This window comes from Pelodiscus sinensis, chromosome 9, assembly GCF_049634645.1.
Source record: "Pelodiscus sinensis isolate JC-2024 chromosome 9, ASM4963464v1, whole genome shotgun sequence".
Taxonomy (NCBI): domain Eukaryota; kingdom Metazoa; phylum Chordata; order Testudines; family Trionychidae; genus Pelodiscus; species Pelodiscus sinensis.
The window spans coordinates 3,058,258-3,198,819 of record NC_134719.1 but is presented as its reverse complement, the minus strand read 5'-3'; the positions used below and the strand labels follow the sequence as shown (position 1 = coordinate 3,198,819).

General features: G+C 50.3%; 5 protein-coding genes across 6 annotated transcripts; 1 reads left to right on the top strand and 4 right to left on the bottom strand.

Annotated features, from left to right (window-relative positions):
- Nucleotides 1–2,713: 2,713 nt before the first annotated feature.
- FAAH (fatty acid amide hydrolase) lies at nt 2,714–25,219 on the bottom strand. Its single transcript, XM_075935912.1, has 15 exons — nt 25,018–25,219; nt 22,785–22,898; nt 20,215–20,358; nt 18,777–18,910; nt 17,611–17,817; nt 16,316–16,356; nt 14,971–15,095; nt 12,258–12,383; nt 10,770–10,867; nt 9,553–9,652; nt 8,472–8,512; nt 6,612–6,651; nt 5,946–6,054; nt 3,044–3,189; nt 2,714–2,963 (listed from the first exon to the last, which is right to left on the bottom strand). Exons 1-15 carry the CDS (start codon nt 25,192–25,194, stop codon nt 2,835–2,837), a joined length of 1,731 nt encoding a protein of 576 aa, XP_075792027.1. The 5' UTR covers nt 25,195–25,219; the 3' UTR covers nt 2,714–2,834.
- Nucleotides 25,220–31,523: 6,304 nt separating this feature from the next.
- Nucleotides 31,524–38,783, bottom strand: NSUN4 (NOP2/Sun RNA methyltransferase 4). Its single transcript, XM_075935911.1, has 6 exons — nt 38,628–38,783; nt 36,433–36,845; nt 35,629–35,783; nt 34,100–34,254; nt 33,308–33,432; nt 31,524–32,023 (listed from the first exon to the last, which is right to left on the bottom strand). The coding sequence occupies exons 1-6, from the start codon at nt 38,721–38,723 to the stop codon at nt 31,747–31,749; spliced, it is 1,221 nt and encodes a 406-aa protein (XP_075792026.1). The 5' UTR covers nt 38,724–38,783; the 3' UTR covers nt 31,524–31,746.
- Nucleotides 38,784–43,709: 4,926 nt separating this feature from the next.
- Nucleotides 43,710–47,213, bottom strand: UQCRH (ubiquinol-cytochrome c reductase hinge protein). Its single transcript, XM_075935910.1, has 4 exons — nt 47,076–47,213; nt 46,010–46,039; nt 44,948–45,109; nt 43,710–43,999 (listed from the first exon to the last, which is right to left on the bottom strand). The coding sequence occupies exons 1-4, from the start codon at nt 47,124–47,126 to the stop codon at nt 43,967–43,969; spliced, it is 276 nt and encodes a 91-aa protein (XP_075792025.1). The 5' UTR covers nt 47,127–47,213; the 3' UTR covers nt 43,710–43,966.
- Nucleotides 47,214–47,261: 48 nt separating this feature from the next.
- On the top strand, nt 47,262–61,684 carry LRRC41 (leucine rich repeat containing 41). 2 transcript variants are annotated; one of them, XM_075935907.1, is made up of 10 exons: nt 47,262–47,462; nt 48,021–48,107; nt 50,006–50,076; nt 52,889–54,131; nt 55,908–56,153; nt 57,286–57,450; nt 58,480–58,578; nt 59,225–59,347; nt 60,434–60,509; nt 61,390–61,684. In XM_075935907.1, exons 1-10 carry the CDS (start codon nt 47,351–47,353, stop codon nt 61,622–61,624), a joined length of 2,457 nt encoding a protein of 818 aa, XP_075792022.1. In that variant the 5' UTR covers nt 47,262–47,350; the 3' UTR covers nt 61,625–61,684. The 2 variants fall into 2 exon arrangements, with proteins under 2 accessions (XP_075792022.1, XP_075792023.1); XM_075935908.1 differs by having other exon boundaries at nt 47,327–47,462; nt 47,976–48,107.
- A 1,229-nt stretch (nt 61,685–62,913) lies between these two features.
- RAD54L (RAD54 like) lies at nt 62,914–92,336 on the bottom strand. The gene is made up of 18 exons (XM_075935909.1): nt 92,238–92,336; nt 92,061–92,147; nt 89,356–89,475; nt 88,213–88,273; nt 86,170–86,305; nt 84,106–84,175; nt 80,436–80,724; nt 79,739–79,863; nt 78,128–78,278; nt 74,511–74,637; nt 71,903–71,977; nt 71,288–71,418; nt 70,005–70,115; nt 69,502–69,625; nt 67,482–67,560; nt 67,209–67,388; nt 65,735–65,898; nt 62,914–64,094 (listed from the first exon to the last, which is right to left on the bottom strand). The coding sequence occupies exons 1-18, from the start codon at nt 92,238–92,240 to the stop codon at nt 63,893–63,895; spliced, it is 2,235 nt and encodes a 744-aa protein (XP_075792024.1). The 5' UTR covers nt 92,241–92,336; the 3' UTR covers nt 62,914–63,892.
- Between the last annotated feature and the right edge of the window lie 48,226 nt (nt 92,337–140,562).

Sequence of the window (140,562 nt, the reverse complement as noted above, 5' to 3'; positions counted from 1 at the left end):
CAGTTCTTTCAGTCTTCCCTCAGAGCTCATGTTTAATCATTTTTGTTGCTCTTTTCTGGACCCGCTGCAATTTCTCCACATCTTTCTTGAAATGTGGTGCCCAGAACTGGACACACTACTCCAACTGACACCTGATCATACAGAACAGAGCGGAAGAATGACTTATCATGTCTTGCTCCCAACACTCCTGTTCATGCATCCCAGAATTGTTTGCTTTTTTTGCAACACTGTCACACTGTTGCCTCACGTTTAAACTTGTCATCCACTATGACCCTAAATCCCTTTCGGCAGTACTCCTTCCTAGACAGCCGCTTCCCATTCTGTATGTGTGAAACTCATTGTTCCTTCCTAAGTGGAGCACTTTGCATTTGTCCTTGTTAAACTTCATCTTATTTACCTCAGACCATTTCTCTAGTTTGAAATTTTGACCCTATCCTCCAAAACACTTGCAACTCCTCCCAGCTTGATATCATCTACAGACTTAATAATCATACTCTCTCTGTCATCATCTAAATCATTGATGAAGATATTGAACAGAACCGGTCCCAAAACAGATCCCTGCAGAATCCCACTTGTTATGCCCTTCCAGCATGATAGTGAACCATTAATAATTACTCTCTGAGAATGGTTGTTCAGCCAGTTACGCACCCACCTTATAATAGCCCCATCTAGTTTATATTTCCCTAGTTTATTAGTAAGGTCATGGAAGACTGCGTCAAATGCCTTATTAATCTAGATATACCATGTCCACTGCTTCTCCCTTATCCACAAGTCTTGATATCCTATCAAAGAAAGCTATCAGATTGGTTAGCCACGATTTGTTCTTTACAAATCCATGCTGGCTGTTCCCTATCACCTTATCTTCCAAATGTTTGCAGATGGATTCCTTAAGTACTTGCTCCATTATCTTCCCTGGCACAGAAGTTAAACTGACTGGTCTGTAGTTTCCTGGGTTGTTCTTATTTCCCTTTTTATAGATGGGCGCTATATTTGCCCTTTTCCAGTCTTCTGGAATCTCTTCTGATGATAGCTAAAGGCTCAGATACCTCCTCTATCAGCCCCTTGAGTATTCTAGGATGCATTTCAGCAGGCCTTGGTGACTTGCAGACAAAGTGATTTTTAACTTGTTCTTTTATTTTAACTTCTAAACCTACCCCATTCCTACTAGTATTCTCTATGGGTGTGTCTAGACTACCTAGTTTTGTCGACAAAAGTGGACTTTTGTCAACAAAACTATACCAGCGTCTACACTACCGCTGAGTTCTGTCGACATAACGTCGACAGAACTCAGCAGTTTTGTCGACGCTGGTAAACCTCATTTTACGAGGCATAACGCCTTCTGTCGACAGAACTCAATGTGTCTGGACGCTCTTTGTCGACAGAAGTTTTGTCGACAGTATCTGTTGACAAAACTTCCGTCGACAAAACGCGGTAGTCTAGACGTACCCTATGTTAGGCATCCCGTCACCCTCCATCTTCTTGACAAAAACCAAAACAAAGACGTCATTAAGCACCTCTGCCATTTCCAAGTTTCATGTTATCATTTCTCCCCCTTCGCTGAGCAACGGCCTACTTTCTCCTTGGTCTTCCTCTTGCTTCTAATGTATTTGTAGAATGTCTTCTTGTTACTCTTTATGTCTCTAGCTAGATTGAGCTCATTTAGTGCCTTTGTCTTTCTAATCTTGCCCCTGCACACGTATGGTGTTTGCTTATATTCAAGTTGCTCTCTGTCTCCCTCCCAGCGAACTGGGTGAGAACTCCTCTGCCCTTCTGAGCATACAGGGGGAATTGTAGGAAGGCACGGGAGGACTAGCAGCACTGGAGCAGTGTTGTCTGCATCTTCCCTCCATAGCGGGTGCGTTACCAGCCCGACTAAAAGCAGAACCCACACTCTAACTTGCGCCCTCTACCAGGCCAGCCCGCCTGGGCGTGAAGTACCAAACTCAGGTGAGAGGGTTGTGTGCGTGGACGGGAAGGCCGCGGGAGGGGCGGGGGCGCAATGGAAAATGCTGGAAGTTTAACTCTGCAGTGAAATTCAGACCCTACAAGGCCTAGACCAGCTTACAAACAGCTCTGTGCCTCAGTTTCTCTGCCTATGGTAACAATACTTTCTCAGGAGTCTGATGCCTGGTCAACACTCAAAAATTAGATCAATCCAGCTCTGTTGCCCAGGGCTGTGAATAGTCACAATAATTAGGTCAATTTAACCCCCAGTATAGACATAATTTATAACCCTTCTGTCAACCTAGCTACTGCCTCTCAGAGGTGGATCAACTACAGCCTCTCCCCGAGTTACGAACGAGTTACGGATCAAACACTTGGCCGTAACTCGGTCTGTTCGTAACTCGGACCCCACTGAGTTACATAGCGATCGCGCTGTTCGTAAGCGCGGGTAGCGTTCGTAACTCGGGGACCGTCTTTATGACCACTCCATGGAAGCTTTGGTTGTAAATGAGAGCGGTCGTAACTCGACCGTTCGCAACTCGGGGACCGGCTGTACAGCAATGGAAAAACCCCTCCCATCGATGCAGGAAGTGTCGACACAGCTGCAGTTAGCGAATGCTCGCCAAATGCTCAGAAATCTTTGCCTATGCAAGTGCAATGTATTGTATTAAAATGGCAGCGCCAATGCGAGCGTCACCCCAGCCGGGCACATCTCCCCCACCCGCCGCCTGGTAGGTGCTGGAAATAGTGATTAGCTGGAGAAGAGAAAGCACCAGAAAGTTATTTAATTCAACAACGGCTGCGCCATGAACATCCCTGCTTGACGCAGAAGGCTGGCTGGAGCCGACAAGCAATGTCGTAACACAGAAGCGCTCTGTCCTGCCCATCGGTCAAAAGTTTCTTTGCTTCTTCCGGGTCAGCGTTTCCACCTCCTTCATGAACCGAAGGCAGAGCTCCTCCTGCCACGGCAGAGCCACGCACTGCACTGCCACGGGCAGCCCCACGCCTCCCCGGATAGCCTGCCGGGAAAGACACAGAGAGGGATAGAGACCAATGGCCAAAGTCAAGGGGAAACCACTGAGAACGGTTGGCGCCTGACCTTTACAAAGAGCTTGTCCCACCAATCGTTATAGTGTCCTCTGTAGTTCTTCAGCTCGTCTTCATCCTCTTCTGTCACCGTAGTGACCGGCACAACTCCGGCGGGAAAGTCCAAGTAGTTATACAAAATAGTGTAACTTGCTGCCACTGTGGGACACAGTAAGAGGTTGCACATTCAGGTTACCAAGCTGTACTCGTTCCTCGGTCTTCCTTACAGGTGGACAAGTGTCCTCAAAAATCAGAGACTTCTACAAAGACACCACTGCAGCGAGACTACGTTGCAGCCTCCGGCATTAACGTTCGGAAACGTTGAAAGGATTTTTTCACGAGTGCCTCTTGATGCGATAGGTACAACACCAAGAGCAAAGATTTTTCCACTCGTGATCGACTCCCTTTATGAGGGAGGCGTTGACTCTGCAAGATTAGGGAAGATTTCAGTGCTAACTCCTCACACGCTGCATGGTAGGAATGCTGGACCATAAAAGACCTGACAGACTCTCCCTTACTGCTGTCTTCTCATGGGGAGTTTGTTTTTCCAGAAGACATTTCTTAAAACATCTGCCAGCTACCCTTCCCTATCATCATGGAACTTAGATCTCTGCTCCCCAAACTATTCCATACACAGACTATGTCACTCTCTGTAAGAACTACAGTACCATGAAAGCATTGGGCTGTGATGGGAAGGCTATTGACAGGTGTACAATTTTCAAAAGCGTGCAAGTGACCCTCATGCCATTTTCAGAAGTGGCATAGGCACCTAAATGCCTGTGAGGAGTTGGACTTAAGTCCCTTTGAAGTCAGTGGGACTTAAGTGTCCAAATATCTTTGAGGATGTGGATCTACGTAGCTCGGTCTCATTGGGACTTGGTCTCCAACGTCATTTTTGAAAACAGGATGGAGGAAGCTTTTGAAAAAGTTATCCTACACCTTTTGCAAAGTGCTTTATGGCTGCGGTCTGCCTTACAGGTGGACAAGTGTCCTAAAAAATCAGAGACTTCTGCAAAGATACCACTGCAGCGAGACTACATTACAGCCTCCGGCATTAACGCTCGGAAATGGAACCAGCCTTGAAAGGAATTTTTCACCAGTGCCTCCTGAAGCAACATCAAAACCAGTTGAGTTACCGGTGTGGACAGGACAAAAATCACTCTTGGCATAAAACAAAGCCTCACTCTCGCTTTCCAAAACAACACTGCAGGTGGTTTGGTCCAATCTATATCAGAACTAGACCCATTTTCAGCAAGTTCAACTTCCTAGCAGTGGCAGCGCTTTCTAGAGAGAACACTCTCGGTGCTAGGATATATTCTAATGCAGGGTGTCATGACCCACCCCCCACATGCTTTATGCAAATTAGCTTATGAATATGTACAACTTATGCAAAACAGATCATGTTACTATCCATTCTAATGTTACAATCTGCTGAATGTGTATGTCCTATGTTTGTGCATGTATCGTTCTTGTCTGTGAAGTTAGAAATATGAAGAGTGGATCTGTGGATAGTTCTAAATGTGCTGAGGGCCATCACTGATGCTCTGGGTCTTAAGGACTCAGTACTCAAATCAGCGGCATGTGAATGGTTTTGTACTATAAGCCCAAACTATGATTGGTCCTAGAGGGACATGTGACCATGCCATCGGGTATTGGAATCCATCTTGAAATTTGTATTTTTCCATGGGGCCGAGGAGGCGGAACAAACCATTCCTGCTTGGGGGGGAAAAAGTCTATTTAAGCAATGGGAATCCATTTTCCTCTTTGCCTTCTGCTGCCCTTTGAAATTGCCTGGCCCACCCTAGAACTTTGAAGAAGTTGTAGACCCAGGCCAGAGTAAAGAGCAACTCTGACTTGAACCTATCTACCCGAGATAAGAACAGCTGGTTAGCGTAGGAATTTGCACGTAGCCGGTTTCTTAGCAGATCAGAACTAGCGAAGTGTTTTTTGTTCATTTCACTTTGATCTGACTGGTTTCACTTGCAGCCACTTAAATCCTACTTTTCATACTTGATAAAAACACTTTTATCAGTCAGCAGTGTAAATAACTGTTAGCAGAAGGGGGGCTTGGGGGAGAAGGGAACAACTGTGTGTGTATCTTTCATTGATAAAGTGGGCAGACCTACTTATGAGCTTTCTCTGTGGAAAACTTTTTCAAAAAGGAAGGTGGATTTATTTGGGGGTTTGGTCCCTTATGGGGGTTGGTTACCTGTGGAACTCCTTGCCAGAGGAGGCTGTGAAGGTTAGGACTATAATAGAGTTTAAAGAGAAGCTAGATAATTTCATGGAGGTTAGGTCCATAAAAGGCTATTAGCCAGGGGATAAAATGGTGTCCTTGGCCTCTGTTTGTCAGAGGCTGGAGAGGGATGGCAGGAGACAAATCGCTTGATCACTGTCTTCGGTCCACCCTCTCTGGGGCACCTGGCATTGGCCACTGTCGGCAGACAGGCTACTGGGCTAGATGGACCTTTGGTCTGACCCAGTACAGCCTTATGTTCTTATGAGTGTTGAGCCCTTATAGCTGGACTGGTTCAGCATCTGTGTTGCTTTGTAGGGGCGAGGTAGCCCCAACTCCATGCCTTGCCTGGGGGAGACCAGAGGATCCGGTCCAGCAGGACAGAGTGGTGGGAGCCCCAGAGGGTGGGCGGTCAGTGGCATGCTCACTCCGGGGGAAAATCCCAAGGGGATGTCTGTGATTCCAGGGGGCTGCGAACACCCTGGTTTTTCCCTGGTGAAAAATATCCTAGTGCTAGGTAGATCGGAGATGGACAGACAGCAGCTCTGAGGGGTAGGCTACGCTCCAGACAATACACAGCGAACTGCGAGACAGAGAGAACAATAACCGAGGAGTCAGTTCCTTGAACAACCCAAAGAGCCGAGATGGGCCAGACTCTAGGACTCCCGAGGAGTTCTACCTGAGAGCTTCCCAGGAAATCCAATCTGAAAAGCAGGGCCCAGAGCCGGACACAGCATCACATCCAGATCCAGCTTCCTCCATTCGGCGATGAATCTTTGGCAGTACTCCTACGGAGAAAACCACCTCAATGGGTTCATAAAAATGACCCTTCCAAGAACATACAGGCAACTATAAACCCAGGACTAGATCCAAGTCCCTGCTGGATCCTATGAAACAACTACCCTTTCCTGCACACACCAATGGTCTCTCTGAGTTAGCATAGCCTCAGTGGGGCTCTGCCATGAAACACCGTTATAAGTGTTCGTGTGTAGGGGAGGTTCTGGGACATCCCATTATTACAGTTTCAGAACAGCAGTTTTCCAGGCTTTTCTCAAAGCCCGTCCATCATATTTCACTTGGCACCTTTCAACCACCCATCTCAAAGTAGTTTCCAACAGTGGGTGAACACCAACACTCCCGGGAAACAGCACAGCAATCAAGTGGTTTCCCAAGGTCGTCCAGCAAGCCAATGGAAGAGTCAGGACTCGAACCGGGATCCCTCGTCTGCCCTCTCCCCGTCTTCTGACCTGAGTAACTGGATTTCTACGGACCTCGGTGAGCATCAAAGCAGGCCTGCCAAAAAAGAATCAAAGAGCCATACCAGCTGTTCCTGACAGTGCTTTACCTCAATCTCACAATGAAGTTTCCAGAGTTCTTTCACCGACCTAAGGATGTCAGAAAGAAAATGAAATGAACAAACCTCGGTTGCGAGAGACGGGGGGAAAAGAACTGGCTTTCCTACCCGACTTTCTGCTGTAATAGTGCACAAGGAAGAGATATGGGAGAATGATTGCAGTTTGACTGAGGCTGGCTAAAGATACAGGATGAATCAATGGGAGTTTTGCCATCAACTTCAACGAGGCCAGAATTTCATCCATTCTATATCACACACCGGGGTTTCAGAACTGGGCTGCAGATACAGCCTGTCAAAAGGCGAAACGATCAAAGGAAAAGCTAGCACATTCTGAACAATGCTTTGGCAATACCTGCAAGGGCCATTCTCCATTCACTGACCGTTTTTAAACAGAGCTGGGGTGGTTCTCTCACAGATCTGCTGTAGGAATTAGCTTGGGGAAGTTCTAAAGCCTGCGTTATAAACAGGCTGGGAAAGAGTCTATTTTTTTCCATCCGCAAACATTGGCAAATGATTCCACGGAAACCACACCAGCCGATGGAAAATATTTCCGGCAGTGGTCACTTCGCTGCACAGAACGGCCGAGTTAGAAACATGCCGCTTGGGAATGTACAAGTTTGATTTAAGGCTATTGACTTTGTATGTTTCGACAGGTGGTGTTGTCAATTCGTGCTTGTAGCTTGAACTTTGTACATCTTGAGGATCACCCTCGTTAAAGAGAGAGCACTCAAACTCCACCCCATTATCTCCTGCAACATGAACATTTAAATTGGCTACAAGGAAAAATTCTTTAAAATCCTTGCTATTATCCGTCCGAATTAGAGTAACCCCCCGAATTCCACCATGCCGAGGTGAAGTCTGACTACAACGATCACAATGGTCCCTTCTGAGCTTAGGATCCATGAACAGTTCGAGTGGGGGAACCCGGGTGTACCGGGTGTACCGGCTGTCCATTGGCCTGTCTCAGTAGCTATACCACTTTCATAGGAGGACCCCAGCTTTGTGCTCTACAGGTTGTATCTTTATACACCGGGTCTCTCTGGTCCGGCAACGTCCCTGATTCAGAAGGACTTCGGGTGTCCCAGTACCAGAGAATCCCAGTGCACTGCAGGAGCTAGAGGGGCTAGGAAGCCAGTGCGTGGTCAGCTGGAGCTGGCGCTCAGCTCAGCTGGGCTGTGGGGGGAGAGGGAGGAGCAGCAACTCAGCTGGGCTGCAGGGGGAGCCAAGAAGCCCGGCGGGAGAGGCAGAGGGAGGGACCAGCAGCAGGCGGGGCCAGCCATGACCTCCCCAATCCGGAAAACCCCCTCATCTGGGTTCAGTCAGGTCCTGAGGATGCTGGACCAGGGAGGACCAACCTGTAATATCCCGGGAAATGCTCCACCTTTGTGGATGCAGAGGGTGACAGGTTGGCACTTTGCAGACTGGACTGATTCCTTCCCAAGGGAATTGTCATTTCAGGGCCAGATTGGTGTCGAGTGTCCCTAACAGTCCTGGTTCCGCCTGATGGGGGTACCCCCGAGTGCAGGCCCTGGGACACAGAGCAAGCCGGGAAAGCCTGGGGCACGAGGGAAGGGTGCCTCAGTGGCCGCGCCCCAGCATGCAACGCTGCAGAAATACAAGGGCTGTGGCCCAGAGAGCAGCCGGAGAAGGCTGAACATAAGAACGGCCACCCTGGGTCAGACCGACGGTCCAGCTAGCCCAGTGTCCTGTCCTGACAGTAACCACTGCCAGGTGCTTTCGTGGGCGCATTTGATTGCTTAGGTACAATCCCCTGATGTTCAATTTTCATCTCAAAACACAGAAAAGTAGAACAAAGCCCGCATGCATTGGGCCAGACACCAAGTTATTTACCTCTCCTTCATGCTTCTCATGACGTTTGCTAGTCTAGGCATCTGGAAGGGAAACAAGGAGGTGGGGAAAAAAAGATGACACAGAATACAGGCTCTCTTTGTTGATGACTCTAGTCGCAACAAACGTCAGTTTGGACCAATAAAGCTGCAGCGTGCCTGTCAGAGGTTGGAGCAGGGGCTGCGCGTCAGGACTGCTGGGCTCCATTCCCACCTCTGGAAATACCGTACGGGCGTGCTTAGAGACGGGGGCCTACAGACATGGACTCTTGGAGTCCCTTCTTGGAGGTGTGCCTTCGGACTGGTCAAAACGGGGACACAACCCCTTCACAGCTCTCGCCCTGTCTGCCAGGCCCATGTAGAGCATGTCTGAGGGGGTCCATCCACGCTTGCGGTGCGGGTGTGATTTCCAGCTCGAGTTTAAATATACAGGCGACCCCCGACTTACAACCGCCCGACTTACAACTCCCTGCATTTACAACCATTCTTTTCATGTGAGAGAGCTCCTAAAACCCCTCAATTTACGTGCACAGTTTGCATTTATGACGGTGCACGACGCAGACTCCACACATCATCCCAAAACAGGAAACGTACAAAGTCAGTCTGCAGCGGCTGCTTGACCTACAACGCGTCTTCACTTTTTAATTATTTTGGGGCATTATTTGAACTATTTAGTTTAGTTTTCCTAGTTTAGTTTTCAGGCAGGGGATGCCGTCGCCCCTGTATCGCTGGGAACTGAGCCCCACCCCTCAGAATCGAACCCAGGTCTCTTAGGCGCGCCCCCAAATCACTGAGTGCTTTTTCTGCAAATAGAAAGCAGCACGTGCAGGGGGTTCACCTTGCCCCTGGGCTGTCAGAGGTCCCCCCCTCCCCCACCGCCGACTCTGCTAAACTCCTCAAGGCCAAGTTCCGGCTCACACCACGCTGGCAGCTCAACGGGGCTGTCTCGTGGGCCGAAATGATTCACCCCTTTCAGCTCTCTTCACGCCGGCCGAGGGGCGCAAACGGGGCTCAGCGCCGCTCGAGAATCAGGCTCCCTGGTTGTTCAATAAATGCCGAGGAGGTGAGACATGAAGGAGCCTTACTATTGGTTTGGCAACCCAGGACACGAGGCTTCGAAGCCAGCCTGGCGCTTTGCACAACAGGAGGAATTGCTTAATGTTGGGCTCTTCTAGCTCCCCTTTGCTGAAAGAGAACAAGACGCTCAGTTTAGTACAGGGGGGGTTCAACCTTTTTTTCCCCTCACGACCCAGTTGAAGAAAAGCTGTTGATGCTGCGACCCAACATCATTTGACTAGAGTGCGGGCTCTGAGGTGGGGCTGAGTATGAGCTTTGGGGCCTTGGGGGGGGGGGCGACTCTGGCATTGGGGGCTGTCAGGCCTAGGGCAGGAGGGGCTTACTTTGAGCAGCTCCCATTCAGCAGTGCCGGGGGGGGCTAAGGCAGCTTCCTGCCTCTCTTGGTACCACAGACCAGGCTGCGCCCCAGAAGCAGCCGGCAGCAGGTTCCCAGCCAATGGGAGTGTGGAGCCAGTGCTCGGCACAGGGGCAGTGCCCGGAGCCCTGTGCACTCTCCCTCCCCACCCAGCTCCTGGGAGCTGGGCCTGTTGCCGGCTGCTTCCGCAGTGCAGGACGGGCAGGGACTGCCTTAGCACCCCCACTGGTCACCCGATCCCCCTCCAGCCACCAGACCCAGTGCCCCACATTCCACCCCCCAGGACTGGGTCGTTTGAAAACCACTGGCTGTATTCAGTGTTCACCCCATCAACTCCCCTGCATGGCAGGTTAACGAGCCCTATTCCTCTATACCACTGGCCTCTGCACACCTGACTTTTCTGAACCAATCAGACAACCTAAGCATGAACCCAAACGCCTGCTCTTAAGCAACCAACACCACTCACATCAGCTCCTCTCAATACGCAGCAGATGTTGCTTTTCTATCTAGCCGGCCCCCGCCTCTTGCCCTGCCACTTCCCCATCCCTCCAGAATCAAAATTCCTCACTCTCGGTTAATGGTTTCATCCTCACATGAGCCCTGAGAGACAGGAAAGAATCATCTCTCATTTACAAATAGAAACCCGAGGCACGGACCCGTTAAATGACTTGCCCAAGGTCACATGCAGAATCAGTGGCAAAGCACTGGCCCCACTTCTACAGAGTCCTTGTTACTTGCCCTCCTTTGTCACTTGGCCTTACCCAATAAACCCACCTTCATTCCCATTTGTATTTGTAATGCCACTCTAGATGCACAATTCCCGTGTCTCTAGAAATAAACATGCACGTAGTCACTCAAGAGAATACTTACAAGCGATCCAAAAAGGTGGCGCCTCCGTCTGCAAACAAACCTCTCAAAGAAATATCAAACACAAAATGCTCAATATCCCAGAGATTGAAAGGCACCAGCTAAAAGGGAGAAATTCAGAGCGGGTAAGAGACACTCTAGTGATGCAATCCAGCGAATGGCATAAAACGGGGACCAAGGAACGGTCAGGAACTCCTACACCTGCCCATTAACACAATTTACTCAATTGTGGCCTGAGGGTTTACCGGCACGAGCGACTGGCAGCGGCCCGATTTCATGGGTCGCTGGGATTTTAAACTTAAAAAAGTTGAGTTCCTTGAGCAGAAGTCAGCGATTCCGCCCCAGGAATAGCCAATCCCGATGTTCCAGCCCCCAAACCTACCCCGCCCCCGCCAAGGACAAAGAAAGCTGCTATTTCAGAAACCAGTTACTCTGCACAGGCCTGGGGGGAGCCCGATCAACTTAGAGTACTTGAGTACACAGTGATGGAGTCGCTGGACTCGCTTACACCCACAGAGAGTTTGGCCCAAGGAAAAGCAGATCGGTAGCCAACAACGGCAGCGCCTCTTCCAACTCACGGTGGACACCCGACAAGAAGCAGAGACCTGCACTATTAAGTCTGCAGTACTCTCTGTAGGTTTTTCTTTTTTAACTTTGCTACATAATTCGATTCCAGGGATATAATTTTCTATCAAATTCTATAGGGTGGCTTTAATGTTGTCAATTTCTATTACGTTCAGCCGGACCCTTTCATCAGGGACTGGAGAGTTTTAAACAGGTCACTTAAAAAACAGGGCTCTTCCGCTATCAGTTGCCCCGTTAGACATCCCTTCTGCACTAACGGCGTTGACGCTTGTAGGAACGGATACGTTGTAAGTCCTCCCACTCCCTGTTCTTAAGTCGTGCCAAAAAAAAAAAAACAATTTCCACAAAATGGAAGTCAGCCACAGGGAAAAATTTCCTCGCTTTAAGTTGTTTCGCTATACATCCAAGTTTTTTGGAACGTATCTTGGACCTATAGCGAGGACAGCCTGTATTGCATTTCTCAATCAACCCCCACCCCCAGATACACAAGTTACTAGACATGTGACAGTTTATTTCTTGCTGTAAATGTTTGCTGAGGTCAAGGGAGCTGCTTTGTACTGGAGATCAGGACAAAGTCCTGCCCCTGTTTAAACCCAAGGCAAAATACCATTTGTTCAGAGCTGACTTTATGCATTGAAGCCAGGAGCTGTGCTCTTTGTAGCTAGGCATGGAAGAAACAAGGAGGGACTGACATGCACATTGATAACAGGCAGCTGGCGTGCCAACCAATAATGTCTCGTTGTTTCTTTGCGCTGCCCTATCTGTATCTTGCCTGAGATTGTCAGAGCGCTGCAACAGGGCCTGTCTTTTTGTGCTGTGTTTACACAGCATCATAGGATCCTCGTCCATGACTAGGGCTCATAAGAGCTGCCGCCAGACACGTAAGTGTATTATTGTTAGAGATACCGTATGGCCTGCCTTCTCCAGAAGTTGCTTGGTCTCCAAAACTGCCCGTCTCATGGAAGGACCCGGCCTTGTAAAAGTATCTGTGTCATAATAGCCGATGCGGAGGGGCCGTGAGCCGGAGAACACCTGGAAGAAAGGGATAAGGGAAGGTTGGTTGTGGTTGGAACTTAGGCCAGGTCTACCCTTGACCCTGCAGTTCAGCAACTCCAGCTACATAGAATACGTAGGCTGGAGTTGGCTTACCTTAAGCTGAGCTTGGACACGTCCCCACAGCGGGAGGCCGACAGGAGCAAATGCTCTTGTCGGTATCCCTTACTCCTGGCAAAAACAGGAGTACAGGACTGATGGGGGTGCCCTCTGAGTTCGATTTAGTGAGTCTTAACCAGACTCACTAAATCAAACCCCAGAAGATCAATCACAGCAACATCGATCTCTTGCAGAGTGACGACATGGCCTACCAAGAATGACAGTCTGACACTGCAAAGCCAAGAACATGCACCTATTAAACCAATCCACATGGGCAAGACTTGCAGTTCCCCGTGTGCCAGCATGTACATCCTCCCTCTGCCCATATACTCATGGATACGGACCACAGAAACACAGGGCTGCCAATTTTTTGAAGTGGCCCCCTGGCAAAAATTATTGCCCACACCTGACCTAGACCATCCTTACCGGGAATTTGTCCACCCTGTTCTTAAAAACTGCCTATGTTGAGGATTCCACAAGCATAAAACACTAGAACTGGGACCTCGAGAGGTCATCGAGTCCAGTCCTCTGCCCTCATGGCAGGACCAAGCACCATCTAGAGCATTCCTGACAGGTGTGTGTCTAACCTGCTCTTAAATATCTCCAGGGATGGAGATTCCACAACCCCCTGGGCAATTTATTCCAGTGTTTAACCACCCTCACAGTCAGGAAGTTTTTCCTAATGTCCAACCTAAACCTGCTGCAATTTAAGCCCATTGCTTCTTGTCCTACCCTCAGAGGCCAAGGAGAACAATTTTCCCCCTTCCTCCCTGTGACACCCTTTTAAATACCTGAAAACCACTATCATGTCCCTTCTCAGTCTTCTCTTTTCCAGCCTAAACAAACCCAGTTCTTTCAGTCTTCCCTCATAGCTCATGTTTTCTAGATCTTCAACTATTTTTGTTGCTCTTCTCTGGACCGTCTCCAGTTTCTCCACATCTTTCTTGAAATGCGGTGCCCAGAACTGGACACAATACTCCAACTGAGGCCTAATCAGCACAGAGTAGAGCGGAAGAACGACTTCTCGTGTCTTGCTCACAATACACCTGTTCATGCATCCCAGAATCAGGTTTGCTTTTTTTTTGCAACAGTATCACACTGTAGACTTATATTTAGCTTGTGGTCCACTATGACCCCTAAATCCCTTTCTGCTGGACTCCTTCCTAGACAGTCGCTTCCCATTCTGTATGTGTGAAACTGATTGTTCCTTCCTAAGTGGAGCACTTTGCATTTGTCCAATATCTCTTAGAAACTTATTCCAGAACTTAACTACCCTGAGAGTTAGAACATTTAACCTAGTATCTAACCTCAATCTCCCTTGTTGCAAATTAAGTCAATTACTTCTTGTCTTACCTTCAATGGACAAGAACAACCAATCACCGTCCTCTTTAACAGCCCTCAACCTATATGAAAATTTTCACTGGCTCCGCCCTCTGCAGACTTCTTTTCTCAAGACGAACCATGCCCAGTTTTTTTTTAAACTTTCCTCATAGCTTTTCCTCTAGACTGTCTTCCATGAGCTCACATCACTCCCAAAGAGTGGCGCCCCGAACTAGATGCAATTCTCCAGTGGAGACCTCACCAAGGCCGAGAAGAGCTTGGCCCTGGTGAGCTCTGAACACCAAAGGCTTATGCCAAGAGGGAGAACTCGTACCCGAATGTGCATCCGCTATGAAATTCATGCAAAGGATGGTCTTGCAGGTAAAGCTGGAGACTTGGAGAACCTGTGTCTGCTTCTGACCTGACCACCGATGGCACGGCATGTCCCAAGCATGTCACTCCCCTGCCGTGTGCCTCAGTTTCCCCATTGTACAATGAAAATGATATTATATGACCCTCACAGGAGGGAACGGAGTTGGGGGAGGTGTAATTTGCTAGAGTGCTCTGAGATAGAATCATAGAATACTAGGACTGGAAGGGACCTCGAGAGGTCATTGAGTCCTGTCCCCTGCCCTCATGGCAGGACCAAATACTGTCTAGACCATCCCTGATAGACATTTATCTAACCTACTCTTAAATATCTCCACAGGAGATTCCACAACCTCCCTGGGCAATTTATTCCAGTGTTTAACGACCCTGACAGTTAGGAACTGTTTCCTAATGTCCAACCTAAACCTCCCTTGCTGCAGTTTAAGCCCATTGCTTCTTGTTCTATCCCCAGAGGCCAAGATGAACAAGTTTTCTCCCTCCTCCTTATGACACCCTTTTAGATACCTGAAAACGGCTCTCATGTGCCCCCTCAGTCTTCTCTTTTCTAAACTAAACAAGCCCAATTCCTTCAGCCTTCCCTCACTGGTCATGTTCTCTAGACCTTTCATAATTCTCGTTGCTCTTCTCTGAGATCCCCTCAGCAGAATGCAAGCGACTGTTGCTGCTCTGTATTTCAAGATAAAGGATAATGAGCTGTTCATGAACGGGACACACTTGGGACATTTCTCCTCCGTTGGAGACGTGTCTGGTTCTTTACCTCCCCATTGAAGGGCATGGGGGGCACGGTGGGGTCCAGGCGGAACATGTCCTCACACAGGAGCGCTCTCATGCACAGGGCCAGGCTATCCACGTCCTTCGCCATAGGCCCGACCCCTACGACAGCTGGAACAAACAAACAAACAAACATGTACAGAAGGTTCGTGCAATCAAACATATGGCCCTTGTGGGCATCTTCAGAGGGCCTAGGAATTGTCAGACCGAATTAGATTGGGATCCTCCTATTCCAGGACCCTGTCTCTGACCGTGGACAGTACCAACTGCATTTGAGGAAGGTGCAAGAATCCCTGTAGCAGGCATAAATGGAATAATCTGTCCCCAAGCAATATTTCCTCCTGACCCCAGCAACCAGAGGTGGACTTATGCCCTGAAGCATGAAGGTTGATCTCTTAGCCAGAATTCCTTCCCGTCCTCTCAGTTCTCACGATAACAGCTCTGGATGGTCTCAGAACAAGCCATGAAAAAACCCAGCAAAGCATCCGAGGCATTGGCCAGGTGCTTCCTAAAAGTGCAGAATGCACAATTAGAGTCCACACAAAGATATATCTTCTCTAGCCACTTGTCCTGCAGGCTGGACTCTCAGGCTACGTCTACACTGGCACCCTTTTCCGGAAATGCTTAAAACGGAAAAGTTTTCCGTTATAAGCATTTTTGGAAAAAGCGCGTCTACCTTGGCACTTTTTGCGGAAAAGCGTCTGTGCCAATGTAGACGCGCTTTTCCGCAAAAAAGCCCCGATCGCCATTTTCGCGATCGGGGCTTTTTTGCGGAAAAGAAATCTGGGTTGTCTACACTGGCCCTTTTCCGGAACAGTTTTCCGGAAAAGGACTTTTAACCGAATGGGAGCAGCATAGTTTTTCCGGAAAAACACTGACAATTTTACATTAGATCGTCAGTGCTTTTCCGGAAATTCAAGGGGCCAGTGTAGACAGCTGGCAAGTTATTCCGGAAAAGCGGCTGATTTTCCGGAATAAGTGGCCAGTGTAGACACAGCTTCACTGTCTAGACACTTATATCTATCCTCCATCATCATATGACCCCTTGGTCTGCTGCTTTATGTGAACTCCCATGCAACTGAGTAGATTATGTGCCTCTGGGGGTGTTAACGGACTAGCTACAAGCAACCCCAACCTCTTGACCTGAATACAACCAAGTTCATCTCCAGAGAACGTCTCGGAGTAAAGTTCTCTCGCTCCGTGAGTGGCTTTTCTTCCTACCCAAAAGAGACAGTATGTCCCTCCACCGAGCCCAATCCCCATGTATCTCATTTAAGAGGAGCAAGAACCAAAGAAAGAGATTCTCCAATAACCCAAAGACAAAGTCCTACCTGATTTCTGCCCAGGAATACTGGAGACTATTCCTTTCTTGCTGTGGGAAGAATATAAAGACAGACAATGGGGAAGATTTGTTTTAACGTTTGTGGATGATGCCACGCAATGTGGAGAACCAGCAGAGATGCTCAACCACCTTTCTATGACTTGTTCGTCCTTGATACGAACTGGACCCCAAGTGGAATAAGTTGCCTAGGGAGGTTGTGGAATCTCCATCCCTGGAGATATTCAAAAGCAGGTTGGACAGACCCCTGTCAGGGGTGGTCTAGACGGTGCTGGGTCCTGCCGTGAGAGCAGGGGACTGGACTCGATGGCCTCTCGAGGTCCCTTCTAGTTCTAGTGTTCTACGATTCTACGAAGATGCGCCCACTCCACGTGCTGACATAGTGAAGTTGTGAGACAGTGTTAGACACTGTAGGCCAGTGGTCACCAACCAGTCGATCGGGATCTACTGGAGATCTTGGAGCGTCTGACAGGTGATCTTGACTGGTGTGGCCAAGAGGCTATCAAGCGCAGCATGGCAGCTTTCCCCCACTGCTGTGCATCTCCTGCTCTCTGCCTTGGGGCTGCCTCCCCTCTGCCCCCCAGAGCCTTCTGCTTTCTGTGCAAAGCAGGGACGGGAGAGGAGGGGGCGCTGATGTCAGGGTGCCCCCCTCTCACCCTGTATTCTATGTCCACAGAACGGAGGGGGATGACATCAGGGATTGGGATGGAGTTTGCTGGCTGCTTTTGGGAGTGGTGCAGGGCCAGGCCAGAGGTGATCCTGCCTTAGCCCCACTGCACCCCCACCTGAGGTAAGCAGTGTCCATCTGGAGCCAGTTCTGAACCCCTGCCCCAGTCAGGTGCCTCCTATATCCCTGGACCCAAACTTCCTCCCAGAGCCTGCTCTCTGAACCCCCTCCTGCACTCCAATTCCCTGCCCCAGGCTTAGCTCAGAGCCCCGCTACCACTCAAAATCTTTTAGCCTAAGGCCAGATCCTGTGCCCCAACCCTCTGCCCCTGCCTGGTGAAAAGGAGGGAGGGAGGGAGGACGAAGTAAACAGAGGCAGGGCCTCAGAGAAAAGACATGAAAGAGGCGGGGCAAGGGTGTTTGGGTCTTAGGTAGATCCTGGATTGCATTTACATTCACATTCAAAAAGTGATCTTGTGCTTAAAAAGGCTGGAGACCCCTCCTGTAGACATAGGGGCTAAATTGTGGTCTCCCTGAAGTCCACGACTCCAGCCGGACAGGAATGGTCTCCACTGATGCACGAGTTCCCGCCAGCCGGCCCGCCCCAGCGATGCACCGTACCTCAATCTGCCCCCCGTGCATTTGAGCGCACAGATCCCACAGAAAGCTGCTGGAATACGGAGGCTTCCTCCTACGTCCGTCCCAACACCCAGAATGGAGCCTCCGCTGCTAACCAGCGCCCCTTCTCCTCCGGAGGAGCCGCCGGGCGTTTTGGTGTGGTCCCGAGGGTTCACGGTCTGGCCAAAGAGTAAATTATTGCAGTCGTAGCTAGAAGAGAAAGAACATCGAGAACACACACGGCTCACTCAAGGCCTGAGCCAGCGTCCAGAGACGTCAACGGCAGCCGTTCTGTTGATTTCAAAAGGGATGTGAATGGCTAACTGGTAAGCATTGTTTTTAAAGCTACAGACTAACACAGCTACTGCTCTAAGACTTATACACTAAAGGCTACGTCTACACTGGCATGGTTTTCCGAAAATGCTTTTAACGGAAAAGTTTTCCGTTAAAAGCACTTTTGGAAAAGCACGTCTAGATTGGCAGGATGCTTTTCCGCAAAAGCACTTTTTGCCGAAAAGCGTCCGTGGCCAATCTAGACGCGGTTTTCTGCAAAAAAAAAGCCCCAATCGCCATTTTCGCGATTGGGGCTTTTTTGCGGAAAACAGTACAGTGCTGTCTACACTGGCCCTTTTGCGCAAAAGTCTTTCGGAAAAAGACTTTTGCCCAAACGGGAGCAGCATAGTATTTCCGGAAAAGCACGGACGATCTCACATGAGATCGTCAGTGTTCTTGTGGAAATTCAAGCGGCCAGTGTAGACAGCTGCCAAGTTTTTTTGCAAAATCAGATGAGTTTGCGGAAAAACTTGCCAGTCTAGACACAGCCTAAGTCTTAACTTGATCTTGATCTTAACTTGATCTTTTCTAGTTCAATTTATAGATGATTGATAATTGGGGAAGGGGGGGAAGAGGGAAAATGATACCCACTTACTTGCAGAAATTCAAATAAACTATTTTTGCACTGCTCTAAAACTAGTTGAAACAAGCAGGTGAAAATGTGGGGGAGATTAGGTTTTGCCCCCTACTTTTTTCATTCAAATTAGAAATGGCATCAATGTTTTTTCATTGACATTGTGACCAGCTCTAGGTAGGTATAATTCTGCCCAGAAAACAGACAATGACTTCCTACAGCAACAAAAATGGGTCAGATCAAATAAAACGATTCCAATTACTTCAACAGGGACTGGGAAACGTTGGTTTTCACAAACGGAAGCGCCCCCTGTCTCTTTAACACTTGCACTATCACGCTGTCTTCAGCAGCGGGTTTATTGAGATACTTCGCAAGACCCAGGGTGGAATCGTGGCCCTGAAAAAAAACAAAGAAAAGGACGGTAGATTCAAACTTCCAAATGCAAGATGGTACTTTTCTCATGCTTAAGCAGCAACATTTGGCACAGTTACTTAATCAAACCGTGTAAGTGTGTATGGATGTCTATATGCATAACAGTGTTTGTATTCAGGTATACTCTCCTAAAGTGTGTATTTGTGTACTTCCAACTGACATGGCTGTGCAGAAGCCCCCACAAAAAAAAGTGGGGGGAGAGGAGGAGGAGTCAACAGGAGAGTATTGCATCACAAGGAAGGATATTAGCATCTGCTTGGAAGGATTCGAATTTTTAAAAATGGTACATTTCAGTAATGTTGATTTCACTGCACACGCAAACCAAGGGAAAAAAATTCCAACAACAATTAATGACATTTACAGATAGGCACAGTTAAAACCAAAACCTGAATCAATTGCTGCATGAGATCTTATAAGTTTGAGTTAAGGGTATTCACTTTGTACATTTTGACACGATGCTGACAATTTGTGTTTTAACTGTTACAATATGCTTTCACTTCTTGAAACTTTACAGGACTATCATTCAGTAATTACTGTCTGGGTCTCACATTGTCTGAGCTTCCCAATCGCCTTTAACGATGAACGTTTAAAATAGGGGGGGAAAAAACACCATAATTCTGCACGAATGTGAAAATGTTATTTGAAAAAAAAAAAAGAATGCTTAAAAATCAACCGACATTTGATATTACTATGAAAACAATAAACAAATAAAAACTGAGTCCAGCCATGTCTATTCACAGAGCCCTGCACAGATACAAAATTGGTATCCGCAGCTGCAAAAATGATCCGCGGATATCCACATCCACAGGTGCGGATACCTGTGGCTATAAAGCAGACAGCTACACATTTTCAAGGTTCTAGATACAAAATGGGTGTCTGCATCTGCAAAAAATGAATCCTGGATATCCGCAGATATAAAGTACGTATCTGCGGGATTTGCAGGGCTCTAACTATTTAAATCTAAATAAATTCCTAATATTGCTTTCCCATGCAAGCAATTCACAGGACTGTGTTGAAAGAGCTGTGTTCTAGAGAGGATTTCTCTATTACGGCGTGGAATACATTATGGAAATGTTTGCGACCACCTGTCTTAACCCATCCAGCCATTACCTGTCAGAATATGCCTGACCTCAAGGCTGCAACTGACACGACAAATCATGAATACATAGACACCCGGAGATAAGCAATCAAGACAGTGTGTTGCTCACAACGTTCCATTGGGCTTACGATCCTGCAGCTCTCAAGCCGTTAACTGACGCCTGCCATACCTTACAGTTAATGGAGTCCTTTATGCTGACTGGGACTCCATAAAGCAAGCCCTTCTTCTCGTGCCTTTTCACTTCCTGAAGCCAGAACTCGGACTCCTGGAGGTAATCAGTCACGCAGTTGACTTCCTTGGTCACTTGAAGGGCCTTTGGAAAGCCAACAAAGCCAGTGAAAGAGATGGTCATTCTAGACATAACCTCACAATCGGGCTGTGCTCTGAGGTGGCTTACACGAGAGCAGAAAATACCTAAGTCAATGGCTGTGTCTACACTGGCATGAATTTCTGGAATTACTTAAAACGGAATACTATTCCGTTTTCAGTTTTTCCGGAAAAGGAGCGTCTACATTGGCAGGCTGCTTTTCCAGAAAAGCATCTGTGGCCAATGTAGACGCGCTTTTCCGGAAAAGAGCCCCGATCGCCATTTTCGCAATCTACTACTGGGCAGTCTACACTGGCCCTTTTCCGGAACAGTGTTCTGGAATAAGGACTTATGCCCGAGCGGGAGCAGAATAGTTTTTCCGGAATAGCGGCTGATTTTGTACAGTAGAGCGTCGTTGCTCTTCCGGAAATTCAAGGGGCCAGTGTAGACAGCTCGCAGCTTATTCTGGAAAAGCGACTGATTTTGTACAGTAGAGCATCGTTGCTTTTCTGGAAATTCAAGGGGCCAGTGTAGACAGCTCGCAGCTTATTCTGGAAAAGCGACTGATTTTGTACAGTAGAGCATCGTTGCTTTTCCGGAAATTCAAGGGCCAGTGTAGACAGCTTGCAGCTTATTCCGGAAAAGCGGCTGATTTTCCGGAATAAGTGGCCCAGTGTAGACACAGCCAATGTGTTTCCCCATTCGGACAGCTTTTTCCGAGGACAATTACTTGGGGGTGTGTGAAATGACACAGTTAAGTGGGGTCCCCCCATCAGTTCAGTAAATCCACCTCCCAAAGAGGTGGTAGATAGATCAATGGGAGAATTTTTCTGTCAACCCAGCACTGTCTACAGGCGGGCTTAATTAAGTCACTCAGAGGTTTTGATTTGTCACACCCATGAGCCATGTAGCTGGTTTGCTAATTTTCTCATTGACACCAGCTAAGGATCTGGTACAGAACAATGTTTACATTTATTTGGATAACTTTCAGTGATTACATTTTGTCAAATAACGTGTTCGCCATGAACTATTTTATTTTTTTAAATAAATTCTAAATACACGTTTCCTCGCCCATTCACCTCTACTCTCCTTCCTTCTGCCAGGATTAAGGATGCCATTTTGCCCCAGAAACCATGGATTCTGTGATTTTAGCAGAGCTCGGTGATTTCTGACTCTTGCTGTCCGCCTGCACTGGCATGGGGGCTTGGCTTCTGTGATTGTTTACGGTCCCCATCCTGCCCATGAATTTAAAAAAAAATCCCGGTGCCAAAATCTTAACCTTATACGTGGTATTGGAAGACAATGAAAAGCTTGATGCTTTATTTAGCCTTTAAAAAAGTTCGCCAAATGGATGAAACCGTGCCTCGGTTTCCCCATCTGTAAAATGGGGACAATGATACTGATCTGCTTGAAGATCTACAGATGACAAAGAGTTAGGCAGTGGAAATTAGGTAGCCATCTACCACTGAAAGGAGACTTGAATACAGCAATCAGAGCCGGCCCAAGACCTTTCGGCGCCCTGGGCCCGGGCATGTGGCGCCACCCCTAGGCGCATGGCGCATGCGCAGGCCTGCCCATGGGGCGCGAGCCCACCCCATCTCAGTGTGCGCAGGCCCGCCCCAGGGTGCACAGCGCATGCGCGGGTCGGCCACGGTCGCTGGCGCACAACCCGGGGCCCACCCCCGGAGCACACGGCGCATGCGCTGCCCAGCCCGGTCCGGCCAGTGCTGCTGGCGCGTGTGCCCGGCCATGCAGGGCCCCGCAGCCTTGGGAGGAAGGGAGCTGCTGGCTGTCGCGCGGGGCCGGCGCTGTGGGAGCCGGGCGCGTGGTGCCTGATGGCAGCTGTAAGGGATGCCATGCGCCTTTTACAGCTGCCATCAGGCACCCCCATCGGTTGGCGCCCTGGGCAGCTGCCCGGCTTGCCCATGCCTCCATCCGGCCCTGATAGCAATGGGCTTTTGCGGAAATTCAAGCAGCCAGTGTAGACAGCTGGCAAGTTTTTCTGGAAAAGTGGCTGATTTTCCGGAAAAACTGGCCAGTCTAGACACAGCCTACCTGTACACACCTAAATGCTTCAAAAAACCAGCCACACCGCAATGCAGGGAGTACCTGCGCACTATATTATACTTCAATCATTTTATTGTATTCTAATTCTTTGAAAACTGGCATTCCATTGGTAAAGTATAGCTCTCAGTTAACCAGAATATTCAATTGCCCCGCACGCCCCATGGCTTTAACAGGCTGGATAACCGAGCTTTTACTGTATTCGCTTTTCTCTGCAGACATCTCAAACTGTAATTCTGAGCATCTGCGTTGTTTCCCCGTGAATTGTTTGGAAAGGCTTGTGTATCTTTTGTTTGCACAGAGCGATGCTACCTTTTCACACCTCCCAGGACAAAACCACACCAACCCATGAGCCGTGCATCCCTCACCTTATCCACGTAGGCATAGAAGACCCAGTCTGGAGAAAGAGAACCGCGCCTCAGTTTCTCAGAGAGCTCCACCAAGGACAAAGAGAGGATGGATTCTGCATCTACACCAGGGCTCTGAGGAGGAATTAAACAGGGAATATGTTCATCTCTATACGCGTGGAGTGCTGGGCTCTCAAACCACGACTGCCCCTGCCCCAGAGTGGGTTATTTTAGCAGCAGGTGTTGTAATCGATGTGTATAATCGATGTTAATTACCATTTGCCTAAAGCAGTGTTTCTCAACCAGTGATACAGTACCCTTAGGGGTACTTGAGAGAAGTCTGGGGGGGAAGGGTACGTCAACGCAACTGAAATTTGGAGAAAACTGAAATTTCGTTTTAAGTTTTACAGCGCTTTATTATTTTTTGTACTTTTTACACCCAAAAATTTCATCGCCCACCTGGCTACAATTAAGTTGTTTAAACAAATGTGTTGAAAAAAAAAGTGTGTCTGAAAACTGCAGGTACTGGGGGTACTTATAATTACTTTTTTTCCAAAAGGGGTACTTTATAAAAAAAAAAAGGTTGAGAAACACTGGCCTAAAGAACATCTAAAAAATTCAAATGAACTTGTCTCTGCAGTTATATTTTAAAAAAAAATGAAAACCACTTTTTTGTTTAGTCTTGCTACAGCAAAAAAGCCCCAAACCGTGATTCTTGACACATGACCCAGACTGGTGTTGAAGGACTCTGCAGGGTGACGGTCAAATGGCAGGATGGGGGCAATGACCCTTGGATAAGAGCAGAAACCAGAAAAGCAACAGCTGACTCACAGGTCACTTCTGGGGTGGCTATGGGGAGGTAAGAGAGCTAGAAGGCCTGCAGGCTCCTCTCAAAGATCATGAGAAACTCCCAGGCAGGATGGAGAAAAGCAAATAAAAACAGAAGTGCCTTTGAACTGTTCAGCTCATGAGTGCTGCTTTTCCTGCAGACTAGACCTTGCCACTTCCCCCAGCCCCTCCTCTCACCTTCCAGCCTCCTCCAAAAACAAATCACAGCTGAGTCACACACTCAGCAAAGCACATGACCCAGCAAAGCACTCTGAGCACACACACCACCTCAATGTCAGGGCCGCATTATGACTTTTGTGCGCCTTAGGCACTTTTGCCTTCCTGGGCTCCTTCCTCCATTAAAAAAAAAATGAAAAATGATTTTTCATATAACTTTAAATACTTCCACATTTTTATTTATTTTTTCCTGTTTTAGGCAAAATTTAATAAGATTTTCATGGGCCCAAAAAGTTTCATTTTTGTCTGATGGGAGAAAAAAATTAAAACATTTTCTTCGACCCTAAAAGTTTGGGTTTTTTTTCTTCTGATTTTAAAAGAAATCGAAATGTTTTCGTGGGCCCCTAAAAGTATCATGGGCCCTAGGCACTGTGCCTAACGGATAAGTCAGCCCTGCTCAATGTTCAGTAGTCCTGATTGCAGCTAGTAGGCCTAACCCATGCCTATGTGCAAAGCTGGATCGGGGACAAGATACTCAGCACCACTGTACATACCCCGCCCTCCCCATACACACACACACCAATTGGATCTAACTGGGGGCGCTCTGCTAATCAGCTGGGCAGCATCTGAATTTCTCCCCAGTGGTCGGCCAAGCGCCCAGCTTCCAGGGATCGCTGCTGGGGCGCCAGGATGCCAGCAGCAATTTGACAGAGCTGGGCTCCTGGCTGCCACAGCAGCTGGGAGGCCTGGGGCCTTTGAAATCATTAGGCACAAGGGCAGCTGTGCCCTTTACCCCCCATCCCACCCACAGCCCTACGGGCAGGGCCACCAAGAGGGGGAGCCAAAGGCTGGCCATACGCGGGCCGACCGGTCCTTACGGCCACTTTCACCTCTGCCGCCCCCCGTTACCGCCAACAAGGCCGGGGCCAGGGAGCTCAGGGAGTCTGCCCTATGGGGTTGGGGGTCTCGGGGCTTCTGCCAGGTGGGAGGCACCAGCCAGGGCTTGGGCAGGAAGGGGGCTGGCAGCCTGGCGGGCACCGGGCTCTGGATTGAAGCTTGTGGGATGCAGCTGGGGGAAGGGGGGTGCTGTAGATCTGCCCCCCCCCCCCCCAGAGGACCAGGGCAGGCGCTGCCCCGCCAGCTGCACCCCGCGGGCAGCGCCAGCTCCTGGTACCCCGTCCTGGACCAGGAGCCGCGAGCTCCCCGCGCCAGGAGCCGCGAGCTCCCCGCGCCCCGCCGGGGCGCCCACCTGCTGCCGGCCCCGCGCGGCCGCCCCGTCCATGCGCCCCAGCGCCCGCGCCCGCCGCCCGCGGGCCTCGCCCAGCGCCGCCCGCCGCCGCCCGCGGGCCCGCAGCAGCAGCAGCAGCAGGGCGGCGGCGGCCGAGCCGCAGAGCAGGGCGCAGAGCAGCGAGGCGCCGGCTCCCATCGCGGCGCGCCGGGGATCGCCCGGCTCCGCCCCGGCACCCGGAGGGAGGTCCTGCCCCGTGTGAACGCGCGGCTGCAAAACCCGGGCTGGATCCCGCCCTGCGGGACTCGCTCCTCTGACCAGCGCAAGGGGGCCTTGCGGAGCGCCCGGCCTCCACAGGGAGCCTCCGCTCCCGAAACTGCACCCCTCCGAGGAAGTGCGTTGTGCCTGCTGCTACAGCCCTCTCCTTGTTAGGCTCTAAGGCTACGTCTACACTGGCAGGATTTGCCAGAAATGCTTTTAACGGAAAAGTTTTCCGGTAAAAGCATTTTCGGAAAAGCACGTCTCGATTGGCAGGACGCTTCTCTGCAAAAGCACTTTTCGTGGAAAAGCGTCTGTGGCCAATCTAGACCCGCTTTTCTGCAAAAAAGCCCCGATCGCCATTTTCGCCATCGGGGCTTTTTTGCCGAAAACACTACTGTGCTGTCTACACTGGCCCTTTTGCGCAAAAGTCTTTCGGAAAAGGACTGTTGCCCGAACGGGAGCAGCATAGTATTTCCGCAAGAACACTGACGATCTTACATGAGTCAGTGTTCTTGCGGAAATTCAAGCGGCCAGTGTAGACAGCTGCCAAGTTTTTCGAAAAACTTGCCAGTCTAGACACAGCCTAAGGTGCAAAGTTATAGAGAATGCTGCTAAGTCTTTGACCCTTGAAAGAGCTTAAAAAACAGCAAATCGTCCTGTGCACCTGAGGGTACCTCTGCACGCCGGTATCCCAAAATAGCTACCCCGCCTCTACACAAACCAGCCTGTATTTCGAAATATTTTTTTGAAATAACAGGCACACTATTTTGACATCCTGGTAAACCTCGTTGCACAAGGGATAAGAGAGGTCTCGAAACAGTGCGTTCTTGCAAAATATTGGTGCCGTGTAGGCGCGCCAAATTTCGAACCAGATTCAAAATAGGATACGCAATTTGCACAGCGCAAATTGCGTTTCTTATTTCGAGTTTAGGGTGCCGTGTAAATGCACCCTTCGGGTGTGTCTACACTGCAGGGCTTAACGCGAAATAAGCTCCGCAAATTGAACCACAGCAATTGCGTATCTTATTTCAAAATTGGGAGCATCTACACAGCCCATATTTCGAAATAGAGCACTCTTCTTCCGACTTCCCTTGCTCCTCGTACAAGGAGGATTACAGGAGTGGGAGTAAGAAGTCCTCCAGCTTGACAGTATTTTAACACTATTTCAAAATACCAGCCAGCTGTGTATATGCAGACTAAGTTATTTTGGAATAGTGGTGCAGTGTAGACCCACCCACAAGAACACAGATGGTATCGTGAGCTTTAGTGAGCCGTGATGATAATGGGGCAGGGGCTCTCCCCGCTGGACAGCTGCTAATGCAAACTCCCCCGTTTTAGACAGAGGCAATGTAAAAGTCTCACACTACAGTGCGGGTGGGGTGGGGTGGCAGCTTGAACCGTTCCCTGCATTGCTGGAAAGCTTCTCCCTGATGACCACGGCCTCTGTCTTTAAAACTGGGGAGTTTGCAGTAGAAGCTGTCCAGCTGGAAGAGCTCCCCCCTCCCCCACATCACTACAGCCCTGTTTCTGCCAGGAGCAAAGTTAAAAGTCCAACCATGGCCCGCAAAGCACCTTGGCAGACGTCTGTTTGCCGACAGGGGTTGCCTCTTTCCTGAATCACGATTACACGGGGAAGCAACTGGACAGGCTCTTGCAGCCCCTTTCCTTTCGCTGCAGCCAAAGGGGGGATGTTTTGAGGCCCCCCTTGTTAAAATCACAGCAGCCCAGGACTGGTTGCAGTGAAACCAGGCTGCCCTGTTTGCTTAGTCAGTGCCACCAGCACATTTCCCCCCCGGTTTCTACGAGGGAAGCGGTGGTGGTGTTTCCATGTAGGATTGTGCATCCACAGGGGTTTGGCCACTTGGAGCAGAAGCAGCTCTGACCCCACAATACTTGGGAGCTGAAGAAGTTCCCGGCCAGTTGCTGCAGACACAGAACTGCCACACAATAACAATCTACCAGCCACAAACCCTCTCCTGTCCCTTCTGTCCTGGCATTTTCACCCAACCCACCTTCAATGCCAAAGGGCTTGCAACACCTCTCAGCTTAGTGCCATCTGCACATTTTTACCACTGCACGTGCCAGCACAATAACAGACTCATTCCCGGACCAGCTAACCGGACCGTATTCTCCGCTCATGTAAATCAGGGTAGCACAGCTGAAATGGATGACGCGACATTGGTTTGCACCAGCAGAAGATCTGGCCCGTTTGTTGTCTTAGGGACTGAGGCAAGTCCACTGAAATCAATGGGAGTCTTTCCAATAATGCCAGTGAGGTTTGGAGTAGGTTCTTAATGACTCCTCTTAATTCCAATCCTCCAGCCCCATAGTCGTGTTTGTTTTTCTTGCCCAATTGCCCTTTAATATTATTCATCTTTCTAGCTCCAAGGAGACCTTCCTCCTTTATTCCAAGGTTATTCTGGTCAGTTCCACATGCCTCCTTAGTTAAGGCTAACAGGCCACTATTTTAAAATAATCATGTCTAAATAGACTAAGCTTCTCTGCTAAGCCACGTGGTCTATAAAACCTGTGTAGACAGCATATGCTGCCTCTGGTGTCTAGTCCCTATAGACCAGGCATGTCCAAAGTCCGGCCCGCGGGCCAATTGCGGCCCGTGTTCCGGTTTAATACGGCCCCACAGGTAATTTGGCAATATCTATCTTTTATGGCCCCCAACGAATCCATATGTATTGAGATGAATACATTGTAAAATCTCAGTTAATGTCAGTTGGTCTAAATCAGTTATAAATATATTTGGACACAACATGTATACTTGGTGTTATGTTCCTGTTCATATTTTTTGAACTTAAAAGTTGACAGACAACCTTTTTACCAATAATATGTAATGTACTTTACAATGTTCCTGACATATATTTCAGCTTCCTCGATTTTTTTTTTCATCTGGCCTTCAGATATGAAAGGCAGAGTGATTTAACACCTGTTTAGATTTGTCATCCATGTGACGAAATGAAAAGTATGCCGTTTGCAATAAACTTTGCATAAAATAGTTAATTTGCATTTAATTTTAATGGTTCAAAGAATGTCAGGCAAAATGGTCGGCCCTCACGCATGTTCACTTCATCAAATCTGGCCCTCTTTGAAAAAAGTTTGGGCACCCCTGCTATAGACGATAACAGCCTACTACTGTTTCTGATTAAAGGAGTTTTTCTTTTGCTCCAGCAGAAGAGATTTTTGCTGGAGCTGTAGGGTCCAATTTCTGAAGATGGCCCATGCCGAAGATTTCATCTGCATGGCATAATAAGCCTCAAGAATTAAAGAGCCCCCTTTGCAAGAACAATGAGATGGGGCTAATTAGAAGAACAATATCCTCCTTGCAACTGCAATGCTTGCTCACTGGCTAGATTTATAGCCTGATCACAATGGTGCAATTAATGTCAAGGGTCACTTCACCTATTGCTGGTCATTTTCTGTCTTCTTTTTTAACTCGTCTGCCAAGAAGCCACGTGAGTTCTGTTTTGAACACATGCTCTATAAACTGCAACGTAATAATCTACTAGCAACAAACCCTCTCCTGTCCCTTCTGTCCCGGTATTTTCACCCAACCCACTTTCATCTCCAAAGTGCTTGCAATACCTCCCAGCTTGACGTCATCTGCACATTTTTAAGTCTTCTCTCCGCTCCATTATCCAAGCCATTTATGAAAATATTGAATGGTACCAGAGCCCTATGGGACCACACTCGATACATCCTTCCACTTTAGCAGTGTTAGTCTGTAACTTTAAAAACAGTGAGTAGTTCTGTGGCACCGTAGAGACTAACAAATATATAGGATCATGAGCTTTGATGGGTAAAACCCTCTTCATTAGACAAGCATTTTCACTCCTACTCATCTAAGGAAGTGGTTTTACCCACAAAACCTCATGATCCTATATAATTTTAGTCTTTAAGGTGCCACGGAACTACTTGATATTTTTAAAATGCAAGGTGTGTCACTGAAGAAGAAAAAATTCAATGCACAACTATAAAAACCCTAAACTCAAAATAAGATACGCAATTTGCGCTACACAGATTGTGTATCTTATTTTGAATCTGTTTTGAAATAGCTTATTTTAAATGTCAAGTGTCTACACAGCGCCAATATTTTGAAAAAAGCACTATTTCGAGACATCCCGTATCCCTCGTGCAATGAGGTTTACCGGGATGGCAAAATAGCATGCCCATTATTTCAGAAAATATTTCGAAATAACGGGCAACTTGTGTAGATGTGGGGTAGCTATAAAATATGACATCTGAATACAACAAACCCTGTCCCCTGGTTTTTTTAGGTTGTTTTTTCCACGTTTGGGAGGGCAATCATTCTTGGTTTGCGGCAGTTATCTGGCAAGCCTCAGGCTGGTTTCTGGGATTATCGGCTCTGCCCAGAGGATGGACTCTAGTTAGTGAGATTAAGACAGAGCTTGAACTAGTTGTCCCCAAGCAACCCTCTACAGCAGTGTTTCTCAAATTTTTTTTATAAAGTACCCCCTTAAAAACAATTATAAGAACCCCCAGTACCTACAATTTTCAGACACACAATTTTTTTCTACCATTGCAACACATTTGTTCAAACAACTTAATCGTAGCCAGGTGGGCAATGAAATTTTTGGGTGTAAAAAGTACAAAAATAATAAAGCACTGTAAAACTTAAAACAAAAATTCAGTTTTCTCCAAATTTCAATTGTGTTGACATCTCCCTTCCCCCTCCCTTCCCCCTCCCCCCCCCCATCTCTCGCGTACCCCTAAGGGTACTCGTACCACTGGCTGAGAAACACTGCTGTACAGCAGTGTTTCTGAAAGTGTACCGCAGAAACACTTTCAGAAACACTTTAACTGGCTGCTGTGATTTGTTTATGCACTGGCACCATGGCCATGGAGCCTCGCGGCTCCCATTGGCTCCGTTGCAACCAATGGGAGCTGTGGCTACAATTAAGTTGTTTAAACAAATGTGTTGCAAAAAAATTGTGTGTCTGAAAACTGTAGGTACAGGGGGTATGAATAATTTTTTTTAAAGAGACACTTTATAAAAAAGGTTGAGAAACACTGCTCTACAGTACACCAAACTAAAAGCAACATTTGATGACCCACAACTTGACAAACAGCGCCACCTAGTGACTCCCCTCCTGCTATGCCCAAAGGCAGCTAGTACTTTAGCAGGGTTGAGCTACAGTCGGTCAAATACAAACTAGACTTGTTCCAGGTTGTTATGGGTGAAACTCATCTCATTGAAGGGCAGCCCAGGGCCTCTGCCCACTTGAGTCTTACAGTTTTAAAGGCTGAAATGGGGACTAGGCCGGAACTCCCCCGCTGTCATGTTTCCATGGAGCGGTTTCTGCCTGGCGAGCTTTTTAGTTTGTCCATCATTCTCCTGCCCGATGCACTGGAAGACGGACTCTTCGGATCCACCCCATGGAATTTAATTCTTTACAGAGAATTTAATTCTGATACAGAGGCAGCAGTGCAGAGTGGTAGGGGGCACCCCAGGAGCAGAGCCGGAGCACACTGGCTGCCAGCCCGGCCCCCGGGGACTACAGAATAGTTGAGTAACTGATAAGAATTCATGAGGTTACTTGACTGTGCAATAATCGATACTCACCATCCCTAGGACAAGCAGAAAGTTATTTCATGTGGGAACGTTCCTAGGACACTCTGCTGAGTCTGCTAACGAAGGCGGTGATTTTAGGTGATGTAATACAGACAGCTGCCTACCGCAAGTCAACAAGCCACCACAACAGGACCCGGGACCGAATTATACCCCTAGGTCTACTGTTAACTCATTGCATGTCCTGGCAACTCTAACACTTGTTAAACATCACTCTCCTGATCCAGAAAAGGGGAGAGTGGTACTTAACCGTCTTTATAAAACTCTTGCTAATCGACTACTGGAAAGTGCTACACAAGAGCTATTACTCATCTAGTCCTATCCTTATCAGACTGCGGGGGCTTATGTAATAGCATGTGTGTCTACAGAGTGTGGACAGGAGCTGCCTTCCAAACGCCAGCAGAGGCGAGGCAGGGAGAGATCACTGCAGTTTTACAGGTGAGGAAACATGACACACAAAGCGACCCGCTCCAGGTCCGATGGCTGCAAAACCTGACGCAAAATTTGGGAGGCTCAGCCTCCTGCGGCCATGCTCTGCGCACTTGCTCACGCCATGGTTACGTTACTGAGTGGGTTGGAGAAGAAAAACAATCGAGGTGAAAACAGACTGTAGCAAGGCCCTGGGAAGTCCTGTTTCCAGGAACAGAGACACACCACACTCTAAACATCATGCCGGCATCATTTATTCTCCGTGTTTGCGGCAAGGCAGCAAACATCCCGTTGGGTGCGTTCACAATGCAAGTTCATCTCTCTTTGGAAACTCTGGGCATTTCATTCTAGACTGGGAAGAGCGAGATCCCCTCCGTTCGAATGTCACAGCAGAGAATCGGTGGGGGGAACGGCGAAGTGGCCCTCCCCCAGAGATCAGAGGGGTCAAGGAACCGACGCCCCTACCGTTCCCGGCGTAATTTGCAGAAGTACATGGGTCCAAAGTTAGCCGTGAGGTGGGGAAGGACTAGCTCGCCCAGCCTGCAGTCTGCAAAGAAAGAAAACGTGTCCTGGAAGAGTCTCCTGACGTAGCTTAAATCTTCAACGCGGACACGGATGTTGTGTTCGATTTCTGCTATCTCAACGGCTCTCTCCACGACATACTCGTTCTGCAGCTGAGACAGGGAGCATGTGGAATACATCACTTCCCCGCCCGGCCTGGCAGCGAGCAGCCCAGCGCTGGATGGGAGAGGAAGAAAAAGACAATTATGGGGTGTCAAGGAGCATGAACGCGCTGGGACTGGATGTACAGATTGTCTTACATGAGACAATCCCCATTATGCAGAGGGGAGACTAAGGCATAGAGCATGAGAGGAGGACGGAGTTTCTGGATGCTGCAGTTTAGATGGCTGTATGGACACTGCTTCCCGCAGCTCCCATTGGCCGGGAATGGCAAGCTGCAGCCAATGGGAGCAGTGATCGCCTGTGCCTGCGGAGGCGCAGGTAAACAAAGCGTCTCGCGGCCAGCTAGAGGCTTGCCCTTACACGCCGTGACCCAGAGTTTGAAAAACCCTGCTCTACGCTATCACCACAGCTGCACAAGAATGTAACACTGCACTGATCAGCATCTGGCCCACATGGAAACAGAAGCAGGAGGAATCACCGGGCTGGAAAGGAGACCTTAAATCAGGCCTACTCAACATGCGGCCTGTGGTGCAGTTTGGGTTAATTCAGGGCTCAACACATGGCCCGTGGGTGGAAGACACAACAAAAAAGTCAGCAGTATAATGGTCTTTTGTTGAGATGCGTTTTGGTAGTTAAATTCCTGGACTGTCATTGCTCATTAAAAGTGCTGTCCTATGGGTGGAAATTGGGAAATGTTGCATTTAGTAATACCAGCAGATCTGACTTAAATGGGGCCTAAGTGTTGTGTAGTCTTGCCTTAATCTTTGTATTCATGCCTGTCAGTGTGAAAGAAGCTATTTGCATATATATTTGCATGTCTATGCAACCACACATAAGTTGCAGCTTCGGCATATGCTGAAAGTATCATTGTGGCCTCCGGGGCTTCCAAAGTTGAGTAGCCCTGCCTTAAACAGTAGACAAGGATTCATTTCAACCACATGCTCCTGGGACACAGGTCCAGCTGAGAAAGGATGCAGAGAAAGAAAGGAGGACTATATTGGGATTCTAAAGATCGGCTTCAATATTTGGGTTTTTTGCCACTGACTCCCTGGGTGCCTGCTCTATGCCTTAGTCACCCATCTGCAAAATGGGGATACGAAAGCGTCCTGTCTCACGGGGATGTTGTGAGGATACAAGTTCACTAGCGTCCGAGAGGCGCTCAGACACCGCAGTTACAGGAAACGGCGTGAATTCTCCGAACAACGCCTCATTCGACGCCGCTCTCCCACACCGACACACCCTGGCGAACGGTTTTCTATGCTCAGCTGCCACCAGCCAGCGTAAGAACTTGGGTGGGCAGACAGATTGGCTGCATCAGCGAGGGTCAAGCTCACTCACAGAAGCAGCTGCATCTGCAGCATCGGTAACATCTGACGCTCCTTCGATCTCAGGCGACTGAAAATGTTGTTGTCCTCTTCCATGACCGAGTGTCTATCCGTCGTACACGGCACATCCACCAGCACCTGCGAGACAGAGGGCGGGGATCTGATTACAGCTGAGACAGTCCTTCCGAGTCCTTTTCCTTTACCTAATTCTGCACACAGTCTGAGCCAGACAGCTGTTTATATAGTTCCCTTCGCCATAGCAAGAGTGCAGTACATGCACCAGATTGTCATGAGGCCAGGGGATGAGCAGGTAAAGAAAAGCTAGATAATTTCATGGAGGTTAGGTCCATAAAAGGCTATTAGCCAGGGGATCAAATGGTGTCCTTGGCCTTTGTTTGTCAGAGGCTGGAGAGGGATGGCAGGAGACAAATCGCTTGATCGTTGTCTTCGGTCCACCCCCTCTGGGGCACCTGGTGCTGGCCACTGTCGGCAGACAGGCAACTGGGCTAGAAGGACCTTTGGTCTGACCCAGTACGGCCGTTCTTATGTTCTTATGTTGAGAGAGAGATTTTAAAAGGGCTGATCATTTCATACTCTCGCATTCGGAATTATATCAGTTAAGGGAAATTAAACAAAGGTTCGCTCTTGCAGAGCAAGAGTTAAGAAGCAAATTTCCCCTCCTCCCCCAATGCATTGCTGGAAAAACAAATGACTGCTTTCCTCAGACGCGTCTAACATCTTCCTCTACCAATGGCAGGAAATTCAACTCGACAGACCTACCTTTCCCAATTTTCTAGTCACTTACCCTGTTGTACGTGTCCCCCTCCAGGTCCCCCCAATTCCTTCCGTCCCAGGACGTAATACGCACGCCCGCGCTGAGGCTCTTGGGAAGGTAGCTACTGAGAACTCTGCGCAGTCTGCTACTGCGGGAAGCCGAGATATCGTTGGCGGCCAGCTGCCCTGTCATGAGAGAGACACAACGGAACACACCTTGAGAAAAGACGGGAAGAAAACGAGAGACAAACTGAAATCGCCAGCCCCTGCCGTCACAGCAGCGCAATCGTATGGGAAACATTCCACCTGACATTAATGGTTAGGTCTCTGCATCGCGCTCCGTGCCAGTATAACTTGGGGAGAGGGATCTGTAAGGAATCGATTACTTCAATCCTGTGAGAGCGAGCAAAGATCACCCATTAACCATCCAACCCCACCTAGCTCCTGAAGGAGGGATGTGAAAGGTTAACCGCTAAGCATCATCCTAAACAGGTAGGCTTACTGGTCCCAGTTAATTGCTAGAGCAGGGGTGGGTGAAGGGTCCGCTGTGGGCCAGACCTGGCCTGCCAAGCTGGTGGATCCCACTCACTGCCACCCCATCGCTTCCCCACCCCAGGCCAATCAGGGTGCGAAGTCTCCCCACCCTCACAAGTGCACGGCGCTGCTAGAGAGACCCGCCGGCTGTTTTTAAAAAAGCCGGCTTTTATCTCTAGCTGCTGTGGGTGAGGAGGGAGCGTGCAAAGTTTCTCACATCCTTTCTCTGCCTTGCCAGGGGCACACAACGGCTAGAGAGACCCGCCGGCTGTTTTAAAACCACCGGCATATCTTTCTAGCCGCCGCACGCTCTTGCAGGGTGAGGAGACTTCACATGCTCCCCCGCCCCCAGGCTCTGATTGGCCTGAGGGCAGGGAAGGCGCGTAAGGTCTCCTCCCTCTAGGTGCCTAGAGGGAACGCCAGCTGTTTTAAGGGGGCGGGGAAGGGGAAGACTTCTCGCGCTCCCCTCCCAGGCCAATCAGAGTGGGGGGGGGGGAGCACAAGAAGTCTTCTGGCTCCGCCCCTTCTGCCCGAGGCCACTTCAGACATTTCTGACGTGGCCCCCTTTGAAAATGTATTGCCCACCCCTGTGCTAGGGCTGGAGCGGCTCCCCACCCACCCCAGACAGGGGCTGCTCCAGCCCCACGGGATCCACTGCAGGCAGGAGTCCACATCGGGCCCAGCCCCCCTGCTGCAGGTTCCCTGCTGCAGGTTGCACACTGGCTCCCTGGGAGCCGGCTGCAGAGCTTACAGGGAAACCTCCCCGGGAGTGAGACCGGCAGCTCTCACCGGCTCTGCTCCCAGGGAAGCAGCTTCACTGCGGCAGCAAAGTCTCCCCCCCAGGAATGGGGCTGGCAAGGGCTGGGTGTAAAGCTTTACGCTGCAGCGTGTAACCACTAAGATTTCTAGCAGTTACACAGTTAGCTTTTGAAACGGATTTTGACATCCCCATCCCTACGCTGAAGCACCACCTGTGGACAGGAGAAGCAGAGGCGGGGGGGAGGTTAAATAGCCATCTTTACTTACGGCAACACCCTGTCTGCAGAAGAGCTAGAGTCTTGCCCCCGGGTGCGGCACAGAGGTCAAGAACTAGGTCCCCAGGCTGCACGTTGAGGGCCAAGACAGGCAAGAGCGACGCGGCATCCAGCAGATAGTAGTCGAGAGTCCCAAAAGCGTCGGGTCTAGAAACCCCAAGAGTTGATGAAAAACAAACTGTGTTAGGAGAAACTGAACGGAAGTCAAGAGACAGAGCTTGGGAAGCTCAGGTTAACACACAGGAATGCCATAGTGCCAGAGATCATTACCCATCATATACGAACAGTACGCTTCCAGAGAAAATAAAATGTTCCAGATGAGGAACAATCAGATGTTGATCTAGGTCAGGGGTGGGCAAGAGAGACTCTGCGGGCCAGATCCACTGAGCAGTGTGCTTTAAAGACACGTTCTTTGGTGGCCCAGAGATGAACTAGATCAGGACTAGGTACTCATTTTTGAAAGGGGACCACTTCACAAATTTTTGAAGTGGCCCCAGGTCACCTTGGAAGGGGAGGAGCCTTGTAAGGAAGGGGCGGAGCCAGGACATTTCCCGACACGGGAATGGCCTGGGGGCAGCGTGTGAAGTCTCCTCCCGCCACCAAGGGCAACGCTGGCTGCGGTGCATACAGGGACCTGGCAGCTGTTTTGAACAGCTGGCAGTTCTCTCTTGAGGTGGGGGTGGGGGAGGAGTGAGGCCAAAGACTTCACACGCTCAACAAGTCAGTAGCAGATCCAGGACTAGAAACTAGATCTCCTGCTCTAGCCACTAGACCACATTGCTTCCAAGAGACATACCTTGCAGGAGGAAACCGACTGACATCTCCTCTGGAGAACGTGTAACACTTGATGTTGGGGCTGATGGATGGAGAAAGCAATGCTGGTGTCTGTGTTTCTTCCACAGACAACTGCTCAGTGTGGCTTTCTTGGGGCGCTGCTTCCTCGGCTCGGACTTGTTCTACAGGCAAATCCTCTTGCATGCGCTGAACTGTTTTCTGAGATTCATAAACAAAATCCACAGCATTTAGCAGTTCCAGCTCTTGGCTGACTCTGTCGGCGTGAGAGAAGTTGTTGATGAGGGCGCCGTATTTCTGTTCCGAGAGGAGGCTGACGCGGATCGAGGGCCACAGGCTGCCAAACTGCAAGCTGTAGTTCATGTCGAAGTTCTGCAGAGCCATCCGGATGGCTGAGATCTTGGGGGCAGTGGCAGCCTTTGGAGGAATTTAAAAATTAGGCACATCAAAGAACCAAACACTTTTATACAGTGACAAATGTTTCAGGCCTTCTGTCATTGGGAACGCTTAAGAGCATGGCTCTGCTTTGCCACAGTTACACTGGGCACTTCTGTGAGTGCCTGTCCCAGGGAGAAGTTAAAACTCCCCCTAGAAGAAGCGCTCGCAGAAGTGCCCTGTTTAGTGCGGTAAAGCAGAGCCATACTCTTGATTAGTCTCAAATACGGAAGTAGTGAAACTGTGTCCCAAACAACCTAGCCACAAAACAGCCCTGCTAGGAAGCAGCTGTTCTACCCATTGCACAGATGGAGAAAATAAGGTAAAGAAAGTCTGGATAACTTTTTCAACATCTTGTTCATTTTGTTCAACATCTTTACTAATGCTCTGGACGAGGGGCTGGGTTGCACCCTCAGCAAGACTGTGGATGACACTAAGCTGGGGGAGAGGAAGATACACTGGAGGGTCGGGATAGGGTCCAGAGTGACCTAGACAAATTGGATTGGGCCCAAAGAAATCTGATGAGGTTCACTTGGGACGGAAGAATCCGAAGCACTGCTACAGGCTGGGGACTGACTGGCTAAGTAGCAATTCAGCTGAAAAGGACCTGGAGGTAACAGTGGATAAGAAGTTGGATAGGAGTCAACACTGTGCCCTTGAGGATACAGATTTTTGAGGATACAGATTTTTGAGGGGGTTAACAGGGGTGAGGGGGAAGAGGTAAGGGGAGAGGAAAGAATTTTGGGTGGCTGGAATTAGCAGATGGGTGAAGGAATGATTAAGGAGGGTTTAGTGTGTAGGGGGGAATGATTTCAGGGGAGGATTGGGGGGGAGCAGTGGAGGAGACAAGTGGAAAGCAGACTGAATTTAGGGGTGTGCCAGGAGGATTTCAGGGGATTGACATGGGGTTTGTTGGGGGCGGGGGGCAGAAAATGATTTTGGAGAATTAGTGGAAGGAATAGTGGGGAGCAGAATGATTTTTGGAGACAGAGGGAGGTTAGCGGAGATGGGGGGGAAGGGAAACATTTCAGGGAGTTGGTGAGGCAGCCGTGAAGCTGGGTCAGTAGCAGGCTCTCGTATTGTGTCTGAGTTCCAGGCTGTGATGGAAAAATTTCAGTGGGTGAATAATGGGGGTTGGGGCAGCTTTTGGGGAGGTCAATGGGAGGAAGAGAAGGATTTGGGGGAGAAGATTGGTGGGGTGGGGAACAGTTTTGGGGGCGGTTGCTGGGGGGGATGGGAAAGGCGGTGGGGCAGATTCAGGGGAGAACGATTCTGGGAGAATCACGGGGGGGGGGGGCTCAGATTCCGGAGGAGCGGGGCAGTGGGGGAGAGGAACGATTTTGGGGTCCTGGGAGAGGAGAATGGTTATGGGTGGGGGTGGGGAACGGTTCCGGGGGGGGGGCGCAGATTCCAGGGGGAACAGTAGAGGGGAACGATTTTGGGGTCCTGGGAGGGGAGAATGGTTATTTGGGGGAGGAGCGGAGAATGGTTCCGGGGAGAGGCAGTGGGGGAAGGGAAAGTTTCCGGGGGGGGGGGCAGATTCCGGGGGGACAGTGGGGGAGGGGAACGCTTCCGGGGGGGGGCAGATTCCGGGGGGGGGGGGGAGTGGCGGAGGGGAACGCTTCCGGGGGGACAATGGGGGAGGGGAACGTTTCCGGGGGGGGCAGATTCCGGGGGGGGGCAATGGGGGAGGGGAACGTTTCCGGGGGGGCAGATTCCGGGGAGGGGGGGGTCAGGCGGCCGCGGGTCCCCCGCCCCTCTCACCCATTTCTTCTTGTAGCGGAAGCGGCGGGGGGGCAGCCCCAGGCCCGCCAGCCCCCCCGGCAGCAGCCGCCGCGCCGGGCCCGTGAGCGCCGCCATGGTGCGCGTTGCTGAGCCGGGTCCGGCCGGGAACTGGGGCCGCCGAGGCAGGTTCCGGCCCCCGCCGGGGAGTCAGTTCCCTCCCCCGCCCCGCCCCGCCCCGCCCGCCCGGCTCTGAGGCTCCTCCCCCCAAGCGTGAGGCCCCGCCCTGGGGACTCCCCATCCCCGCCAAGCAGCTTGGGAGTCTCCTGCCAGAGCCCCCCAGTTCCAGCTCGTCCCCCGCTGGCTGCCTGCCCTTGGGCACATCCCTTAGCCGGGCTGGGCCTGCTTCCCCACCCCCAAAAGGGGGACCCAGGGCGCAGTAGCCCAGCTGCTCAAGGAGCCATCAATGTTGTGCAGGGTCCTGTGAATTCCTTGTTTTCTTTACTATTGTCCTGTGTAGTCATCACTTCCTTACTACCTCTTTGAGAAATAAAACACAGGACTATGCAGCACTTTGAAGACTAACAAGATGGTTTATTAGGTGATGATGGTTTATTTTGTGGGCCAGACCCACTTCCTCAGATTAAATAGTGGAAGAAAATCTGCATGACCATATATACCAAAGAGATACAATCAAAAAAAGTGAACACATATAAAAAGGACAAATCAAATTTCAGAACAGAGCGGGGCAAGTTAATGTCCGTGAGCTAATGTTATTAGAGGTGATAATTGGGGAAGCTATCTTTGTAATGGGTAAGGTAATTAGCATCTTTGTTGAGACCCAGGCATAAAGTGTCAAATAGAAGCATGAATGACAGTTCAGAGGTTTCTCTTTCAAGCTTCTCCTCCTAACTTACGGGAAGGTCTGGGTATGGTTGTGCCAGGGCAACAGGATGTGCCTGGAATACGATTGTTTTTCATTAAACAGAAAAGGAGGGGTCTGGTAGGAGGGAGTCATACTGCAGAATGACCACAGGAATGAAGCAAGGAACTGTTGGTTGAGGGTTCGAGCCCTGCCCACCCTGGGGGCAGCAATACCAGCTTCCCAAGGGATGGAGCTGTCACCCTGGAAAAGTAGGGCTGGGGAAGCTGGTGGTGACTGAGCAGGAGGCTTCGAGTGGTGGGTGAGGTTTGGCGTCTTCCCCCCCTCCCCCACACCCTGAGGGCAGCCACTACTAGCTTCCTGAGGAATAGAACTAGCACCCATGGAAGGTGGGATTGGGGAATCTGGGGGCAGATATGGGGACCAGGATGGGAACCCACCGGGGCAGCAGGAGTTGTTCTTGCCTGCCCCCAAGCTGCTGCAGTGACAGAGGGATGCGGTTGTTCTTTTTCCTTGGGACAACCTGCATACCAAACCCCTCCATCTCCATCTCAGAGCATCGATATAAATTAAGAAAAACAAGACTTCTTTAAGGACCCGAGCAACACTGGGTAAATCTTCTAGTTTAAACAATATATTATTCTCACAGCAAAATGATTGACCAAGTATTATCAACTACAATTAACAGTAAAAGCATCCTGATTAGTTAATAAGACTAATAATTAAATCACTGTTTGATATCATGCACTGCAAATAGCTGCAGGAGGCACCTTAAAGAGTCATTATTTTATTAGTTTAGCCAGGGTGAGGAAGAAGGGAACAGGTTCCTTCCAGACAGGAGGTAAAATGTGGAAGTACAAGTCTACATTGTGGGGGAGATCAGCTTTTAAGGTATGCAATTCCAGCTACAGAAACATTGACTCCCCGTATGTACCTTAAGCCGAGCTAAGGTTCCCTCTTCACTGCAGGAAGTCAATAGGAGAAACGCTCCCATGAACTTCCTGTACTCTTTGCGACAGTGAGGAGTGCCAGCATCAACAGGGGTGCTCTCAGTGTTCAACTTAGCATTTCCCCACTAGGCCTGCTAAATCAAATGCCTGAAGATTGACAGCAGCAGTATCAATCTTCCCAGTAAAGTAGATGGCCCCTAAGTTCCTACAATGGAAGCCACATTTACCTAGGGAGACACTGGGATCAGCCTGGCCTTTTCCCAGACAACGAAGCTTAGGGAAGGTATAGATCAGTGTTTCCCAATTTTATTTGGCTGAGGAACCCTGTTCAGCTTTTCAGAATTTCAAGGAACCCCTAGGTTTGTCAAGCAAAAAAAAAAAAAAAAAGAGGGGGGGGGGGAGGAAAATCCCCACCAATGCATGAAAATCACATTCCTTCCCCAAGACCCCACCCCCACCCCTTCCTTGAGGCCTCCCTCCTGCCCTCCCCTTGGCTGTGTCTACACTGGCACAATCTTGCGCAAAAGCTTGCTTCCTGTCTATACTGGCCGCATATTCTTGTACAAGAACACTGACGATCTCATGTATGAAATCAGGGCTTCTTGAGCAAGAACTATGATGCTCCGGCTTAGGAATAAGCCCTTTTGCGCAACTGTTCTTGCTCAAGAGGCCAGTGCGGACAGGCAACATGAATTTCTTGCGCAAGAAAGCCCTATGGCTAAAATGGCCATCGGCCCTTTCTTGGGCAAGAGAGCGTCCACACTGCCATAGATGCTCTTGTGCAAAAGCCCAGCTCGCAAGTACTGAGTTCATGAGGCTTGGTTGGATGTGCCACTGCGGCACCCAAGTTATTAATAAATATCTTATAAACCTCGACCTTTCCCCTCTGCTGCCATGTCTCCTCCCCTTGTTCCATCAGCTCCCCTGGTGCCTGCTGCCCCTCAGCTCCTCACTCTCCTCTGCTGTCCTGGCTCCTGCCCTTCTCACTGCCCTCAGCCTTCCTGCTACCTGCCCCCTCCACCAGCCCTTCTCTCCTCTCAGTGCCCACTCCTCCAGTAGCCCCACTCTGATCATGAGCTATGCCTCCTCATCCCCTCTCCTAACACCTCCCTCTGCACGCCTGCCCTGCCTCTCTCCTCTGATGCTGGTCCCTCCACTGCAGGTGTCTGCCCTTCTGCTTCACCCCCAGAATCCCTTGACACCTGCACCTTCTCTTACCCCTGCACCCTCCTGATGCCTCCCCCTTCCCTCACTTCCCCCACCCCCTTTGCTCCCTTTTTCCCTGATGCCCACCCACCACCACCCTCTGTCCCCATTCCCCTCATGCCCCTGTGCCCTCTCACATGACTTGCTCCATCCCGGCCTTCCTCATGCCCACCCCTTCTTTCAAGCCTTCTCCCAGCACCTCCCCCTCTCCCCTCTTGCCCCCAATGTCCTTACCTTCTCCCCTCCCAGCATCACCCTGTCCTGCTCCCACTGACACCTCCCCTCTTGCCTTTTTCCTCATTGTCTGCACTTGGCCCTTGGCATTTGTCTCTCCTGCACCCTTCCCCTCTCTTCCCCCCCACCCCCCGCACAAGCCCCTTCCTCTCCCAGCCCTTCCCCTTCCTTCTGCCTTCCACTTTGCGAGGCTGAATTCTGCGCTCTGTTCCCAGACTCCAAACCCGCAACTCAGCCACATGGCGCAACACAGCACCCAGCAGTTTTAAAATCCCAGGCCATGACGTTATGTCACTCCCAGGCATCTCCCCACCCACCGGTTTGAGCACGCCGCTCAGGGCAGCGGCAGCCGGCAAGGGGGAGCTCAGTGAAGGTTGGGCACGGCAGGGACGTGCCTGGGGTGGGAGGACGTGCTGGGGGGCCGGGGCCCACTCCAGCTCTAAATATTGGTGGAACATGAGCACCACAAGCCCATACAACTGGCTGCCCATGCCTCTGCTGGCTAGCCGGCTCTCTTCTCTCTTTGAGAGGGGGCAGGGGAGTGCTGGCTCCTCGCGGAAGCCCTAGTTTTGCTTCGTGGAACCCCAGGGTTCCCCGCAGCACCAATTGGGAAACACTGGTATAGATAGAAGCAAAGAACACCCCTTTATCTTGAAGCTAGGAAGTATTTGGGCAGTGTGATTACATTCACAAGATGCTGGTGAAAATGCTGCTATATCAATGCATTGAACATGCCTATCGGACATGATACCCAACATGATTTCTGCCTGTAATTCTTGCTGTAGTACAGATACCAGGGACAGTGTTTTCAAGTCAGAGGGCTGTTTAAAACAATGGGAACCTTTTGTATTGCACATGTTTCTTTTCTTTAAGTTAGTCTGCAGGTAGCACATCCATCTCTTGTAGGGGAAGGGACATAAGTACCTTGTATGTTTTTATTAAGGCAAGATACTGACAGATTTACAATCTAGTCTCCACATACAGGAAGACTAGGGCCCAGAATATAAAACTATGGTACGCCCACATCTTGAATACTGTGTACAGATGTGGTCTCCTCACCTCAAAAAAGATATTTTGGCCTTGGAAAGGGTTCAGAAAAGGGCAACTAAAATGATTAGGGGTTTGGAACGGGTCCCATATGAGGAGAGGTTAAAGCAACTGGGACTTTTCAGTTTAGAAAAGAGGAGACTGAGGGGGGAATATGATAGAGGTCTATAAAATCATGAGTGGTGTGGAGAGGGCAGATAAAGAAAAGTTATTTATTAGTTCCCTAAATAGAAGAACTAGAGGACACCAAATGAAATTAATGGGTAGCAGGTTTAAAACTAATAAAAGAAAGTTCTTCTTCACACAGCGTGTTGTCAACCTGTGGAACTCCTTGCCAGAGGAGGCTGTGAAGGCTAGGACTATAATAGAGTTTAAAGAGAAGCTAGATAATTTCATGGAGGTTAGGTCCATAAAAGGCTATTAGCCAGGGGATAAAATGGTGTCCTTGGCCTCTGTTTGTCAGAGGCTGGAGAGAGATGGCAGGAGACAAATCGCTTGATCATTGTCTTCGGTCCACCCTCTCTGGGACACCTGGTGCTGGCCACTGTCGGTAGACAGGATACTGGGCTAGAAGGACCTTTGGTCTGACCCAGTACGGCCGTTCTTATGTTCAGAAAGAATCTCTTGACAGCGCCAACAAGCAAGAAGGTCATATGAACTATTTGATCCTGGCATGGCATGCTACTGACAATGATTATGCACAAGGGAATTCTACAACAGGGGAAAAAAACCTCCTCTCCCACCTGTCTGGTTATGAATATCAATCATCATCATCCAGCCATAAAATGAAACCATTTCCACAGGAACTTTGAATATGTTTAATATGGAGGGAAAAAATCCACAGAAACAGTAGATGATGTTGTTTACAGCTGCGCATTTTTTCACAGAACTTTGATGCTGTGACCCGTTGGCACTTGGATCATTGCAGCACAGCTAGGAAGCTGTTCTTGTATACTGTACATTCACAACAATAGGCAGCAAGCAGCACTTGGAATCCAAAAAGAAACTGCACCAAGTTCCAGCTGAACAAGAGAGGCAGGTGGTGAGTCTTGCTCCAATATTTACTTCAGACTCTTAAAGAGTTTGTGAGCCACCTAAAAAGGGAAGAAGAAAACTTTCACTAACGGACCAATTTACTGAATATAAATGTCTTGAGGACTGGACAAACATCACATTCGCTCTTCACTTCCCTGTCTGTGTTCCTATCAGAGTGACTAAAACTGGGGCAACTTAATTAGGGGATTAATCACAGAGAAGTGTGTGTCCCTTGACCATCCAAAATTTTCTAATGATCTAATATGGTCCCACCTTGGCCTTTCTTCAAAAACTTATGATGGCTTCAAAAGTGTATTTCAAACCAATTACTATAGGCTGACAAACTAGCAGTCTGTTTGTAGGATTTTTTGTAAAGCCAAATGTTCTTAAATGCTAATATTTTAAATTAATCCACCTGCTTCAGAGATGACCTGTATTTAGTAGCTGTACTGCAGTGCATACTAACCAGCACAGGGCCCTCTGACAATAAACAGCCATTCCCCTAGAGCATTCTTATCTCATACAAGATGTCCTATAAATGTAATGGTTATAATCAGACAATTGCAACAACAACAAAAAAAAACCAAGAACAAATAAGTAGTTAAGAGAAAAGAATTGACCCCATAGAATCAAGGTCCAGAGTTCTTCAAAATTAAATACATGACTTTGCTTCAGTAGATTATTCACCCTATACTGCAATCAAATTTATTAGAACATCAAGAGCTTTATATAAGTAGTCTGCCTGATGGATAAGGAAGCAGGAGACCTGGTTCTATTCTGGCTCAGTCACTGGCTTACTGGGTGACTTTCACCTCTGAGCCTCAGTTACCCAAATCTGTAGAGTGGGGATGATGATACTGCCCTCCTTTGCAAAGTGTTTTGATATCTACTGATGAAGAGTGCGAGGTAACAGCTAGGTACTATAGAAATAAGGCATTTCAGTCACGCCCCCATTAAAGATTGCAAGCCAACAGAAATGACTAGAGATCAGCCTCTGCTGGACTTACACAGTGGTCCCTGGCATGCAGAAAGTCAAACAGCTCTTCCGTACAGTCCTCCTGTGTGTGGGACCTTGAGGACACTCGCGCATCACAGAGCTCTAGCTTCTCCCGGGCCTTCACGCACTTCTCCGTCTGCTCACAGTGCTCCCTTATTGTGGTTAAAGGATCCTGAAGATCAAGTTAAAAGGTTGAGAACAAAAAGTCCAATAACCCCGACTACTGTAGTTATTAATTCTACGTGGTTTGATGCAAAGACTAGGCTTTGAGAGTTCAGACAATATTGCCAAATCAAATTCTACTGTATGCTGACAAGTAACATTTATATATAATGCTATACATCCACATCCAAGCCCTAACCTTGGGGGGCATATCCTCAGCTGGACAAATTGCCCCTGCTTTGTACCTCTTCTAAGAAGAGACAAGAAAAAGGCACCACCACCAGCAGTGGTGCCAGGAGCTTTTAAAGCTCTCAAACTGAAAAAACATATCACCATATAACCTACACATTATAAGGCAGGCCTGATAATCAGCAAGCTCATAGACAGACATTGGTAAACACCTCATGCATTTGCACATATAACATAACATGCACTTATTTTGCGTACACTACCAGATATGCCTAAGCATATCTTGATAGCCATGGTACAAAAACGTATGCACAGATGTACACCTACAAATTCACTGAAAACCAGTTCCTTATATATTAGCCTACTCTGTTCCCTGTATGCTGCACAGAACAATGAAATGCCACAAGTGTTTTCTTTCATCAGCCCCTTTTCTTCTTTTAATTTGATATCAGCTTAACAGAAGAACGACCACACTGGGTCAGAACAAAGGTCCATCCAGCCCAGGATGCCAGGTGCCCCAGAGGGAATGAACAGAACAGGGAATCATCAAGCCATCCACCCCCTGTGGGCCATTCCCAGCTTCTGACAAACAGATACAAAATCCAAAAGAACAAGCTTGTTTGATCAGAAACAACAAGCGCAGCTCACTCCCATTCTAACACGTTTGTGTTTCTTGCATCCCCCCGAGTAGAAGAGTTTTCTCCGCTTCCGTAGTTCTTACCACGAGCTCGGCCTCTTCCTCCTCCTCTCCCTGGGGGAAGAGACCAGACACCGGTCAGTGATGCTGTGCCCCCCACAAAGCCTTAAACCCTTCAGTAACATCCAGCACGGGCTCCCAAACTGGGGGGGGGGGGGGGGGTGAGGAAGTTCCAGGAGGGGCGCGAGGCGACCCAGCCCCCCCCCCAGTTGTGTTTGCTCAACGGGTTTTGTTGTGGGGGGGGCGGGGCGGGGTCTTTTTCCCCAAAACTCAAGACGGGGGCGCGACGCCGAAACGTCTGGGAGCCGCGGGGCGCGATGCGGGGGGAGCCAATCCCGGGCCCGGAGCCACGCGGCGGTTCCCGGGTTTGTTTCTGATTCGAAGGCCCCGCGGAGCCCCGAAGGCAGCGACCGTGGCCTGGAGCCTCCGCGTCCCCAGCAGGACCCCGCCCGGGGGGGGCTGGCGTGACCGGGGGGGGGGTCTGCGCTGCTGCTCCGCCCCCGGCAGGTGGACACGGAGCCGAGCCGCCCCTCACACTCCGGGCCCGACAGCGGGAAGCTGCGCCCGCAGGGAGCGGGGTACGGGAGCCGGCAGAGAACACAATTATTGTAAGGAGGAGAAGAATGAGCGGGATACGGCGGCCAGCAGGGGACACAATTGTGAGAAGGGCTGTACCGCACGCGGGCCGCGCGGACAGGGGCACGGGGGCCGGCAGGGGACACAGTTATGAGAGGGGCTGTACCGCACGCGGGCCGCGCGGACAGGGGCACGGGGGCCGGCAGGGGACACAGTTATGAGAGGGGCTGTACCGCACGCGGGCCGCGCGGACAGGGGTACGGGGGCCGGCAGGGGACACAGTTATGAGGGGCTGTACCGCACGCGGGCCGCGCGGACAGGGGCACGGGGGCCGGCAGGGGACACAGTTATGAGAGGGGCTGTACCGCACGCGGGCCGCGCGGACAGGGGTACGGGGGCCAGCAGGGGACACAGCTAAGGGGCAAAGGGCTGTGCCGGGGGCCAGGCCGCGGTGGGGCAGGGGCGAACCCCGGCCCTGCAGCCGCCGGGACAGAGCGGGCTGGACCTGCCTTACCTCAGGATCCCCGCTGCCGCCCTCCAGCATCTCCTCGTCCCGCAGCCCCATCGCCGCCCTGCTGCCGCGCGCCGGCCGGGCTCCCTCCCAGGCCAAGAAGGACTCACCAGGGTCACCCGCCGGAAGCCCCGCCTCCCCGTGACCCCCTCACTCACCCGGAAGCGGAAGCCGGGCTCTAATGCCCCGCCCCCAAGATGGCGGCGGGGCCGGCGCTCTCCTGTCCCCTGGGCGGCCCCGTCCGTAGCGCGCGGGGCTGAGGGAAGGCGGCGCCCGCCATGGAGGCCCGGGCGGAGGGAGAGGCTGCTGCCGGGAGCCCCCCCAGTCTCTTCGAGCTGAGCGGGGCGGTGGTGAGCGCCGCCATGGGCGCCCTGGAGAGAGAGGTTTGGGGTAAGGGGGGGCCCCGCCTGCGGCGGGGGGGGGGTCCTGGGCCTGTCCCAGTACGTGGGGGGGGGGTCACGTCGGTTCTAGTGCAGAGGGGGAGGGATCGGCGGCGGGGGGGTCTCAGTACGTGGGGGGGCGGGGATGCCCCAACTTCAGTGTGTCTGGATGCTGGGGGGGGGGGGGGTTGCAGGCCTGCTCCAGGGCAGCGCGTCTGGCGGGACCGGAGCTAGGCCTGTGACATCTGCGAGGCTGCACTTGGAGCATCCTGTGTGCGGGCCAAAGTCACCGGGGCACCCTGGGGTCTTGGTGAGCAGGGTGTGATGCCCAGGAGGCTCCGCTGTGGAGCTTCACTGCATCATTCTGGCTACAGTGGTGATGGGTTCCTGTCCCTGTTTCAAGTGCAAGCTCCAAAATGCACATTCGTGTGACCATAACGCATGTACCCAGGTGTTACCCTAGTGGGAACTTTACTCTCCGTTTTACTTTGTCGTCTTTCTAAATCTTTTCCATACTTTTCAGACTTATAAAGTGTTCTGCATCTGTTCTCTTCCTCCATCCCCAAAGCACTCCCAGGACAGATACTTCAGGGCATCCTGCCGTTGCTTAATATCTATTACCTGGAAAGGATTGAGGAAACTGCTGTGAAAAAAGGTCAGTTTTATTTATAGAAATTTATTTTCTGAAGTTGAAGGGTTGTTTGGTTTCCATTGTCCATTCGCTTCTTGGCCTCTTTGTCGAGATTGTCAACAAGGAATAACAGTTACTATTGGCTATGAGAAGCTTTTGGGGGTTGATGCTTTCCTTAATTGGAACTGGATTTAGATTTTAGAATGCCACATGTTTCTTATGGAACACTGAACAGCATTAAAGATAATGTTTTTCAGTGACTGCTGACCATTGCTGGCGAGAAATAATTATATAAAAGACTGGAGATATCTGGTGTATTCAGTCTCTTTAAATAGATGAGAATTCAGTGAAAATCGCCAACTGTATAGTTTTTAAAAGACACCATCAATTCAAATTTCACCCCAAACTTTGGCTTTCTAAAAATATTAACAATTTGTAATATTGTCCGGAGCAGCCTTTGTCTGCAGCGGGCCTGGAACGGCCATAGGTTAACAGCTTAAATTTCATGTTTAACTGGTTAACCAATTACATGGGATTTTACATCCCTAATATTAAGACAGGAATTAGCCCAGAAAAGGTTTAATTACTTTATAATAATTAATTAATTACCGAAACTAAAAGAATAATATGTGTAATATATAACATGGGAAAAGATTATTTTTGTAGGAGATGTGTTTTAAAAATTAGTTTAACCTCATCGCACCTCTAGCAAACATAAAATGTCTTATTTTAAATCAATATCAGTCTAGTGCTCTGAATAGTCTCAAAAATACAACTCATGTTTCTAATCTTGTTGTTAACGGTTCTAAATCCTGCTGGAAAGGGATAACAAGTGGAGTTCCTCAAGGGTCTGTTTTGGGACCCGTACTATTCAATATCTTCATCAATGATGTAGATATTGGGATAGAGAGTACGCTTATTAAGTTTGCAGATGATACCAAACTGGGTGGGGTTGCGACTTCTTTGGAGGATAGGGACATAATTCAAAATGACCTTAGCAAGTTAGAGAAATGGTCAGAGGTAAACAGGATGAGGTTTAATAAAGAGAAATGCAAAGTGCTCCACTTAGGAAGGAACAATCCGTTCCATACATACAAGATGGGAAGCGACTGTCTAGGAAGGAGCATGGCGGAAAGGGATCTAGGGGTCATAGTGGACCACAAGTTGAATATGAGTCAACAGTGTGATGCTGTTGCAAAAAAAGCAAATATGATTCTAGGTTGTATCAACAGGTGTGTTGTAAGCAAAACTCGTGAAGTCATTCTGCCGCTCTACTCTGCACTAGTTAGGCCTCAGCTGGAGTACTGTGTCCAGTTCTGGGCGCCACATTTCAAGAAAGATGTGGAGAAATTGGAAAGGGTACAGAGAAGAGCGACAAGAATGATTAAAGGTTTAGAGAACATGACCTATGAAGCCAGGCTTCATGAACTGGGCTTGTTTAGTTTGGAAAAAAGAAGATTAAGGGGGGACATGATAGCGGTTTTCAAATATCTAAAAGGGTGTCACAAGGAGGAAGGAGAAAATTTGTTCCTCTTGGTTTCTGAGGACAGGACAAGGAGTAATGGGCTTAAAGTGCAGCAGGGGAGGTTTAGATTGGACATTAGGAAAAAATTCCTAACTGTCAGGGTGGTCAAACATTGGAATAAATTGCCAAGGGAGGTGGTGGAATCTCCCTCTCTGGAGATATTTAAGAACAGGTTAGATAGACATCTGTCAGGGATGGTGTAGGTGGAGCTTGGTCCTGCCTTGAGGGCGGGGGGCTGGACTCGATGACCTCTCGAGGTCCCTTCCAGTCCTATGATTCTATGATTCTATGATTCTTATTTGTGTTAAATTAACATCACTGTGAAACCCAAGAGAGGAGAGTTGAGCAAAGCTGTTGAGGTGGAGGATTTCATGTAAAATAAAAGTTTGTTTTTCAGGACTCTCAACCGAGCCAGTATGGCACAAACTGTGGAACGATGTGATGAAAATCAGACCACCCAAGTCAGAGGTGAGTTGGAAACGTTTTGATAAAGCAATTTAGTAAGGACACAAAGTTTACACTCCAATCTTGCTAACGCTTATGCATCTGTTTCACTTTGAGCATGAGAGTAATTCCATTGATTTGAGTGAGACTACTGATGTGTCTAAACTTAATCATGTATAAATGCCTATAGGATCAGGGACTCATGTGTTACCATGGTATTCAAAATAATGATGTTAAATATTGGTTAATTGCATAGTCAGTTAACCTCATGATTTCTTATCAGTTACTCAACTATTGTGGAGTCCCCAGGAGTGGAGCTCAACAGCCAGTGTGCTCCGTCCACACTCCCAAGGAGCCCCCTGCCACTCTGCACTGCTGCCTCTGTATCATAAGAACGGCCGTACTGGGTCAGACCAAAGGTCCATCTAGCCCAGTAGCCTGTCTGCCGACAGTGGCCAGCACCAGAGAGGGTGGAACCGAAGACAATGATCAAGCGATTTGTCTCCAGCCATCTCTCTCCAGCCTCTGACGTACAGAGGCCAGGGACACCAATTCTATCCCCTGGCTAATAGCCTTTTATGGACCTAACCTCCATGAAATTATCTAGCTTCTCTTTAAACTCTGTTCTAGTCCTAGCCTTCACAGCCTCCTCTGGCAAGGAGTTCCACAGGTTGACTACACGCTGTGTGAAGAACTTTCTTTTATTAGTTTTAAACCTGCTACCCATTAATTTCATTTGGTGTCCTCTAGTTCTTCTATTATGGGAATTAATAAATAACTTTTCTTTATCCGCTCTCTCCACACCAGTCATGATTTTATAGACCTCTATCATATCCCCCCTCAGTCTCCTCTTTTCTAAACTGAAAAGTCCCAGTCCCTTTAACCTCTCCTCATATGGGACCCGTTCCAAATCCCTAATCATTTTAGTTGCCCTTTTCTTGAACCCTTTCCAAGGCCAAAATATCTTTTTTGAGGTGAGGAGACCACATCTGTACACAGTATTCAAGATGTGGGCGTACCATAGTTTTATACAGGGCCAGTAAGATATTCTGTGTCTTATTTTCTATCCCTTTCCTAATAATTCCTAGCATCCTATTTGCCTTTTTGACCGCTGCTGCACACTGTGTGGAAGTTTTCAGAGAACTGTCCACGATAACTCCAAGATCCCTTTCCTGATTTGTCGTAGCCAAATTAGCCCCCTTCATACTGTACGTATAGTTGGGGTTCTTTTTCCCGATGTGCATTACTTTACACTTATCCATGTTAAATTTCATTTGCTATTTTGTTGCCCGATCACTCAGTTTGGTGAGATCTTTTTGGAGTCCCTCAGAGTCTGCTTCTGTCTTGATTATCCTAAACAGTTTGGTATCATCCACAAATTTTACCACCTCACTGCTTACCCCTTTCTCCAGATCATTTACTGTATCAGAGGCAGTAGTGCACGGTGTCAGGCGGGAGCTGGTCTGTGAGGGGAGCCAGTTTAAAAAACAGCTTCCCTTGTGGACTGCCTGCCTGTCACCCCACTGTATCAGAGGCAGCCGTGCGGGGTGGAAGCAGCCCCTGTCTACGGGGTGTCTTGAGTATCTGGACCTGGCATGAGCTGGAACTGAGTTGAGCTGCCAACCCAGCTCATAATACACTTTAAATGCAGAGCTGCAGCAGGGGTAGGTCCTGGACCCAGCAGAAGCTGGAATTGAGCCAGGCTGCTGGCCAACCTGCTAAAAAAATTTACTGGCCGACGGCGGAGGCAGGGCAGAAATGTGTGTAGTCTATAGCATTAACTGATAAGCTTTTGCTTACCGATTAATTGACTATACTATTACATCCCTTATTTGGTACTTAGCTAGATCTTTTCATCCAGGAGGCTGCTATAGCACTTTGAGGGCTTAATATATTGGGCTGGAGAGCAAGCAGGTGCATTCTGAGTCGTGGGGCAGAGTTGGCAAAATCTAGCACTTTTTGCAGAAAAACGTCCGTGCCAATCTAGATGCGGTTTTGTGCAAGAAAGCCCCAATCGCCGTTTTCACGATAGGGGCTTTTTTGCGCAAAACAGTATTGTGCTGTCTACACTGGCCGTCTTGCGCAAAAGGGACTTTTGCCCAAACGGGAGCAGCATAGTATTTGCGCAAGAAGCACTTATTTCAGACAGTAGGAAGTCAGTGTTCTTGTGGAAATTCAAGCAGCCAGTGTAGACAGCTGGCAAGTTTTTCCACAAAAGCAGCTGCTTTTGCAGAAAAACTCGCCAGTCTAGACACAGCCCTCGGGAATAAGCCATTGGTGTCTGGACTTCCCATTCTGACATACCGAGCCCTCCTGATTTTAGTTAAGATGGATTCCAGTACCTTTCAGAATGTCAAATGCTGGCGTGCAGCACAGAATCCATGTAGCACAGGCTGTGGCATTAGGAGCTTGTTAGCCACCACTGTCCCCCCAAACATTCCTGAAGGAACTGCTTGTTGGGGGTCAGACTGTATTTCAGTCTCCCTGGCACATTCAATTCCTTGATCTCTGCTGAGGGTATGTCTAGACTGCATCCCTCTGCTGACAGAGGGATGCAGTCTAGACATAGCCTGAGACCGATATCTGGGAAAGTGGTTACAAAATCTCAGAGGCGTAGCCGTGGTAGTCTGTCACTTTAAAAGCAACAAGTGGCAATGGTGGTTTTTGTGAAATGACTGAATCCACTAAATACTTGTCAGAGGATAACAACTTATTGACCTGGACGGAATCTGGATTGGCATCCGAAGGTGAACAACCACCCCTCCATCTCCCTCTTTCCCACTGTGACCTTGTTTAAATGAGGATACAGTCCATTAACTCTGGGATATTTTTACAGAACATAGCAAGCTGGAGGAAGAAATTCCTTGAAACTTTCTTCTCGAATGTCCTGCATGGAGTTTTGGATGTTTCTTCAGATCAGCGCCTGAGTGACCAGCGGTTTTCGCCCCTACTCCTCAGCTCCCGGCATGTTACACAGCTCACCATCTGCAATATGCTGCAGGGGGTAGCAGAGCTCACTGCTCAGCCCAACCAAAGAGTGCTAGAAAACCTGGCCAGCTCCCTGAGAACCTTGAAATTCCGTCATCTGCTGACCTCTGATCTGTCCATTAGACAGTCCCTGAGCTTGCTGCTCCATCGTCTGATCCACCATGGAGCGGTCAGCCAGGTGTCCATGTGTTCCTGGCCTGTTCCCGACAAAATACTTTTAGTCCTCATTCTGACCATGAGTGCTGGGTTTTGGCACCCAGGTAGGACACTTGTGGACCAGGGCCGCCCTTGCAGTCTTTGCAGAGAGGAGTCTGGTGCCCAAAGCCTGTTAACTCAAGAGGATGATGCCCTGTTCAGGTCAAACCAGCTGTGCTGCGGATCCACCCAGCAGTCAGAGCCAGGCCAGCAATCAGAGCCAGGCCAGGGGGGTGATCGTGAGACCAGAAGCAAGACAGTCCAATTTGTTTCACCCAAACTGCTTCTAGAAGCTGATCCTGACTCTCACGCTTCTACCGAACTGTCCAGGAGCAGTAGTTGCACTGTTAAAACCCCAGTGCTCTGTGGCTCGAGGAGCCATCCTTTGCAAAACCTCGCCTGCCCTGATGTACGCTACAAAGTACCCCCCGGACATTGCAACCTGAAAGACTCTTCTTCTTCCCTCACGGAAAGGTGTTCGGCTAGCCCCACTTTCCAAAAGCCCTATAGACGGTTCAAGCCTCCAGTGGGGAGGAAGCGCCGCTGCCCCAGGAGAAGCCGCAGAGCTCACGCAGATCCGGAAGACCTTTATGATTTTGTCTTCGCCGTTGCTAGGGAGGAGGAGGAAATAGCAGAGTCCCTCTACGAAAGCGGTGCGCAGGAGGGGGAAACCATTGATGGCTGGGCCCCTTCTGCAGCAGACACTCCTAGCTTGGAGGGCGTTGGCTGCACAGGAGGATCTGTTGGGATCCTTCCTCTGAAACCGGCATGCCGCTTCCGAAGTGTGTCCGCCCTGGAATTGTTCTCCATCCCGCTGACCGGGGACACCTGTCGGACTTTGGGTAACCTGTTGAGCTCTTGGGCATCTCTAGAAAAGCTGGTTCTGTCTTACAATGGTTAGTAGCAACAACAGAGCTTTTACTCTCAGGTGTGTTGGGCAATTTGGTGTCAAATTCTAAAAGCGGCTAAGATCTGCTCTGAAATGTTGGTGGGGTGGAACAGGCATTACCGGGCACTCTTAGGGGATGTCTAGACTACATGCCTCTGCCAACAGAGGCATGTAAATTAGATATACCAACATAGACAATGAAGCGGGAATTTAAATATCCCCCGCTTCATTAAAATAAAAATAGCCGCCGCGCCGTGCCGGCTCAGCTGATTGTCGGCACAACGTGGCAGTCAAGACACGGATCGGTCGACAGGGAAAGCCGTTGTCTACTGCTCCCTTATGCCTTGTGAAAGGAGCTTTACAGAATCGGTTGACAATGGCTTTTCCTGTTGACCGATTCGCGTCTTGACTGCCACGTTGTGCCGACAATCAGCTGTGCCGGCACGGCGCGGTGGCTATTTTTATTTTAATGAAGCGGGGATATTTCAATCCCCGCTTCATTGACTATGCCGGGTGGTCTAATTTACATGCCTGTCAGCAGAGGCATGTAGTCTAGACATACCCTCAAATTCACCCTGAAAGGGAGCAAGGATAGTTCAAACCATGCAAGCCTGTCTTTAAGTAGGGACGTGCATGGGACAACAACAGGGTTTAAAATACAAGGCGACGATCTAGAGGGGGGCTGTATGTTAGAGGAAAAGGTGCCAAGATGCAAGTAGAGAATTAGGAAGATGACATGAGGAGAGAGAGGAAGAAAAGCCTCTGTACAGTGCATAGCATAATGGGGCCCTATTCCTTGGTACCACATTATCCATAATTAATAATAAAATCATATTTGAAGGCGGTCCAGAGGGGATTCTTCACTGCATAGTAAAAACATCCCATATGGTTTTTTGTTCCTGTGTACATTTACGGTAACTTTACTTTGGAGAAGGAACTGGGATGTAAACCCATCAGATTAAAGGGACCCATGAGTCCAGCTAGGAGGCGTGGGGGTGAAAGAGAGCAATGGTGAGGTCTGATATAGGGATGGGAATGGTGAACCAGTAAGCATCACCCTTCCTAGTTACAGTTAACCAGTGGGGGCTGGAGCAGCAGCAGCTCACCTCCCACCAGGGCCTGCTCCAGTCCAGCCAGAGCAGACCCCACCTGCAGCAGGTCCAGCTTTGTGCGCCATGGGCAGAGACACGGAGAGCCTGACCCAGCTGGAGCAGTGCGCCACGGTGGGGAGGAGGCTGTAGCCCACCTTTCCCGGTTTAAACGGGATTTGACATCCACTGTCTGAGAGGTCCTAGCCCTCCAGACTCTTGCCTGCGGTAGAGCACCCCCACTAGGCTCTGGTGGAATCAGTGGAGTTCGGTATGAGGAGATGTGACCGGAAAAGAGCTTAGACTATAGATTGTTCCCGAAAGGAACTGTCAGAAGCCCCATTGCTGGGGATGTAGCACTGGCTAGGGAAGATGGACAAGTGACCTATGTCGAATGTTGAAAATCTCTGGAGTGCTAAGCCCTGGCCTAGAGTGACTCATTTTTTACTCCTCTAATCCATCCCTGAAGCGCAGGATTGTTCCCTGTTCCTTATTGTCGTGCAACATCCACTTTCAAGTGGCTGAAGCGATGGCTTGTACCTCATCCCTGGGGAGACCGTTCCGCAGTCCAACCCTGGGTCGGCTAGAACAGTGTCGACGATTCAAACTCTGTCATTGTTCCAGCCTTGCTGATTGATTTGCTCTGTGTGTGTGTGTAACACCCACCTTGCCTGCTATTGAAATGTTGGTTTCAGGCCTGGGCGCTAATATCTTCTGCATCCTGTCTGGGCTCCGGGCCCTCTCTCACCGCAGTGATGGCAGCCTCCAGGTGGTGCGCGTAAGCGACGTGTTTTCACACATCGCCTCCGTGGAGCTTGTGTGGTCCATCCTGAGTGCCTACCCCCGCCTTCACACGCTCTCCATCAGCTTTGATCTCAAAAACCAGCTGGAGGGGAACAGGCCGGAAGGGCATTGGAGCTCCTTGGAGGCAGAAATTCCAGGTAGACAATAGACTGATTAGTAAATGAGATCTCACTGTGTTTAAAGCGGTAAGTTCACCCTCCTTTGCACACAGGGTGGGATGCTTACGTCCTGGCCGGCGCTGTCTTTGTGTCATGTAAGATATGAAACATCAACTGCTACCAAGGCCAGGCAGAATTTAGCATCGGGGCTGGAGGTATTCTCACCTGTGTGGTCTAGATTTGCAGGGTCTGTGCCAGCTTCCTGTTCCCGTGTGTGCATTGCATGCTACTGACGACAAAACAGAAGGCTGGTTAGCATCAGTCAGAAGAAAAAACTCTGTTCATCATGACAGCTGAGATCAAGTGCAAAGCTATTGGCAAGCCCCTGGATTTCCAGGTGCTGTAGCAAGGACGCAAGCCAGTACCCCCCTTTTTTCAAGTGATTTGTTGGTCTTCAGGGCACGAAGTCCAGTATAACTCCGGTTATGGCCACGCTTTGCAGCCTCTCCTGCCATAGCCCCTGTGTGTAGATGCAGACCTTGCTGACAGATGTTTCTCGTGTTTTGATGTAGGACCTGAAATGTTAGCTAAGCACTTTTCCGTCAAAGCAGCTGCATCTATGCTGGGGGTTTGGCCAGCGTAGCTATGTCAGTCCAGGGTGTGTTTTTTTTCACACCCTTGACCAGCGTAGCTAACTTTTGAGAGTAGCTCAAGCCTCAGGTTTTTGGCTTAAAGTGGGATCTGTGAAAACCCCTGTCCTGGAATGAAAATCTAATTCCACTATTTGGGGATAAGAGGGTAACATTTTCATGTGTGATTAGGAGCGTAAGTCCTGTTGAAAAAAATCAGTAAGATGTAGGTGCCTAAGTCACAAAGGAAATAGTTAGCCAAAGTCAGTGTGTTCACTGCTGTTCCTTGCAGCCAGGCACGTTCTACAAAGCTACATGACAAGTAGTCCCGCTGGATGGCTTAGTTCCTTTGGGAACCAAATATATTCATAGACCCGTAAGACTGGAAGGAAGTCCAGTTCCCTGCACTCGTGGCAGGACCAAGCACCATCTCTAGATCCTCAGTCTCCAATGATGGAGATTCCACAACCTCCCTAGGCAATTTATCAATGTTTTTTGAGGGAAAGTGTTTGCAGACGAACCTCTTTTCCTCCTCCCCGCAGAGAGCTGTCTGGAGCAGTTAGAGATCCGATTCCCCCGAGAAGCTCTGCAGACCAGTCTCCTTTTGCCTGTGCTGAAAGCCTCAAGATCTCTCCAGCAGTTGTCCCTGGACAGCGCTACAGTTTCCTGCCCCCTGGAGTTTGGGCTCCTTCTGCAGACACTCAGAGGTAACCCAATAAAACTGTGTAGTGAGCTTCTTGGACAAAACCGACAGTGGTCTCGTGCAAGCAGCTTGTTTCTGGCTTCACTGTCCCTCTCCCACGCTTGTTGCCTAGAGAGCCAGCTCTACACTACAAAGTTTTATGGGCAAAGCTGTCTCATGCAGGTGTCTGGCAAAACCCTGCGTAGAGTTGCGTCAACAACTGTTCAGACGGGCTGGTATCAACTGTATCTCCACTGGGGGCCTCTGCCAGCATGGCTGTACTGGCATAGCTGCCTCAGAAAAGCCTGTTTAGGGTGGAATAGTAATAGAGATGTAGCCATGTTAGTCTGATCTTTCTGAAACAAGAGAGAGGACTGTGCAGCACTTTGAAGACTAACAAGATGGTTTATTAGGTGATGCGCTTTCGTGAGTCAGACTCATTTCCTCAGAGCAAATTCTGGAAGAGAATTGGCATGACCATAGATACCAAAGGAATACAATGAAAAAAAGTGAACACGTTATAAAACCGACAAATCAGATTTAGAACAGAAGGGGGGCGAGGGGGAGGGTTAGTATCTCTGAGGTGATGATACTAGGAGTGATAATTGGGGAACCTATCTGGGGTGGACATGCTCAAACTATTTGCTTTGGACTAGCAATACTGGGTCAAGTTTCCCAACGTACCCGACATTCTTCAGTCCCATTTTCGTAAGTCATTTGGGCACCTATGTGCTTTTGAAAATGTTGCTCTCTTCTTTGTGTCTGCCACACAGACAGCTGGCCTGATACCCTAATACAGAAAAGTGGGAGCGGCAGTAGGGATTTTCATCCTGTTTTGTTTGGATGAAAATTCCAGTGGGGAGATGGGAGTTACTGTGTTGTGTGAATCTGAAGGCAGAATTTGGCCCTGAATATGTAAGTTTTGTGACTTGTGAGCTGCTGTTTATCCAGGACATTTAGCTGAGCGGGTGGGATTTCATCAGCAGATAGCGCCGGTCTCTTTTGACACACGGGCACACAACCCCTGCTCATTGGGGTCTTATCTGTCTTGCAGAGTGTAACCCGGGCCTGAAGAGACTGAGCTTCCATGATGTGAACCTTGCCGACTACCAGAAGGAAGTTCTCCTCCTGCTCCAAGACCCTGTCCTTCAAGGTAAAGCGAGCACCTGCCCACCCATGTGGGCAGCATCACTGCTGGGGGGGGCACAATGTGATCCTGGGCCATAAAGGGTTGGACCAGGATTCTCTCAGGTATGGGAAGGAGATGGGGATGTTCAACTTGGGAGGGAAATGAGACCACACCGAGTTGCGGCTAAGAAGAGGGAAGGGTCTGAAGCCAGTCTACGATGCCAAACAGTGGAGTTACGGTCTTGGCTGCTAGATGTAATATGCCTGGTGCCATATCTAGCGCCCTGCACAAACACAAAATTTGTGTATCTGCTAAAATGACATGTGAATAGCCACGTCTGTGGATGGCTGTAGATTTAAAGTGGATATCTGCAAATTTGCAGAGATGTAGATACAAATTTGTATCCGTAAATATGAGCCATGGGTCTTTGTGAATTTGCAGGGCTGTAGCCAGGAAAGGCTTCAGCTATGATCTAGGTTTTACCCGGTTAACAGAACACAGGTCAAAGTCCTGCCTGCACTATTCATTTTTAAGCATGTTGTAACTAGATCCCTAGCAATGATGGTTACAATAAACAAAGCATCAAAGCTGCGTGCAGTATGTAATAAATAGTTTACTGGTGCTGGTGAAAGAGGCAAAAGATACAGCTCTCCCTGTATATTTTTGGTAGAAATTACATTTTCCTTTTGTCGGCTGTTTGAAAACTGCACCCCTGAGTTTCTATCTGACATCATCAAAATAGTGAAGAGCAATTCAACTCTGAAGAGCCTCAAGCTGCCTGGGAACAGACTTGGTATGTACTGCCAAAGGGCATCCCCTTCCCCAAACTTCCAGGGCAGTAGAGCCATTGCTGGTTGAGCTGTTAAACATTGTAACCCGTACACTGCACAATTATCTAGGGATGCATCTGGACTGGCAAGTTTTTCCGCAAAAGCAGCTGCTTTTGCAGAAAAATTTGCCAGCTGTCTACACTGGCCACTTGAATTTCCGCAAGAACACTGACGATCTCATGTAAGATTGTCAGTGTTCTTGCGGAAATACTGTGCTGCTTCCGTTCGGGCAAAAGCCCTCTTGCTCAAATGCTTTTGCGCAAGAGGGCCAGTGTAGACAACGCGGTATTGTTTTGCGCAAAAAAGCCCCGATGGCGAAAATGGCGATTGGGGCTTTCTTGCGCAAAACCACGTCTAGATTGGCACGGACGCTTTTCCGCAAAAAGTGCTTTTGCGGAAAAGTGTCTGCCAATCTCGACGCTCTTTTCCGCAAATGCTTTTAATGGAAAAACTTTTCCGTTAAAAGCATTTGCGGAAAATCATGCCAGTCTAGACGTAGCCTAGGTGCATGGGGGAGGATTTTTTTCTCCTTTCTCTGAAGTGGTAGGGCTTGGCCACTGCCACAGGTGAGATTCCAGCCGTCACAGGTGAATGGTCTGGTTCTAGAAGAGTTAGAAATAAAGCTAATCCCAGGCACACATGGCAGACGCTCTGCCTGTGAAAGCTAGTGCAGATGCTTCCTCAGTGCAACTTAGAGCCTTCTAAACTTACAGGGCTCTTCCCTGATTTCCTAGAGGGCCTTGTTACTTTAATAATGTTCAGGTAACAGTTAAAGGGGTAGTGAGGATGAAGAATTGAACGGCTCAGTGGACCTGTAATGGACCCATCACACCTCTCTCTCACTGCTGGGCTCCCAGCGGGAATGAGCCCAACAGTCGGTGTAACTCAGTCACTTTACCATTCGGCGCTGTTTGATTGCAGTCCTGGTTCTAGCAGTAATTTGCCGGCGCTGAAGCTGCTCGAGTCCCTTGGGGCTATAGTACAGTTGCGCTTCCCTCTCTCCTTCGATGCTTACCACCAGCTGTCATTGGTTGTTTTCCCACCCTTAGGGAATCACAGGTTGGTGGCCTTGGCTGACATTTTCTCTGAAGATTCTTCCTCGGCCATCTGCCAGCTGGATGTCAGGTATGCTGCTGCCTCAAGCTTTGGACCGCCACGTCCCTTTTTAAACTCACTCCAGAGAGCAGGGTAAATCTTGAGCATGGCTCTGTTGTGTGCTAGCTGAGCCGATAGTCTCCAAAGTACGCACTGAGGGGTGTGCTAACTCGCTGCTGCTTAACCCAGGCATTGAGCCTTCGAGGGTAGGTAACCAGGCCTACACAGTAAGGGGAGAAATAGAAATGTGAACATCTTCCATTGCGGGGCACCTAAGCTTCAGTTTTAAAGGGCTAGGAATTAGCTTAACAACAAAGCCACCAGACTTGTTCAATTCCTGGTCCCTGGTGGAAGAATGGCCAGCTCAGCCCTTTTAAAGGCAAGGTGGAGCCAGTGTTTGTATATGACCTGTTATCCACCGCCTGCCCGTTACCTTGATGCTTCCAAATAAGCATGCTTCCTCCATTAAATTAATTCTAATTTGCAGGCACTTAAGATCTTAACTCAGTGGTAGGCAGCCTGCCATTGGCTACCCCTTGCCTGCATCCTGCATTACCAGATTCGGCTGGTTTTCATCTGCAGAGGTTTTTTTCCCCTACTGGTGTTATGAAAGTGACACGCTCACAGGAAGAGCGTGTGAAGTGATGTGGGCGCTGATGGCACACTACTTTGCGAGAGCCCTGCGCTGCTTCTGCAGCCAAAGCATCCCAGCGGTTAAATTGACACCCCCCAAATTCTAGGTACACAAGTGTAATTAGCAAAACTTACCCAATCCCAGGAGACTTTGTCTTGGTTCTGACAATCTTGCAGCCTGCTGAGATGGAGGAGGGCCACTCATGCCACCCCCTCACTAGCCTACTCCCCCTCCTCATCTTAACTGCATTTTACTGTTTGTTTTACCCTCTTAAAGCTCAAATTGCATCAAGCCAGACGGGCTCCTGGAGTTTGCAAAGAAGCTGGAGAGCCACATCCTGCAGAGGGGCGGGCAGATCAAGTTCACTCACCTCCGCCTCTTTCAGAACTGGTTGGACCAAGATGCTGCAACCGCTCAAGAGGCGCTTCGTCGTCTCAAAGCCGTGTGCAGCGTGGTGAGCAACACGTGGGACTCATCGCAGGCCTTCGCTGACTACATTAGTGTGATGTAACGCGCACCCACGCTCTGCTGTACCAGCGTGACACTTAAAATAAAGTCGTATAGAACAGTGCTCCCAGTCTTTGGCACTGCTGTTCCCGCGGTGCACAGAACATGCTGCAGGAGTAGGCACAGCTGAGATCAAAGTGTACTGAGTCGAAGATCTTGTACAATCCCTCCCTCCGAAGCAAGAATTAATCGTGTCAGTTTCATAGTGCAACTGGATTAGGGAAACAAACTCAGCAAGTGAGGTTATATAAAAAAAGGAATAAAGAGAAGGGAAGAAGCCGCAACTTACCTGCTTCTAGTCCACTGAACAGGACACCTTTAACCCAACCTTCCTGTTCACCTTCCAGCAGGACTCTGACGCTGCTGCTGGAATCTAGCAGTTACTGCAGCATTCCCATAGCAGTTCTGACTCAATCTTTCATTTTGTGCTCGGAACACAAACTCCCCTACCCGTACTCCCCTCTCACACTGTAACTAAAACAGCAAAGGCTACGTCTACACTGGCCCCTTTTCCGAAAGGGGCATGCTAATTTGACAGGTCGTAATAGGGAAATCCGCGGAGGATTTAAATATCCCCCGCGGCATTTAAATAAAAATGTCCGCCGCTTTTTTCCGGCTTGTAGAAAAGCCGGAAAAGAGCGTCTACACTGGCCCCGATCCTCCGGAAAAAAGCCCTTTTCCGGAGATCTCTTATTCCTACTTTGCGTCTACACTGGCCCCGATCCGCCGGAAAAAAGCGGCGGACATTTTTATTTAAATGCCGCGGGGGATATTTAAATCCCCTGCGGATTTCCCTATTACGACCTGTCAAATTAGCATGCCCCTTTCGGAAAACGGGCCAATGTAGACGTAGCCCAAGGCTGTGGCTACATTGGCGCCATCTTGCGCAAAAACTTGCTGCCTGTCTACACTGGCCACAAGTTCTTGTGCAAGAACACTGACGTTCTAATGTGTGAAATCAGGGCTTCTTGCGCAAGAACTATGATGCTCCCGCTCAGGAATAAGCCCTCTTGTGCAAGAGGCCAGTGGAGACAGGCAACATGAATTTCTTGGGGAAGAAAGCCTTATGGTTAAAATGGCCATCACAGCTATCTTGCGCAAGAGAGCGTCTACACTGGAATGGATGCTCTTGCACAAAAACACGTCAGCATAGACCCTCTCTTCTGGAAGAGTTTTTGCAGGAGAACGTGCCAGTGCAGATGTAGCCCCAATGCTCCGGCCAGTCATATTTTTGGAAAAGAGAAATCCCCACTGCAAAAGACACTTTGCTACAACAAAAACGCTTTTTCTCACTCTCATTTTACATCGGGGAGAAGTCCTCCCTATGGCCTGGCTTTCCTTCATTTGTATTTATTTCTCTCACATACTTATTTTACAATTTTTTTCCCCAAACAGAAGAGTTTGCTTGTCCTTCAGCAACTTTATTTTATAAAACGTAGTTGAGTAGAAATTTTAGTACATTAGGGGCTATTTGTTGCCTGCACTGTAGAAAGATGATCTCGCTAAAAATAACACAAATTAGTTGTTTCTGCCAAGATTTTCAAAGTGAAAAGTGATTTTCGTGGGGCTTGAGTCATGCACTTTCTGAAAATAGGATCCTTTAGAGGTGTCTCAGGCTGCTCCATCCAGAAGCAACAGTTACACCAAGATTTTAAAAAATGGCTGAAGTTGGATTGTTCTTGGGGTAAATGACTATTTCCCAGAGCTGTCTACTCGACAGATTTCATAAGAGAGGTAGACCCTGCCAGCGGCATCCAGCTCTCATCAGTGCCTGGGCATTCAATACTATCTAGCTTGTGAGTTAGGGCTGCCAGAAAAATCCTCAGTAGCTGGGAGTTGCACAATGAAAACCAGATCTGCAGCCAGGAATGAACCTACCCATAAAAATGGACCTTGGTTTTTGTAACAGGGCTTAGCTGAATAAAAAGACAGGGATACATATTGTGGACTGGATCCCGCACGTGGGCTCTCAGATGCAGAACCCGTTATGTCCTGACACTATTAAACTCCTAGGTTACACCGAACAAAGCACATCGCATCCCAGACAAACAGCTGTCTCTCCAGTACACAGAGATACCCGAGTGGCACACACAGTCCTTGGTGCTTCCTGCGGTCCCAAGCACGGTTGAATAGTTTTCAGGGCCTACCAATTTCTAGGTGGAAGACAACGTTGTCTTGCTGTTCTGGATCCAGATATCAGCCCAGGCAGGCTCGTTCTCAGCTCTCTGCCAAAGTAACACTAGTGGGCTTGACTTCCATAGGAAATGCGTCATCAGGGAATCCCTCGCTGCTCCTCGTGGGAGTGGTGATGGAATGTGAAGGTGACAGCAGCATCCCATGCGGTTTTCAGCACGGAGTCCTGGAGCCCACGCTTGTCCGCACTGTGGTTCCACTGGGAGAGATCAGAGGTGCAGTCCGAGCCTTCAGGGGGAGGTTTTACCTGGTGGCCATTCACACAGCGGCGACACTTAAACCTAAAAGAAAGAGACGTTCTAGAGGGCGGGCCAGGGCATGTTACACCTGCCGGACTAGGTACAGAATCCTAGGCTACGTCTACACTGGCATGATTTTCCGGAAATGCTTTTAACGGAAAAGTTTTCCATTAAAAGCATTTTTGGAAAAGAGCATCTAGATTGGCATGGACGCTCTTCCGCAAAAAGTGCTTTTGCGGAAAAGTGTCCGTGCCAATCTAGACGCGCTTTTGCACCAAAAAGCCCCGATCGCCATTTTAGCCATTGGGGCTTTTTTGCTCAAAACAGCACTGTGCTGTCTGCACTGGCCCTCTTGCGCAAATGATTTGTGCAAGAGGGCTTTTGCCCGAATGGGAGCAGCATAGTATTTCCTCAAGAACACTGACAATCTTACATGAGCTCGTCAGTGTTCTTGCGGAAATTCAAGCGGCCAGTGTAGACAGCTGGCAAGTTTTTCCGCAAAAGCAGATGATTTTGCGGAAAAACTTGCCAGTCTAGACACAGCCCTAACGTTTTGCATTCTGGCTAAGAGGTGTTAACCTTTGGGTTAACCTGCACCCATTTGTCTAGCAAGTGGCACCGGAAAAAGCCCAGGAAAAGCAATGATCTAATGTGCATGCACATGTTATAAAAGCTATTCACATGATGGGACACACATAACTGGGTCATTTAGAAAAGCTGGGGCTTTTATTTCCAAAGCACCCAAGCCTCCGCACATGAATATTTATACATACAATGAAACCCTTATAATCCATCCAAATTCAACACTGAGCACGTAACGGGAAAAGAGGTGAACCACATGGACCCAGCAGCGGCTCTGAAGGAGTTGAGAAAATGCTTCATTTAAAATACTCTTTTGCTTATAGACTTCAGATCTAATCGCCTGTAGGATCCCAGGTCAGACACAGAACATGGCTGTAGACTTGAATTCCCTGTCTGAAGCCCCCATGGATAGCCGCTTTCAACTCCCTGAAGGGGGTACCAGAGAGGCTGGAGAGAGGCTGCTCTCAGTGGGGGCTGATGGCAGAACGAGGCGCAATGGGCTCAAGTTGCAGTGGGGGAGGTCTAGGTTGGAAACTAAGAAAAACTGTTTCCCTAGCAGGGCGGTGAAACACTGGACCGGGTTGCCTAGGGAGTGGGGAAATCTCCATCCCTAGAGGTTTTCAAGGCCTGGCTTGACAAAGCCCTGGCTGGGATGATTGAGTTGGGATCAGTCCTGCTTCAAGCAAAGGGTTGAACTCAACAGCCTGAGGTCTCTTGCAACCCCTAGGCGCCTATGAATCTATGATCATTAGAACCCCACTGTCAATGATCATTAAAAAGCCCTTCTTTCACCTTCTAGGACCTAAATGCTTTGCAATTTCCTTTCATCGTTTAAGGACATCACCCCTCTCTCAGCCTTGCCTGGCCCTTTCCTGCCCCCCCGGTCTGCTCCGAGCGCTCCATCCCGAGATGGAAAATCCCCAGTGGATCAGCCACTCCTTCCACTCTCCGCACGACACGATTGTTCCCTACTCAGCCGTTAAGGAATGGCTTGCCTGGATTTAAATGCACAGGGGGGCACTCGCCCCTTCCTGTGGGAGGCCACTGTTTACACCACAGTCACTGGCTGCCCTAATCCGTCCCTAAGTTTATAAACCTACTTGTCATGGGTGTCACTGGCGGTGGTCTCGTTCCACGTGAACAGCTCCTTCAGCTCCCCTAGCGAGAAGTGTCTCTCCACATCCTGCTCCTCGTCTACCACGCAGCTGCTCAGCGCCTTCTTGTGGGTCTGACGCTGGAAAATCTTCTCCTCAATCGTCCCCGTCTACGAGAGAGAACGGCCGGTGAGATTAAGGGCAGCTGGACAAGGCTAAAACTGGGATTAAGTCTTTATCTGTAGATAAAGTGCCACGGAGGTCGGTAATGCCCATAATTGACCAAAGCCTCAATTTCGCCTTCTCCTCCAGCTGCCCAGAGCCACTGTGCTGGGGGCAGAGGTCTCTTGGATTCTGTCCTGAACAAGTCATCAACACTACTTCAAACAGCGCCCATATGGAGGGCTCCAAGCACTGTCCCAAGCCCAGGCTCCCAGCATGGGGTGATGCGGCTGCAGGCCGGGCCACAGATGGCTGCAGGAAAGAGGCGACGTGCAGGAAAACCCCTCGGAGTACAGCACTGCTACCCCAGGACCTCCAGGGAATTTGCCTCAAGAACAACAGGGCACCAGAGGAGCCAGTGGGCAAGCCGGCCAAGGAAAGGGAGTGTTTAAAGCTCTGAAAACAGACTCGCGGATTCTGTTGTTGGCCCAGTTAATAGGGCAGGCCTGGCCTTGTGGGCTGCGGCATCCACAGCGGCCCGGATACCCCCGCCGACAGACAGGTAGGAATTCCAACGCCCCTTCAACAATGGGAGCACATCGGCAGGGGAGGCTGTAGGGATCTACAAGGATGGGAGTGTTGCCGGCCCACAGCCACACTGTACCCTGCCACAAAAGGTTCAAAACAAACAAAAGGAAGTTTTACTTCACACAAAACACAGTCAACCTGTGGAACTCCTTGCTGGAGGATGTTGTGAAGACCAGGACTTCAACAGGGTTCAAAAAAGAACTAGATCAATTCATGGAGGTTAGGTCCATTGATATTTATTAGCCAGGAGAGGTAGAAATGGTGTCCCTAGCCTGTGTTTTTCAGGGGCTGGAGAGGGATGACAGGAGAGGGATCACTTGATTTCCTGTTCTGTTCACTCCCTCTGGGGCACCTGGCATTGGCCACTGTGGGCAGACAGGACACTGGACTAGATGGACCTTTGGTCTGACCCAGCCTGGCCATCCTTATGCTCTAAAAGATTAGTGGTGTATTTATAACGTTTTGGTCATTTCTATTGCCCCAGCCACCAGTACAGAGTCAGGGCCCAACGGCAATCCCATTGAGATCACTGGCGAAGCTCTCCATGGCAGCAGATTTGAGGACTGATGCCATCGAGTGCAACACGCACCACAAGGCAGCCCTCGTGAAAGGCTTCCAATCACAGCATCTCTCTCCAGTTGCAGGGCTCGTTATTCTACAGGATCATCAGCTGCAGCCTGGGCTACCACCCCCCTCCCGCGAGGTTAAAAGGCGGTAACTCCGGGCTCACCGAGAGCAGCCTGTAGATATAGCAGGTCTTCTTCTGGCCGTCTCGCCAGACGCGCGCCATGGCTTGCTCGTCGTTGGCCGGGTTCCAGTCCGGGTCGAACATGACGAGTCGGTTCGCCCCGATCAAGTTCAAGCCGCAGCCGCCTGCTTTGCTGCTCAGCATGAAGATAAACTCGGGGCTCTGTGAGGTAACACATGCTTGGATTCAATCTCCACCTGAACACACCTGCCCAGACGGGCAGGGCCACAGACGGGTCCGGGGAGCGCTGCTTACCGACAGGCTGTTAAACCGCTCGACGATCTTCGCTCTCTTTTTAATGGACATGGTGCCATCCAGTCGGACATATAAATACCTGGCCCAGGACAACACAATGGTGAATGGGATCAGCTCACCACAGCCTTTCCGTTGCCCGGTTTTACAGCCATCAGAGCCCAGAAACAGTTCTGCCATTGGCCCTGTGCCAGGCTCTAGGCGCCTATAGAAACGGACAGGGCTGTTCTGCTGGCTCCCAATGGAAGCCAGACCGGAGGGGTCACGTTTGAGCCATTCTCAGGGCCTCCCCCGAGGCGAGAGGTAGTCCTGCAGGGAGGAACCTCAAGGACAGGCCCCCGAGGCAAAGGCTTGTGTGGCAAGGATAGGCCTGCCATAATTACGTAAGACCAGGGGTGGGCAAGAGACTACCAGCGGGTCGGATCCGGCCCGCCCAGCCACTGGATCCGGCCCGCGGCTGACGCGCTGGGCCCCTGAAGCCGCTTTAAACGTGGCTGCTGTATTCTGGGAGCGAGGCTTTGCGCTCTGTCCTGCCCCACAGCAAAATCTCTCAGCTCCCATTGGCCAGTTTCCAACCAATAGCAGCGGAGATATTTCGCTGGAGGCAGAGACAGCCAATGAAGCCTCCTCCGCCCTCCCTCCCCCTGCCCGGAGCCAGTTCCTGCAGGGCTGCTGGCTGGGAGCTGCTTAGGTAAGGGCCTCCCAGCCACAGCCTGCCTCTGGCACCCCCCCCCCCAAACTACCTGCCCCAGGCCCCCACCCAAACACTCTGGACCCCTTTCCACCAGGTCACAACTCCCTGCCAGACCCTGCGCCTTCTCCGACCCCCTTCCCCCAGTCAAGAATCCGCTCTGGCACCCACACCCCTCCCATAACCCTTTTCCCCCTTCCCCCAGGTCACAACTCCCTGCCAGACCCTGCGCCTTCTCCGACCCCCTTCCCCCAGTCAAGAATCCGCTCTGGCACCCACACCCCTCCCATACCCCTGCCCCCCCTTCTCCCAGGTCACAACTCCCTCCCAGGCCCTGCACCCCTTCCTAGAGCCCCTCCCTCAGGCCAGAATCCTCTCCTGCACCCATTCTCCCTCTGGACCCTGCACCACAACCCCCCCCCCTTTTCACCCAGACTCCACACCCCCTCCTGCACCCTAGTTGCCTACCCCAAGCTCCCTAGGGTTACCAGGTGGCTTAAAAAAAAAAATACCGGACACATTTGATCTCAGATGGGGGTGGGGTGGGGGGAGGAAGACGGGGATGGGACCGGCTGGGAGGGGAGGAGAGGGGAGCGGGGCTGGCTGGGAGGAGGTGAGGAGGGAAACCAACCGGTGGGAAGCAGGGCTGGTGGGGCAGTGGGACTGGCTGGGGGAGATCGGGGGGAGGGGAGGACTGGCCAGCAGGAAACAAGGCTGGCTGGGGGGAGGGGACAGCAGGGCTAGGGGGACATGGGGTGGGGGAAAATCGGCTGGCGGGAAGCAGGGTTGGCTGGGAGGGTGTCGGGGGGAGTGGAGCTGGCCGGGGGGAGAGAACCAGACGGAAGCAGGGCTGGTCGGAGGGCGTTGGGGGGGAGAGAGAATCGGCCGGAGGAGAGCAGGACTGACCCAGAGCGCTGCCAATCCCACGCTCGGTCCCGGGGATTCTCCCCCCCCCCCCCCCCCCCGCGTAGTTGCGTACTGCCTGGCTAGTAGACACACTGACGCAGGGTGCGCGTGTCGACCAGCCAGGCAGTTCGCAGCTACGAACTGATACTCCTAATAATAATAAAACTGACCTAATCAGAAAATACCAGACATTTTATCTGTCCAGTATTTTCTCAATTTGTTTCCCGGACAGAACCCTCAAATACTGGACTGTCTGGTTCAAAACCGGACACCTGGCGACCCTAAAGTTCCCTTCTGCACCCAACCTATGTCCCAGCCGCCCAACCCCCGCGGTAGAAATGGGGCCCTTGACCACGTGCCAAAATCTTGGAGTGGCCCCGCCCATTAAAAAGTATCGTCCACCCCTGCCTAAGACCCACGACAGACCTGCGGGTCCTGCAGAGCTTCTCAAAGAGGTCCAGCGTTTGGGTGTAATTGGAGACCAGGACGACCTTGTCATTGCTGGTGCTCCTTGTCACAGCCAGGATATAATCCAACACCAGCATCTTCCCTGGCACAAACAGCAAGTCAGACAGCGTTAACACACCCCGCTGCCACTGCGCAGGGAGGCAGCACGATCCAGTGGACAGGGAGGAGACCTGGGCTCCATTCCTAGCTTTGCCTCTGAGTCACTTAATTGTTCCGTGCCTCAGTTTCCCTGAGGAGTGGGGACAATGTTCACCCGCTTCTGTAAAATGTTTTGAGATCAGCAGGGGAAGTGACCAATAACTGGGCTGGGGTGCAGACACGCAGCGCTGTGCAGGAAACCTGCCTCCCCCTACGAGCTCACCCCAAAGCAGGGAAACCGAGTCAAAGTCCGCACACCCTGTCGCAAGCAGCCACCCTCTCCCACGCCGTCACTTCCCACCGCGGCGGTACCGTGCCGCTACCTGACAGCTGGGGCTCCAGGGACTTGGGACTGTAGCCAGCAGGGAACAAGTCCAAGGCTCCGGCAAACCCTTCCTCCTCCTCCACACACTTCTCGTAGATCAGGGCAGGGTCTGAAGAACAAACCAAACCAGGAAACCACTGTGGCCTTGTGAAGTTTGCAGAGCCGCACGGGGGGCAGCCACGCCCCCAAGGGAGTGCTACCCGGGCTGGACTTCCACCATCCCGCCTGCTGGCGCACTGAGTACGTAGCCCCTCTGCTCCAAACTCTTTCCCCCATCCCAGCCCTTAGCTACTGAGCTGGGGGCGGGGGAAGGGGTAGGAAAAAAAGGCCCCTGGTGGCCGGGGGGAGCGTTGGGGGCATAGAAAATGCCCCGGTGGCAGGGTGGGCCTCCAGTCTTAAGCCCTACCTCACCACCCAACCCTCACTCCCACACATCCCCCACCTCCAGCATCCGCCCCACACTCCCAGAACCCTTCCCTGAGTCCGACCCTGCCCCCATCGCCAGCCCCCTGCCCCCGCTTCACAGTTTTTGTTTCAACACATTAGTATTTTGCTACAACAACATGTTTAGCCAAAACGTAGTTGTCTTATTTGGGCTCGTTTAGCCTGCAGAAGAGAAGAGGGAGGGAGGATTTCGTGGCAGCCTTCAGCTTCCTGCAGGGGGGTTCCAAGAGGCTGGAGAGAGGCTGTTCTCAGTGGGGGCCGATGGCAGAACAAGGAGCAATGGGCTCAAGTTGCAGGGGGGAGGTCTAGGTGGGATCTTAGGGAAAACGATTTCCCGAGGCGGGTGGGGAAGCCCTGGGATGGGTTCCCAAGGGGAGGTGGAATCTCCATCCCTAGAGGTTTTGAGCTCTGGCTGGGCTGATGGAGTTGGGGTTGGTCCTGCTTTGGGCAGGGGGCTGGACTCGATGACGCCTGAGGTCTCTTCCAGTCCTGGGACTGATCCTATGGAAACATTCCCAGCCAGCGCTACGGCTGGGTGTATTTAAGTGAAGCAATGTTGCCCTCTAATGGCTGGACCTCTCAGTTCTCTTAGCCACAGGAAATCTCCTTTGGGTCAAGAGACAGTGGCCTGTCTTGCCAGGCAGGAGGGTCACAGGTTCCAGCCCTCCAGATGTGGGGCTAATTTAGGCAGGGAGCGGATGGCCAGACGACAGCCAATGGGGTCATTAGATGACAGGCTCTTTGGAGCAGACAGGTTGGCTGACAGGACTGGTGACGCTCCTGCCTCCAATGCGCCGCAGGCACGACCAGGATGGCACGGAATCACCCCTCACTCACGGTTACAGAGCTTCTTCAGGGACGTGATGGAGGAGAGAGACGACACGCTGATCTTCCCCTCCTTCAGCTCTTCGGCCGGCTTCGCTTGCTTCAGGAAGTGCTTGTACAGCTCAGCCTGCAGAGGTGTCAGCCTGAAACAGAAAAAGGACTTAGCACAGGGTGGTAACTTTACAGCTGCGGGCAGATCTGCAAGCCAGTCTCAGTCCTCTTCCTCCATCTCAGCTGGAGATTTTCTGGGCCACAAAAACACATCCCTCACTGGCAGAGCCTTAGTCCTCCACAGATTCCTTCACAAACAATGTTCTTTAATCGTTTCCATCCATGTGCAATTTTTCCCCCACCTATGTGCAGAATTAATTTTGTTCTGTGCACCCAGGCATGTGTGAATGTGCACCACCATGAGAAACACAAACCTAGCTGTAGGTGCGCTGCTAATCACCGGGGCAGCACTGGACTCTCTCCTGAACAACTGAACAAGCACACAGCTTACAGGGAACACTGGTCATGAGACGCCACTACAACCCAAGACCCTAAAATCCAAACTATTCCTTGAGAGTTTGGCCTTGACTTTTGTTCTTTCTTTTCTGTCCCTGACTTGGGTAGACTGTCCCGTACCTGCAGCAAACCACCTGCTCGATTTTCACAGGTAGGTATTTGGACAGGATATCTGAAGTTCTCCTGATCAAACATCTGCAAGGAAGGAAACAGGGATTAGAAACACAGGTGACATGGAAATCAAAAAGCCAGCGGCGGAGTAACATGGCTGTGTAATAAGGATGTCAAAGGTTAATTTAACTGGTAGGGGATAGAACAGCTCTCTGCCTTCTCCTGGGTGGGGGGCTGCTCCAGCCCCATGGGACCCACAGGTTACACGCTGGCTCCCTGGAGCGGGGGCTGCCAGCCCCCTGCCAGTCCTACTCTCGGGGAGCATGCAGGGCTTGCAACCGCTGTGATTTTTAGCAGTTACACGGTTACATTTGAAACTGCATTTTTACATCCCTACAGCGTAAGTCCCTATAGAATCTATGCCCAAACTAAGCAACTGCCTTGCCTGCTAACTTGCTAGGTGTGATCAGCTGGGGGTATCCTTGGTCCCTATATACACAAGTCGCGAGCTTTCGTGGGCAAGTCCCACTTCCTCAGATGAGTCATCTGAAGAAGTGGGTTGTGCCCACGAACGCTCGCGACACTCTATATATTTGTTAGTCTCTAAAGTGCCATAGGACCACTTGTTTTTTCTCCCCAGAGTTGCTGATGCCTGGGTGTCCACATCCTGGGGGACAGGGCAGGAATTCCCCAAGCAATGGAGGCTGAACAGAGTCCAGAGCTGCAGTGTCAAATCCACGAACCAAAGCAGAGGCCCAGCAGGTTCAGGAGGAGTACGTTCTACCCCTCCGGCACGCACGTGTCACAGTCTCTTTACCACCAGGCTGCATCAAGGTCATGGCCGATTTTGCAGAGCGGGCGTTCAACGTGGAATTCAATTTACCGTGACTATGAACTGCTCTATGGTATTTGCAATGGTTGCAAAAGCTTAGATAGAACCAAGCCTCCAGCAAGACTGTGAATGCAAAGCAGACTCTAGGGAAGGCGCTGCGGCTGTCAATCAGTAACCTGTCAAAGATTTCGTTAGCGTGGTTACTTACAGTTCATAATCAGAAAAGTAACGGGGTAAAAAAGAAAAAAAAATTACACCATCTTAGAGTGTGGCCTAGTGGGCAGAGTACTGATGGGGACTCAGGAGTCCTGGATTCTATTACGAACTCTGCTACTGGCCTGCTGGGTGACCTGGCACAAATTATTCTCCTTCTCTGTGCCTCAGTTTCCCCATCTGTACAATGAGGACAGTGCTACCAATCTCCTTTGTAAAATGCTTTGAGATCAACTGATGAAATATGGCTGATAAGGACTAGGTATTAAAATACTCCTCGGGCTGCAACTTTTTACCCAACTGGCACAAACATGGGTTATTCCTCTTAGCCCCACAGAACCACCATAGCCATGAGCTGAGTTCTGTTTGCCTCATGTGTCATCATCAGAGTTGACAGTTGTCTTAATTGTCCAATCTTTAGCATCAGGCCGATAAAAGAAAAACAGCAGGATGCTAAGGCACCAAGTGGCATATGAAACGTGGGACAATTAGAAAAATCTTCATATGACTTGTAATCTGAATGAACTGGAGTTAGTGGGAGCCAGGAGTGTCAGTCTGACAGTCCCGTTGCACAGTATAACTGCACATTGGAAGAGTTTAGCAAAAAGAGAAAACAGGATTCTGGGAGGCATTAACAGGTGTGTTGTGAGCAAGACACGAGAAGTCATTCTTCCGCTCTACTCTGCACTGATCAGTCCCCAACTGGAGTACTGCATCCAGTTCTGGGCGCCACATTTCAGGAAAGATATGGAGACACTGGAGAAGGTCCAAAGAAGAGCAACAAACATGATTAAAGGTCTGCAGAACATGACCTGTGAGTTAAGACTGAAAGAATTGGGTTTTTTTAATTTGGAAAAGAGACGACCGAGAGGGGACATGACAGCAGTTTTCAAGTACCTAAAAGGGTGTTACAAGGAGGAAGGAGAAAAATTATTCTCCTTAACCTCTGATGATTGGACAAGAAGCAATGGGCTCAAATTGCAGCAAGGGAGGTTTAGGTTGGACATTAGGAAAAACTTCTTAACTGTCAGGATGGTTAAACACTGGAATAAATTGCCTAGGAAGGTTGTGGAATCTCCATCTCTGGAGCTTTTTAAGAGCAGTTAAGACAGACATCTATCAGGGATGGTCTAGATTAGTGTTTCCCAATTGGTGCTCGGCGGAGCGAAGCAAAAGTAAGGGTTCCACAAGGCGCCAGCACTCCTAAGCCCTTCTTAAAAAGACAAAGCTTTTTTGCGCCGGGACTCTTCCCCGTCCCTCTCAAATCGCGCTGGGGGCCTTTTTTTTTTTAGGCAACCCTAGGGGTTCCATGGCCAAATGAAATCGATAAACACTGGTCTAGATGGCGCTTGTTCCTTCTGTGAGGGCAGAGGACTTGATGGCCTCTCAAGGTCCCTTCCAGTTCTAGTGTTCTATGATTAAGTATATCGTTAGGTTTCAGCGTTACTAGGGATTTACTGGCACATCAGTTATCAACGCATAAAACTCACAACAGAACTTTTCCTGACACCATATCGGGGGAGGAGGAGGGGGCTAGGCTTCGCTTTCAGGGGAGAAAAAGTCCGAACTCACCTGTTCACAACACTGATCAGCTCTTTAAGTCGCTCCTCCCCTTTGTGTCTCTCCCCTTCACTTGCATCTGCATCCCTGCCTTTTAGGATCGGGATTTCAAAATGCTTCTTAAACTCCTGCGCTGTCCCTGTCCCAAAGAGAGGGGAAAGGACAAATGTGACATCAGTGTCTCGTCTCCCGCACGTGGGCCTTGGACAGAAAGATGGATTTCCCCTCTGCCCCTTGCACTGCCACAAGGCTTTGGGTCCTGGATGGAAACACTGGATCCCTAGTTTCGCAAGCGTCACCCTGTTTGCCTCAGCAGCAATGATTCAAGCAGTGCGGGAGAATGTGAGCAACACAACTCCACAACATTTACAAAGCATACTGAACGCTAAACCCCCCCAACCGCTTATTATTATACCTGGGGAAACCAAGGCATGAAGAGGTTACACGAACTGCTGAAGATACAGCTCAACTGACCATACTGCCTCCCTGTAATAAGTTCTCAAGCCAATTCCAAACTCATGGGCTATGTCTAGACTGCAAGCCTCTTTCGAAAGAGAGCGTCTAGACTGCACGCGGAACTTTCAAAAAAGCGGCTTGCTTTTTCGAAAGAAAGCACCCAGTGAGTCTGGATGCTCTCTTTCGAAGAAGCCCTATTTACATTCAAGAACGCCTTCTTTCGAAAGAGGCTCTTTCGAAAGAAGGCGTTCTTCCTCGTGCAATGAGGTTTACCGCCGTCGAAAGAAAAGCCGCGTTCTTTCGATTTAATTTCAAAAGAACGCGGCTGCAGTCTAGACGCAGGTGAAGTTTTTTCGAAAAAAGGCTACTTTTTTCGAAAAAACCCCTGAGTCTGGACACAGCCATGGAGACAAAGAGGAGGAAATACAATCCCATCCCACCCTCCCTCTGATGAAATTCCGAGGGCAGAATCAGACACGGCCCACACCCGCTCTCGGACTGGTGAGAGAGTTCTGTGCGCCCGGTAGGGATCCATTTAATGCCCCCTCATTAGGGTTCACCACAAAGAGATCAGAGGCCTTGGAATAACAGCAAAAGCTGAACTAGTTTATTTATCCTTGCTGTTGGACAGAGCTACAAGTACAGCCAGACTGAGTCAGACCAACGATCCATCTAGCCCAGTATCTTGTCTGGCGACAGTGGCCAATACCAGATGCCCCAGAGAGAGGGAACACAACAGGTAATCCTTACGTGATCCCTCCCCTGTCACCCACCTCCAGAGAAACAGAGGCTAGAGACACCATTCCTACCCATCCTGGCTAATAGCCATTGATGGACCTAACCTCCATGAATCTATCTAGCTCTTTTTGAACCCTGTTAAAGTCCTAGCCTTCACCACATCCTCTGCAAGGAGTTCCACAAGTTGACTGAGCACTGAGTGAAGAAAAATGTCCTTTTGTTTCTTTTAAACCTGCTACCTATTAACTTCATTTGGGGACCCCTAGTTCTTATAGTGTGGGAATAAGTAAGTAACGTTTCCTTATTCACTTTTTCCACACCAGTCATGATTTTATAGACCTCTGTCATATCCCCCCTTAATCTTCTCTTTTCTCAGATGAAAAGTCCCAGTCTTTTTAATCTCTCTTCATATGGGACCTGTTCCAAACCCTGAATCATTTTTGTTGCCCTTCTCTGAACCTTTTCCAATGCCGGTATATCTTTTTTGAGATGAGGCGACCACATCAGTACGCAGTATTCAAGATGTGGGCGTACCAGGGTTTTATATAGAGGCAATAAGATATTTTCTGTCTTATTCTCTAACCCTTTTTAAATAATTCCTAACATTCTGTTTGCTTTTCCACTGCTGCTGCACACGGAGTGGATGTTTTCAGAGAACTATCCAAAATAACTCCACGATCTCTCTCTTGAGTAGTTGTAGCCAAATTAGTCTCCATCATATTCTATGTATATTTGGGGTTACTTTACAAATTATTTGCATTACTTTACATTTATCCACATTCAATTTCATTTGCCATTTTGTTGCTCAATCACTTAGTTTGATGAGATTTGAAGCTCTTCACTTTGAAGCTCTTCCTGGGATAAGCTTTTGGCCTTCCTAACAGACGGCATCAGAGCCAATCTGAACCTCTTGAGGCAGCAAAGAACATAACACTCCAACAGATTAGTTATACGCTGTGCTCTTCAAATAAACCCAATTGCAGACTACAAGGGCAGCGAATGCAAGACAGAACCCAGACACAAAATCTGCACATCGCAGCCAGAAGAATTCAATCCTCCGGCAAGGAGGAAATAGAAACGATCAAACCGTGCCTCTGTTTCCAATGCTTTTCTCCTCCTCCCCCCCCCCGTAAGGATGTATGGGGGAGAAGGCTAGGCTTAGCTTTCAAGGGACAACATGTCAGAACTCACCTGTTCACAATGCCAATCGGCTCTAAGTCACTCTTCCCCTTTATATAAATGGGGTGACAAGGTGAAACCCAAAATCACAGGCTTCCTCATCTTTGAAGGAAACAGTCCCAAATCCAAACCTGGGACATCACCAACACAGGACTAAGAAATCAGGAGGAAGGGTGGTCTTGTTAAGGCAGTATGCAGGGACTTCAGATTGGGGTTCAGTTCCCCGCTCTGACACAGACTCCCCGTGTGACCCAGGGCAAGTCCCTTCATCTCTCTTTGCCTCAGTCCCCTGTCTGTGAAATGGGAGAAATGCTCCTTCATCTGCCTACTCTATTTAGCTCGTTAAGTTCTTTCTTACCACGAATTGTGCAGTGTGTAACACAAAAAGGGTGGTTGGGAATACAGGAACAATAAATAAGCATAATGGCCAGATTCACGTTTGAACTTTGCAGTCCAGGCTAGGGATGTTAAATGTCGATGAATCAACTAATCGAGTAGTCAACAGAATTTCCAATGACTACTCAATTAGTCGATGGGGAGGGGGTGCTCGCTGTCCTGCTACCACCCGCAGCTCTTGTACATTTCAAAGAGAGAGGCGCCGCAGTAAGGATGCTTCTGCCTCCCCTGCTCAGATGGTACTGGGGCTCCCTCCCTCTCCCCGCCCCCCCACTTCCACTCTCTGATAGAGGCAGCAAGGTGGGCGTGGCTACTCAATTATCCAATCAGCTTATGCTTATCAGGTAGTCAACTAGTAGCTTACATCCCTAGTTCAGGCCCATCACAACGGCTGGTCCTGCTGACTTCTCCAGCACAGGGAGATGGGGCTGGCCCTGCCAGTCAGGTCACCCTGCCTTTTGAGTCACCGCTTAAGCTGAGAAAAGATGACTGGGGGGCGGGGGCAGGGATCTGAGAAGAGTCTTCCAGCATGCTAAGGGTTGTTATAATGAGGACAATGATCATGTCCACTGAGGGCAGGCCAAGAGGCAAAGGGCTTCCTCTGTAGCAGGAGAGATAGTAGGAAAAACTTTCTAGCGGCAGTTAAGTTCTGCAATAAGGTCCCAAGGAAGGTTGTGGATTCCCCTCCGTGAGGGTGTTTTAAGAGCAGGTTGGACAAACACCCGACGGGGCTGGGCTAGGGTTACTTCACCCTGCCTCAGCATGTGGGGCTGGACTCGATGACCTCTCGCGGTCCCTCCCAGCCCTACACTTCGAGGGTTCTATCCGCTGCACGGGGTTAACGCTCTCCCGCGCCTTACCGAGGATGCCCGAGTTAACGAAGTGCACCAGGCTGAAGTATTCCAGCAGGTCGTTCTGGATCGGGGTCCCGGAGATGAGAACTCGCCGAGGGGTGTTCAAGCTGTTCAGAGCCTGGTAGGTTTGATTTTCCGAGTTCTTTAGCCTGTGGCCCTAAAAACGAAAAAGAAAGTGAACAGGGAACCCCTGTGGCTCTCGGTGGGAGAGCAGGTCTGAGTGCGCTCTCAGCGGGGATTTATTTTAACGGGACATTTCTCGGGACAGGACTGTCCGTTCTGCACACGTACAGAGGTCCTGCTCTACGACTAGTGCTACCCCTGGGTACTAGCCTCATCATCATCATCATCAGGGCTTGCCAAGCAGCGGCGAGTCCTGCTCTCCAGCCGCGCGGTTTTGCGCGGTTCTGGGCTCTGCGCATGCGCAGATCACTCTGCGCTGGCTCTTCTGGGTTGTAATCTACTCGCCACGTTATTTGTCGAGCCCTGATTATTATTATTATATGGCCCAAATCAAGCAAACATTTCCTTTCCTAAAATGGGAACAATAGACTATCCCCTGCCTCCAAGTGGGAACTGAGATGGTTATTGTAATGCTGCAAAATCTGGGATGAAAGACAAGGTGCCCAGATACCAGGGGGAGGGGCTCAGTATAAATACCTACACAGATAACCGTGCGCTTCGTTGGCAGTCTGCATTACAGCGGATACAGAATCTAGCCACTGAGCGTTACCAGCGTTCAATGAAGCTGCTCTAAGGGAGGCAGAGGATGCGCGAAGAGCACGGGCAGGGTGCTGTACAACTTCTCACGGGGCTGGACACAAGGGCTCCCTTTGCTTGGAAACGAGGCTCTAGCCCAAACGGCAGCTGGCCACCGACACAGCATTGCAGAGCAAAAAGGGGAAAGGTCTGCATGGAACTACATTTTACTGGCAGGACCGGAGCTCCCGACAGTACAGGCCTAGCAGAGCAGACTCCGGCACCCGAGGAGTACGGCCTCCTTAGCTAGGATCGCTCACCTTGCCCAGTTCTGCCTTCGCCCCGGTACTGCCAGACCCTCCCAGCAGTGCGGGGAAAGCACTTAGGGGCTCCCCTTCAGGCAAGGATTCGCACGTACAGCCCCGTGGATCCGGCCCCTCCTGCTAGCCCAGCGCTCAGGAAAGTGGGCCCTTCACACACACAAGAATCCAATGCTCTGTTGGTCCTGCTCTAACGTCCATGGATATCAATGGCCGTTGAAGCGGGCCCGTTGCTCCCTAACCTGTTCTGAGCTGTCCTCAGTATAGCAGGTGGGGAAACGCAGATCCAGCCTGAGGATTGTAGGCAACCTCCGGGGAGGCAGCGTGATCCGGCGGTCAGAGCAAAGGACTGGGCGCTGGGAGACCTGACTTGCAGCGCGAGGCTGGGTAAGTCATTTAGCCAACTTGTAACTCGGCTTCCCACAGTGCTATGGACCATACAGCCCCTGGGGATCTCTGGCTGAACGGGGCCTGGGCGCAAGCAGCCAAGAGCATTTCAAAGACAGGGAGGCCAATGTGGCCAGGCCTGATCTTTCTCCATGTGAAAGCAGAACAGGCTCTGCAGGGACCCCGGAAGCCCCTGCCGCCTTCTCTGTACCTCGTCACAGATGACCAGCCCGACGCTCCCCTTCCGCAGGACCTCGGCGTGAAGGCGGAACGTCTCGTAGGAAATGATCAGGATAGGGGAAGGCACTCGCAAGCCGCGCTGGTTCATAAAGCCGGCTATGGGAAGGAAGAGGAAGACGTGAGGGGCACAGTATTTGAAAGCCAGGCAGAAAACAGCTGAGCCTGATCCTTTGTCCTCTGAAGTCCAGGGGAGGCTTTCCAGGTATTCCAACTGCTTTTGAGCAGGCCCTACACAAACCCCCACTTTGAACTTCCCCCTTCAGCACTCAGACACTTCTCTCATGTCCCTGGGCACCCCTCCCTACTGGCCTTTTGCTTCCTCCCATCACATCTTTTCTGCTCCCTTCCCTTTATCTCCCACTCACCACCCCTACGGTCCCTCCCTCAGCCTCCCATCTCCTGCCCTGGCTTCTGTCTAGCCCGGGAAGGCTCAAAATGAATCCAACACGCCACGTGAATCCCACTGGGAGTTTGCACCAGGAGAGCAGCCACTGAATGAGCACAGAGGTGCACGGACCGGAACCCAATCCACATAAGCCAATGAGCAGACTCCCAATGAGTTCAGTGGGCTTTGAATCAGACCCTAGATCTTTACACCAGCTGTTGAAATGTCTCTTCCTTCGGCTGGAAGATCTCGTACAGGCCTAGAGACAGACAAGCCCCCGCACCTAGTTTACGGTCGATCTCATCTTTGGAGCCTCCGTCGATGGCCAGCGGATGGATCCTTCCTCCCAGCCACTTGCCGACTTCGTTGTACCAGTTTTTCACCAGGCTGGACGGAGAGACCACCATGGCCTTGTCGATTTCAGGCTTGCAGTCAGGGCTCTGCCGCAGCAACGTCCACATCAGAGTGATGCACTGGAGGGTCTTGCCCAGCCCCATCTCGTCAGCCATGATGCAGCCGTGGCTCCCGGGGATCCGCCGGCTCGTGACGCATTCCCAGAGAAACTTCACCCCCTGCGCAAAAAGCTGCTGAGAACAGACGGGCGAGCGCAGCACGACCGCCGCGCGCAGTAACGCAGCTGCACTGCATTGGGGGAGGGAAGCGATCGCACGCCGTCGCTCAGTCACCCGCCGAGGAATACCACGCGCTACATTAACGATGCAGAGGAAGCATGAGCGCTAGGGCTGAAATGCGGCCACCTCTGGAGTGGAACTATACAACAGCTGAACAAGGCACAACAATGTTCTACCCAGTGTGAGACCGGAAGTGAAGTGTCCAACTGAAATCACGGGAGAGATATTAGACAGGCCGAATCTGACTGCTCAGACGTGCATGAGGAATACCGACGATGGTAAGATAGAGATTGACCTGGACAATGAGGCTCCATTTCCCCCAGAGAAAGGGCCATGGTATCTTACTGACACGCGAAAGCTTGACAGACACGCAGCTGGAGCCAAGCACCGTCTGGCTGACACACCTCACTGGTCCAGCATTGACTCAGAGGGTACGTCTAAACTACATGCCTCCGTCGACGGAGGCATGTAGATTAGCCAGATCGGCAGAGGGAAATGAAGCCGCGATTAAAATAATCGCGGCTTCATTTAAATTTAAATGGCTGCCCCGCTCTGCCGATCAGCTGTTTGTCGGCAGATCGGGGCAGTCTGGATGTGCCGCGTCGACAAAGAAGCCTTTCTTGATCGGCACAGGTAAACCTGGTTTCACGAGGCATACCTGTGCCGATCAAGAAAGGCTTCTTTGTCGGCGCGTCGCGTCCAGACTGCCCCGATCTGCCGACAAACAGCTGATCGGCAGAGCGGGGCAGCCATTTAAATTTAAATGAAGCCGCGATTATTTTAATCGCGGCTTCATTTCCCTCTGCCGATCTGGCTAATCTACATGCCTCCGTCGACGGAGGCATGTAGTCTAGACACACCCAGAGAGGACAACACACATTACTGAACTGCCTAGCCCAACCCCCGCAGCTCCTGCTGGTCTCGCGGCCGGGCATACAGCCACCATGACCCTGCTTAGCTTGGAAGAGCTCACAGCCAGCCTCTTGTTATCCCAGTCAACTGCTGATCATGTCCTGTGTTCATTTGGAAACTCAACGGCATATTACGCACCTAGCCTGTTGCATGGGGGGGCTTATTTGAAGCACATTACCTCTGGGGTTTGCTGGTTCTGGGTAGGAGGTGTTTTTCACTGGAAGGCACACTCACAGCTACCCTTGCTGACTCAGGAGCCAAACGTATTACTGACAGCGGACATTTCGCAACAGAGATTTCAGAGCAAAGCTTTGCAGATGGGCTGGGGGGCCAATGACCCACTGAAAAATCAGTTGGGGGGGGGGAGCACACACAAGTGAGAAGCAAAAATACCTCTCATTGAAGAGGAGAAGGAGAAAGGCCCTCCCCACATTCCCCTCGCACACCAGGGTCTAGGGGGGCCCAGGTTAGTAGATTCTGTGTGCTCTAGCCCTGCGGTGGGGCAGTGGGAGGACTGGAGTGCCAGTGTGGGGTCGCTAATGCTGGGGGGAGCTCTGAGCCTCGGGGGCTGGATCCAAGCAAGCCGGGGCTGCATCCGGCCCCCATGCCTGAGGTTCCCCACTCCGATTTACAGCTAGCATCAAACCAGTTAACATGCAATGGCAAAAGGCCTGGAGGTGTGGTTCTGTCCTGAACAGGGACTATACAAATGGCATCGAGGGCTTTGTAAACCAAGCTCGGCTCTTCCTGACTGGGACACTGCACCATTCACACAAACCCTACCTCAGTGTGTTCCTGGAGAACATCTCTGTATGCGTCAAGGCAGGGCCGGCCCTACTGTGAGGTGAACTGAGGCGGCCGCCTCAGGTGCCAGACTGTGGGGGGCGCCACTAGAACCCCGAGTATAGAAATTGTGTCTGCTGCTGGTGCCTATGTCGGTAGCAGAGCGGTAGCAGGAGAGGAGTAGGACAGGAAGAAGGCAGAATGGAGACCTTGCAAAGTTTTGGCCCACGCGAGGGGGCATGGGGGCGTCATTTGAGTTCCCCGCCTCAGGTGCCAAAATGTTGCAGGCCGGCCTTGCTTCAAGGCAAACAGAGCTTGGAACTTAAGACACAGCAGGGCTTAACTCGAAACAAGCTCTGCAAATGGAGCTACGTCGCTTATTTCGAAATAGGGAGCGTTTACGCAGCACTTATTTCGAACTAGCGCACTCTTCCTCCGCCTTCCCTTACTCCTCGTGCAAGGAGGGTTACAGGAGTCAGAGTACGAAGTCCTCCAGCTTGCCGGTATTCCGATATTATTTCAAAATATCTGCCTGCTGTGTAGACGCAGACCAAGTTACTTCGAAATGACGCTAGTTATTGTTTTGAAATAATGTTGCTGTGTAGACGTCCCCCAAGGCTCCAGGAGCTTTAGTTGATGCTCTACACCAGCGGTTCCCTGCCTTTTCCAGATGGGGACCCATTTTGACAATTCAGCAAGACTTGGTGACCCAAGGCAATTCAAAAACAGGGGCGGGGGGGCAGAGCCACCCGGGGAAGACACTTGGCGACCCATATTTGGGTCCTAGGAAACCCTGTTCTACACTGAGCTCCTTGTGGGATCTGGCCGTTCCTTAAAGTTCTACTGATGCTACACGAGCCGGCGCAGAATCCGGTTCATTTCCCAACAGCTATGATGATTCTGCGGGGCAATACTGAAGTACTGAAAACATCAGTTGCTAAAGCGAGCAGATCTGACACCAGGAGCTGACCCTGGAGTGAAATGACGTTGTTTTTAGGCAACTTTTCGGGTGTAACAGATAAATGGGGGGAATGTTACCATCAGGAAGCAGACAGATTCCGATTTTTTTTTAAGGCCAGAAGCGTACATGCCAGAGATTCAGCCAAGCGATTTCTGCACAGTGCTGGCCAGAAAGTCAAACGAACTCCCTAACTTGTGGGTGAGCGAGAACGTATCTTGACTAAAAGACAAATCGATGCTGGGCAAGTCTAATCTAAACACATCAGATGTGCGTATAGCAGGCCCGAACGCCAGCTAATATGAATTATTACTTGGAAATCACAAACCTAAATTGATCTCCTATAGTGATCTACCATAATACCAGTTTTAACACCCAGATGACCTTAAACCTGTCTGTTTCATACAGGGCCCATCACTATTACACCTCAGCACCAGTATATGGGGAATGAAATGGGCCATGACCAAGGAACAATCTCTCTGGTGGAATAGGTCTTTGGCGTATTTAAAGATGATCTTAAATCCATTACTGTAGTTAGAAACAGACCCTCCTCATGAAGGTCCTGTGTAGCCTTGTACATCCCCCGCCTGCCTAGAATTCTCTGCAAAGCTTAAGCCCGTGGGGTGGGAATTAAGGACAGGTCGAAAGGACTTTCCCACGAAACTCACTTCTCTCTGATGGGGCCGTAAAACGCGGCTGAGAACAGGATCCACCACAACATGGACAGGCACTTTGTCCCTGCAGGAGGCAAATGAGAAAGGAGAGAGAATAGAATGAATGCCCTGGTCCAGTTAGTTTTTGGGGGGGTTTTTTTTGGCTCACTGCTGTTGTGAGGACTCTGTCAGGGAGGCAGCTGCCAGCAATCCTATCTGCTCTGCAAAAGAAACTTAAAAAACAACAAATAGTCTGGTCGCACTTTAAAGACTAACAAAACATGGAGATGGGATCATGAGCGTTCGTGGGCTCTTTAAAGTGGTACCAGAGTATTTGTTGTTTAAGTTTATCCTGTACAGACTAAGTCGGCCACCCCACTAATGCCCTGCAAAAATCAGCCACGTTAGGAACTTGGTTAAACGTAGCTGCCCCTGACAGTCAATTGCCACAGTTCCACAGTGCAATGTAGGTGGCACCATGTTATAACTGTGTCCCTGACTGCAAAGGAGGAACACAATTCAGAGACTCCCACATCCACCAGCACACACAAATGTGTGGGGACCAGGTCAGGCGGCAGCCACATTGTGACTAGGCGCTGTGACTTGAGTATTTCTGTAACAGTGCTAACCAGAAATATCCTGTAACTCCGAGATGAAGGCCACAGGACACAACTCTCCTCGTTACTTGTTACCATGGGATGTGAGCACCTCACAAATCCTTACTACAGGTTATCCTCACAACACCTCCATGAGACAGAGTAATGCTATCATTCCCATTGTACAGAGGGGCTAAGTGACTTGCCCAAGGTCATGAAAGCAGTTTGTGGCACCACAGGAACTTAATCAGGGTTTCCCCAGTGGTAGGCTAGTGCCTTAACCACTGGACCATCTGTGACGGACCAGGCCGGTCTGGGCACAGCTGAGGGTGTCCACTCAGGGCGAATTGCTCAAATTCAGGGCTCCTTACAGCCCCAGACTGGTGACCTTTCCAAACAGGCCACATACCAGTCCCACAGAGCGCTTCAGCAGCCTGCATGAAGCCTCACGAGCAAAACCCCTCTGACACCCCAGCAATATCCGTGCCCCAGATGACCCCGGGCCTCATACACAGGTGGGGGGTCTTAGCACCCAATCCCACCTACCCCAAACAAGTTCTGTCCGGTTCCAAGAAACCAGCCACAGATCCCTGGTCAATTTACCCTCCGGATCTTACCCACAAATCACGCTGAGCCAATCCTTTAGCATCTAACATCTAAAGGTTTATTGCTACCAGAAAGAAAGTGTGTCCTTGGCCCACTGAGTGCCATTGTCCCACAGGGCCTTGCTAATTAGCATGTCCATAGGCCAGGCTCTGCCCAATGCTCAACCACATGCAGAGAAATATTCAGTATCCACACAGATTACAGATTCCTAACTATACACACAGACATTATACAATCACATGACTAGCGTACATAGGATTAGCAGACAGTGAGCTTCTATTCAACATCCCACATGGCCCCTTTTATAGCATTTTTGGGGCCAACACCCCCACCTATTAATGCAGCAGTGATCTGGCTGCTTCCCTCAAATTCAGTAACGTGACACCATCCTACCACTCTGACATACAGTTATGGGAAATGAAGCAATGACTAACAAAAATAAACTCATCCCTGCAATGGAAGCATCAGTGATCACACTAGGCAAGGTTGCCTGATGGTTCCCATTCTAATCCTGTTTGCAGTCCATCATTTTTGTTGGCTTGTACCTCAACAGTGGCATACCTTGACCGAGCATGTGCAGCTGACATTCTCTTAATAGCTCCTCTGTCGGGATAAGGCCCTCTTAGGAATGGACTGATGTGTAAAATGGACATTGGGCTTATCCATGAGTCCACCACCTGGCTAAACACCACTAATGATCCACGGCAGATGTGTTCTTTCCTTGCTATTGCTACGAGCCAGAGACACTCCAAAGCCACAGGGCTCGGAACCAAACCAAAACTCCAAAGTGCTGATCCAAATTTGGATCAGGGCCTTTTGGGAATGGAAGTCTAGATTATGAGCTTGGAGCTACGGTACCCGCTTTGTGGTCACTTACTTGTCTATTTTCAGCTGGTCGTGCGCACTCAGCGGCGGGGGCTCATAAAGAACAAGAGCCCCTTCTTCAAAAGGATCATGGAGCGCATTCCTGACTCCTGTCCGTTTGAGGCCCAGGGCCCTCGAGCCCAGCGACCCTGAAACCGATCACAAGCAGGAATCAAAGGACTCCCAGAGAAAAGGGAGTCATGCAAAGGGCTGAGAGGGAAGGCAGATACTCCTGTCCTTCACTGCACCCACACAGAAGCAGCAGTAATCTGTGTGTGGATTATGGGGAGCACTGAGAGAGCAGGTATAAAGTCACAACCCAACCCTCTCTGCACGCTGGGTAACACTGCCCAAGCTGGCTGTGGGGGTGCTGCCTACGTCCCCTGTCAGTGCTGCAAATGCATTTAATCTTCTATAGGCACTTCAACAGCATTGAGTGAAGGTGTCCCATGGTGCCTCCAGGCCATAACTGAGTCTTGTATAAGGACAAGCAGGACCAAAGCAGGACCACTCATGCGGGGCAGGGGGAGAAGGACAAAGGGGGCAGCTGACAGTTGCGACACAGAAGGGCTCGGGGATCCTGGCTTTAAATCGCCATCAGATCACTTTGGGGCACAGTCTGGGCAGCTCTCAGAGCTGGCTGGTGGAGGGGGATCTAAATGCAGGTTAGCTTCCGGTTAAGAATAAAACGAGCGAGATTGAATCTGGCATTTTCTTAGTGTAGTGTAGTTTCTTTTCTTTACACAGCTACACCAGTCATGGAACAGAGGAGGGCACAAACAGCACATGGGCAAACCCCTCCCTCAGAAATCTTTGCCCAAACAGCAACGCCTGGTTCCCAAGAAAAAATTCTGCTCCACGGATCGACTCTAGTTAGGGAGATTAAAATGGAACATAATCTGCTGCTGCTTGCAACAGCTCCTCCCAAAGAATATTCACCACAAAACAACAATTCAGCTTCTCTTAAAAAACAGTATGTTGCTTGCATACTAAGAAAAGATAACTACGTGGAACAATGCCATCTAGAAATTTCACCATAAAAATATGCTCTGCAGTCTTGGACCATGATACAATGAAGGCTAAATTGCAATGTCCTTTCAAACCTACTTTTTCAGCTGCTAACAACTTCATTTCTATTCTTGGTCTCAGTCCAAATGTGGCCTTTTTTTAAAATGGTGTTTGAGCAAAAATGGGAGACCTATTTTTGGATCAATGGGGGAAAATTGTCCCATTTGTTTCAATCAATCAGAAAATCTGTGATCCAAATACACCTGAATCTCTGTAATCTGGGTGTTCGTGATTCAGGAACACCAGGGCTTGGACCTTGGCGGGGGGAGGAGGAAGTGGCTTTGCGCACTATTGCTCCTCTTCCCTCCTAGCTGGGGGAACTGCAGCACAGAGAAGCACTGGTCTGGAGGCTTTTCCCCGACACTCCCATAGCAGGGGGAGATGGGGGGTGGGAGGGGAGGAGGGGAAGGGGAGGGAGTGCCTGGGAGCGGCAGGGGGACACAGAGCCACATGTGCCCTGGGAGTGGGGTGCCAGGTAAGCACCCCTTCCCCCTCACACCCTGACTCCACAGCCCCATCTCTCCTTCCCTCCCAAGCCTCACACCAGAGCCCCCCATGGTCCAAAATCTTCCTTAATCCGGCATATCCTATTTCCCAGGGTTGCTGGATAAAAGAGTGTATTTAAGCTTGTTAAAAAGATCATCTTGAGACTTCAAGTATCAAACCAAGTATAAAGAAAACTGGCACACATGTATTGGTTTCACACACCTTGATCCTCCTGTTAGTGATACTAGGAGTATTATTTAGACTATAACCTCTTTGGGCACTTGGTAAAATGTGCACCAGTCAGAATCCAGAATCCAGCCCTGAAATGCAGGATTATCCAAACTGAATGCTAGTAAGAAACAAGACTGCTTCATTACCGTAGCTATATTTTTCTGTTCAATCTAACACATATATACAAAAGGAGGAAAATACCAAATCAAAATGTCATCTTTTTCACTGGAGAGAGACTTGATACAGATCTGTTAAGGACCCTTGATTTTACCTTGATAATTTGGAATGGGTACTTTGAAGGGCTTTGACAAAATGCTGCGGATAAATGCCTCCTAGGAACGGAGAAAGAAAAACAGACGTTACAGTTGTTTGCTATCAGAGCCAGCTACAGAACAAAGAAGCCATTTGTTAAGGCCCTGGTCCTGCAAAGACAATTCACACTGGTGTTTTTAACCAAGATTTTTTTAAGCTATATTTAATGTGTTTTCCCACTGGACTCTCCAAAGCATGAAACTGACTAATACCGCTTGATCTGATTAGACACCTCAGAATCATATACATCTTGTTTAAATATGTTACCTGACTGCACCAGTGAATATGCTTCAGAGGGAAGTTATGTGTGACTTCATTCATGAATAAAGTGCCTAGCCCAGTTAGACCCTGAATTCAGGTGAGGGGGAGGGATAGCTCAGTGGTTTGAGCATTGGCCTGCTAAACCCAGGGTTGTGAACTCAATCCTTGAGGGGCCCATTAAAGGATCTGGGGCAAATATGTCAAGGATGGTACTTGGGTCTGCTTTGAGGGCAGGGGACTGGACTTGATGATCTTTCAGAGTCCCCTCCAGCTCTATGAGATGGTATATTTCCAGGGCCTGACAATTAGTGTAATCTACTTGCCCGTGGCGAGTAGATTACAAGCCGGCTCAGTGCATATGCAGCACGGTCTGTGCATGCACAGCATGCTGAACCGTGCGGCTGGTGAGCCCTGTATATCTCTCTATATTTATGATATTATTATTAGATGCTACTGTAATGTAAATAATGATGCAAAGGGAATGCTGACGGGAATGCTGACGGGTAGAATCAAACTTGGGACCTCTGGAGATTAATGCAGGAGCTAAAAGCCAGCTGGCTCTCAGCTAAGTCTGTAGAGCGGGCTCATTATTCTCTCTGCAAGTGTTGTAGGTGCCAGTAGGTAGGACAGTGCACCACACCCAGAAGATGTGTAGCTTACAAAAGCTCTCCTCCTGTGGCTTTCCCGTTCACTCCACGCAAGTTTTCCTAAGTGCCACATGTACAGATCACGCCCAAGGTGTATACCTAACAGTAGCATGCAAGCCCTTCTGATCTCAGGCGAACAGAGCACAACTACTCATTGTCACGTGCGACAACATGCCCTCAAGGGATCCACTCACATGTTTGCTGCTATCCAGGCAGTGTGGTCGATTGGTCAACTGGGCCAAAGGTTTCCGGAAAGGTGATCTGTAACATTCCCAGCTCTGGTTCTCACTGCCAGGTTTCCGCTTCTTCGGAGTCTAGGAAAGAGAAGGAGGACAGGCTGTCGGGGGTTCGGAGAGTTCAGCATAAGAGAAATGTATCACCGTCACGCTCTGTAAGCCTCTAAGCACGCAGACAGTGCAGCCAGCTGAGTGAGTCTGAAAACGGAACATCATTACTTGTCATTGTAAGGACACTGCCAAGGTTGAGGGCCCCAAAATTTTACTTACCCAGAAGTGAATGGGTAAGTAAGTACTTTTCTAATTGTGAATATAACCATCAGCCCCCTCCCAAACTAATGCTGTCCACGCTGCTAAGACATGCAATATTTGGGTGCACCTACCAGAAACAGGGGTGGGCGAAAATGCATTTGGCCTGTTTTCAATTAGCAAACTTCTTTTGTGAAAAAAGTCAGCATCCCCATGCTGGCTAGCACACTGATTATACATGTTTTTAGCATCCCCGCTGGCTCTAGGGATGTAAAAATCCCGTTTAATTGGCTAACTGGTTAAATATATTTAACCGAGTAACCTATTAAAGGGTGATGAGTGGGTGGTCTGGTCCAAACCGGCTGGAGAGGTCCCTCCACTCGCTGCTGGGGTGGAATGTAACCCTGCCCCCTCCACTACAGGCAGAGGCTGCTCCAGCACGGCCAGAGTTGTCCCTGTGACTGTGGAGCATCTGGGTTTGCCGCAGACAGAAGCTGCTCTGGACAAGACGCCTGTGGTGGGCCCCCCGTGGGGTTGGCGCAGTCCCCTCCCCACCTGCTCCAGCCTCACCAGTTAACCTTAACCAGTAAGCCTCACCCTTCACAGCCATCGTGTAAAACTGCAGCCCGGGGCCCTGAGCCCCACCAGTTGGGGCTGAAGTTGAAGCCTAAACATTTAAGCTGCACAATGCCCCCAGTAGCGAGGGGTTGCAGGCAATGACCCTGCTTGCTACCTCGTAAAGCCATCCCTGGCATTTACATGCAGAAAAACAGTTGAGGCACAGCTGGGCTGTGGCATTTTTAATCAAATGTTGGGAGGGCCTCTGATAGGAAAAGGTTGAGAATCTCTGCAACAGATGATCTAAACGGTCCCTTCTGGTTTAAAATCTGTGATTCTTTATTTCTGGCAGTTCCACCTCCCACAACCACATCCACTGGTTTCCTGGACGGTGGAGGGTTTTGTCTATACCCAAGGAGAGAGAACACATACACTGACTATTCAGGTCTGGTCCAGAGCCAAACAGCCCCAAAGCCTCGTGCAGTCTAAACGTGAGTGGATCTAAACTTTGGATCTCACCCTGGATCTAGTGAATTCCACGGAACTTTTTAAATGCTCTCTCAAAATGACGATCACCTGCCAATGCCTAAATTCCCAGGGCTGGTGTGTCTAGAGCAGTGGTTCTTAACCTTACTGCAGCCTGCACCCCTTTGATTCTCAAAATATGTTCTCTGACCCCTTATTAAAAATCGTTGAAGTAGGTCAGTTCTTTAAACCTAAGATAGATCATAAAAATCTGGCATGTTTCGCACCCCCAGAAAGGGCATCTCACACCCTGCATGCACCCCAGGTTAAGAAACATTGGTCTAGAGCAACACCTGCCTAGATAACACCTGCTATCATGTGCTGAAAGTGTCCGTCTGCTAAGTACATTGGACAAACGTCTCAAACACTTCGTCAAAGGATCAATGCCCACAAAACAGACATTAGACAGGATCACAAAGAAAAAACAGTTTCTTGCCATTTCAGCCAGAAAGGACACTGTCTCAACGACCTAATTACATGCATCCTACTCCAGAAGACTTTCAAATCTGCACTTGAAAGGGAATCCTCTGAACTGTCATTCATGCTAAGATTCGACATTCTACGTGTCGGGCTCAACAAAGACACCAACTACCTTACCCATTACAAAGATAGCTTCCCCAATTATCACCTCTAATACCATTAACTCACAGACATTTACCTTCCTCCCCCTCACCCCCGTTCTGTTCTGAAATGTGATTTGTCCTTTTCATATGTGTTCACTTTTTTTTTTTAATTGTATCCTTTGGTATACATGGTTGTGACTATTTTCTTCCACTATTTGATCTGAGGAAGTGGGTCTGGCCCACGAAAGCTCATCATCTAATAAACCGTCTTGTTAGTCTTTAAAGTGCTACATAGTCCTGTATTTTGTTTTACCTGCCTAGATAACTGGGACTTAAGACCATGGTCTAAGTGCTGTGAGTCTCAGCCTCAGCCTGATTCCCGGTGAAGAGAAGTCCAAAATCACAGCTCTGCTGAGTGCGAAGTCCCTACCCTGCACTCTGCAGGCCAAGGCGTCACCAAAGGTGGTGGCTACTGAGCAAACCAGGCCTGTTCATGAGACAGGGCGCGCACAGCCACTTGGATCCCGCGGTGCATTGGCCCCGGTGTGATCGGTCAGTGAGAAATCCAATCGGGCAAGGCTTTCCTTCCGCACCCAAGAGGGAAAGCTGCAGGAAGGGTTTGGGGCAGGAAGGGCGGGTCCGATGCACTTCTCAGCCCAGCCACGGGAGGGCACGATCCTACAGCCCAGCCCTGGAGAGAGAGGGGCCGCCGCACAGGAAACAACCATCGCCCAGGCAGGTGACAGAGGGGCAGGGTGCAGGGCTCACCGCCTCGGGGTGCCAGTCCTCATCGTCCTCCGAGCCGTCGCCCCCCGGCTTCCTCTTGGCCAGCTGGCTGGGGGCCAGGCTCCTCCTCTGCAGGGTGGAAGGAGAGAGATGGCGATGAAGGAGGGCAGCAGCCTGGGGGGGCACCACTGATTGCGGGGGGGGGCAGACCCCTCTTACCATCTTCTCGCAGAGGGCAGCAGCACCATCCGCCCCAGCCCGGGGGGGGGGGGGGGGGAGGCCAGGAGCAGTGGGTGAGTTGGGGGCTGTATGGGAGGGGGGGGCGAGGTTTGGGGGGAGGGGCTGCACGGGGCAGGTGGGGCTGTATGGGGGGGTCACCCCTGATTTGGGGGTTCAGCGAGGGCGGGAAGGAGGGGAGCAGCCCGGCGGGGGGAGGGGCTGTGGGGGGGCGGGGATCTAAGAGGGCCCGGCGGGGAGGGGCTGGGGGGGGTCACGCGGGGGCCCGAGGGAGGGCTGTGGGGGGGCGGGGTCAGGGGGTCGGCAGGGGGCGGGGCTGTGGGGGGTCACGCGGGGGATCAGCGGGGTCACGCGGGGGCCCGGGGGGGGATCAGTGGGGGGCGGGGTTCTAGGGGGGCCGGGCGGGGAGGGGCTGGGGGGTCGGCAGAGGGCGGCGCTGCGGGGGGGTCACGCGGGCGCTGCGGGGGGGTCCGGCGGGGCCCGTCCCCGGGGGCTCTGGGCGCGAGGGAAGGGGCGGGGCCTGGCGCCCGGGCTCCCCGCTCTATCCCGAGCGGCCCCGCTTCCCGCCAGGCGCGGCCAATCGAGCGCCGACACCAGCCGCCTCCCCCCATCGATCCGCTGCGGGATCCCGCCCAGCCTGCCGGGGGAGCGGGGGGGGACAGGGAGGGGGAGTCAGAGAGCTGGGGGGGCAGGCAGGCCTGGGGGAGAGAGTCAGAGAGGTGGGGGGGCAGACAGGCCTGGGGGAGAGAGTCAGAGAGGTGGGGGGGCAGACAGGCCTGGGGGAGAGAGTCAGAGAGGTGGGGGGGCAGGCAGACATGGGGGGGAGTCAGAGAGGTGGGGGGGCAGACAGACATGGGGGGGAGTCAGTGAGGTGGGGGGGCAGACAGACATGGGGGGAGTCAGAGAGGTGGGGGGCAGGCAGACATGGGGGGAGTCAGAGAGGTGGGGGGGCAGACAGACATGGGGGGGAGTCAGTGAGGTGGGGGGGCAGACAGACATGGGGGGAGTCAGAGAGGTGGGGGGGCAGGCAGACATGGGGGGAGTCAGAGAGGTGGGGGGGCAGGCAGACATGGGGGGGAGTCAGAGAGGTGGGGGGGCAGACAGACATGGGGGGAGTCAGAGAGGTGGGGGGGCAGGCAGACATGGGGGGGAGTCAGAGAGGTGGGGGGGCAGGCAGACATGGGGGGGAGTCAGAGAGCTGGGGGGGCAGACAGGGGGGGGGAGTCAGTGAGGTGGGGGGGCAGACAGACATGGGGGGAGTCAGAGAGGTGGGGGGGCAGACATGGGGGGGAGTCAGAGAGGTGGGGGGGGCAGACAGACATGGGGGGAGTCAGAGAGGTGGAGGGGCAGACGGGGGGGGGAGTCAGAGAGGTGGGGGGGCAGGCAGACATGGGGGGGAGTCAGAGAGGTGGGGGGGCAGACAGACATGGGGGGAGTCAGAGAGGTGGGGGGGCAGGCAGACATGGGGGGGAGTCAGTGAGGTGGGGGGGCAGACAGACATGGGGGGAGTCAGAGAGGTGGGGGGGCAGACAGGGGGGGGGAGTCAGAGAGGTGGGGGGGCAGGCAGACATGGGGGGGAGTCAGAGAGGTGGGGGGGCAGGCAGACATGGGGGGGAGTCAGAGAGGTGGGGGGGCAGACAGACATGGGGGGAGTCAGAGAGGTGGGGGGGCAGGCAGACATGGGGGGAGTCAGAGAGGTGGGGGGGCAGGCAGACATGGGGGGGAGTCAGAGAGGTGGGGGGGGAGGCAGACATGGGGGGAGTCAGAGAGGTGGGGGGGCAGACAGGGGGGGGAGTCAGTGAGGTGGGGGGGCAGACAGACATGGGGGGAGTCAGAGAGGTGGGGGGGCAGGCAGGCCTGGGGGGGAGTCAGAGAGGTGGGGGGGCAGGCAGACATGGGGGGAGTCAGAGAGGTGGGGGGGCAGACAGGGGGGGGAGTCAGTGAGGTGGGGGGGCAGACAGACATGGGGGGAGTCAGAGAGGTGGGGAGGCAGGCAGACATGGGGGGGAGTCAGAGAGGTGGGGGGGCAGGCAGACATGGGGGGAGTCAGAGAGGTGGGGGGGCAGACAGACATGGGGGGAGTCAGAGAGGTGGGGAGGCAGACAGACATGGGGGGAGTCAGAGAGGTGGGGAGGCAGACAGACATGGGGGGGAGTCAGAGAGGTGGGGGGGCAGACAGGGGGGGGGAGTCAGAGAGGTGGGGAGGCAGACAGACATGGGGGGGAGTCAGAGAGGTGGGGGGGCAGGCAGGCCTGGGGGGGAGTCAGAGAGGTGGGGGGGGCAGGCAGACATGGGGGGAGTCAGAGAGGTGGGGGGGCAGACAGACATGGGGGGAGTCAGAGAGGTGGGGAGGCAGACAGACATGGGGGGGAGTCAGAGAGGTGGGGGGGCAGGCAGGCCTGGGGGGGAGTCAGAGAGGTGGGGGGGCAGACAGACATGGGGGGAGTCAGAGAGGTGGGGAGGCAGACAGACATGGGGGGGAGTCAGAGAGGTGGGGGGGCAGGCAGGCCTGGGGGGGAGTCAGAGAGGTGGGGGGGCAGGCAGACATGGGGGGAGTCAGAGAGGTGGGGGGGCAGACAGACATGGGGGGAGTCAGAGAGGTGGGGGGGCAGGCAGGCCTGGGGGGGAGTCAGAGAGGTGGGGGGGGCAGGCAGGCCTGGGGGGGAGTCAGAGAGGTGGGGGGGCAGACAGACATGGGGGGGAGTCAGAGAGGTGGGGGGGCAGGCAGGCCTGGGGGGGAGTCAGAGAGGTGGGGGGGCAGACAGACATGGGGGGGAGTCAGAGAGGTGGGGGAGCAGGCAGGCCTGGGGGGGAGTCAGAGAGGTGGGGGGGCAGACAGACATGGGGGGAGTCAGAGAGGTGGGGGGGCAGGCAGACATGGGGGGAGTCAGAGAGGTGGGGGGGCAGGCAGGCCTGGGGGGGAGTCAGAGAGGTGGGGAGGCAGACAGACATGGGGGGGAGTCAGAGAGGTGGGGGGGCAGGCAGGCCTGGGGGGGAGTCAGAGAGGTGGGGAGGCAGACAGACATGGGGGGGAGTCAGAGAGGTGGGGGGGCAGACAGACATGGGGGGAGTCAGAGAGGTGGGGAGGCAGACAGACATGGGGGGGAGTCAGAGAGGTGGGGGGGCAGGCAGGCCTGGGGGGGAGTCAGAGAGGTGGGGGGGCAGACAGACATGGGGGGGAGTCAGAGAGGTGGGGGGGCAGGCAGGCCTGGGGGGGAGTCAGAGAGGTGGGGGGGCAGGCAGACATGGGGGAGAGTCAGAGAGGTGGGGGGGCAGACAGACATGGGGGGAGTCAGAGAGGTGGGGGGGCAGGCAGGCCTGGGCGAGAGAGTCAGAGAGGTGGGGGGGCAGGCAGGCCTGGGGGAGAGAGTCAGAGAGGTGGGGGGGCAGACAGACATGGGGGAGAGTCAGAGAGGTGGGGGGGCAGACAGACCTGGGGGGAGTCAGAGAGGTGGGGGGCAGGCAGACATGGGGGGAGTCAGAGAGCTGGGGGGGCAGGCAGACATGGGGGGAGTCAGAGAGGTGGGGGGGCAGGCAGACATGGGGGGGAGTCAGAGAGGTGGGGGGGCAGGCAGACATGGGGGGAGTCAGAGAGGTGGGGGGGCAGGCAGGCCTGGGGGAGAGAGTCAGAGAGGTGGGGGGGCAGACAGACATGGGGGGAGTCAGAGAGGTGGGGGGGCAGGCAGACATGGGGGGAGTCAGAGAGGTGGGGGGGCAGACAGACCTGGGGGGAGTCAGAGAGGTGGGGGGGCAGGCAGACATGGGGGGAGTCAGAGAGGTGGGGGGGCAGGCAGACATGGGGGGAGTCAGAGAGCTGGGGGGGCAGGCAGACATGGGGGGAGTCAGAGAGGTGGGGGGGCAGACAGACATGGGGGGAGTCAGAGAGGTGGGGGGGCAGGCAGACATGGGGGGGAGTCAGAGAGGTGGGGGGACAGACAGACATGGGGGGAGTCAGAGAGGTGGGGGGGGCAGGCAGGCCTGGGGGAGAGAGTCAGAGAGGTGGGGGGGCAGACAGACATGGGGGAGAGTCAGAGAGGTGGGGGGGCAGACAGACATGGGGGGAGTCAGGCCTGGGGGAGAGATTCAGAGAGGTGGGGGGGGGCAGACAGACATGGGGGGAGTCAGAGAGGTGGGGGGGCAGACAGACATGGGGGGGAGTCAGAGAGGTGGGGGCAGGCAGGCCTGGGGGAGAGAGTCAGAGAGGTGGGGGGGGCAGACAGACATGGGGGGAGTCAGAGAGGTGGGGGAGCAGACAGACATGGGGGAGAGTCAGAGAGGTGGGGGGGCAGGCAGGCCTGGGGGGGAGAGTCAGAGAGGTGGGGGGGGCAGACAGAAATGGGGGGGAGTCAGAGAGATGGGGGCAGGCAGGCCTGGGGGAGAGAGTCAGAGAGGTGGGGGGGCAGGCAGGCCTGGGGGGGGAGTCAGAGAGGTGGGGGGGCAGGCAGGCCTGGGGGGGAGAGTCAGAGAGGTGGGGGGACAGACAGACCTGGGGGGGAGAGACAGAGAGGTGGGGGGCAGACGGGGGGACAGGTGACACAGGACCCCTCCAAGGGCTGGGCCAAGGAACGGACGTTTGTTAGAGGAATAAAGCAGGCCAAGCTGCGCCAATGGGGTGGATAAAAATGAGCCCACCCCCGGGAGCGAGAGCCCGCTGGAGCCATGGCAAATCAGAGAGAAACACTCCCCGGGGGACATAACTAGGGGGCAAGTGGGGATTGGTGCAGAACCAATACTACCAGCAGGGAGAGCAGTGGGGCTCTGACACCCAAGCCCGCCCTAGGGCAGATCGGAGAACAAACTGGAGGCAAGGCCCTCTGGGTTTTCCTGGCTGCATGACAGAGCCTGTCAATCCAAGCCCTCTGCAAGTCGGTACCTGTTAGCGCAGGTTTACACACCCACACGCCTGGTCACGTGCTGTTCTGAGCTGTGCCCAGTATCCTGGTCGCTCGCAGGGCAGAGACGTGGCCTGTCTCAGAAGCAGAGCTCTGAAGTTGCTCTGCAAGCGCTGCTCCAACGAGGAACTCCCTGCAGCCCGAAGCAGGCTCCTGTCGCGCTGACAGCAGAGCAGCCTGGAGGAAGGATGGTTTGTGGTTAAATCCCCAACTGGGACTCTAATCTGTCTCCATGTTACCTGGCCATGTTACTTGTGAGCCAAGCAGTCTTGCCAGGGGTCTGTAATGGAGTGAAGCTTGCTGGTTTACTGTCCGGTACACTGGGTAGGACAAGACCTAAACAATGATCAATACAGTGAACCCTCGTTTATCGCGGTAGATAGGTTCCAAACCCGACCGCGATAGCTGAAAATCCGCGAAGTAGGGACACCATATTTACGTATTTGGGGTCTTCATATATCGCGGCTATTTTCGAAATTTCCGGAAAATCCGCGATATATTTTCTTTTATAATAGAACTGTACTGTAATGAAAAAAGTCCGCGAAGTCGTGAATCCGCGATGGTCGAACCGTGAAGTAGCGAGGGCTCACTGTACCTGATTCAACCTTCCTCAGGAATTACACCCCCTTTAGTGTGTAGCAAAATGCAGGACAATGTAGCACTTTAAAGACTAACAAGACGGTTTATTAGATGATGAGCTTTCGTGGGCCAGACCCACTTCCTCAGATCAAATAGTGGAAGAAAATAGTCACAACCATATATACCAAAGGATACAATTAAAAAAAAATGAACACATATGAAAAGGACAAATCACATTTCAGAACAGGAGGGGGATGCAGGGGGGCGGGGGAAGGAAGGAAGGTGAGTGTCTGTGAATTGATGATATTAGAGGTGGGGAGAGTGGGATGTCTGTGAGCTAATGGTGTTAGAGGTGATAATTGGGGAAGCTATCTTGGTAATGGGTAAGATAGTTTGAGTGTTTGTTCATTCCTTCCCGGAGAGTGTCGAATTTTAACATGAATGACAGTTCAGAGGATTCCCTTTCAAGTGCAGATGTAAAAGGTCTTTGTAGCAGAATGCAGGTGGTCAAGTCATTGAGAGAGTGTCCTTTCTGGTTAAAATGGCAAGAAACTGTTTTTTCTTTGTGATCTTGTCTGATATCTGTTTTGTGGGCATTAATCCTTTGGCGAAGTGTCTGAGATGTTAGTCCAATGTACATAGCAGACGGACACTTTCGGCACATGACTTGTTAGTCTTTAAAGTGCTACATTGTCCTGCATTTTGCTTCAGCTACCCCAGACTAACACGGCTACATTTCTATCACCCTTTAATGTGTGACTTTCATCCTACTCCAAATCCGTTCGCCCTGGAATTTTCAAGCAGTTGACAGGAACACTCCACCTAAGAGTACTCCACTGTTCCCCCCGTTCATGGACCAGGACTTCACTGTGCTAGGCGCTGTACAAAAACAAAGTCTGGACAGATTTATTGCACGCTGAGAAACCCTTCTGCAGAGATGACCTCTGAAAAACCTCTTCCATCGAAACAGCAACCGTAATGCACCGTGTCATATATAATTTCACACGCAGCTAAAGAAGCACAAGTGCATGTCTGTCAATAGCGAGAATCAGGTGCCGGCAGGAAAATAAACGTGAGACAGTCAACGCTCCAGCCTAGAACGCTACCCCCTCAAAACTGCTGCCTGCTTGAACTTGGGAGGAAGAGTTAAATTCAGTCAAGGGGCTGGGGTTCTTATCCTACTGCCAGTAGCTGTTCTCAGGCACTGGGGCAGGGCACATCTGCTGCTGCAGGGTATCCTTCAGATATTAATGGAGCAACTAAGAAATTACACAGGGTAAATGGGGAGCGTAGGGGGTTTGATGCTTCCCCAGAGTGATGCCACAACAGGGAGAGGAGGGAGCTTATAGCTTCAAAATCAGTGCAGCAAACATTCCTGTTGAATCCAGATCCCATTCTCTGTCCTGGCTCTGCAGCATTAACAGGTGTTGAAATACTGGGTTTGGTCACAAAGGCAAGCAGCTCTCACTCTGAATACCCACAAGGAGGCCCTCTGTGGAGTAAGGACAGGCCTTTTTAGAGTACTAAACACAAGGGCTATGTCTACACTGGCGGGGTCTTGCACCAGAAATATGCAAATGAGGCTAAGTGTGGCATATCGCCGAGCCTCATTTGCATACCTAATGAGCATTCATTTTTGCAGAAGAGGCTCTTGTTGCCAGTAGGAGCTGTCTACACTGCCTCTTCTTGAGCAACAAAAACACTCTTGCACAATGCCGTTCTTCCTGAAAATAATCGGTGTAGCGGCATTGCGCAAGAGGGGTTTTGTTGCGCAAGAAGGGGCAGTGTAGACAACTCCTTCTGGAGCAAGAGCCTCTTCTTACAAAAATGGATGCTCATTAGGTATGCAAATGAGGCTCGGCAATATTCCACACTTAGCCTCATTTGCATATTTCTGGCGCAAGAAGCCACGAGTGTAGACATAGCCAGGGGTTATTATTTATTTGCATTATGATAGCACCTAGAAGCCCCTCCCCCCACTGTTTCCCCCAATCAAGGACGAGGACCTCATTGTGTTAGGCTCTGTACAAATACAGACACAAGCCAGTCCCTCTGGTACGTTGCCAAGGGCATTTGTGGTTTCTTGGGTGAAAACCAAACCAATAGCACCAATGATTTGGGAGCAGATATATTATGCTTGTAAGTAAAGGTATGGTTACTTTTCAGAGGGGAATAAGGGTGTGTTATTTGTTCCATGGATCACAGGGGGCAAATGATAAATTATTTGTAGGCCAGGCATTCTGTTAACTGCAAAATTTCTCCATTTCTGAGATACTGGGCCAAATATTGTACTGCTCTCAATAACTGCCCAGTGACTCCACTGCCATCAATGAAGTTACTGGGGTGTTTTTATCAGCAGAACAGCAGAATTTTTATGCATGAATAGGCCAACAAATGCTTTTTATCTACACTTTACAAGAGATGGGACAACTTTTGTCAAATTACCTTGGAAGCCTTCCATCTCTTGTCAAGTCCTCATAACTATCACGGTGAGCTAATGCTTGGCAACTCCATTGGCTTTAGCAAGGTGCGTGATTGTCTTTGGAGCCAGGAGCTCCCGTGCTGGTATCCATTAGCACTTCTTAGCCTCACAAGACCCAATGTAATTACAGCAGTGTTTCTCTACCAGTGGTATGAGTACCCTCAGGACTACTCCAGAGAAGTCTTGGGGCGGGAGCGGGAGCGGGAGCGGGAGCGGGATGTCAACGCATCTGAAAGTTGGAGAAAACTGAATTTTTGTTTTAAGTTCTACAGCATTTTATTATTTTTGTACTTTTTATACCCCAAAATTTCATCACCCGCCTGGCTACGATTAAGTTGACTCGTGTAAGTTTCTCAGATTCCCATGTGCCGTGCTCATTTGGAAGTATCGTCACAGTTCTCGTGAACATGCCACAACACCCGTGATAAAGCCACGTAGTGAACAGCGTAGCAGAAAGGCTGCAATGTTCACAGACACTCCAAGAAGGCACTCGTGGGAAAGCCATGTGTGCCTTTTAGAGGCAGGCCGCCTTTTTTCCTATGAGTGTGAAGGAGGGGAATATTTAGGGTTTTTTAAAATCTAGGGAATTAAGTTAAAAATACAGTTCAGGCCCCATCAAGGTTGTACAGTTCATCTTTTGTAAATAGGGCAACAAAGTTAAACCAGAGGGCTACATCTACACTGGCATGATTTTCCGGAAATGCTTTTAATGGAAAAGTTTTCCGTTAAAAGCATTTTCGGAAAAGCACGTCTAGATTGGCAGGATGCTTTTCCGCAAAAGCACTTTTTGCGGAAAAGCGTCCGTGGACAACCTAGACGCGGTTTTCCGCAAAAAACCCCCGATCACCAGTTTCGCGATCGGGGCTTTTTTGCGGAAAACAGTACTGTGCTGTCTACACTGGCCCTTTTGAGCAAAAGTCTTTCGGAAAAAGATTTTTGCACGAATGGGAGCAGCATAGTTTTTCCAGAAAAGCACTGATGATTTTACATGAGATCGTCAGTGCTTTTCCGGAAATTCAAGCGGGCAGTGTAGACAGCTGGCAAGTTTTCCCGCAAAAGCAGATGATTTTGCAGAAATACTTGCCAGTCTAGACACAGCCGAGGGGTGCAGCCAAGTGGGGAGAAAAGCAGCCCTTGAAGGGCAAAGAGCCAACTCCCCTGTTAATTAGAAGTGGGTTGCTGCAGGACAAGCAGGAGCAGCTGCCAAGGGGTTTTCTCAGGCAGAGTAGGTTCAGCAGGGACAGGACTACCTTGGACCAATCAGAGTCAGCTGGTTCCACTTCAGGCCTGCCTGAGACCTTTTAAAAGTCTCTCCTGTTAAGTGGAGGGGAGATAGTCATGCAGAAAGGCTAAGTTATGAGACAGCAGGTGTGTGAGGTATTCCAGAAAGTGAGGCTGAGCTCCCTACCTCTAGGGGGAAATGACATGTCTAACCCCCTGCTAAGGGGAAGGCTGACTGCCCATACACAGCAAATGGGGGGTGTTTTACCCAAGGCCCTTCCCACCAAGGGGAGACATGCAGAGGCAGCTATAGGAAAAAACGGGCCCCTGCCACAATAGGAAACACCCAAAAGGACTGCAAAATTAACTCCTCCGCCTTGCCAACGTGTTCTATTTTCCACTCCTGTTCCTTCATAAATATGTACATCTCAAAAAAGATCTCTTAGCATTGGAAAAAGTTCAGAAGAGGGCAACCAACATGATGGGGCGCTCGGAACGGCTGCCATATGAAGAGAGATTAAAAAGATGGGGACTTTTCAGCTTAGAAAAGAGGAGGCTTAGAGCAGATAGAAGAGAGGTCTATAGAACCGTGAGTGGTGTGGAGAAAATGAATAAGAAAAAGTTAGTTCTTATGTTATGGGAACCAGTAAATAACAACCAATGTTGTTAGTAGATAGGTTTAAAACAAACCAAAGGAAGTCTTTCTTCACGCCGTGCTCAGACAACAGAAGATTTTCACAAGCCAGCTACAGAGAAAGAAATACAGAATTGACCTTCACATGCAAATTTGAAACTGTCTCCTTTGGGCTGAATAAAGACTTGAATTGGTTAGCATATTATAACACCAGCTTTCCTCCCATTCAACATCCTATCAACATAAAAACAAAGCATGGGACACGTCCAGACCCCTCAGCCTCATTAGCTCCAGGACTGCACTCTTTTTTTCTTTCACCTTTCCTCTCTTATTCTGAGGGTCCCTCTTTTTTTTTCTCCACTCAAGATTATTTCATTCGAGGAAGTGGGTTTTGCTCACAAAAGCTCACGATCCTAGACCTTTATATTGGTTAGTCTCCAAGGTGCCACACGACTACTCGTTATTTTCTATTATGGTGGCTTCTAGGAACCCCATTCAAGGATTAGGGCCCTTTTGTGCTAGGTGCTGTCTAAAAAAGAACAAAGACCTCCTTTCCCAGAAAGCTTACAATCTAGGTGGCAGACAAGATGCACTATGAGAACAACACAGACAAAGAGAGCTGGAGAGATGTTAGGAGAAAGAGGCCTCCAGATTGAGATAAATCTTTGTCCTTGTCCGATTAAAAAAATAAAGCTACTTACAGAGAGAGAGAGAGAGAGAGAGATTTCTTCCGTTAAGGCCCCAATCTTGCAATTGGATCCTTTCAGCCAGATCTCTGCAGGATCAGGACAGACATGCATTAAGGCTGAGCAAGGCGTGAGTATATTCAGGTGATAAAGTAATTACTTATATTATATATACTTACCAGTTAATGCCTTGGCAAGCCACAGGAGGAATCTAAGTGCAATCCCATTGCCTTGGTGTCAGTTAGAGTTGAAATATCTTTTCATCACTGTCAGAAAGAGCTCAAATGGCCTTCCCTTGAAGCCACTTATAGGAAGAGAGAAATAATTAACTGCTGAAAGAAGCCAACATGTGAACTTGAAAAAAGAAAAAAACTTCTTTTCACCGGCTCAGCTGCCATTCAAAAAAACCACTCTGACTTGCTGTGAATGTAAAACTTCACAGTTTTGTAGCTGCTGCAGGAAATGGCATTTTCTCGTGGATAGCGCAGTTATTTGTACTAGCCAAGAGCTTTCTAGAGCAGGCTAGCAGAGCAGCCCTGGAATGGCATTCAGTGACATGGCTTCCTTTTCGGAATCCTTTGATTTACCAGAGTTCAGGATTTCTGTTGATTTAGTTCTTACTCCTGTCCTGCTCTTGCCCCTTTGAGCTCAGTGGTCTGTTAATATCTGGTGTCTGGCAAGGAGGTGAAAGGGATGCTCAGAGTCAGGAATATGCTTAGTGTGATCTTGTTTCTTTACAAAGAAATGCTCACAAAGTCCTTGGCTACGTCTACACTGGCACCCTTTTCCAGAAATGCTTAAAACGGAACAGTTTTCCGTTATAAGTATTTCCGGAAAAAGTGCGTCTACATTGGCAGGATGCTTTTCTGGAAAAGCACTTTTTCTGGAAAAGCGTCCGTGGCCAATGTAGACGTGCTTTTCCGCAAAAAAGCCCCGATCGTCATTTTCGCGATCGGGGCTTTTTTGCGGAAAAGACTACTGTGCTGTCTACACTGGCCCTTTTCCGGAACAGTTTTTCCGGAAAAGGACTTTTGCCCGAATGGGAGCAGCATAGTTTTTCCGGAAAAAAAATGACGATTTTACATTAGATCGTCATTGCTTTTCTGGAAAAGCAAGCGCCAGTGTAGACAGCTGGCAAGTTATTCCGGAAAAGCGGCTGCTTTTCCGGAATAAGTGGCCAGTGTAGACACAGCCCTTGAGTGGAGCAGAAACAACTAGCCGGCAATTTCCTTATTCAGAAGTCCCCACGTGCCCAAGAAGTTCTGTGCTTCCTCATAGGGTCTCAATCACAATTCCTTCTGCAAGCTTTTCTGCCTCCAACACGTTCACGGGCTACACCAGGATATCCTAGCCCCTGCATTTGCAAATAGGGAAACTCCAGAGTCCCCTTGGCTACTCTTTGACCAGCTGCGTGTCCTAGTCCTTGGGCAGACAGTTCCACTGTTCGCTGTGATCCTTGCTCCAGAAAGGATCTTGATTGCGCCTTCTGTTGAGCTAATGCTTGGCAACTCCATTGGCTTTAGCAAGGTGTGTGATTGTCTTTGGAGCCAGGATCTCCCCCCTCCCTCCCCCCCCCCCGCTGGTATCCATTAGCACTTCTTAGCCTCACAAGACCCAATGAAAGAGCTAGACGAATACCTAGAAACCATCTACTTCAAGACAGACCCAAGAAAACCAACAATAGAACACCACTTGTCATCACCTACAACCCCCAACTTAAACCTGTCCAACACATTATCAATAAACTACAGCCTATACTGGAACAGGATACCATACTCAAAGAGGCTCTGGGAGACAGACCCATAGTCTCCTATAGACAACCACCTAACCTCAAGATGATTCTTACCAACCACCATAGGACATACCACACTAATACCAACCCTGGTACCTTCCCTTGCAACAAACCCCGTTGCCAGCTTTGTCCACATATTCATTCTGCTGATACCATTATTGGACCTAACCAAGTGAGTTATAAGATCAAGAACACATATTCCTGCGCATCCAGAAATATAATCTATGCTATCATGTGCCGAAAGTGTCCGTCTGCTATGTACATTGGACAAACATCTCAGACACTTCGCCAAAGGATTAATGCCCACAAAACAGATATCAGACAAGATCACAAAGAAAAAACAGTTTCTTGCCATTTTAACCAGAAAGGACACTCTCTCAATGACTTAACCACCTGAATTCTGCTACAAAGACCTTTTACATCTGCACTTGAAAGGGAATCCTCTGAACTGTCATTCATGTTAAAATTCGACACTTGCCAACAAGGACTTAACAAACATTTGAACTATCTCACCCATTACCAAGACAGTTTCCCCAATTATCACCTCTAATACCATTAACTCACAAACATCCCACTCTCCCTACCTCTAATATCATCAATTCACAGACACTTACCTTCCTTCCTTCCCCCCCCCCCCCCCCGCATCCCCCTTCTGTTCTGCAATGTGATTTGTCCTTTTCATATGTGTTCATTTTTTTTAATTGTATCCTTTGGTATATATGGTTGTGACTATTTTCTTCCACTATTTGATCTGAGGAAGTGGGTCTGGCCCACGAAAGCTCATCATCTAATAAACCATCTTGTTAGTCTTTAAAGTGCTACATTGTCCTGCATTTTGCTTCAATGTAATTACAGCAGTGTTTCTCTACCAGTGGTATGAGTACCCTAAGGGCTACTCCAGAGAAGTCTTGGGGCGGGCGGGAGGGGGATGTCAACATATCTGAAAGTTGGAGAAAACTGAATTTTTGTTTTAAGTTCTACAGCACTTTATTATTTTTGTACTTTTTATACCCCAAAATTTCATCACCCGCCTGGCTATGATTAAGTTGTTTAAACAAATGTGTGGCAATGGTAGAAAAAAAATTTGTGTGTCTGAAAACTGTAGGTACTTCTTAAAAAATTTTTTTAAAGGGCTTTATAAAAAAAAAAGGTTGAGATACACTGTATTATGGTAGACCAGGGCTACTCAACTTTGGAAGCCTCGGGGGCCACAATGATACTCACAGCACATGCCGAGGGCCGCAACGTAAGTGTGGTTGCATATTCATGCAAATATACATGCAAATATATGCAAATAGCTTCTTTCACACAGAGCCCCGGCACTCCTGGCACCTCCTCCCTGGGGGCTAGAAACACTGACATCCTGTATCTGTTTGTTCCAGCCAGCCTGTCCGCTTGCGTCTTTCAAATGCCTACCCTGCCTGGAAGACGCCTCGCCATTGTGGAGTGTGTTCCCAGTGGAGGCCATGTTCAAAGAATCTCACCCGTGGATCGAGCGTAAACCCAAACCGCCCTGCGGGCCGCAAACAAATGAGCCACGGGCCACGTGTGGAGTAACCCTGCAGTAGAGGCTCCAGGCCAGTGATCAGGACCTATCGTGCGGTGCAGGCGTGAAGCGAAATGACAGTCCCTGCCCCGAAGAGCTTACAGTCTGGGTTTGAGACCAGAAGGGGCAGCTGGATGGAATCAGGGAAGGAACAGGGAAGTGGGGAGCGCATCTGTGGGCTTAGCTTGCCCGGGGTTATAGAGTTCCTCTTCCCCTAGCAGCTGGGCGGCTCTCCCTCTTTCATGCAATGTCATTAGCATACACAGAGGCTAAGGCCCAGCTCCTCAAAGGTATTTAGGCGCCCAGCTCCCGATTGATTTTGAGACTCCTCCAGGGTATCGAGGCACCTAATTCCCACTGATTTACAGCATGCGGCGCTCACTGACTTGCCACAGGTCACCGAGGAAGTCTGCAGCAGAGCAAGAACTTGAGTTGCCTGTGCTGTAGGCTAGCCCCCTCCCCACGCCCTCCCCCCCCCCCAATCTCGTGAGGCAATAGGAAACTGGTGGCTGTATAGCTGTTCCCTAGTTTGTCTCATGCATAAGTGGGGGCAGTGGAGAAAGCACAGCGATAATGAAGGGGAGGGGCTGGGAGCACAAGGGGTGCAAAGAGGGCAATGAATCAGTTCTCACAGTGTGGTTCGTGGACCCCGAGTGGTTCGCCACCATCTTGCGGCCGGGCCGCGGGCGTGGGACTCGTCCCCAACCCTACAGCACGGAGCCTGCACCGGCGCTCCCACCACAGGCCCTCCTCCTCCGTGTGAGGTTGGCGCGCCAGCGCTGGCTTCCTGCTGCAGGGAGTGGGAATAGCCGGAGTGAGCCTCGTGGGTCGGATCCAGCTCACGGGAGAAAGAAGTGGCCGAGGGGAACGGAGGGCAGTGCAGGAAACCACTCGCCTGGAGGTTTTCCTCTCTGCTCGCATTGGCTCAGCTAGGACCTGCACCCTACCTCCCACCCAGATCCCTCCGCCCCCAGCCTGCTCCTGCACCCATTTTGTCGTCATGGGTGGTTGGCTGGTGGCCCTCAGAAAGGTCTGCGTTGAGCAGGGTGGGCTACAGGCCAAAAAGGTTGAGAGCCACTGCAGTAGACCAGCTCCGTAGGGCAGAGGCCTGTGGTAAAGGTCCTTAAAGGTAAAGACAAGAAACCTGTGTGAGCTGAAGTAGCAGAGGGAGATGACTTGGTCAGACTGGTGAGCCAGGGAGCTTGTTTTCGCAGCAGCGGTTGGCATGGGCTAGACTTTTGTCTGGCCTGTGGATAAAGACTCCACTCTCTGTGACTGTCAAACCCTCCATGTTCACCCGCACGAAGCAGACTTTCCAAAAAGCTTTATAGGAACAATATCACCTTACGTGAACTTTTTCAATTTTAGCGATTGTGGGGGAACAACTTCACAATGCTGTGACCGCTGCTGTCTGATTGACTTCCCCATCAAAAAGTCTTCCCGAATCTCTGGAGGTCTAATCCTGGAAAGTACTAAGTGCCGCAACTCCTGGACTTCAGCGGGAGTTGCAGGTGTTCAGTACTCCTCCGGAAGAGGCCTCTAAGCTAGCAAGACTTCAAGGTAAGACTGCTGTCAGGAAAAATCAATTCAGACCCAACCACCTTGACAAGGTCACTAGAAGCTGCTGGGTTGTTTGGGTGAAAAAACCCAAACAAGTTTGAGGAGTTTTTAAAAAAATAAATCATCTGACATTGGAAAAAATCCATTACATTCTGCTGCTCTCTGATTTAAAGCCTATGCGGTGCTGATAGAAACTGACATGTGTGTGTGTATAAAAATCATTGCCAGACAGGGCTTTCTGCACCTGGAGGGCTACTGTCAGCAGCCACTAATCTCTGACGTGTGTACCTTAGAAAGGCCAGGACAGTCGTGAGCGATCACGGCATGCCTGCTCTGCTGCTCCCCGTTCCACCCCATCCCTCAGATGAGCTGCCCAAGCGTGGCGTGCTGGTTGGCAATGAACTGGATTGTTAAGGTAGCTGCATTCTGCAACTCATAAGAACGGCCAGTCAGGGCCAGACCAACGATCCATCTAGCCCAGTGTCCCATCTGCCAACAGTGGCCAATGCCAGATGCCCCAGAGGAAGTGAACAGAACAGGGAATTATCAAGTGATCCCTTCCCGTCACACATTTCCAGCTTCTGACAAACAGAGGTTAGAGACACCATTCCGACCCATCCTGGCTAATAGCCATTGATGGGTCTATCCTTCATGAACTTATCTAGCCCTTTTTTGAACCCTGTTAAACTCCTGCTCTTCACCGCATCCTCTGGCAAGGAGTTCCACAGGTTGACCATGCGCTGAGTGAAGAAAAACCTCCTTTTGTTTGTTTTAAACCTGCTACCTATTAATTCTATTTGGTGACCCTTAGGGTGTGTCTAGACTACCTAGTTTTGTCGACATAGTGGACTTTTGTCGACAAAACTATACCAGCGTCTACACTACCACTGAGTTCTGTCGACATAACGTCGACAGAACTCAGCAGTTTTGTCGACGCTGGTAAACCTCATTTTACGAGGCATAACACCTTCTGTCGACAGAACTCTGTCGACAGAAGGTGTTATTGCCTGTAACACTGCGTCCAGACTACGGAGTTCTGTCGACAAAGCAGCTTGCTTTGTCGACAGAACTCAATGTGTCTGGACGCTCTTTGTCGACGGAAGTTTTGTCGACAGTATCTGTCGACAAAACTTCCGTCGACAAAACGCGGTAGTCTAGACGTACCCTTAGTTCTTATGTTATGGGAACAAGTAAATAACATTTCCTTATTCACTTTTTCCACACCAGTCATGATTTTATTGACCTCTATCATATCCCCCCACCCGCCTTAGTCTATTTTTTCTAAGCTGAAAAGTCCATGTCTTTTTAATCTCTCTTCATATTGGACCCGTTCCAAACCCCTCATCATTTAAAAAAAAACAACCTTCTCTCAATTTGAAATTCCTTATCTGCATTTCATTGGCTGAATGCCCAAAGCCCCCTCCCTCAGGTGCATCTCCAGAGTTGCTTAACCCTTTCCTCACTCTCCAGGTAAGTCACACTCTCCTTTGCATCTCCTATTCATGACACACCCATTCCAAACCCCGAATCATTTTTCTTTCCCCTTTTCTGAACCTTTTCCAATGCCAAAACATGTAAAATGTCCGGTATTGTCTGTTTTTCTCAGACGGAAGGCTGATGGGGACATTCTTCCCCTGTCGCATCTGGTGGGGGAACCTGGGGGATTTAAAGGCACGGTGGCTTTTTTTTTTTTTCCTCAATCAATTTTTTTCCCCACCATGTTCAGAATTTTTAGTGAAAGTATCTGGCAACCCTATGAAGCAGTAGCCACTACTGCTATAGTGAACTAGCCACATTCAACCGGCCAAATAGCCACATGTGCTAGTGGCTAGTCTGTTGGACACCAAGAGTCTAGACCAGGGGTGTCCAAACTTTTTTCAAAGAGGGCCAGATTTGAAGAAGTGAACATGCGTGAGGGCCGTCCCCGCACTCTCAGCCCCAAGGCGGAGGGCCCGCAGGGTCGGAGACGGGCGGAGAGCGCAGGGCACGCCGGCCTCACGGCGGCCCGGGGGCAGGGCAAACCCGCAGCCGAGTGGGGGAGCGGGGCTGCGGACGTGCCCTACAGGGCAGGCTCTAGGACCGCGGAGGCCATGGGCGGTGGCAGCGGCGCGGCCGGAAGCGGCGCGCTGGGTGCGCCAGTTCAAAAGAGCGCCGGGGAGCCAGGAGAGGGGGAGGAAGCGGGGGCCGTATTAAATCGGAACACGGGCCGCAATTGGCCCGCGGGCCGGACTTTGGACATGCCTGGTCTAGACCATCCCTGACAGGTGTTTGTCTAACCAGCTCATCTCAAATGGAGGAGATTCCACAACCTCCCTAAGCAATTTATTTGAGACCTTAACGACCCTGACAGGAAGATTTTCCTAATGTTCAATTTAAATGTCCCATGCTGCAGTGTAAGCCCATTGTTTCTTGTCCTATCGTTAGAGGTGAAGGAGAATAATTGTTCTCCATCTCCCTTGTAATACCCATTTAGGAACTTGAAAGCTGCTATTTTGTCCCCTCTCTGTCTTCTGTCTTCCAAACAAAACAAGCCCAGTTCTTTCAGTCTTCCCTCTTAGGGCAAGTTTTCTAGACTTTTCATCATTTTTGTTGCTCTTCTTTAGACTGTCTCCAGTTTCTCCACATCTTTCCTGAAAGGTGGTGCCCAGAACTGGACACAGTACTCCACCTGAGGCCTAATCAATGCAGAGTAGAGCAGAAGAATCACTGCTCGTGTCTTGTTCACAACACTCCTGTCAATGCCTCCCAGGATCATGTTTGGTTTTTTTGCAACAGTGTCGCACTATTGATTCATATTTAGCTTCTGGTCCACTATAACCCCTAGATCCCTTTCTGCCGGACTCCTTCCTAGACTGTCGCTTTCCACATGTTAACGACAAGATTATATTTAAATCCCCCCTCCCCGCCCCGCCATCATGAGTTTTGGGGAGCTTGTACTGTATGGGCCTGATCCAAAATCCATTGACATCTGTGGGAGTTTTTCCATTGACGTCAGTAAACTCATATGGCTGTGTCTACACTGGCCAGTTTTTCCAGAAAATCAGCAGCTTTTCCGGAAAAACTTGCCAGCTGTCTACACTGGCCGCTTGAATTTCCAGAAAAGCACTGACGATCTCATGTAAGAAATCAGCCGCTTTTCCGGAAATACTATGCTGCAAAAGTCCTTTTTCCGGAAAACTGTTCCGGAAAAGGGCCAGTGTAGACAGCACAGTAGTGTTTTCCGCAAAAAAGCCCCGATCGCGAAAATGGCGATCGGGGCTTTTTTGCGGAAAACCGCGTCTAGATTGGCCACGGACGCTTTTCCGCAAAAAGTGCTTTTGCGGAAAAGCATCCTTCCAATCTAGACGTGCTTTTCCGAAAATGCTTTTAACGGAAAACTTTTCCATTGAAAGCATTTCCGGAAAATCATGCCAGTGTAGACGTAGCCACATGAGTTTACGTACATGACAGCAGTAAACTTCCAGGTCCCCCCTCTGCAACAAAAAAAAAAGTCTCTTTTGTCTTCTCCAGTGATTGCATTTCTGGGGCAGTGAAATGATGTTCTAGGCCGTTGTAGAGCTACGTGAAAGGTGGGATTACATTTGCCACTGCATGCTCTGCCAGTCAAGAATCCGTGTGTCGTTTCTGCTGGCATTTGCACAGCAATTAGACTGCGCAGGTTCTGCATTGCAAACAGCACACTGGCTGCTGTCCATGGTCCCTTGAAGCCTTTGTCTTCTAAACAGGGTAAAGAATGAAACTGCCGGGAAGGAGAGGAGAGTGGGTTCCAGCTGAAAAGGTTTCAAGAACATTCAGGATTAAAAAGAAAAATATAACGGTGGAGGCATGAACTAAGCATTAGCTGAGCCGATTCTTGTTGAAGTAAATGGAAACTTGTCGCTGGTTGGAGCAAAGCCAAAGAGCACTATATAAAAGCCGGGCTCCTGGGTAGTGATCTCAAAATTTGAACAGTCTCGGCTGAGCATGCAAACTTCTCCATTCGCATATACAAACAGGCCTTTGTGCACTCGATGACAAGCAGGATGGGCTAGCGTGCAAATCTTACAGGGGCAAATCATTCATGGATTTTAAAGTAGCCATTCTCCACAAAGGAATTTCACTAACCAATGACAGAGGAAGAGAGACTGCTGAGCTGGAATTCATTTGCAAATTTGACACTATTACCCTGGGCTTTGAATACAGACATTAACCGGTTAATACATTACAAAGCCAATTCCCCCTGCCTTTGACATCCTCATGTTCACATCAAAAGCTATGAACGGGACACATCCAGCCCACTTTATTAGTCTCATTAAAAAAGGTCCTACAATTGACATGTAAATACTTTTGCTGCTACATATCTCTTTGGATTCTGTTATTTCCACTCTAACTCATCTGATGAAGTGGCTTTTAGTCTTTAGGATGCCACAGGGATATTCATAGCCTTTACCAAGTGAGGCCCCACACAGCATTAGGAAAAAGCACTTTTTAATTCCAAAACACACCTTCTGTTTCACCTGTCTTGGCAGTTATGTTTTCCAGGCACATTGATCATAAAGGTGAAATCTACAGGTATGTCTAGATTGCAAGCTTCTTTCAAACGACCTCAAAACCGGATCGATGGACGCTCTCTCGAAAGAAAGCCCTGATTACTCTTCGCAGAATGGCCACCAGGACACCTGTGCTTTTTCTGATTGCCTCTTCTTTCGAAAAATGTCCCTCTTCTGCATCCACACATGCCTTTTTTCGAAGCTCTTTTGAAAAAGGCGTTCTTCCTCATAATTTGAGGTTCACCAATGCCGAAAAACCCCTACATTCTTTTGATTTAATTTAGAAAGAATGTGATTGCTGTGTGGATGCAGGTGAAGTTTTTTTTCAAAAAGGGCAGGGGGGTTTTTTCCGAAAAAACAATGTAGTCTAGACATACCCGTACGTGTCTTGGAAGGTAACTGGCAAAGCAGGCACACGCTCTGCATAGAAAAATCCAGCTTGCCTTTTACCTAAACCAAGACTGGTTTGATCTTGGTGGGGATGCTTTGAGTAAAGAAAGATGAGTTCAAAGGGATCAGCAGGGAGCTAATCAGGAAGCAGAGTGTGCCTTCCTGGGAGGTGGCAGAGGCGTGGAAGTCATTAAAAAGCAATACACTACCAGAGCTTCAAAATAAAGGGCATCAAATCACCCAGATGCACTCACTAAGATGAGCAGCTCCCTAGCATGCCTAGTGCTACTTAAGCAACATACTATGGGTGGGATAATAGTACTTGACCATGGAGACACAATCTGCAGTTCAAACTCTCTCCAGTAGTGGGTGGTAAGCACAGCCCACCAGTACATGACATTATTGTTTCTTGTCCTCTCTGATGTCACACCGTGTTTCACAATTCCTCTCTCTGCATCACACTCCCCTGGACAACTCACTGATCCTGGGCCTTTCTGGAGTTCAACAGAGCAGAGAGGCTTATCGAGAGGTCTTAAGAACATAAGAACTGGGTCACACCAAAGGTCCATCTAGCCCAGTCTCCTGTTTTCCAACAATCACCGATGCCAAGTGCCCCTGAAGGAGTGAACAGAATAGGGAATCATCAAGTGAGCCCTTTTCTGTCATCCATTTCTAGCCTCTGACAAACAGAGGCTAGGGATACCATTCCTTCCCACCCTGGCTAATAAGTATTCATGGACCTGACCTCCATGAATGTATCTAGTTCTTTTTTGAACCCTGTTAAAGTCCTGCTCTTCACAACATCCTCTGGCAAGGAGTTCCACAGGTTGACTGTGTGTTGAGTGAAGAAAAAACTTCCTTTTGTTTGTTTGAAACCTGCCACCTATTCATTTCACTTGGTGGCCCCTAGTTCTTACATTATGGGAACAAGTACATAACTTTTCCTTATTCACTTTCTTCATTACCTGTCATGATTTTCTAGACCTCTATCCTATCCCCCCTTAGTCTCCTCTTCTCTAAGCTGAAAAATCCCAGTCTTTTTAATCTTTCCTCATATGGCACCTGTTCCAAACCCCTAATCATTTTTGTTGCCCTTTTTTTTAACATTTTCTAGTGTCAATATATCTTTTTTGAGATGAGGCAGCCACACTGTATGCAGTATTCAAGATGTGGGCGTACCATGGATTTACACAGAGGCAATAAAATATTCTCTGTCTTATTCTCTATCCCTGTTTTAATGATTCCTAACATACTGTTTGCTTTTTCGACTGCTGCTGCACACTGAGTGGATGTTTCAGAGAACTATCCACAATGACTCCAAGGTCTCTCTCTTGAATGGTTGTAGCTAAATTAGTCCCCATTATTTTGTATCTATGGCTGGGATTATTTTTTCCAATGTGCATTACTTTGCATTTATCAACATTAAAATTCATTTGCCATTCTGTTGCCCAATCACTTAGTTTTTTGAGATCCTTCTGAAGCGCATCAGTCTGGTTAGGTCGATCCCCCTGCTGCCAGCCTAAAAAGCTCCATCTGTCTAGGGGTACAATCCTACTGCACCCTTGCAATGGTTTCACAGGCTGCTATAGAAACGGGGCTGCTGGCATGAGTCGGGTCCACTTCCCCACGGTGAGCGCCGATCCTTCTGTCAGCCGAAAGTGATTGCATGAATCAGGCTATTTCAAAGTAGGCCATGCTGAATGCATTTGAACCGGGGCTGACAAAAAGGAGGAGAGGAGACGTGCAAGGAGATTATAAAGCAATCACACTTAATTTGATAATGTCTCTCAAGATTTCTCCGAGTAGCATGACAGACAAGGAGAATGCTCCTGTCCAAAGATTAAAGAGTCTCAGAGCCACCTCTCAGAGGCCTGACAGCTGCTTATTCAGGAGAGCTGTCTGCAAAGATCAGACTTGGATAACATTTTCTAGGGCCATTGAAAGTTTGAAAAAATAGAGACTTTGTTAGTTTAGCTCAATAAAAAGAAACACGATTGCAACATTGTGGCCGCCTCCCCGTGGGGCTCATACTGCTGGCGGATAATGTTAGCTTCAGAGGCCCGCTCTGGACCGCCACATGGCCTTTTCTCTTTACGAGAGGCAGGAGCCAATTTCTACTGAGCCATACTCATCTCAGGCCAGTTCATCGTTTTGGGGTGAGATCCCTTCTGGAGTCCTGGTCCCCCTTCTCAGGGGCAGATCTTTGTGATGTTGTGGGGAGAACCCAGGCCCTTCCACTACTCTGAGTCCAGCCCAGGGACCTCTCTCCAACTGGCAGCTTTTCCCTGAGCCTCTTCCCCAAACAATCCCTCCCAGTACCTCTCCTTTGGTACCTGCTGGTCAGTCCTCACCTCACACCCACACAGCTCCTCCACACATCACTCCCTCCTTCCTGTCCTTCACTCTTTTCCTTCCCCCTTCCTTACCTGGGGGGAGACCTTTTAAAGCAGCCCCTCGGGCCTTAATTGGCTGCAGGTGTCTAATTAGCCTGAGGCTTCCAGCAAGCTCTAATTGACTCCAGGTGCCTGCCTGATTATGCTGCACTAAACAGGGCCAAGCCTACTCAGGGAAGAGAAAATTGTCCACCCAAGCCTCAGTATGTTTTCTCTCCATTAGTCTGCAGCAGCCAGCTGGTCTGGGTCTGTCACAAATATCCACTACAAATTGCTGCGAAGGACCCCAGTGCTTTCATATCCGGGATTTCACATCTTGGCAACCCTGCTATGGTGCCGTAGTTCTAAGTTTCAGAGCAATCTTTGGACTTCTGGATTCCCACCAAGGTAGATTATTGTTGCATGAACACAAACAGAGTAAATGAGCCAGCATTACGAGCCACAATGGGACACTGGCCTGGCTGCCTTTCACATCCCATTGCCCAGGGAATCAAAATGCAGAGGCCACTGACTAGTAAGCAAAGAAGAATGAATTAGATTCCCCCTTAGAGTCCAGAGCTCGGATATTAGATTCCCTCTTAGAGTCCGGAGCTCGGACATTGGATTCCCCCTTAGAGTCCAGAGCTCAGAATCATCTGCCCCAACTGATCAAAGATTATGAGTTAGGCATCCTCAACAAAAAGTGAGGTTGGCTGAAAAAAATCACAAGATCGTAAATAACCCAAATGGGGTGCTTTGTATTTGTTTCATGACACTTGAGCCTTTAGGGGTCACATTTTTAAACTCTCTCTCCACCGCCTGGAGGGCTAGAAACATAAGAAGTTGCTAGAAAGGGCAGCTTGAGAATTAGGGGGCCACAAACGCCCCTCTACCAAGCTGATCTGAGAGCAGGAGGCAATCTAGCTCACGGTTTTGCTCTTTTGAAGTGCTGTTGGCCTGCCTCTCAAAGAGGATCAGCAGAGATGGTCCCAGTCTTACTGCTGTTGGAGAAGGAGAGTTGCTTCTCATACCAGGGGACTGCAAACTTGATCTCAGTACTTACTCACCTCTCTCATCATGGGACCAGCAGGTCCTCAATGGCCTTAATGCCATTTGTAGAGCAGGGGGAGCAAACGCATGAACGCACGCAGCCGAACGCTTATCTCCATTGACGGAGCCAGAAACCAGTCAGGGCGCGCCGGTGACTTCTGATGACTCCAGATGTCCGTTGAAAAGTCTGCTCCAGGCCATCCGTCAGAGACAGGACGGAAGCGCATTCGCTCATGTAATAAGGAAGAAGAGTCTTGTTCGCAGCAGGAATGACTGGCTGAAATTGAGTGCATGTAGTAAGCAGATCAGACTACACGATGATCCTGTAAACCTCATTGCACGAGTCATAAGGGAGCAGTTGACAAAAGCTTCCCTTATCAACCAATTGACTCGCGTGCTGTGCCAACGATCAGCTGAGCTGGCACAGCGCGGCGGCCATTTTTATTTTAATGAAGCCGGGGATATTTAACTCCCGGCTTCATTGACTATGTCGGGTGGCCTATTTTACATGCCTCTGTCGGCTGAGGCATGTAATCTAGACGTACCCCACATGGCTCCCTATGAAGCGAGAACCTGGCATTCATAGAAGGAAGTATTATAAATCCCATGTATAGTAACCTCCCCTCTCTGACCCGGTCGCCTACATCTCAGCACATCAGTATGTACTAATTGCACCTCTGGCATGCAATTCTGACCTTATCTCTGGCTGGCTGGATGATTTTCAGGTACAGCTGAAATCAACTCAATTACTTGGTTAAAAACCTGTCAACTGCTGGGGAGAAATGGATCTATATGGAACGCGGAGACGATAAAACTCCACAGAGTATTATAGCTCCCAGAGGTAATTGAACTGAACAAGTTCTTGGGTTCAGAGCCCTCTGAGAGCCAGAACCTACTGTAAATGACAAGTTGCATTTTGTAGCAAATGGTAAGGACAGGGGGAAAATTACCAATGCTAAAAATTAATGGCTCCTGGGAAAAGAACCGTAACTCTGAGAACAATGAGGAGGGTGTGTGTGTGTGTAATCATTTTCCGTATTGCTTCTCCTATTAATACAGACTCTTTTAAGACAGCATGTGAGTGCCTCACAGTCTTTAATGTGTTTATCCTCACCATGCCCTAGGGAGGAAGGGCAGGGCTGTTATCTCCATTTCACCGAGAGGAAACTGAGGCACCGCGCGGCCAAGTGACTCGCCTAAGGAAAGCTGTGGCAGAACAGCCCTTCCCTTCAATCAGCAGCTCCAACTTCTGCCTCCTGACCCCCCACTTGCAAACACACTAACAATAAGATGCCCCTCCTCTCATCCTTGCTCTGTTTGATGGGCTTCTGCTGCCTGACCCCAAGCCTGGAGCTTCTCCGGAGCTGTTTGCCTGACCACCCTGAGAGGCCTTTCTTTGGAAAACAAAGAGTCCCCAGGTTGGCTAGTTAGTTCCAAAGTCAACCCTAGATCCAAACACACCTGGGCCTTGTGGGTGTTTGCAATGCAGATCCATGTGCCTCTGGGTGGCTCGGCTGCTGGCTGGGAGAGACAGAGACAGACAGACAGAGACAGAGACAGAATGTGTGTTTGGTTGGGTGCCTCATCTGAACATCACTCTTGGGCTACGTCTACACTGGCATGATTTTCCGGAAATGCTTATAACGGAAAACGTTTCCGTTATAAGCATTTTCGGAAAAAGCGCGTCTACATTGGCAGGATGCTTTTCCGGAAAAGCACTTTTTGCGGAAAAGCGTCCGTGGCCAATCTAGACGCGCTTTTCCACAAAAAAGCCCCGATCGCCATTGGCCTGTCTACACTGGCCGCTTGAATTTCCACAAAAACACTGACTTCCTACTGTAAGAAATCAGTGCTTTTTGCAGAAATACTATGCTGCTCCCGTTCGGGCAAAAGTCTTTTTCCGAAAAACTTTTGCGCAAAAGGGCCAGTGTAGACAGCAGAGATTTGTTTTCCGCAAAAAAGCCCCGATTGCGAAAATGGCGATCGGGGCTTTTTTGCGGAAAAGCGCGTCTAGATTGGCCACGGACGCTTTTTCACAAAAAGTGCTTTTGCGGAAAAGCATCCTGCCAATCTAGATGCGCTTTTCGGAAAATGCTTTTAACGGAAAACTTTTCCGTTAAAAGCATTTCCAGAAAATCATGCCAGTCTAGACGTAGCCCCCATGTGTCTTTTATGCATAAGGAGAGCACAAAATCCATGTCAACTTGAGCTCCGTGCCTTTTAATTGCCACCCTTCTCTGACATGCCACCCTGCGCCTTCTGCAGACGCTGAGGGCACTTGATTCCTAGGTGTAATATGCACGGAGGGGCAATGGCCACCAGCTGAAAGGGCATTGTTCGGGGCCCGATCCCGAGCGATGCATCTCACTGGTTGAAACTGAAGGCTCACAGGTGAAGCTCAGTAGCTTGCAGGAGCTGGAGTCATTGTGGATAGTTCTCTGAAAACATCCACTTCGCGTGCAGCGGCAGTCACAAAAGCCAACAGAATGTTGGGAATCATTAAAAAAGGGATAGAGAATAAGACAGAGAATATCTTATTGCCTCTGTATAAATCCATGGTACGCCCACATCTTGAATACTGCCTACTGATGTGGTTGCCTCATCTCAAAAAAGACATATTGGCTTTGGAAAAGGTTCAGAAAAGGGCAACAAAAATGATCAGGGGTTTTGAACAGGTCCCATATGAAGAGAGATTAAAAAGACTGGGACTTTTCAGCTTAGAAAAGAGGAGTCTAAGAGGGGATAGGATAGAGGTCTAGAAAAACATGACTGGTGTGGAAACAGTGAATAAGGAAAAGTTATTTACTTATTCCCACAATATAAGAACTAGGGGGCCACCAAATGAAATGAATAGGCGGCAGGTTTCAAACAAACAAAAGGAAGTTTTTCTTCACTCAGTGCACAGTCAACCTGTGGAACTCCTTGCCAGAGGATGTGGGGAAGGCTAGGACTTTAACAGGGTTCAAAAAAGAGCTAGCTAGATTCATGGAGGTTAGGACCATCAGTGGCTATTGGCGAGGATGGGTAGGAATCGTGTCCCTAGCCTCTGTGTGTCTGGGAATGGATGACAGGAGAGGGATCATATCAGGATTCCTTGTTGTGTTCACTTCCTCTGGGGCACCTGGCATTGGCCACTGTGGGCAGACAGGATACTGGGCTAGATGGACCTTTGGTCTAACCCAGTCTGGCCATTCTTATGATCGGGGCCCAGACTCTGAGAGAGAAGCTTTGCTGAGAGCAGCCACGTGCTTTCTTATTAGCCCCAGCACAAACGCAGAATCCTCGAACTGACTGGAAGGCACCTCGAGAGGCCATCAAGTCCAGTCCGTTGATACTCCACTTAGGCCCCATCAAGCTGTGTCTGGCAGCCGGCTGTGTAGGCAATTTTGGGAAAGCTGTGCCTTCTCTTACCTCCGTTCCCCGCCGCCCATGAAGAGCTGTCTCCGGCACCAGGCTGCCGGCATTGAACGGCGGTCGCGGGCCGGGCTCGCTTTCCCGTTGTGTTTGAAACCCGCTGGATCTGCTTTTCCAGGCGGAGCTCTTCCCCAGGCATCGGTGCCTCGCCAAAGGGCGGAAGCGAGCTCTTAAAGCGCCACGGGCGCGCATGGCCCTGCTGCACTGGGCCACAGCTCCGCCACAGAGCCAGAGAAAAGCCGAGCCCCTGGCCCTGTACCCGAGCTCAGCACGGACTCCCAGGGGAGATACCCCCTCCTGGCACAGCCAGCATGGACTCCCTGCAGCCTAGCTCCACAGTGGGGGGGTCAGCACAGAGTTAGAGAGGAGAGCGCTCTCTACAGGGTCGCCTGGAGTTCTTGCTTCGGTGGGGCTCCAGGCGGGTCTCTAAGCCCATCACTGGAGCAAGCTCCGTGCTGCTTGGCATGAGAGAGAGCCTTAAGCCCAGCTCAGCGCCTTCGCGGCCTGGTTCAGTGCCTGCTCGCTGCCCGGACGCGAGTGATTCTGAGGCCCACCGGGCCGTGCGCTGCTCTGACAGGATCAGCCCTGCTTCCCCCGCCAAGACTCCTCCTCATGTTAATGCCCTGGTGGACCCTGCTGTTTCATTAACGCTCTTCTCTGGCCCGGAGCTGCTAGACCTCTGAGTGGGTCACAGGGTGGGGGACCCCTCCGAGCCGGCCCGGCGCCCGCCCACGTACTCAGCAGCGCGTTCATCCTTGTTCACTTCAATGCGCTTTTTCATTTTCACCCCGTGGTCTGCATGGGATCATAGGGCTCCCAGCTGGCAGGCAGGCAGGCAACCTGCGTGGAGGTTTCCCAGTCTGAGAATTTATACAGCATTCGCATCCTGAAGGAGAAAGCCGGGGTCTTAGCCAGCCAGCTGGGTCAAATGGCTAGAGGGGAAAGGAGAGGGATTTGCAAGCTTGGAGTTTCTTTTTTCTAGGCACAGGGGGGCAGACCCTCTCAGCTGGTGCAAAATGTAGCTGGAGAGAACCCACTTCAGCCAGCTTTGTGATCATTCGGATCTCTGGCTAGTCATGTGGAGGCAGATGCTAGAAAACTGCTCTGCTTGTACTGATCTTGAGACAGGCTTCAGGGCAGGGACAGAGAAAAAAAAAGAGAGAGAGAGAGAGAGTGTGTGTGTGTGTGTGTGTGTGTGGCCTAGCACAGTGGGAACCCCACTCTATCTGCACCCTCTGATCACGACCTCAGTGCTAATAATCATCATTCGTAAGTCCAGCTGTTGGGGATGCTGGTTGTGGAATGCTTGTGTAACTCGCACTCCTACTGGGTGTGGGTCACCGTCCCACGGAGTGGCACGGAGACCAGGCACAGAGTGAATCAGTTTGCTTTACAGCCATAGCTGAGAGCCAGCTGGCTTTTCCCTCTACCATAGAGGCAGCTGCACTGAGGTCTGCTTGTCGGCGTTACACTTGTCCTCCCACTTACTGCTTGCATCTTCTGCTGGTGGAATGTTTATGAGATGAGGCTGAAGCTAATCAACCTCGGACCCCAAAAGGTATCTTGAGATGCTTCGGTCAGTGTCTTGCAAACTCCACGCCTGGAGGGTGGCTACAGAACAGACCTGCCAATTATTGAGGAGGGTGTTGCCAGCCCCGGTGGTTCCGAAATCACGAGTCAGGCTGTACCCAGGAGACAGGCTTAACATCGTGAGATTTTAGAAAAACAGTCCCGATTATTGTCCCTCTGGAGTTGTGTTGTCAAGCTTCTCACTATGACCACAAAGGTCAAAACTTCCATTTGTTTCTCTTTGAAGCAATAACCCATCGCTCTTATCCAGTGCCTTTCATCGGGCGATCTCTCAGTGCTTTATAAAGAGGATCATTATCCCCATTATACGATGGGGAAACTGAGACACAAAGCATGGGGGGGGGGCAAACATGGCTTGCCCAGGATCACCCAGTGGCAGAGCCAGGCCTAGAGTCTTAGTCTACCAGCTCCACTAGAGTCTGAGTCGAGTGCGGGTGCCTCAAACCAAGCACGATAATCACATGACTCCAGGAGTTGGGGCTTGAAGAACCAGACCGTCGAGGGCAGGATTCAGGAGAAAATGCAAGGGATCAGAAATGCAGCTGCGCCTCATTTGTCCGGATGTAAATAGGAGTCTTAACATTGATTTCTGTGGCGCTCGGGGCCCCTCCCCAGGCAGTGCTGGCATGGTGAAGCAACCCCTGAGCGCTAGCAAGGGCAATGAGGATGGGGAGACCCACAGCTCTGGAGAGGGGCATCCACAGAGGCAGCAGCCTGGACAACGAGGGCAGGCCAAATAGGTGCTGCTCAGCCTCCCTTTGGAGTGTTTTCCCCAAGGACAGCGCGCCTGGTATTCACAGGGCTGGTAAATGCAGGTTAACAGGCCCCGTGCAGCTGGCGGCAGATGCTGTCGGACTGAATAGATGTCATGATGTCTCCTAAACCAGTGTCACCCCAGTGCAGCCTGGTCTCTGTACATCCTTGCCCCAGCGAGCTTTTCACATGCAAATTGCTTGTGCTGACCCCGCCCAGCTGCAGGTCATGCTGGGAGGGGGGGTTTAATGACTCCCCTCCACACAGAATCCCCAGGCTGATTCCAGCTGCTTCAAAGCTGCTGTCATCAGCTCCAGCTAAGGCGAAGCAAATATCACCCAGCGGCTCTGAGGTGAGACAGGGGTCATGGCTACCTTGTCTGGGAAGGGACTTGATTGGTTTGTTTTGAAGGCGGGCGGGTGTCAGGAGGAGGGGCAGGCATCCTCACTGTTTGGAAACGTGGAGATGAGACGTGGCTCTGAAAAGTGGCATTACCCCCAGGCCCAGTGGTATCTCAGCCCGGAATCATGCCGTGGCTCTATTAACCGCTATGCATGGCAGGGATTCTCAGATCCGATCAGTCTCTCTTCACCTGTGAGCCTGCTCAGCTGGTCCAATTCAACACACACACACACACCCCTGCATAGTCACAACCAAAAGATCAAACAGTGACTTGATCCTAGTCAGACCTGGTGCATGGAATACGGGCAACTATTTATACTATTATGGATACCAGTATTTCACAATTGCAAACTCAGTAGTGTTGTGAGCAAGACAGCAGAAGTCATTCTTCTGCTCTGCTCTGCACTGATTAGGCCTCACTTGGAGTATTGTGTCCAGTTCTGGGCACCCCATTTCAGGAAAGATGTGGAGAAATTGGAGAAGGTCCAAAGAGCAACAAGAATGATTAAAGGTCTAGAAAACATGACCTGTGAGGGAAGACTGAAGGAACTGGCTTTGTATAGTTTGGGAAGGAGAAGACTGAGAGGAGACATGATAGCAATTTTCAAGTATCTAAAAGGGTATTAATAAGGAGGAGGGAGAAATATTGTTCTCTTTGGCCCTGGTGATAGGACAAGAAGCAATGAGCTTACATTGCAGCAAGGAAGTTTTGGTTGGACATTAGGAAAAACTTCCTGTCAGGGTGGTTAAGCACTGGAATAAATTGCCTAGGAAGGTTGTGGAATCTCCATCACTGGAGATATTTAAGAGCAGGTTAGATAGACACCTGTCAGGGATGATCTAGACGGTGTTTGGTCCTGCTGTGAGGACCGGAGACTGGACTTGATGACTTCTCAAGGTCCCTTCCAGTTCCAGTGCTCTGTGATTCTAAGATATGCCATGTAAGGGGTCATTTGAAATGCTATGATTGGCGAACAATGGTAGCATGTTTATATGCGTGTATCATCTTCATATCATGAGCTATAAATAAACGAACCTTTAGTTTTCGATTCCAAAGGATTGGCTGCCAGCGAGATGTTTTGGATAAGAGCCAAACTCATCTTGACCTGGCATGCGTCCAGCCTGTTGGGGTTCAGAGCAGTTTGTACAGTGAGCAAAGTTTGTAACACTCTTTATCTTACTGGGCCTAGATCAGGGGTGAACACATACTGGCCCACGGGCCCAATCGGGTTTGCCACGGTGAGCCCCTGGCAGGCCAATGACACTATTTTTACCTGTGCCTCTGCAGATACCAACTATTGCAATGCTCGTTGGCTGAGGATCGCTGTTCCCGGCCAATGGGAGCTACGGGAATTGGTGCAAGCCAGGACACTGCTTTCTGCAGCTCCCATTGGCCAGGAATGGCAATTCATGGCCAATAGGAGGGCGGGCAAAGCAAGCAACTGCCCGGGGGCCCAATGATTCCAAAGGGCTTCCAGATGCCACCGTTACTGTGACAGTGGAAGTGGCTGGAAGGGTGGGCCCTTTGAATCGCTGCCGGAGTGCCACACGGTGCAGTCGGGGCAGCTCTTAGGGCTGCCCCAGCCCCGCCCCTTCCACTGGACACCCCGCCCCTTCCAGGAGCACGGAGCCGCCTCCTCCCCACACCTTGCCCAGGGGCCCGGCAAGGCTGTTAGCTCTCCTGGCTAAGCCAGTGAACTCCCTGGTGTAGATGCCACTAGGCTGACAGAAAATCCTTCTGGGAACTAGTGTAGCTATGCTAGCAGAAGAATCCCCTTTGTCAGTTGCATCTCAGGGGGCTGTGTCTGCAGAGCTGTATGGTCAAAGCTATTCCAGCAACGATTCTATAATGTGTAGACAAATACTTATTTCCCTGCCCATACAGGACTAGCGATATTGGTATATCGCATCTTAATGCTGATAGAACTGCATCCGGCTGTACGGCTGTAATTATCCTAGCTTTTTCCTCTTTCCTCTTCTTCCAAAAGAACTCCCTCTTCCCCATCCACACACACCTTTCTGAGAAAGAGCTCTTTCGCAAAAAGGCTTCTTCCTCGGAGAATGAGGATTACCAATGCTGGAAAACCCTCTCTGATCTTTCGATTTTCTTTTGGAAGCATGCAATTGCAGTGTGGATGTTCCTCAAGTTTTGTTGGAAAATGGCCATTTTTCTGACAAAACTCTGTAGTGTAGACATACCCTTTGATCGATCGATCGATCGATAGATGATGGGTTGTACTGAGATAGATAGATAGATAGATAGATAGATAGATAGATAGATAGATAGATAGATAGATAGATAGATGATGGGTTGTATTGAGATAGATAGATAGATAGATAGATAGATAGATAGATAGATAGATAGATAGATAGATAGATAGATAGATAGAAGGACTTTTCCTAATGTGTGGCTTAGCTGTATAATGGCTCTGCTCACACTGCCGGTCACAGGCCCACATGGGGAGCACAGCTTTTCGAAGCTCAGGCTCATTAAAACGTATTTTTGCTTGACGATGGCCAATGAGTGACTGACACCGCTTGCTATTTTATCGCCTGAAAATGCCATTGGCCAGGTTTTGGGTCTCCCTGACGCTGCGCTCCCATTCGCAAGGGCAAAGGCGAGAAAAGCAATCTTCCCCCAAGTGCCCCAGGTGTGGGGTTCAGGGTAACCCCTTGCCACAGATTTGCCCCAGCCCCGCCTCTCCTGCACCCCCACTCCATCCCTTCCCCCCAGCCCTGTTCCTGCTCCACCCCACCCCGCCCTTTCCCCCAGCCTTTTGCCCCGAGCAACACAAGCTGGGGGATTACGGGAGGGCCTGGTGTGGAGCAGCAACAAGGGTCGCCCCTGCCTCCTGTACTCCCCATGGCAGCAGGAGCAGAGCACCCTGGGGCCGGAGTGTTCTGCTTCCTGCTACCATGGTGAAGCTGAGCGCAGCGGACGAGGAGGAGGTGGTGGGGCAGGGTGCAGCGGGGCAGGCTGCTGGGTCGCTCCAGCTCCTGTCGCCATGGTGAGTGTGGGGCGGCAACCCCTGCTGCCACTCTGCGCCAGGCCCCGCCCCAGACCGCCACGATCTCTCCTCAGTCGCCATGTGACCAGGATTCATCGGTCTGGGATTAACGTTCTATGTCTGTCGCCTACTGTAACCCTGTGTAGCCCTGGCCCAGCCGACGCCAGTGCTCGGTTCATTTTCTTAACGTCCACACATGCCAATTGTTCTTAAGATTAAGAGTTTTTTAATAAGCTTCACGGGAACAGTTAGTTTGTATTTCCTGACAGACGGCACAGATAACTAGAGGCGTACCAACGCCGCAGTGCAAATGCATCGTCTGATAGGACAAGGATAAACCATGCATGCAAATCGTGCACCAAAGTTGTGAAACGGGCTGCACATGCAATACAAAAATCAAGTATTCTAGTGTGTAACACGTGCAGGGACGGAGCACTGAAGATGCTCCTCGTCCATGGCACCATTTGGCCTGAGGGTGGCCCTGTTCACACCAGATAATTACCTCACGTTTGTTGGCATGCCGAGTCGCTCCGGGGAAGCAGCTTTTGCGGCAGCATCACCCGCTGCAGCTCCCTAGTATACACTCCAAATTAAAGCGCGAGTCTCAGCGCATGGAAAGCAGAGATTCAAGGTAGCCTGGGGGAAAGAAGGAAGCTATTGACTGATTTGCATGACGCCTGCTTCTGATAACAGAATTTCTCAGCGGCTCTTTCTGAGTTTACACAGGCTTCCCTGCCACCGGCTGTGATTTCCCTAGCTGGTACCAGCTCAGCAGGGACTGGCCTGATCAAGACTCAGATGGGAAAGCTCTAAGTCTAACCAATAGAGCCCTGGGCGGATACAAAATTTTGTATTCACACCCGCATCTGTATCTGCAAAAATAAGCCACAGATGCAGCTACCCATGGATATAAAGTGAATATCCGCCAATTTGCAGGATTCTCCTCACAGAAACAGGGCTGGTGTTTCAATAGCTGCTGAGGGTCTTTGCAGTACTGATCATGGAGACAGCAGGGGCATTGTTTTTTGGATGTGACTTAAAGCCCCTTGTGAGCATTAAAGATCCCATGCCACAGATTACAAGAACTAGAATTGTGGTTCACCTCCAAGTCCTGTTGCCTAAGAACCTACATAGGCTAGAATAGCACTCTCTCTGCTGCAGTATCTAAGGCTACGTCTATACTTATGCACTGGAGATCGATGTTCTGGCATTTGATTTAGAGGGACTAGCAAAGACCTGCTAAATCAAATGCTGAGGCCATCTGCAGTCAGTACCAGTACTCGTCACAGTCCCGAGGAGTAAGGGGAGCTGACAGAGTGTTTGCTCCCACTGGCTTCCTCCTGTCAAGACGGCACCAAACTTGGCTTAACTTAAGGTATGTTGACTCTAGCTATGTTATTTATGTAGCTGGAGTTGCGTACCTTAAGCTGACCTTCTGGGTCTAGTTTAGACCTGACCTAAGAGCCTCGCTTCTGGTCAGACTCCAGTTTGGGCAATTACATTCTGCCTTTCTTATTTTTCCCTGCAGTTTGAGTGGGATGTATCCGATGGTCTTCACTTCCTCTTTGCAGGCGTCTGAAGAGTGTTGCTTTGTGCTGTCAGACAGCCGCGGTGGTCGAAAGTTTGATAAGACCAAAGTTCTGCTGAGTTGCAAGAGACACAGTGAATATGCAACGAAGTTATTTAAAACGGGTTCTTTACCCCCTTACTGACACCCCCTTAATTACTGTGCGTATGTCTACATTTAACTGCTACAGCACACCTGCGGCACTTCCATGCAGACTTCATTAGACAGACTTCTCCCCTCAGCACAGGTATGTGGAACAATTCTTCCGTTGTGTAAACCAGGGTTAGATTGGCAAAGCTACATCTCTTAGGAGTGGATTTCACCTGAGAGATGTAGCTACACTGATGTAAGTTCTTGTTAGAGAGTGTCATAACCATGAGGGCTGGCCAGCACCTGGGGACTAAGGGGTTAACTATGTCTCCTGTCCCTAGCCTGGTGTCTGGTCAGCCAATAACAATGCAGGTAGGGATTTCAAACTGGGAGAAAGGAATTTTTAACTTTCCCTCCTTTGAGTCAGAGCAGTTTCTTCCAGGTAATGGGAGGTCGTGTCTCTCTCTCCAAGAAAAGTCTTTTCACAATATGTAAGTAGGGCAAAGTATAATTAGCCCATCAGGTTTTATTATTTTCTGGTTTGGAAATTTGGAATTGATGTCTGAGCTGTTAAAATTGGGTTTTTTTTCTCTCTTTTGTAATGAAGCCTTCTAACCCATGGAATTTTCTCCGAGTATATCAATTGATGGCCCTTACCATCTAGCCACCTTAACTCTGCTTGCAACAGTAGGATTGTTTTAATAATAAAAGTTTGTTTTCTTTTTCTAATTAACCTGGTATTGGTTCATTTCTGTGTCCTGGAACATCTGTCTGTGGGTATTTGCGTGCCTTTGACTAGGGGGAGCTACCACAGACTGCAACTTGCTTTTCTTTTTTAAGCTCTTTTGGGGAAAAGAGCTCGGAGTACCCCTAGTTGTGGGTTTAAAAGCACTTGATGGCGGCAGCAGATATTCCCCAAAATTCAGATATTAGGATTTGGGAGGGGAGGAGTTTTTGTACCAAAGCCTGTAGGGATAAGGTTTTGGGGTGTTTTTGTGGACGCCCACTTCCACGTTTGTCGTGCCAGAGTGGGGAACAGCCTTGACATAGGGTTTATCCCTTCATCCTCCCACTTTCCTGGTCCTTCTCACGTGAACAGAGAACAGCAATACCTGAAGTCCGGAGAGGCAAACAATGTGATGTTTATTGGGGTTCACTTCTAGTGAGTGTGAATCCAGTTTCCTTTCTTTTTTCCCTTGGGTTCCCCCTCTCCCACTCACTTCTTGTTTGTCCCTAATATATAGTAATATTTCCAGGTATACCTTAACCAATCATTCTACTGAAATTTAACTAACCAGTCCTAACATATTGTAACATGATTATCCAAGCAATTATATCCCACCGCCTTCATTAGTTTATACCCAGCAAAATTAATTATACCGGAGACAGAGGCAATCAAAGAACCAGACAGAACCAGACAGATAAATAATGAAGAGGTCAGGAATGGGTCCTTGCCAGACAGAAAGCTTCCAGCGTAAGTTTCTAGGCTCTTCTTCCCTTTCTCTGAAGGCCATAGATTGGATGGCCTAACAGCCCCAAATTGCTGGAATGTGCCTTATTTCAATATACATAATTTTGAATGCACGGTGGTTTTGATTCTTCGGTCTTATAAAGGTCTTTGCAGGCAGGCCTGAATATCTATGCCCTAACTGTTCCCGTTGTAGACCAGCCCTGAAACTGAAATTCGTATTTATTTTTTCACTTCTCACTGGTGGGGTTTTTTCCTTCTCATTCCGCACTGGATAATAAACTAAACAGATTAGCATCATGCTTTGTTTCTAGTCAGTTTCACTCTCCGGCTCTAGTGCACCACTGATATGACCTAGTTTTTCTGCCGTGCTTTTAATCCACAGATCTCAAAGCGCTTTGCAAAGGGAGGGCTGCAGGATCAGTCCTGCTCGATAGATGGGGAAACAGAACCAAATGGAGATTAAGTGACTTGACCAAGGCCATAGACTGGGTCAGTGGCTGAGCAGGGGCTAGCCCTTAGGCGAGCCCTGCAGCTACACAGCAGATCCTGTGTGAGTCTCGAGCGCAGAGATGTCGGGTTTGTGGGCCCTCGGTCTGCAGGGGAAGCTTCATGTCATTTTTTAAAAATGAACCCTCCCCTTCCTCTTAGAAATGCCAGCACATTTACTGCTCACACCTGTCTTTTTCAATTAGTGATGAAAATGTGGAGGCTCACCGCAGCAAAGAGAGAGCATCTGCCAGAGAGGCAGGAACAAGCAAGAGATCTGAGCAGGGCCTCCGCCAAAGAGATCAGCTGCCCCAGGGCCCAGTTATTTAAAAGGGCCTGGGGTAGACTGCTACCGCAGCAGTGGCCAGAGCCCTGGGCCCTTTAAATTGCCGCCAGAGTCCTCTGCAGCACACTCCAGGCTGAGGGCTGGCTGGGAGAGGCGAGGTGCCCCTCCTACCTGAGGCCCCGCCCCTTCCGAGGTCCCAGAGCGGAGCCCCCCCCCCACACACACACACACATTGCCCAGGCTTAGTGAAGTCTGGTACCAGCTGTGGATTGGAGCCAGCAAAACTTCTGATTTGTATTATTAGTAATGATGTTTGCTACAGTGGAGTCTAAGGGCCAATTAGGAATGCGGTCCCACCATGCTAGGTGCCGTAGAACACTACAGAGCACATGATCCCTGCCTCCAAGATCTTATATTCTCCATAGACAAGATAGAGGCAGGGTGGGGGTAAAGGAGTAACACTCGTTACTGAAAGGTTAGACCTGTCTCTAAAATGGATGCTTCGGAGGTAGCCGATCCTATGATCCTTATCTGCTTCTTTCAACTAACCAATCTTTAGGTGCTTATAGATTACCAGTTCTGCCTATTTGGTTTTCCCTTTGATATTTTTATAACCTCTGCTCCTTGTTTCCTGCCCCCTCCCTTCTCTCCTATTTCTGTTGGGTTTGCACATCCTAAACTCAAAACTCCAGTCATCCGAAGAAGTGGGCTGTGCCCACGAAAGCTCATGATCCCATCGACATGTGTTGTTAGTCTATAAAGTGCAACCAGACCATTTGTTGTTTTTTAAGTTTATCTAAAACAGATGTCTGCCCCTCTTTACGCTTAGCCACCCTGTATTGCGGGTTTGGGGGGGCGAATCCACATAATCATCATTTTCTTCTTGCTATATATTTTAGAAATCTGCATCTGTCTGTCTGTCTGTGAGTCCATTTGTTCAAGAACTCCTCCCAAACGGAAAGAGCTGCCAGGACCCCCAAATCTGGCAGGCAGCTTCCTCTTATCCTAACTTAAAGCAAAGTCGGGGTTTGGTTGTGCCAGACAATGGGATGTGCCTGGAATTTGATTGTTTCATATAAAATGGAAAGGGAAGGATTTGGTAGGAGGGAGTTATACTGTAGAATGACCACAGGGGGACAGCAAGGGGCCAGAGATGGGGACTGGGACAGCTAGAACCCCATTGGAAGAGCAGGGTGGAGAAGTGGACAGTGATCTACCATAGATTTCAGAAAGTTTGTCTGTTTGTCTGTCTATCCCTCAGCCGAAGGACATGCATCCCTACCCTAGTTGTGCCCTCTGGAGCTGCTGTGGCCATGGAGACATGCTTCTCACCTGGCCCCAAGCTACTACAGTGAGAGAGGACTGGGGACCCCTCATCCCCACCCTAGAACAAATGGTTTAAATGAAAAAAAAACCTTATTTGAGTTAAGGACCTGAGCAACGCCAGGTAAATCTGCTAGTATTAAATATAAGCCTATAAGGACTAGATTTCTCAAAATCCTGCACCTGACATTACTGGAGAGAAAACACACCTGGATCCCAAAGGTTTAGGTCCCAGGCAAAACAAAGCCCTCGGTGTGTTTAAAAAAACAAACACTCACCAAGGAATGAAACAAGCATGGGACTGATTTCCCACCCCCGCCAGTAAGAAATCTTGCCTAGTGCTCAGAGTGAAATAGATAGAAAGAACAGGTAAGAGGAGCCAATCAGAACACATTCCACTGAGGAAACCTTGCAAATTGCTCTGCTCTCTCCTTATGCGGGGGAAAAAGTAAATGTGTCTTTGCTCTTAATTTTCTAAGAAAATTGAAAAGCAGGGAGGCTCTGAGATGTAGCCGGGAGGATTCAGACAAAGCGCCATGTGAGTGGGTGGAAGATCACTACAGACTAGACAGCTTCTGGCTCCGAGAAAATACATTCTAATGACGGTATCCAATACAAAAAAGAAGCTGTTATTCTATGTTATTATAACAGCCTGGCTGTGTCTACACTGGCAAGTTATTCTGGAAAATCAGCCGCTTTTCCGGAAAAACTTGCCAGCTGTCTACACTGGCCGCTTGAATTTCCGGAAAAGCACTGACGATCTAAGGTAAAATCATCAGTGCTTTTCTGGAAAAACTATGCTGCTCCCGTTCAGGCAAAAGTCTTTTTCCAGAAAACTGTTCCGGAAAAGGACCAGTGTAGACAGCACAGTAGTGTTTTCCGCAAAAAAGCCCCGATCGTGAAAATGACAATCGGGGCTTTTTTGCGGAAAACCACGTCTAGATTGGCCACGGACGCTTTTCCGCAAAAATGCTTTTAACGGAAAACTTTTCAAGTAGAATAAGGGATCTTCTGGAAAAGGGTTTATTTTCCGGAAAATTGCGTCTAGACTGGCGCTTTTCTCCAGCATAACCCCGAGCTGGAAAAAAGCGGCAGCCATGTAAATGCAAATGCCACGGGGGATATTTAAATCCCCCATGGATTTGCAATTCCGACTTGTCTCATTAGCATCCCTTTTCCGGAAAGGGGTGCCAATGTAGACACAGCCCCTGTGTATAACGGATGAGAAAAAAAAAAACAAGCTGCCTGTGATGGGTCAGAGCGTCTCCACTCGGTCGGGGCTGATCTGCCCCGCACTAGCCCCACAGAGGCGGAGGCGCTCCTCGGGGCAGGCTGGGAAGCCCCGGCCCCATGTGTGCTGTTCGGCAGCAGCCCAGTTGACAGGCACAGGATTCAGACGCAGGGGCAATGCCAAGCGTCGGGTCGTGCCAGTGACATCAAGATGCCCCCGCCCCGAGGTCAGCGGGTGACGTCAGCAAGAGCGGCGCCGGCGGGGGGATAAAAGAGGGGGGGAAGGAGAGCTGAGCTAGGGGGGGTTATAGGGAGAAGGAGAGCACGGGAAGAGAGTTGAGAAGAGGAGCTGGGAGGTGGAGGGTGACAAAGGGGAGCCCAGCGTAAGGAAGGGAACGCGGACTAGGATCGGGGAAGGGGAGCAAGTGCGGGGAAGCACCGCTGAGGTCAGCAGAGTAGGAAGCAGCCCAGGGCAGGGCAGGGCATCCCAGGATGTGCCAGTTGGCTGGTGAGTTTCGGGATCAACCTCACCAGCCAGACAGGACTCTGCAAGAGCCTGTCCTTAGGGCCCTGGGCTGGGGCCTGTGAGAGAGGGCGGGCCTGGGCCCCCTGGATGATGAAAGGGGGAGAATTGTTGTTTGGGACTCTTCCCGTGCACTGGACAAGAGGGCGTGGCAGGCATTGGACCTGTGTGCGCGCTCCATGCCGCTGAACTGAGAAGCACTCGGGTGGGTGAAAGGACTTTTGTACACTGCCTTTTTGATAATGTAGGGCCCAGATTCTGCAAACACTTATGCGTGGGCTTAACATCTAGCTTATGCATTGTCCCCTGAAAGTCAATGGGACCGTTCAGGGCTAAAATGAAGCTTGTGCCTAAGGATTTGCTGAATTGGGACCTAAAATTGGGAGCTGGGAGACTTGGGGAGTCTTTTCCTTCAGGAAACATTGCAATTCACGCAGCAGGTGCTAAAAGAGGAAATCTTGGCTTTCCAGCGGAGAAGCTGCTTATGTCCGTCCAGCCTTGCACCATCCAAGAAGCTCGACGGTTTGTCTACTAGGCTCAACACAGCCCTCAGAATGGGACCCCCGCCCCGCTGGGAAACCACGCCCGCAGAGCAGCCTTCCACCGAGAGCAACAGCCTCGTACTGTGCAGCAGTTCCCACGCCCCCCTGCAATCTCGGGACATTGAGTTGTTTCCACCTTAAATCGAGAGGTCCTTTCCCAGAGCTCCTCACCCAGGCTTAAGGTTCAGCTTGTACTTGGAGCTGTCCGTGGTGCTGCTGTTCTCCCAGTCAGTGAATAGATCTGTCTGGGCTGAGCTCCTTTGAGGAACTGCCAGGCCCTAGCCTGGCAGCTTTTTTTATACTGGTCTGCAGGGCCCTTATTGGCTACTGCAGAAACAGCCACTCTATCCTGCTTGGAGGACCTCTCTTCTGCTCCTCTCACTGGGGTGGGGCGTGGCGAGGCCTCCAGGCTCCTGTAGGGGGCACTGGGGCTTAGTCCACCTCATCACAGACACCCAAAGAAACCATCCTCATCACAACTCAGTGTACTTCAGCATCCACCCTGCACTGGAACCTAGGCTTACAGTGGCTGGACCCAGGTTTCACAGCCAGGCTAATGGGTCCATACTGCACTACACAGACCTTCTGCCTCGGGGCGGCAGCTTGAGCTGCATCCAGGCTGCAGAATGTTGGGGAGCAGAGTGACAATAGACTGAAATGCTGATGCACCCTCCTTGCAGGGACTAGGACGGGGGTCCTGAGCGCCTGCTGACCCGCCCCATTGATTTGTGTGAGGGGCTTGGGTTCAAACCCAAGTCCGAGCTTAGTGTGCAGTGTGGACAAACCCTGAATGGCTATTGGGACCCACCAGGACAGACACACCCACAGTGCCTGCCTCCACGTAGGGATGTAAAAAACGGTTTAAAACCAATAACCGTGTAACCGTTCAAAAATCCTAGTGGTCGCATGGTTAGTGGCCGGGTGGTATTAGGGAGGGAAGGATGATGAAGGGCTGCCCTCACAGTTCCCAGGGAGATGGCTGTCACCCTGCACTGTGGGCTCTGCAGTATAAGGTTTCTGCTTTCAAATACCCAAAAGGGTGTTACAAAGAGGAGGGAGAAAAATTGTTCTCCTTGACCTCTGAGGACAGGACAAGAAGCAAGGGGCTTACATTGCAGCAAGGGAAAGTTTAGGTTGGACAACAGGAAAAACTTCCTAGCTGTCAGGGTGGTTAAACGCTGGACTAAGTTGCCTAGGGGGGTTGTGGAATCTCCATCACTGGAGATATTTAAGAGCAGGTTACATGGGCATCTGTCAGCGAAGATCTTGATCAGTGTTTCTCAACCAGTGGTACGAGTACCCTTAGGGGTACTTGAGAGAAGTCTGAGGGGCGCATCAACACAACTGAAATTTGGAGAAAACTGAATTTTTCTTTTAAGTTTTGCAGCACTTCATTATTTTTGTACTTTTTACACCCAAAAATGTCATCGCCCCCCTGGATATGATTAAGTTGTTTAAACAAATGTGTTGCCATGGTAGAAAACTTTGTGTGTGTGTCTGAAAACTAGGTACTGGGGGTACTTTATATATTTTTTTAAAGGGGTACTTTATAAAAAAAAGTTTGAGAACTACTGATCTAGACAGTGCTTGGTCCTGCTGTGACGGCAGGGGACTGGACTTGATGTTCTCTTGATGTCCCTTCCAGTTTTAGTGTTCTATGGTTCTATGAAGCAGCCAGTTCGGGAGTGGAGCTGGCGGCTAGGAGCCGGTGTGCATCTGGGGGAAGAAGAGTTTAACCAGATCAGAAACTGATAACCGGTTAAACTCTTACATCCCTGCCTCCGAGTCATGGTACAGATGGTTCTTTCCTGCTGTGTTCTGGCCTGAACAGACCCAGGATCAGAATTGTCTCAACAGATCCCTGTTTAGAATCTTTTCCCCTTCCCATGGACACATGAATTATTATCATCCCTTTCCGCCCGCCCTCTCACACTGGTACACCGCAGAGCCGCGCTTCCCTGCTAGAAGCCCCACAGGGCTTCTCTCAAGTCCTCTGCTTATTTTTCCCAAATTGATTAAGTGCTAAATTGCTCATGACCTATAAAGTCTTACAAATATAAAAATTACTTTGCCATGACAACAAGCCCCAGACAGAGGGCGATTCCACTGTGAGGCTGCGTGTAGACCTGCTCTGAAGGAGCTGGAAATAGAAAGAGAGGAAATAAACTTTGAATAAAATACAACCGCCCTCCCAGCCCACAGCCACTTCTAAAATAAAACTTCCCCAAAGCCTGAACGGGTCCGAACGGCCCATCAGCAAAAGGCCACGACGGCGGGTGAAAACATGCACACCTTTGCCTACAGCAATGGGATTGTTACAGGCACTCTCTAAGCCAGGTGATGAGAATCAGGAAAGTGCTGTGTATAGGTGTTGCTGAGCCGATCAGATTCAGAGCCGAGCTGGCGCTAGGAGGGTCTCCACCACATAACAGCATCCTCACCCCATCGGTTTCATGCTTTTTTTTATAAAATCCCACATGTCACTTGCTGTTCTCTGCTGTCTCTCATGGGACCGCGGGTGACACGCACTCACCATCATGCCCTTTCACCTGCATCCCCTGGGCCATAAGGACAAGTATGGTGGGTAGGGAGCAGAAAGGAGCAAGCGATGGGCAGGGTCTTGGAGGGGGTGGCGGCATGGGGGCAGGATCTGTGGGGAAGAGGAGGCATGGGGACGGGGCTTTGGGAGAAGAAGAAGTAGGGAGCGGGACTTTGGGGGAAGAGGCAGCATGGGAGCAGGACTTTTCCTGATCATCTCATCTGAGGAAGTGGGTTTTGCCCACAAAAGCTCATACTATCTAGATATGTTTGTTTGTCTCCGAGCCTGTATCTACACTATGAAGAAAAGTCAGAAAAAGGTACACAACTTGTGAACTGCATTTTGTGTATCTTTTTCCACTTTTCTTCCAAAAGAGTCTTTTCCAACATTTGGCCCGTCTACACGGGGCCAAATATTGGGGAAAAAACCCACCTCTTTTGGAACATCTCTTCTTCCTCATAAAACAGGGTTTACAGGGATGCCGAAAAAATGCATCTGCTTTTCCAGATTTTTTTTCGGAAAAGCAGATGCATTCCTTGGACATGGCAGAACTTTTCCCGGAAAAGCTCTGTAGTTTAGACATACCATAAGGTGGCACAGGGCGACTTGTTTTTAAAGTTACAGACTAACACGGCAACCCCTCTCAGACTACAGAGATAGTGTGGCTGTAAGAGCCTTAATTGGGCATTTCCTGACATGCAATTAAACCTTAATCTCCCTTATGTTCCATCAGTGTCAAATGTATTAGCAGCTAGTGGTGAGGAAAAGTCTACTGGGTTAGTAAATTCTGCCATTGTTGCATTCAGGATTATTCCTTGCGTGATATTCTCCAGAGCTTCACAAGAACATAAGAAAATAAGAACGGCCATACAGGGTCAGACCAATGGTCCATCCAGCCCAATATCCTGTCTGCCGATAGTGGCCAATAACAGATGCCCCAGAGGGAGGAAACACAACAGATAATCCTCACGTGATCCCTCCCGTCACCCATCTCCAGACAAAGAGAGGCTAGGGTCACCATTCTTACCCATCCTAGCTAATAGCCATTGATGGACCTAACCTCCATGAATCTAGCTAGCTCTTTTTTGAACCCTGTTAAAGTCCTAGCCTTCACCATATCCTCTGGCAAGGAGTTCCACAGGTTGACTGTGCTCTGAGGAAAGAAAAACTTCCTTCTGTTTGTTTTAAACCTGCTTCAATCAAGTGTTATCAGCTCCAAGGTCATGTCTAGACTACATGCCTCTGCCAACAGAGGTATGTAACTTAGACATATCAACATAGTCAATGAAGCGGGGATTTAAATATCCCCCGCTTCGTTAGAATAAAAATGGCTGCTACGTTGTGCCGGCTCAGCTGTTTGTCAGCACGAACTGGCAGTCAAGACGGGAATCGGTCGACAAGGAAAGCCTTTGCCAACTGCTCCCTTATGCCTCGTGAAACGAGGTTTACAGGATCGGTTGGCAAAGGCTTTCCTTGTCGACTGATTCCCGTCTTGACTGCTGGTTCGTGCCGACACACAGCTGAGCCAGCACAACGCAGCGGCCATTTTTATTCTAACGAAGTGGGGGTATTTAAATCCCTGCTTCATTGATATGTCAGTATGTCTAATTTACATGCCTCTGTTGGCAGAGGCATGTAGTCTAGACATACCCCAAGTGATTTATACCCTCTCAGTTCCCTCCAGAAACGATCTCCTAGATTATCAGATCTCATCCCGTGAGTGAGCCCCCCATCCAAAGCATAACACGTCTGCTTACAGGTTGTGCGTTGGATCAGGGCCTGAATATTTCACAATATTAAACAAGCACAATAGCAAGTCGATGACTCAGAACTCCCTGCTTGTCATCTTCCCCAGCACAGCGCCTCGCTGCCATCACACTGCACCTTCCAGCCATGGAAGACCTTCCGAGTTAAACACGACACCAACCATCCATGCGAAATAATCTGCCCGTCAATGTCTGATAAGATCGCCGAGCCGCGGCTCAGCTCCAAGGAGCGAAGATGAAGGAAGACAACCTGAAGTCAACTCTCTTCAAGACGCAGAAGATGCTGGGGCGAGTTAGCAGTTCCAGCAGCAAACACACCGCCAGCTCTCTCTTTTCCTTTTTAAGTCAGATCTTCACCCAAATCAACACAGAGATAAGGGGAAGGGAATCGAGGCTGCATAGCCATGGAGGAGTGCAAGCCAGAGAGGGAAGGACCATTGGGGACAACCTGAAAGAACCACACATGCCAAATGTATCACACATGGGCTGTGTCTACACTGGCCACTTATTCCGGAAAATCAGACGCTTTTCCGGAATAACTTGCCAGCTGTCTACACTGGCCCCTTGAATTTCCGGAAAAGCACTGATGATCTAATGTAAAATCATCAGTGCTTTTCCGGAAAAACTATGCTGCTCCCGTTCGGGCAAAAGTCCTTTTCCGGAAAACTGTTCCGGAAAAGGGCCAGTGAAGACAGCAGAGATTTCTTTTCCGCAAAAAAGCCCCAATAGCGTAAATGACAATCGGGGCTTTTTTGCGGAAAAGCGCGTCTAGATTGGCCACGGACGCTTTTCTGCAAAATGTGCTTTTCCGGAAAAGCATCCTGCCAATCTAGATGCGCTTTTTCCGAAAATACTTTTAACGGAAAACTTTTCCATTATAAGCATTTTCGGAAAATCATGCCAGTGTAGACGTAGCAGTGGTGTGTAATCCACTGCCTGAGGGCATGTCTTCATGGCCGTGTGGAGACGTGAGTCCCTGCTTGAGTGGATTCCTGATGGGAAGGAGCCTCTTTGGCACCCTCCTTTCATTTGTTCAACTGTTGAATATCTTACAGCCCCAAGCTCAGCACCCTCCAAGCCATGGTCACATGGTTGCCTGGGTCACCTGCCACTAAATGCGAACCTGCCGCTGCACAGCTAGCCCTGCTCCTGCTGCCTGCACCACCCTGGTCTCACTGCCAATTGTAGGCCCTAGCTTGGAGCCGGGCTAGCCTGTGAAGGTGCACCCAAGTTGTGAATTACTCCTCTCAGATGCTGGGTGTGGGAGTCTTTCCAGTGATTGCAGAGGGATGTGGATTAGATTAGATTAGATTAGATTCAAAATCCTTTGGAGTCTTTCAGGTTGCTTCAGAGACCTTCTCTCTCCTTCTCTCTCCCCAGTCAGCCTCTTCCACAGCCCATTGGAAAGACTCCCATTTGATACCCAAAAGCTTTTGAGAAAGCATCTACGGCAGTGGCTCCCAAACTTTTCGGCATCACGCCCCCTTTTTGATTTTAGAGAAACCCTCACGCCCCCCAAATAGCAGCAAAACTTGTTGAGCAAAAAATAAAAAAGGAACTGACCTGGGCTGAAAAACAAAAATAGCAGCAAAAATTGGGGGGGGGGGGGAGGTTGATGGGGGAGGTTGGGGTCGCCTTGTGCCCCCCCTGGAATTTCTTCACATCCCCCCAGGGGAGCACGCCTCCCCAGTTTGGGAACCGCTACAGTAAAACCTGCACTATCTGGCACTTAACTATCCAGAAAACTTAGAAACCGGCAAATTTCCTAGGGGGCTTTAATCCGGCACAGCACTTTGATCTGGCTGGCTGGGGGCTGGGTGCAGCCATGCAGTGCTTTGATCTGGCCGGCCGGGGGCTGAGCCGGGCAGCTAGTGGCCCCTGCGGCGCGTGGGTCACAGCTCCAAAAAGGGACCCTCAGATAACCAGAACTTTTAGATAACCGGAACACCCTAATCCCCAAGTGTTCTGGATAACACCGGTTTTACTGCATCTAGCTAATTCCAAAGCACAGTATTACAGGAACCTGATGCAGCAGCTCATGGTGTCCAACGCCATGCGATGTTCCAGGGACGTATTCAGAAACACCGACAGTACCAAGACAGTGAGCAGGACTGCTGATGAGCGACAGTCCATGAAGCAGCCTACATTCTTTCTTGGCAGACACTATCTTCCTGCAGAGAGCCTACAGATACCGACAGACCGAGGGACAACCCCCACCCATTCACAAATTCGCTCTACCGTGACTATCTTTGTAAAACATCCCATGGGAGACATACAGCACCAGATTTATGCACAAGCTAAGTAAAATACATCTTAGGACCTCAGATTACGAGCGGCCTCTAAATACAGGCAGTCCCCGGGTTACATGGATCCAACTTACATCGGATCCCTACTTACAAACAGGGTGAGGCAACCCCGCACTAGCTGCTTCCCCCCAGCAGACCAGGGAGACGCGGAGCGGCTTTTCTCAGCAGACACCTCAGCTTGAGAATAAAGGACTGAGGGAAGTGAGGGGTGGGAGAATAAAACTGAGCTCTGGAGAAATGTTTGGCTAGAGTTTCCCCTACAATATGTACCAGTTCCGACTTACATACAAATTCAACTTAAGAACAAACCTACAGTCCCTATCTTGTACGTAACAGTTAGAACAGCTTCTGTGAAGTTTGTTTTGGTACCAGCCAGGGTCTTATCGGAGTGATGCCCTCTTGGAATGTGGTTACCAGGGCAACCAGGGTCATGATAGCTGTTTATTCTCTGTGTGTTCCCAGGCCTCAAATTTAGGATTTGAAAGCGTTCTTAGCAGGTTACCATGGACTGCCTCAGTTTACCCCTACACACCTGTTCTTTACATGCGCACACACTCCCTCCCTGGGGGACTGTGCGGGGGCAGCCGTTTGGTCTCCTCACGGCAACCGGCCACTCCAGCGGAGGAAATGATTTCTCTTCCACGCATCCCACACCGGCGTCGCCAAAGCTGCTGCTGATTTGGGGAGCCTGAGGCGGAGGAATTTCAGAGCTCAAATAGGCCGGCGCTGGATGGCCCCTCACGGATGCACCGGCACAGGCGCCTCGGTTTTCAACTCAGCACCAATGCTCCCTCAGGCAGAGTAGCTTCAGGACAGTCCCCCAGAGTCTGGGGCTGTGAGGGCCCCCCCAGTTCAGGGGGACGCTGGGCCCAGGCAGCATAGGAGCCAATGGCAGCGCTACTGGCCCCGCTCTACTTCTCCTTCCAGCTCCTGGCGTCGTTTGGGAAAGGAGGCATCAGAGGGTTTGGGGAAGGAGCAGAATGGGGGTGGGGCAGGACCAGAGCAAGGGCAGGAAGAGGCAGGGAGGGGCGGAAGCGTGGGGCAAGGGATGGAGTGAGGGGGTGAAGCAGGGGCAGGAAGAGGCGGGGTGGAGGCAAGGCCTGGGCCCGAGGTGGGGTTGTCCCAGGCCCTGAGTGTCCCTAGGAGCAGCTCCGCCTAGTGGCACCAGAAGGGTGTTCCGGCACGTTCTCTCTGCCTTGCATTGAGGCTTCTGCAACTCAGCCACCTGGCCACGTCACAGACCGCCTGTGTGTGAAATTAAAAGCAACCCCCTTCCGG

Coding starts and splice junctions, on each gene's coding strand:
- FAAH (XM_075935912.1), bottom strand. CDS start 25,194: ATGGGAGCCGGCGCCTCGCTGCTCTGCGCCCTGCTCTGCGGCTCGGCC. Junction 16,357..17,610: donor TGCACGGGGGGCAGATTGAG/GTACGGTGCATC, acceptor TTCTTCCCACAG/CAAGAAAGGAATAGTCTCCA. Junction 8,513..9,552: donor CCTGGGTTGCCAAACCAATA/GTAAGGCTCCTT, acceptor TTTCCCTTCCAG/ATGCCTAGACTAGCAAACGT.
- NSUN4 (XM_075935911.1), bottom strand. CDS start 38,723: ATGGCGGCGCTCACGGGCCCGGCGCGGCGGCTGCTGCCGGGGGGGCTG. Junction 34,255..35,628: donor TCTGCAGACAGGGTGTTGCC/GTAAGTAAAGAT, acceptor CTCTCATGACAG/GGCAGCTGGCCGCCAACGAT. Junction 32,024..33,307: donor CTGCAGATGCAGCTGCTTCT/GTGAGTGAGCTT, acceptor TCTCCCATCCAG/CGCTGGGCTGCTCGCTGCCA.
- UQCRH (XM_075935910.1), bottom strand. CDS start 47,126: ATGGGGCTGCGGGACGAGGAGATGCTGGAGGGCGGCAGCGGGGATCCT. Junction 46,040..47,075: donor GCGGCAGCGGGGATCCTGAG/GTAAGGCAGGTC, acceptor CTCTTCCCCCAG/GGAGAGGAGGAGGAAGAGGC. Junction 45,110..46,009: donor AGGAAGAGGCCGAGCTCGTG/GTAAGAACTACG, acceptor CTTGATCTTCAG/GATCCTTTAACCACAATAAG.
- LRRC41 (XM_075935907.1), top strand. CDS start 47,351: ATGGAGGCCCGGGCGGAGGGAGAGGCTGCTGCCGGGAGCCCCCCCAGT. Junction 57,451..58,479: donor CCTTCTGCAGACACTCAGAG/GTAACCCAATAA, acceptor TCTGTCTTGCAG/AGTGTAACCCGGGCCTGAAG. Junction 60,510..61,389: donor ATCTGCCAGCTGGATGTCAG/GTATGCTGCTGC, acceptor ACCCTCTTAAAG/CTCAAATTGCATCAAGCCAG.
- RAD54L (XM_075935909.1), bottom strand. Junction 88,274..89,355: donor GCCTGGATAGCAGCAAACAT/GTGAGTGGATCC, acceptor CTCCGTTCCTAG/GAGGCATTTATCCGCAGCAT. Junction 71,978..74,510: donor CTGATCAGTGTTGTGAACAG/GTGAGTTCGGAC, acceptor CCTTCCTTGCAG/ATGTTTGATCAGGAGAACTT.